The 135,700-nt window shown below is 31.8% G+C and overlaps 7 protein-coding genes across 13 annotated transcripts; 3 read left to right on the forward strand and 4 right to left on the reverse strand.

Moving 5' to 3' along the window:
- Positions 1–10,771: 10,771 nt before the first annotated feature.
- On the reverse strand, positions 10,772–16,829 carry LOC132719972 (DNA polymerase lambda-like; the record flags this gene model as incomplete). The annotated part of the gene is made up of 6 exons (XM_060703939.1): positions 16,092–16,829; positions 15,004–15,081; positions 13,989–14,096; positions 12,822–13,001; positions 12,046–12,174; positions 10,772–11,034 (listed from the first exon to the last, which is right to left on the reverse strand). Coding segments are annotated over exons 1-6 (1,400 nt in total), but the record flags the coding sequence as incomplete, so codon positions are not given.
- Positions 16,830–17,009: 180 nt separating this feature from the next.
- LOC132719973 (fatty acid desaturase 6-like) lies at positions 17,010–23,860 on the forward strand. The gene is made up of 2 exons (XM_060703940.1): positions 17,010–17,879; positions 22,024–23,860. Exons 1-2 carry the CDS (start codon positions 17,086–17,088, stop codon positions 22,271–22,273), a joined length of 1,044 nt encoding a protein of 347 aa, XP_060559923.1. The 5' UTR covers positions 17,010–17,085; the 3' UTR covers positions 22,274–23,860.
- Positions 23,861–25,781: 1,921 nt separating this feature from the next.
- Positions 25,782–31,463, reverse strand: LOC132719974 (serine/threonine-protein phosphatase 6 regulatory ankyrin repeat subunit B-like). Of its 3 annotated transcripts, none has more exons than XM_060703942.1 (5): positions 31,199–31,463; positions 30,815–30,883; positions 28,878–29,047; positions 27,994–28,629; positions 25,782–27,607 (listed from the first exon to the last, which is right to left on the reverse strand). In XM_060703942.1, exons 3-5 carry the CDS (start codon positions 28,996–28,998, stop codon positions 26,487–26,489), a joined length of 1,878 nt encoding a protein of 625 aa, XP_060559925.1. In that variant the 5' UTR covers positions 28,999–29,047; positions 30,815–30,883; positions 31,199–31,463; the 3' UTR covers positions 25,782–26,486. The 3 variants fall into 3 exon arrangements, with proteins under 3 accessions (XP_060559925.1, XP_060559926.1, XP_060559927.1); XM_060703943.1 differs by lacking the exon at positions 31,199–31,463 and adding an exon at positions 31,073–31,179; XM_060703944.1 differs by lacking the exon at positions 31,199–31,463 and adding an exon at positions 31,119–31,152.
- A 2,310-nt stretch (positions 31,464–33,773) lies between these two features.
- Positions 33,774–43,869, reverse strand: LOC132719975 (zinc finger protein 726-like). Of its 2 annotated transcripts, none has more exons than XM_060703945.1 (5): positions 43,753–43,869; positions 39,357–39,475; positions 38,867–38,944; positions 37,435–38,343; positions 33,774–36,756 (listed from the first exon to the last, which is right to left on the reverse strand). In XM_060703945.1, the coding sequence occupies exons 2-5, from the start codon at positions 39,451–39,453 to the stop codon at positions 36,209–36,211; spliced, it is 1,632 nt and encodes a 543-aa protein (XP_060559928.1). In that variant the 5' UTR covers positions 39,454–39,475; positions 43,753–43,869; the 3' UTR covers positions 33,774–36,208. The 2 variants fall into 2 exon arrangements, with proteins under 2 accessions (XP_060559928.1, XP_060559929.1); XM_060703946.1 differs by having other exon boundaries at positions 36,682–36,800.
- LOC132719976 (cyclin-J-like) lies at positions 43,805–60,834 on the forward strand. 3 transcript variants are annotated; one of them, XM_060703947.1, is made up of 6 exons: positions 43,805–43,943; positions 53,681–53,981; positions 54,749–54,942; positions 55,506–55,617; positions 56,127–56,286; positions 56,819–60,834. In XM_060703947.1, the coding sequence occupies exons 2-6, from the start codon at positions 53,690–53,692 to the stop codon at positions 57,096–57,098; spliced, it is 1,038 nt and encodes a 345-aa protein (XP_060559930.1). In that variant the 5' UTR covers positions 43,805–43,943; positions 53,681–53,689; the 3' UTR covers positions 57,099–60,834. The 3 variants fall into 3 exon arrangements, with proteins under 3 accessions (XP_060559930.1, XP_060559931.1, XP_060559932.1); XM_060703948.1 differs by lacking the exon at positions 43,805–43,943 and adding an exon at positions 49,082–49,286; XM_060703949.1 differs by lacking the exon at positions 43,805–43,943 and adding an exon at positions 52,919–53,079.
- Positions 60,835–75,297: 14,463 nt separating this feature from the next.
- On the forward strand, positions 75,298–90,124 carry LOC132719977 (homeobox protein Nkx-6.2-like). Its single transcript, XM_060703951.1, has 3 exons — positions 75,298–76,320; positions 80,974–81,146; positions 89,667–90,124. Exons 1-3 carry the CDS (start codon positions 75,861–75,863, stop codon positions 89,850–89,852), a joined length of 819 nt encoding a protein of 272 aa, XP_060559934.1. The 5' UTR covers positions 75,298–75,860; the 3' UTR covers positions 89,853–90,124.
- A 24,460-nt stretch (positions 90,125–114,584) lies between these two features.
- On the reverse strand, positions 114,585–128,337 carry LOC132719978 (homeobox protein Nkx-6.2-like). 2 transcript variants are annotated; one of them, XM_060703953.1, is made up of 3 exons: positions 127,356–128,337; positions 122,106–122,272; positions 114,585–115,406 (listed from the first exon to the last, which is right to left on the reverse strand). In XM_060703953.1, exons 1-3 carry the CDS (start codon positions 127,852–127,854, stop codon positions 115,272–115,274), a joined length of 801 nt encoding a protein of 266 aa, XP_060559936.1. In that variant the 5' UTR covers positions 127,855–128,337; the 3' UTR covers positions 114,585–115,271. The 2 variants fall into 2 exon arrangements, with proteins under 2 accessions (XP_060559936.1, XP_060559935.1); XM_060703952.1 differs by having other exon boundaries at positions 122,106–122,275; positions 127,356–128,334.
- Between the last annotated feature and the right edge of the window lie 7,363 nt (positions 128,338–135,700).

A 135,700-nucleotide genomic window follows, 5' to 3' on the forward strand; every position in this document is an offset into this window, starting at 1 on the left:
ATTTAAGAATTTCAAAGCTTTTCTGTAACATATTCAAGCCCATCGTTGTCGGGGTTTGTAAAATTAAATGTATTTAAAAAAATATTAAAAAAAGGGTAATATCGCTAATCAAAAATAAAAACTGTCCTAAGAAATTTGAGGGTTTGTATCGATATTGTAAAAAAAACGTTTAAAAAGACATTATAATCAAGATAAGATTTGGGAAATGAAGGGTTTAGCGGATTACCTTTTAATAGGGGAAAATAATTTCATTTTAAAAAAATTAATCTTTATTTCCCGGAATAAAAAGACACTTTAGAATGAAAAATTTTCCCAAAAACGTACACGTATACCCTTTCTTAAAAATAATTACAAGGGCTAGCAGGGCAGGCTGTACTGTGCAAAAATTGTGTGACATTTATTTTGGACATAATTTAACTATATATTATGTCCCAGCATATATATTCAATTAGGTATAAGCAAACAGGAGAAAGAATATTATTCCTAATGAAAAATCAAATTCCCATCAACAACTATAATTTCTTTTGTTCGCAATATAAACACCAACTCTGCTGAATTATGTGGTGGATAAAATATTGTTGTGTTAAACATTATCCAGTTACAATGTAGTTAGTTATTTATTTATTTTATTCGTTTAGTTAAGACGGACACAGAAACAAACTTATAAAAGTAAACACCAATCATATATCAACCATTATTATGTTATCAATAATGTAAAATAAGTAAAGGATTAATTTAATAGGATTTTGTCTTCTCTGTGAAAGCATAAACATCTTATTTTTCAAAATGCCAAGACAGTATAATAGTATAAAAATCCTGGCATAGGGCGTTTGTTTCACAGTAGTATACAAATGTGAATATCTGAACATTGTAGGGGTGGCTTAATCTTTTAAATGTCGTTATTCCAAGTTGACATTTTCTAAAATATTTCAAGTTATAGGGGGGCGTTGCCTGACATTTATTTCACTATTATCATTGTATCACTGACTTCTTTGCTTGCTGTTTTGGAGATTAATTATGAATAAAGTTTGGGGGTATTAAGAAAAAAAGGGGGGGTTGTTATAGTGGCATGGAGAAAATTTTTCATTATTAAAAATTTTTTTTTAAAACCATTAAAAATTAAAAATAAATCTGTCAATTTTTTATTTTTTTCCATTTTAAATTGTTTTTCCAATAATTTATAAATAATTACTGTTTTTTTTACTATTTTGTGAAAAAAATTTTGGTTCCCTTTTATAGTAAAAATTTATGTTATCTTATTTGAGTAGAAGAAAAACAAACCCTTTATACATTTTTCAATCTGCCTATATAAGTCTATATGTAATTATAGCATACGCCTTTCATAAACCAGCATAAACTTGTGGATAAAAAAACAACATTCTTAATACTAAATAAAATACAATGTATCTGAATACGAAGAAGCATACATGTATAACCCTACTAGTTTTTGGTTTATACAGAATTTATTTTAGTTCTATTGTGTAGGAAGCTATAAGCTTCTATACACTATTTCGAATCAGTTCATGGAACCAACCAGTACTGAGCAACGAGTGTAAAGTTTCTTGCTCAAGGAAACACTGACGGTTTAAACCTAAGTAGCTAGCAATCATTAGAATATTAGTCCTACAGTTAACTACTTGGCCATACAGGCTACAGCAACTTCTTACTTTTTATAACAATTTTTTTTTCAATTTTACTTGGTTCATTGTTAATTTGTTTCATTTTGTTATGAAAATGTTTGCATAAGACAGACAACAATATGAAACTTTTTAAACAACACAAATGTGCAAGCTGGCTTGTGTCTACGCTGGTGACTTAGGCAATTTAATATACTTACAGTTTAGTTTATATGACTTTGTTTTAGTTAAGTTGTGTTGAAATCTATAAGCTTATTGAAACACTCTTGAATCAGTTCCTAGGATTAAACAGTTCTGAGCAATGTGTTAAGTTTCTTGCTAAAGGAAACAACTGCTTGCCCCTGACAGGTTTGAACTCACACGGACAGCAATCCTTAGATTACTAGAACAACGCGTTATCCATTTAGCCATACCGCCACACTTATATATACATGTATTACATTACTTATAGCATGCAAAGAGTTTGAATGAAAGAGAAAATGGAGCGATTTATTCATATATCTCGAATATACTTATTGAATTGATACATTATACTTGTAAGCTTTAAAACAAAGCTAGGACGTCACAAACTTTTTGAATTTATATACTAGTACAATTGTGTTGGAAGCTACAAGATTAAAGACGCACTCTTGAATTTATTCATGGAACCAACCAGTACTCGATAATGAGTGTAAAGTCTCGTGCTCAAGGAAACAATGGCTTGTCCCTAACAGGATATGAATCCACATAGACAGCAATCCTTAACCATGAACCACGTTGCCAAAACTTGTCATATTCATCGTCTAGATTACACCCATTCAGACAGGATTTAAGATGCTTTAATAGCATAAAATATACTTGGTTAATGTACAACGCAGAAAGAGTATTTGAATATTAACAACGCAATAGTTGTAATGGAAAAAAGAAAAAAGAAAAACAAGGAAGCCAATGAGTGAGATACAAATCACCACAGTGATGATACCATCAGGACACATAAAATTATGATGCATGTCAAATGGATTTTACAGGGAATTTCTGTAATAAAATTCAGTCATCCTTCCCTAATACTCAAGGTCATACATTATTGTTTACATTGACTTCAATGTTTGCTGTTCTGGAGAATAATTATGGATAACGATGATGATGATGATAGAATGGATGTTGTTGATAAGTGGACGCTGAGGATAATTTTTACATTATTCAATGTTGCTCCTGGTCATTTTCAATCAAACCTGGGATTTAAATGTCCCAGATCAAACTAAATCTGCCAATTTTCACTTTTTCTCCCTGTTTTAAATTGAATTTATCAATTATGTTGATGAAAAAAAAGCTTGGTGATCCCTATAGTTTCCGCTGAAAATGTTACTGTTATATTCTATGACTGTGAGAAGTTTAAACAAATTCCAATCTGCCTATATATATCTATATGTAATTGTAACATACGCCTTTAATCTACCAGCATACGATTGTATATAAACACTAAATGAAATATCAGAGTATAGTAAGTAAGTAAGTAAGTAAGTAAAGTCTTTATTTACTGAGGCTACACATTTGGTTTCCCAATCTTCCATGTGGGCCTCAAAACATAAATATACATAAAATATACATAATTTACATAATGGTTATACATCAAAATTTTCAATAACATACATGAAGACAAAAATTGCAATAATATATACATGAAGAACACAACAAAAACAATGTACAATTCAAACCAAAATACATATTCAAAAACACAATGCATGTACATATATTACTTAATACTTAATCTATGCGAGAAGACCAAGGTACTTATGTGAAATTCCAACTGAATATAGGAAGCTTGGAATTTTCTAATAGTTTCAGATTTGACGAATAGAATGAGGGATATTGTTCCATAGTTTAGGGCGCTGAATATGTCAGAGATTTTCTAAAAATCTTCTTTTTTAGGTTCGTGGCACAAATAAATCTGAGTTTTTTTGCTGACCTAAGGTTCATGCTCATGTCTTTGATGAATAAATTGGAAATTTGTTTTTCATGTACTTGGAAATGAGGCATTTGTTTAAAGATTTATACATAATGACAGCTTTTTTGTATCTAATTCTTTCATCAAATTTTATCCAATTTAATTCATTAAATAACTCAGCAGATGGAGCATCGTAGCTTTTGTCAAGAATGATTCTTTGCAGCTCTTTTCTGAAATTTTATGATATCCAAAATCTGTTCATTGTTACAATTCCCCAGAGACTGTACAACAATAATCTAAATGTGGTAAGATATAAGCATTAAAGAACAGTTTTCTTGCATTTACATCAAGGTATTGTTTAATTCGGAGAAGAAGGTACAACTGTGTATTGCATTTCTTTAATGTCTTGTCTTACTTGCGGTTTTCCACTTAAGATTATTGTCAACATGAATACCTAGTAACTTTTCTGTCTCAGAAAAATTCAATTTCATGTTCTTGCAGATGTAATGGTTGTAATTGTTGTTTATTTCTATTGGATGACAGGTTCATTGCTTTTGTTTTCTGGGCATTTAGCATCATTGCATTTTGTTTGCACCATAGATTAATATTGTCAAGGTCAGTTTGAAGTTTATTATGTAAATCTTGTGTAGAGAGACCTGATGCTGTGAGAGTAGTGTCATCAGCAAAAAGATCTGCCTCTGAGGTTTTCAAATGGAATGGTAGATCATTTATGTATATGATGAAAAGCAGAGGTCCAAGGACAGATCCTTGAGGTACCCCTGATATGACTGTTGCTGATTTTGATAGGTTGCCAGTTACAGTGACCTTCTGTGTTCTATTTTCAAGATATGATGGTAAACCAGGTAATTGCACCAGAAGAAATATGATAGTAATAAAAGTTTTTGGATGAGTAACTTATGATTTACAAGGTCAAATGCCTTTGACAAGTCAAAGAAAAGATTGTGCCAATTAGCTTTCCATCATTTATTGCCTTAATCCAGTTGTCAACAATATTTGTCAATGCAGTTTCGCATGAATGTTTTGTTCTAAATCCTGATTGGGTGTTGAAAATGAAATTATACAATTCTAGGAATTGTTTTAAATGATCAGACACATACATGCATTACCATCCTTAATTTTTGTAATATATTTTTTCCAATTTGAAAATAAAATTGTCATTGCTTATGTGAGGGATTTTGTGATGGTTTTAGTTTGATTATGTAAGAAGCTATAAGCTTATTGAAACACTCTGTATCCGTTCCTACAACAACACCCACCACTGAACAATGAGTGCTCGAGGAAACAACGGCTTGCCTCTGAAGGGATTTAAACCTAAACAGCTAGCAATCATTTGAATACTAGTCAGATATGATAATCACTTTGCCATATCCAACTTCTTACTTTTTATAAAATATTTTTTTCACTTTTACATTGGAAATATACTAGTAATATATTGCTCATGTGTTGGATTTTGTTATCAAAATGTTTGCATTCAATATAAAACCTTTTCAGCAGCTCAAATATGCAAGCTGACTTGTCTTTACATTTAGGCAATTTAGGCAATTTACTATGGAAACTACAAGATTAAAGACACACTTTTAAAAATATTCATGGAACCAACCAGTACTCGATAATGAAAGTTTCATGCTCAAGGAAACAATGGCTTGCCCATAACAGGATATGAATCCACGTGAACAGCAATCCTTTACCATCAACCACGTTGCCACAAACTTTTTAACAAAACTTGTCATATTCATCATCTAGAATACACGCATTCAGCAAAGTTTAAGCTGCACAAAATGTTCAAATAACAAAAAATATACTTGCAAAATGTATCATGCTGAAAGAGCACATTTTGCATTTGAATATTATCACTACGCAATAGTTGAAAAACATATATTTTACAAGAAAAACGAGGAAGTTGCTGAGTGAGATACAAATCACCACAGTGATGATACAAGTAGGTAAAAATATATGATGTATGTCAAATGGATTTTACGGGGAATTTCTGTAATAAAATTCAGTCATCCTTTCCTCATACCCAAGGTACACAATTCAGGTTGGATAGGTAATGTCACATACATGTATTGTAATGTCACATATTGTAATGTCACATATCAAAATGCCACATATCCTTATGTCACAAATTTTAATGTCACATAATAGAAATGTGACATATCGTAATGCAGCACATTATAATGTCGCAAATTGTAATGTCACAGATTTTAATGTCACATATTATAATGTTATATATCATAATGTCACATAATAGTAATGTCACATTTTTAATGTCAAATATCGACATTTGATCGCCAGAAACAAAATCATTTACATGTAATTCCAATCTCTTTGATCATATTACTGTCAAATGGACAATATAAATGCTTACTTTACAAAATGAAACAATAACATCATGCCATATATTCAAAATACATAGGCAGGCCAGCCACCCCTGTAAAACTACATGTATGAAGCATGAAATTCAAGCCTGGCGTTATAATACTTATATTTGAATCAGAAGCGATAGTTGTCATTCAGTTACGATAGTTCTCATTCAGTTACGAAACATGAACTCTGAAACCATGTAATATTCCAGAACATTTTCTGTTTTCAAAGGTGACTTTGTCATCAAATAATATGGATTTTCAAAATCAAATGTACATAAACAGGCAATCATATCTGCTCATAAAATTTTAAGTGGAAAATCAACAAAAATGAAACAACTCTACTAAAACTAATGTGACAAAGTTTCTTGTAAAAACTCTGAAGTCAGCCAAGCAGATAACCTTCTCCCCAGGTATAAAGTAAATAATATTGCTATATTATATATAATAGTGTAATAAAATGAAACAGGATACGATGGATATCAAATGCATCATTTATATGAATTTAAAAAACAAAACCAAAAAAAAAAAACTACATGCCAACTTCCTGTTTGATATGCGATACTATCCTATCCTAATTTACCTGATACAGGAAGTGAACAAATTTATGAGTAAAACCTTAATATGACCTGCCACCATTAAAAAAAAAATAAATATGCAAACATACATTTTTTTTAGAAATTCTAAGACAAGTATCTGTTATATTGAATTAAATGTATTCTTAAAGTTGAGTTTTTGGCTATGTGTCTGACTTTCATTTGAGGGTGTTGTGCAAGTTTAAGCAAGCCCTACATGGGTTATCATCATGTACTGTTTTATCAAAGAGTGAGCAATAAATGTAGTAACAAGCAATTATCATAGTATTGCAAGCAATCCATAAGTCCCCTACCGGTTAGAACCCCAGCAACATTCTGATGGGCCATTGGCCATTCAATTTTACCAGTGAATGAATGACATGAATGAACTTAAATCTTTTGAGTTCAAAGTTTGTCTATATCACAGTAATGTGTTAAGTTTCCCTGCCTAGTAAGGAAATTATGTTTATACAACCTTGTCATATTATTACAATGTGGGATTTTAAAGTAAATCCAATAAGGAATGAGGAAGTTGGAGTGAAAAAGTTGGAGTGAAAAATACCAATTTCTCGAAAAAAATCTAAGTTCAAGGGAGAGATAATTCTGGAAATAGTCTTGCTAGAGTATTTAACCTTCTCAAAAATGTTGAGTGATAATAAGAAACATATATATGAAGTTTGAAGTAGATACATTAGGAAATAAAGAAGTTATTTAAAAAAGACAACATTTTTTTTTATTAAAATTCTAAGTTCAAGGGAGGTAAAACTGATAATTTTTGTGCTAGAGTTGTAAACCTTGTCACATATGATGAGGTTGATGACTAGAAACTTATATTTAAAGTAAACACCTTAAGAAATAAAGAACTTATAGTGAAAAAGCTGAAAAATTTAAATCAGAAATCTTGAAATTCAGGCTATTTGTTGCCATAGCAACCAGAATTTTCAACATAGGAAGAAAAGAAAAAAATGTGCATAATCTCCAGACTGCCATCTACCCATATTTCAAGTTTCATAAAAAAAAATTTCAGTACTTTTTGAGTTATCACTGGATCCAGTTTATGTGTTAAATTTGCCATATTTTCAGACTATTTGTTGCCATAGCAACCAGAATTTTCAACATAGGAAGAAAAAAAAAGACGTGCATAATCTCCATACTGCCATCTATCCATATATGAAGCTTCATAAAAATATTTTCAGTACTTTTTGCGTTATCGCAGGATCCAGTTTTGTGGACGGACGGACTGACAGACAGACGGACGGACAGACAGACGGACGGAGGGTAAACCTAAAGTCCCCTCCGGTTTAACTGGTAGGGGACTAAAAATATATTTAATAAATAAGATTTAACCAAACTAAACTACATAATCTGCATTATTAATAAATTTGTTTAAATCAGCGCAGACTAAGATCAGCCGGCACTTACTACAGTACCTATTTTAAATTACCCTTATAATAATGAATGAGTTTGTTCAGATTGAAAAATGGTCAAGTCCATTTACTATATTTAAAAGAGTTCTCAGTTTCAGTGTTTGAAAATAATTTATTTACAATTACAATTATGATATGTACAACAGTAACCATTACATTTCCTCTTCAACAACATTTATAATACTGCCTGTTTGTAACATTGCTTTTCATAAGATAATTGTGATGTTTATACAGTTTTATAAACAAGGCTGCTGTCAATTTATACAGAAACCTCACTTTTTTACTCAAAAAAGGAATTTTGCTGTATTATAAATTCCTTATAAATATTCCTGACAGGTTATAATACCGTATATAAATGATTGTTTGCAATATAAACCTAACCTAGCAGCTCTGGTTATATTTCTAAACAACCCTTTTATATAGGACCATACAACCTGTCAAAAATGTTTAAAACTAATAATATTCATTGTAACTGTTTGCACTACTTTAAACAAAACAATGCCTGAAATGAATACAAAAGTAACCCCTTTTAACACCCTCTGCAGTTCTAAAAAACACTAGAAATGTGTCCATAGGACACTGATGCCCCCACACGCCACTGTTCTGTCAATCTTATGACTCTAGGTCAAATATTTTTTGGACTACATGTGCCACAAGTTGAAAACTAAAAATCAACAAAGGGCCATAATTCTGTTAAATTTGGTCGCAGCAAAAAATCCTTCCTTTACTACGATCTACACATTAAAGTTGTTAATCCCTGGAAGTTTAAGCAAAATCTGCCATCCGGTTTAAGAGGAGTTGCGTTCACAAAATTTCTATATAGTATATAATGAAAAAATCAACAAAGTGCCATAATTCTGTTAAATTTGGTCGCAGCAAAAATTCCTTCCTTTACTACCATCTACACATTAAGGTTGTTCATCCCTGGAAGTTTAAGCAAAATCTGCCATCCGGTTTAAGAGGAGTTGCATTCACAAAATTTCTACATAGTATATAGTGAAAAAATCAACAAAGGGCAATAATTCTGTAAAATTTGGTCGCAGCGAAAATTCCTTCCTTTACTACCATCTACACCTTAAGGTTGTTCATCCCTGGAAGTTTAAGCAAAACCTGCCATCCGGTTTAAGAGGAGTTGCGTTCACAAAATTTCTACATAGTATAGAGTGAAAAAATCAACAAAGGGCCATAATTCTGTAAAATTTGGTCGCAGCAAAAATTCCTTCCTTTACTACCATCTACACCTTAAGGTTGTTCATCCCTGGAAGTTTAAGCAAAATCTGCCATCCGGTTTAAGAGGAGTTGCGTTCACAAAATTTCTACATAGTATCTAGTGAAAAAATCAACAAAGGGCCATAATTCTGTTAAATTTGGTCGCAGCAAAAATTCCTTCCTTTACTACCATCTACACATTAAGGTTGTTCATCCCTGTAAGTTTAAGCAAAATCTGCCATCCGGTTTAAGAGGAGTTGCGTTCACAAGATTTCGGGACGTACGGACGGACTGACGGACGGACTGACGGAATGACGGACGGACAAGTGCAACGCTATATGCTCCAACATTGTGGGGGCATAAAAATGAAAATAATAATCTGATTCTGCAACAATGCATTTTTTCTTGAATTTCAAATTTGTTCAGTGTAGCACAGTACAATAATTAATATTCAAAAAATTTCTTAAAGTGACATTATGCAAGTGTAAATGGTCAGTGGAAAGGTGAAACTAAAAATAACTTTACATTTTGCCATTAATTGTATTCAATTTTACATTTTAGTTTTTTCTTACTATGAATCCAAGTGATCAAAGTATGTTTCCTTAAATATCTTTCAAAATGTATCAGAAATGTTCAATTCTTAAAAAGTGTGGGGCAGCCTTTTTATAATTTAGGTAGTTTTTATATTGTATAACACACATTTTTCACTATCATATATTAGTCAATCATTATTATAATAGCAAACCTTTAAAAATATATAACTAATTCAACTTAATCCGGAAAAAGTGAGTATGTCACTTTAATAACTGACCTACCGGTGTAATAAAATCAGTGTCTTGAGACTATATATATTTACAAAAAAAGCTCTCCACTTGCAAAATAAATATTTCAAGATACTACAGATAGTTTATGCAGTATCAGGGAAGATCATAAATATGCATTTATAGCTTTCTACCTATATTTATTACATACTATTAAAATATTTACTATTCATGACTTGATACAACTAAAGGGAGGTAACTGCAATATGAATGGCAATTTTGTACAAAGAGTCAAATGTACTTAATGCAAGAACTTGTGCAACTGATTTAGCCCCTAGTCTACTGGTGGCAACTGCTTCTACCCATGCAACCAGTGCAGACCGCACGTTCATGATGTCTAATCATGGTCTGCACTGTTTGCTATTTGTCAGTACATGTACATATCTTATAAATTGTCCTTAAAAATGATGAATGTTTTTGTTCACATTGAAAGACATTTAACAAGTTCATTTCAGATATATAGTGTGGTAAAGGATAAATAAAAACAGAATACCCCCCCCCCCCTCCACCTTCTTTCTTATAGAGATCATATTCACATAACATGTAGTTCAAATAATTTGAAATAGTGATAAATAGGTCACTATTCTTAACATCAGGTCAAAAATTAAGAAATCACTTGTGAAGCTATATAAGTAAGGCTTGAGGCAATTTAAAACATTAGGACTTAAGATACATGTAATATAATTACAGCACAACCTCTGTAGAACAATCACCTCTTTAAAACAATAAACCATATTTACCATATTTTCCCAAAGAAAGACTTGACAATAAACTTTACTTGTCTAGAGCAATACCTTCCAACGGCAACCAAAATTTTTGCCTTCAACAGGGTGTTTCTCCACAGAGGCTGTACAGTATATATACATAAGTGATCAATAAAGAACCTACCCTGCTCTTTAAGTTTTGCTAAAAGTTTGGCAAACATTCCTTTATGAGATCTTCCATCAGGGTGGGTCACAAGTATATCAACATCACCACAGGTAGCTTTACCTCGTCTATAAGATCCACAAGCTTGCACAATGATACCTTCTTGTATACTTTCTGCAGTCTCTTTAACCTACAATATGAATTTGCATAAATGCATTTACTTATACAACTAAATTTGTTTAATGAACATTTCCTGTTTTTACTATGGAACTGCCAATAGCATAGAATTTGGTGGTGACATACTGGTCGGAGACCACCAACTGGACACTTTTTGAACATTTGTTCATACAGATTTTATAATTTTAAAATTAGAGATCTGAAAATTTTACACAGTACAGCTAGGTTCTTCTCTGAACTAACAGACTAGTTTAATTACCTGAATTGTCCACACTACAGTACCATGAGTCCGGACAGGTATGTCCATGATGCTGATTTAATTCAATAAAAGCTTTGGTGTTTTAATTTTTTATTTTAAACATAATATAAAATATTTCAGCAGCAAATGCTGAAGTTTTGTATATTCTTTTATTTACTCCACAAATGATATCAGCTAGTATATGTGGTCAGGTATTGCACTCTTGACATCCAAATTTTCTATGTCAACGTTCTTGAAAAAGACATGAAAATATTACCGTTTACGAAAATTGAAATCAATTTAATTACTTAATTATAAAACAAACATGCAGTTATTGTTGATATAAAAGCGACTGATAGATCAACAAACACTGAACAAATAAAAAAGGCATTTTCGGGGCTGTCCGGGTTTGGTGGTTGTCCGGTTTTGGTGGTCTCAACCAAGTAGACCTTAAAACATGTAACCACAAAGTTGGTCAGGAAAAAAAATCAAAAATTTCATTAGTGTTTAGTTGTAAACAAGAGAGACCCTGTTTTGTTAAGAGACCAGATTACTAGATTAGCCAATATTCTAATCTCTGACAAATTATCGGTAAATATTTAACATAATAATTCTAATGAATTTATTAAATTTATTCCAAATGCAAAATGAGGATGTATGAATTCTCAGATTCCTATCCTACATATTTTCTAATAACATCAGTGTCAAAATACAGGCATTGCTTTGACATTATGTGGATTAGATTACAAGTCTAATGCATAAATCACTCTGAATGTAAAGTCTTACCACTTGTTCTATTTCCCCAGCCTCAGACCTTGGCATTCGATCAAGTATATCATAGTAACATCTCAAACCAACCTTTTGTTGATGTGTCAGGTTTGCTTTTGTCCGTAAATCCTCAAGTGTCCTAAAACCCTGTACAATTATAAACAAAATTATTGCTGACCTATTAATTGACCTGCAGTTGAAAAATGAAAAAAAAATGCAATATTTCAATAAACTCTTGTTCAAGAGATGCTGAGAAAATTTTGATAGGTAATGTTTTTTTTTTTGTTTTTTTGGCAGTTGCAAAAAACTGTCAAACAGCTTGCATCAAATTACTTTGGCTACAATTATTCAGTAAAAAATCATAATTCAAGTAACATAAAATACATGTATACATTATATAAACTTAAAGCTTTCAATATATTTTATGGAAAGGGTCTTAAAGAATACAGAAAATATAGCTTGTAAATAATTTCAAGATTCAATATTTTGTACACTGCAATCACGTTATAACACTCATGTCAGGGTCCAAGGTCTTAACACTGCATATATACGATTTTTTTGGAAGCCAAGGCCTATGAGCGCTATTCTGAGGTTAGCGTTATAACAGGGCAAGTTATAATGGGGTGGCAGTATAGTTTGTATTCATACAAGTTTATAAAACATTATTCCTTTTTTTTTCGTCCAGCTTACTTAAAACATGGAAATTAACTGCCCTTTTTCTGTAATTTCAATGACTTTCAAGAACCATTTTGCTTGATCAATAAAACTTCTAATTTAAACCATTCTGTTTATACCTGCTGGTACCAGGTTCTAGCAGTGTGAGCCCCGGCTCCCCATACTTCTTTAAACATCTCGATGACTTTTAATTCATCACTCGATCTAAGCTCATCCAATTTCCGTAGATTGCCACTCTCCGCTATTTCCCATATCTTTTCTGCCAATCTCTTACCAATACTTGGTAAAGCCATTGCTTCCTAAGTAATATCGAATCAAAAGGTATCAAAAATAAGTATTTATTTTTAAATGAAATTCAACATTTTGTCAAACAATGAAAACATCCTTAGCTGATAAAGTTGTATGACACAAGACATTAAAATGAGCAATAAGAATAAAAGCATTTCTTTTGGTCTTACATGTGTCTTTAATATAAGTATCTTTTATATAAAAGTTTGAAATAGCTGGTGACAGTTGAAGTTACTTGGTAACAAAATACAAGTCATTCATCCACATTCACCATATTGACTTGAATATAAGAAAATATTTAAGCCATATTTTAGGCTATATAAAAGTAACTGTAACATCTGTGATATACCCTTATTTCATATTGCCAAAGAAACACATACATCAGATTAATTCGTAAAGAAAGTAAGTAATTCAAAGTTAGAGTAAGGTGCAACAGATGCAAAATAATTCCATTCCAAGAAGAACAACTGGGTTTGATTACCAGGCTGTCCAACTGAAATTACTAACCAGTCTTTCGGATGAGACTTAAAATCGAGGTCACATGTATGCACTGTGCTAAAACACTTGGCACACTCAAGAACTAGAAGAAGCTTTTAAAATTTGGGCATCTTTCTGTATCTGTATCACTCAAAAACCTAAAATGACTAATACTCTTCTGGAGGACTCTCCCATATGGACAATTGGTGGCGAATACAGATAAACCCAAATACATGTACACACACAAGAGAAACAACTGTTTTTTTCAGTTGAAAAGTGACCAGCAAGATGACACATGATCTCTTTTTAAATAGTCTCATTCTTGAAACTTTAAGCACAAATGTAGCTTTAATCACAAGCATTTTGCTCATTTGTGTATTACCAATAATGGTAAAAATCTATCATAAAATAACGCCCCATTGATTATTAAGACCAAAATAAATATCCAGTACCTATTTACTATAATACTAAATCTTACTACCGTATTTACGTCATCAAGAAAATCTAACTACCATATTTACCTCATATGAGGAGACTGGCTTTGATTGCTTTTTCAGAACTTGAATTGCTTTCTGATAACCAAATGCTCTCCATCTGTCATTTGTAGATTCATAAGTTCTAACCATTTCCTATGAAGATACAATGTACATGTATTTGTAACTGCTGTAAACATCAAAACTATATTTTACTTCTAAATATGACACTTTGAAGACAATACACCAAGAAAGAAAAAAGTTATGATGGCAATGTGTGAGGCAATGGCAACATGCAAGTCAATGTCAACAGGTATGGGAACACCCACATGACTAAAATGACTGTAATGTGTTAATATTCTTTCAAAAAAAAAAGCCGAACAAATGACACTTATAGATAAGATATTGTGTGCAACTATAAACATCAAAATAAAAGCAAATCTGAAGAAAAGAATAACAATTATACTTATAACTTTTATCATCTCAATAAGATGTGCTTTTATAAACACAACAAATAAATCATAAATAAAGAAGATATCATAACAAATATTGAAAGAGTTGTATTTGTTTTTGCTTCTGACCTGACTGGGTTTGCTACAGTATATCAAAAATTTTCCAGTGAGAAGATACCTCACAATTTTCTAAACTCAACTAATTTTACACAAATCATTAACATGGGCTCAAAAATGTGAATTACTTGAATCAGCAGTGAAAAATGAATGGTGGTGCTTGCAAGACAATCAAATCAATGTAACAGTCACGGAAAACATGTGCAATGCCAGTGACTGCTATCAACAAACCAGATAGTGAAAGACTCACTGACAACAAGTTAAAACACCAATTAACTTACTTATATAGCAGAGTGGTTGTAATCTAAAGATCAATAGATGTGTGAGTTCAAATCCCATCATGGGGAAAGCTGTTGTTTACTTCAGCAAGAAACTACACAAATTGTCCAGTGCTGGTTGATTCCAGATTGGATTTGAGAGTATGTCTATAAGCTTACAGCTTCTTACACAATCAAACTAAAATAAATTCTATATAAACTATGTAACTTACTTACCTCTAACTTATCTGTAATGTGTTTATTACAATTCTCCACACTTGTTTTGGATGACTGTGCACACACCCAGTTACCAACCTATGAAATGATAAAGAGTCATTTTCTGAAATTTCTTCTTCACATTTGAATATTTTATTTAATGAACAAATTAAATAACAAGAAGAGTATTAGAAATTTCCACAAAAGCTGTCCAATGATAGCATATGTTTAACTTACCTCTTACTATTATTATGGCAGTAAAATAAGAATTTTCTAATTCAGCAAAAATATTCAGTACAAATAAACATACATATCCGGATAGGGAGCTCCAGAAAATTATCCAAACCACAAGCTGTTGCACTGTTTGTTCAATAGCTCAATTATGAATATCACTTTCTAAAACCAATATTAGAAACAGTTTCAAATGATTATCTTTGATGGTTGTGGAGACATTTAACTTACATGTACACAAAAATGTCTAAGTTTTTCAAAAGCCTTAGTTCTAATTTTATTCTGGCTAGAGTTATGAGTCTTGATTCAGTATTAAAATAGATTTAATCAACTGCAGAGTGTATGTAAAACAAGCTAAGAATTTTCTTGTTTACAAAGGGCCATATCTTAGTCAAAATCTTTGCCACAGTCATTGGTTTTAGAAAGTGACTTTATGATCCCAAAGACATGTTAAGTTTCAAGTGGAAATCTTCAGTAATTTTGAAAATTGATATTGTATGCAAAACTTTAATCGGGGTTCTTATTTTTAATTAACAAAGGGCTATAGTTCAGTCAAAATTTATGCACGAGTTCTATGTCTTTGGAAAATTACCAACAATTTATGAATTAGGATCTTAAAGGCTAGTTTGTGCGAAGCTTAAATTGAATACTTTTGATTGTTAATCAGATATTAAGTTGAAAAATGAATCTGCCATATTTATAATAATCTAACCAGAAAGTGTTACATTAATGGATTATGGGGATACATGTGTTGGTAGAGTAGTCCAACTTTTCTTTGAAAAAACAAGCTAAAAAACATAAACACCTGTAAGATGGGTCAAACCATTGAGGTTAAATTAATTAGGCCAGTTTAACAATATATATATCATTTCACTCACTGGGAGGTTTTTCTTAGGTGAAGTTGATGGTGTTGTGGTTGATGATGTACTTGTAGAAAAGTCTGCTTCAGGCTCAGATTCTCCACCACTAGGGCAGTAGTCACTATCTTCATTGTCAGATTGTGCTGTCTTTGTTTTATGGCCAAACATTATTCCTACTTTCGGAAATTCTGATCTACTGGCAAGATTTGTTTCTTCCTTAGAATCAGAACTAGTTGAAGTCCCAGGCAGTTCTTTGGTTACTTCTGGCTTTGGACATTCCAGAATAAAGTCAGATGTATCACTTAATGTTTTAGCTTTAAAGCAAGCGCTCAACCAACCAGATTTTACAATGCAAGTATTGGTGGGTGGGGTACTGATTTTCAATAGTCTACACATTCTGTCGTAATCCATTTTGTCATCAACAACAAAATGTGTGACGTCTTTTGTTAAATCATTTTCTACGTTACCACCATACTTTTCTAGCTGTGATTTAAATATATTCATCCGCATTTTCTCGATCCCAGCTTGTAAAATAAAAACATTTAAAGATTTCATGAAATTTAAAGAATTAGCTGGCGTTTCAGAAGAATTTTCTAGTTTTCTCTTTTTTAATTCTTTATCATTTGATTGAGATTCAATTGACCTTTTGTTTGTTTTCATCTTCAAATCGTAAGTTGTGATCAAATGTTAAAAGCAAAATAAAGAAAATCTGTTTCGTCAATTGTCTGCCATTTTGTAAATAAAGGGACCAACCATTAAACAATTGGACTTAAATATTTTCCAAAGAATTAGCAATATTAAAAGGATTCTGTAAAAATGATTTTTGAAAGTATCAAAACTAATTCATGACTATGTATTAGCACTGTTACTTAAGGGTATACAGTATGGATTAAATTAAAAAATAATTGATTTAATAAATTGCCCCTGTACTAAGTCACATGATACGACACGTGATTCTATCGCTGTCAATGACATCCAAATAATCGAACTAGGCATACGCAATAAACCGAAAATGAAGGCAAATGGGAAGAAAGGAGAGAACGTATACGATTCAGTGAAACTAGATAACTTACCAAAGTTTTCGGACTTACGGTCTAAGGTTGATGTTGTCATTAAACAAAGTTCTTGGTGGGATTTATACGGTGTGGACTGGGCTATAACTGGAATATTCGTTGCTCTTTTCCCAGTCAGTTTGTTGCTTATCCGATCGGAATCATGGGTGAACATAGGCACAGGTATTTTCCTGTTAGGCTGGATGCATTCAGCATTAGCTACAAAGAACGGCCACCTCTCGGCTCATGGATCTTTAAGCAGTAATAAATCATGGACACGGCCACTGTCCGTGTTATTTGTCGAGATAATTGGGTCATTTTCTGAAGAGCTTGCGTATGACATACACATAAAAGAACATCACCCTTACACCAACATTGTCGGAATTGGTGACTCTAGCACGTGGAAAATGCCTTTTCTACCAAGGTATGTGTACATGTTCGTGGCGCCTCTGCTTCTACCGCCTTTTACCCCTCTCGTCTCTATCGCGGGGCTTGTGGAAAAGAAAGCTTTCTTTGGACTGGTGAAGTACTGCGTTCGTGCTGGCTTTGGACTTTTTGTATTGGTATACTCACTAATGAATGTATCCCACTGTAGCTTATGGGGTGCACTCGCTATTGTCTGGGCGTCGAGGGCCATGCTATCGATACCTTATATACATGTTAACATTTTCCAGCATATTGGATTACCAATGTATGCCAAGGAAAGCAAACCTGTTCGGTTGTACCAAATGACAACAGGCGTGTTGAACCTGCCAAGTAATTTTGTGCTAGACTTATGGAGGGCGTTCGTTGCCAAAATTCCAGACATGTAAAGTGTTCCTTTTTAAAATGACTTTTGAAATTGCAAACTTGTATGCCTACCATTTTTTATTGTACCCGTGCATAGCACATGATATGTCTCTTAATTCAATCTTTTAATTGAAGGTTCCCGCCTTTATATAACAAGTTTACATGTTAATCTTAACATCTAGAGCGACAACAAATTTATAAGTTCATATCTTCCATTGCATGCAATACATATGCATGTTTGCACACTTATAGATATGAAATATACAAATGAAATGTAAATCTTAAATACAGAAAATAGAGTTTAAGAAAACGTTTTACCAGTTGTAGAACTACAACAGTACGTTAACACAGTACCATGTTTAAAATGACAAAAGTAGATTCACAAAGTTAAACGATTTTAAGTCAAGCATAACGCCCCGCCCCTCTCGGAGTATTTACGAACTTCTATTGCGGACAGGTATAAAACGGCGCCTCTCTCATATTTCTAAATAAAACCGAAGGACAACATACCGCATTTTTCATAATATATATTTGTTTCATTTGTTACAAAAGTTTTGTCGCTAGCAACATCACTTGAAAATTGCTGGTTTTACCATTTATGATGAAGATAACTTATGCATAAACTTATTATTTAACATCGTGTTTTCCACAGGGACCCAGCACAGTGTTGGGATAGTTTTAAAAAAGTAATCTTTAAAAAAAAAATATATTGTATATATAATATATAGACAAGGGGTTGAACTCGCCAAATCGGCTGAATGCCCCTAGTCCAGTATAAGTCAAAATTGCAAAGTCATTCTTGCGTAAATCATATAAAGCTATACATGTATATCAAATTGCAGCTAAATGACATCACTAGACGTTGACAATAACATTACTGTCCCCACTTAAACCGTTTTTGAACAACAAACCGATATTTCGGATGAAACATCTTTTTTTTTGCTAGGTCGGACACAACCGTGCAACCTGTCCCCACTCGATTTTCTACGTGTAAAAACGCAATTCCAAACCATGACATTATATCAACCCGCAATAAATCAATAATACAAAAACAAAAGAAACAACTTACCGCCGGAAATTGATGTTAAAATGTTTTATAGCGTCTGTAAACAATTAATTCCTGAATGTGAAAATGAAAGTTGTAATCAGCATCCATTGGCTATCACGTGACCAATTTGAAACGGTTTATTTCATTGGTTGATTAAAATACAAAGCATTGCTGGGTCACAGAATCGTCCAATCAAACGATGTCTTACAACCGTTGCCGAGAATGTATCATGGCTTCAAAAAATATTTTGACGGAAGAGAAATAAAAAGAAATGAATGTTTGCTATAACTGATTTGTTTTGGAACAATTTCCAGCGGTAAGTTGTTTATTTTGTTTTGTTTTATCGATTTATTGTGGGTTGGTATAATGACATGGTCTGGAATTGCGTTTTTACACGTAGAAAATCGAGTGTTGACAGGTTGCACGGTTGTGTCCGACCTAGCAAAAATACGATGTTTCATCCGAAATATCGGTTTGTTGTTCAAAAACGGTTTAAGTGGGGACAGTAATGTTATTGTCAACGTCTAGTGATGTCATTTAGCTGCAATTTGATATATAGCTTTATATGATTTACGCAAGAATGACTTTGCAATTTTGACTTATACTGGACTAGGGGCGTTCGGCCGATTTGGCGAGTTCCACCCCTTGTCTATATATTATATATAAAGTATAATTTTTTTTCTAGAATTACTTTTTTACACTATCCCAACACTGTGCCGGGTCCCTTTGGTGTTTTCCTGAGAAACATCGGCGATTTGGAAATTTTTAGGGCAAACAATGACCAACTTCAAGGGAGTAATTCTATTGATAATCTAAAGACCATCCAATATTTTTATTGGTATCATTGAAAAATGTATTGGCACAAATTTCATTTTCAACAAAAACTATGCAAGTATTTGCAAAAATAGGACTTTAAAGCGGCCACCGAGATTTCCTTTCCGAAATCAAGAAAAAAACTTATCCGTAGCACATATGTACAATCTTTAATATGGTATTTTCAGTATGAATAAAAACATTTTGCACTTGTTCATTATCCCTCATGTACAGACTCAATCAAACCAAGTCTGCATTTCTTATGTAATTTTGTTGTGATTTATGCTTCCGAGGGATCACTTTGTTTCAAGATTTTTATACTTCACAACAGCAGGTGTCAAGTGCCGTGTAGCAGCTGTAAAAAGTTGCCCCGTACTCCACTTCAGTGTTGTTATATTTTTCAGGTCATTCGGGATCATTGATGCCAGCGCTATTAAGTGTTGATAATTGAGTACCGCTCAAGTCGGTGCTAGGGGGCGTAAGGGAAGTTGAACTTGTTCATTTTCCCTCATGTACAGACTCAATAAAACCGAGTCTGCAATTCCTTTGAATTCCTAATCAGTTACAAATTATTTATCATTTAGTGAATAACCTGTCCATGCTCTGTCTTTGTCCTGTCCTGTTTTTGTTTGGGGTCCGCCTGGGCTCCTTGCCACTGGTTCTTGTTGCTGGGTCATATGGGGGTTGCGTTCATTGAACGCCGCCTTTCCTTGTTAATCTTGTTTATCATATTTTATGTAATTTTGTTGTGATTAGTGCTTCCGAGGGATCACTTTGCTTCCAGATTTTTAATATACTTGTCCAGAGCTTATGTCAATATTCATTTTCTTTTTTGAATAAAGTATCTTAAGGAAGCGACGTGATTTTCCTGACAAATATATGAGTGTGGTTTTAAGTGAGAAAAATAAACAACAATAAGTTCGAAACAAAATTTTAAATACGTAAGTAATTTTCATTTCTAAGGCATCACTAGAAAGTTCATGAAGGATTCTTTTACTTGAGTCTAAATTTATCAAAATTGACCAAGAAATAAAAAAGCTAGTAGGGGGCGCCATGTATCTCTTACTGAATTTCAGAGTGTGTTATGTTTTCTTACTTGGGGACCATGTGCCGTTTTTTTATGGCACTTACGTGTCACATTGAAGGTTCCATGATAATCGCCATATTAACACATGTGCGGAAGTTTCATAATTGTACCCGTTCATATTAAATGTTGAATTTTGCTTGAGACGGTGCTAGGGGGCGTGGACGGTAACTTGCACTTTCCATTACCGTCCATGAACAGGCTCAATCAAACCGAGCCTGCAACATTCTCAATTTTGTCATTTTGAGCGTTCTTTAGGGATTCTTATTTTCTCTATTTTACAGAAAGTAACTTGATAAACTTTAAAACAAAAAAAATAATTCATTTTGTTTTAATTCAGTTATATTTTAGGCATTATATATTATAAATCGTATGAAGCACACTTTTATTTCAATCCAAAATTATCAAAATTGATTACGAAATAAAAAGGTTTGGAGGGAACGCCGTGTTTTTCTTACTAGTTCTCAAAGGAAAAAATGATAAATTTTGAAACAAAAATTTCAATACATCTATTTAATTTATTTTTATTTTTGAGGCACTCATACAAAGCTTATGGAGTAATCTTTCATTTGATACAAAAAATATTTGACTCTTTATAGAAATAAAAAAAGTTAGAATGGACGCCGTGTTTTCCTTCACATTATTGAGAAATAGGAGAGACGCGACGGGTATTATACCTGTCCGTACATTTCGTAATAGAAGATCGTAAGTACTCAGAGAGGGGCGGGGCGTCATGCATGACTTAAAATCGTTTAACTTTGTGAATCTACTTTTGTCTTTTTAAACGTGTTACTGTGTAAACGTACTGTTGTAGTTCTACGACTGGAAACACGTTTTATTAAATTCTATTTTCTGTATTCGAGTTTTACATTTCACTTGTATTTTTCAGGTACAGATAGATATCTACAAGTGTGCAAACATGCTTATTTATTATATGCAATGGAAGATACGAACTTGTAAATTAGTCGTTTTCTACATGTTATGTCAGTTGTTGAGATTAACATTAAACTTGTTATTTAAAAGCGGGTGCTTTCAATTAAAAGATGGATTAAGAGGCATATCATTTGTTGTGCAGAAATACAATAAAAAAATGCTAGACATAAACGTTCGCATTTTCAAAAGTAGTTTTCAAAAGGATCACATTACATGACTGGAATTTTGGCAACGATCGCCCTCCATAGACTATGCATTCGGACATTCTATAATCAGTTGTCACGTGGAACACCATTTGTTTCCAAATCTATCTGACAACATGTGCTTAAAGATCAAACCAGTTGTGTCGAAGTTTTTGAAAAACAGTACGCTACCTTACAACGAGAAATCCTACATGAACAGACTTGGACTCTTCCTTGAAAAATACGATACCTTAATGGTCAACGCACCACCAATAACACATTTTGTTGGCATACAGTAATTGGGGAAAAAAATAATTACACACACATGACAATTATTAGTTTGATTTTGCACGAGGATTACAAACGGTACATGACAATTTTATAAAGATTTTTTTTTTCATTTCGCCTTAATATACGTTAATAAAAACCGGAGAAAGGTTAATAGGAAAATAGGAAATTGCTTGTACATTGTATGAGTGTTGGGAGAAGTTAAATTTTGAGTAAGAAATGTTTTGAAAATAGATAAGGACAAATGTGTTCAGGTGTACATGTTAAATTTTAATGTCTCTGTAGACTTGAGTAGTACCCAATGTTTTAGACAGTTTTGTATTTCATTGTATTTATGTATATCTTCCACAGATTTATTATTTATTTACGCTCAACACTAGCTGTTATCCATTACATGTCAGTGTTATAGATAGATGAAATATATGACTGTCAATTCACTACTTGTAAATGATATATTAAGATTTTAAAATCAGTATCTTGAGAAAACATATAACGATCAAGTTCTTCGGTAGATTGTTACATCGGAAGATAAAATAGCTTTACAATTGTTTTTATGTTAAAAAACATCATTGTCATCATCAACAAATTCGTCGTCGTCGTCATCGTCATAATCATCTCCATCATTAGTAATCACTTCACTCATCTTTGCGTTTACTCTCAAAGGTAAAGACTTATTACGTGTAATTTGGAAAACAAAAATGGCTTTAAATTTTACTTTTGTTAACTTCAGCTTCTTTTGTAATGTTGGCGATTGCATATAGTGATTTCTCTAACATAGTATTAAACTTGGAAATTGTTCACTTTAATTTCAAGTATTTTGATAATGAAATATTGTTGTTTTATTTTTCGACCACATTGTTTTATGTAGCTGTATACAAAGTTTTTTTCCATCAATGTTAGTTGGCTGCATGGTTGGCATTTGTAGCCTTAAATAAAACATTTGCCTTATTAAGTATTTAATGACAACTACTTTTACTTAAAATCAGTCAATATTGGGCACATGGTAATTTTCTTCTGGGCATTGTACATTGTAGCATTAAATGTTTTGTGTAGAATTGCGAAATTCAGGAACAAGGCTTTTACAGTTTATATGTTGTATCATTTCAATATTGTTAAATAAATAGTGTATGTATATGCAGTTCGTTCATGTATTTCATGTTTTAAGGAGACCAATGCATGCAGATATGAAATATATTGATTAATGGCATTATGAGCCAAAATCTTTTTTTTTTTCATTATGGACGGGACGCCATAAAAATAAAACCAGAATTATTTTTAAAAAAATTATGCACATACATAATGATATACATGAAACTGATTACAATATGCACCCATCATACTGTGTAAAATATCTTATTAATTTTATTTCATTCTTTTTTGAAATTTCAATTTTTATAATGCTTGAAAAAAGAACATGTTTTTTTTATATAATTGTTAGTACATGTAGTCTGTTTTTGTGTTTGAAGATAATTGTATTACATTTTGTATTAAATTTTATATTATTATTTTGATTATATATGACAATGCTTTACATGTTGTTATTTCTGTGATAATTTAAGTTGTTAATTAGATAAATGTTATGATTTTAAATAAAGAATCCAAATATTTAGGTTTTGAAATTTATTTTTATGTTATTTTGTTCGTCATGCTATAATATACAAATACTGTGAGCAGACGACGTGAACTTTATTCATGTAAATTATGTTCGTCTTTTGTACGTAGTGTGCTCGTGCAGAGTTGAGTCCTTTAGAAGATAACCACCCCAAAGCTGAATGTAAACATCCCTGAGTGTTTATATTCAGGAAAATGATTGTTTGACAACAATCATGCAATACAAATAATGTCTGGTTCCAGTTTATAGAACTGTATGAAGACATTATCCTATTATACAATGTAAGCCAGAAAAAAAAACCGGATCTTACTGATCCGTAAATATTCCGTACAATAACTAAACTGTACACAAAATGCGTTTATGCAGTTTGAAAGCGATATAATCTTCCATGTTTTGAAATTGTACCTGTTCTATTTCAAAATTAAAAAATATATTTAAGCATAAATATACATTAAAACAAGAGCCATAAGTGAAATGCAGGTCAAGTGCAATGCAGGCCACAGTATTTGACCTACGCTAGTTCAAATTACGGATATTTTTTTATCTTCTGTCCTTGTATTGACCATTTCGTACCTGGAGCAGTAATTATCATCTAGTGCAATGTACACGTATTTCTTGATAATATAAACCAGACGTCATGGTTTGTGATAATAATAGATATAATTAATAATTTCGGTTGTTAAAAACGTTCATTAATAATAAAAGAAACCTTGAACGAATTTTGTCAAATATCTGAGTCGCCTACTCGTATATGTGATAAAGGACGGTTTACTGAACAATCATCAAAAGGTCAAAACTTGTATGATTTAAGTTGAAAGTGACATCAGTCGTAGTAAACTTAATATATGATCTATAACCATGGTTAAAATCATCGGGCAGTCCACGAGGGAGGAGGTGTTTTTTTCCTGACACATAATACAATATGTAAGGCAAGCTTATTAAATCACCAAAGTTTCATTTAGCATCTCAAACTCTCTTTTTAAAGACGAAAACTATCTTTTTACGAGTATTTCTTCGGTATATATAAAAGTTTTCCAACGAATCCGTAACGTTTTCCTGGAACTCCATGACAGTTATGACAAGTTATCAGAAGAACTCCATCCTTCGTGTAACAGTTCCTCCCCCGTAAGTCACTGGTGTAACTTTAAGATCATTTGGCTCCATTTTTTATAATTGCACTGTTTAAAGACATTTTCAACAGTTTTAGAAAAAACTAATCCTTTCATAGAATTTTCTAAAAAATTTTGTATAATGAGTAAAAATTAATGGTGAATTCAAAAATAGAAAGAAAAACATATGTTGACGTGTTGGATTTTTTTTGTAAAATGGCAGTTTCCATGGTAAACGATATATCAAAACTGTCAAAATAGCCACACTGCGGCCGGAATAGCAAGAGACCACCGTGCCTGACAGACCACATATTATCGTTTGCTTACATAGTGCGATCTGTGACTCCTATTTATTAATAAACAGTTTCTTTTTAAAGAAGACTCAGTGTTTAACTAAGGCTCAGCTTATTGTACCAAACATATATGGGAAAGTCTGTCATATACAGCAAGGGGGACATTTTTGCTGGTCCTAATATTGGTGCAGTTTTGTAACCTTGACGTAGAACGTGGCCAACTTCCGATAACCTTATAACAACTGATTACATCGGTATGTTGAAATGTTGATCTAGATATTAAAATACGTATATATGGTCTAAATGTCTGCCAGTATGATTATCTCACGTATCATAGTCATGTATGGTTGATATGCTATATTATATCTACTACGCGCCAATACCATCCATATACGATACTTATAATACCAAGTCTATGATAAATCTTTGTAGACCAGCATTTCTCATTCCCAATAAGGAGATTATTTCTTATTTTCAAAACCGAAAAATAATAACAAAATAAGTATTTAAATGTTATCTTTCTTATTCATTTAATATGTCAAACAAAACAATAAATAAAAAAAGTCTATGTGATTCATTTTGGCATTAGTACTATGTATTTCAACAGATCAAAGAAGTTAACTTTCTTTGTCTTGGACTTGGCAAATACCCGCCGATTGAATGAGCTAAGAGGCGTGGTAAATCAATAACATGCTTCTTTCGTCGCGTGTATTTACCTTTTGCAATAGATCTAAGTCTCTCTTTGGCTTCTCCGACTGACGTTTATAAATGTGATTAAATAAAACTATTTTCAAGAGCACGGAATACAAATGTACACCTTCCAATACTATTTCCTTTCCAAGAACATAGTTTGCTATTTTACCATTTATCATGACAGAGATAAAAACAATGCATTTATGTATGTCATTAAAATGACAACGTAAAAAATGATTATTAAGGCAGGTCTCATTGTTATTAGAATCATTAAATTATTTACAAATCTTAATTTTAAATTGCTTAACACAAGAATATAAGCTTTCCGGAAAAGATAGAGAAGAAAGGGGCTTGTTTAATTCGGAAAGTATATATTTCATTTGATTTTGATTTCATGATGTCTATACCCGGATGCTGTTATATTTAGCACATATCTGATTAGATAAAAATATTCTGTTTCATTCTAGATAAAAAAAATGGTATTCTGAAAATATGAAAATATTGTATAAGTTTCAGTTCAGCCTGAGTCAACAGTAGATAGATCTGGCTCAATTTTGAGATCGACAATGTCTCTTAGTAGAAGATAATCTTTAACACGGAGTGGTAGATCCATATCACTTAGAAGCGCGTGAATTTTTTTCTTGTACTTGCGCCGTAAATAGTTTCTTGTTGTATTGAACAAAGAACATGGTTGACTAGTATACTCAAGTAACATTTCTTTAACTTCCGGTTTAGCTATTAATAGTAATTCTTCAATGTTTTCTTCGTCTGTTTGATAGCCTGCTTCAAGAAACAGTCGAACAGTTTGTGAGAAGTTTTTCTTAACAGCAACATAAAGCGTTGATCTATACGCCAAGTTTGTATCATCTTGGTCTGGAATGTCAACCCATGGCAGTCCAATACGATAAGCATCTTCACGCGCATTACATTCAAGTGTCACGTTTGCGAACACAAGTTCTTTTATCATGCTTTCCTTATTCCAATATACCGCGTGCCATAATGGCGTAGCGTCACAGATGTCACGTAATTCCGTGTCAGCACCAAGTTGTAGTAAATTCCTCACCCCACTCACATTTTGTTCCTCAACAGCCACATGCAAACATGTACGGCCGTACCTATCCCGTGTATTGACGTCATTACCTTTTGCAATAAGTCTTTTTATGGCCTCACTAACATCTATCCATTGAATAAAGCTCCATATTTCAAAAAGAGGATATCTTTTTTCAGAAACTCCGCACTCATTTCCATCAACTTCAATATTATCTCCATCGCTATCTGCATCAAGTTCAACATTGTCACTAATATCTGTGTCATCGTCATGACGACCAAGGTCATGTGACGCGTCTGAACTGCTTAAATCGTTGTCACTATCTAAACCTTTTAATAGATTTCTAAATTTAGCACCTTGCAAAGCTTTTATACATTCAGTCCAGCCCAAATGTTCTGACCAATCTAATGCTGTAAAACCATTCACTGATACATCAGTATCAGCACCATGGTCTATAAGAAGATCCATGCATTTGTGAGAGTTGCAAATTGCCGCCAAAACTAAAGCTGTCGTCTGCGTATGATAGCCATTGAACACGAAGTCTACTTGGCATCCATTTTCAAGAAGAGTCTTCAAGACAGTTATATTATCTGAAACAGACAACGTAAAGGATAAAACTATAACGATAGAAAACGGTATGACAAACATAAACAGTTGAATACAACAGACACGCGATCTATGTACTAATGTACTAAGAGTCACAAATGTCCGAGATATTTTAGGAATTCTCATTGTATTGTATGAAGTTTACATACAGCGCAATATAGTCACAACAACAAAACAAACAAACAACGCTGCGTTCTCGTATGATAGGTAAATAACCTTGGACAAATGATGTCCCAATCAAATGATTTTCTTAGAATTTTGATAAATTAAGATATCTAAAGGAAAAAATATGTCTGGATACCATTTTGTACTAATTAACAGTATGTTCCCATTATTATTACTTACATCTGAATAATTTTATTTAGCTTACCCTTTTTGAGAGCCTCCAACATGGCACAAGGGTGGTGCATATTACGTATCTTTTTCTGCTGTGAAACATTACTACTGAGGCGATTGTCCTGTAGAAGCTCCTCCGCGCTCAGCAATATATTAACAAGATCTAAATTATTGTTCTGTACCGCAAACAAGACAGGAGACTGCAGCAAGGAATTCCTATACCTTAGATTAATTCCGCTGCACGTGAGCAGATCTCGCACCATGTCCTCGCGGCCATACATTACCGCTAGCATTAAAGGTGAGTATGAAGTTCCTTGTGAACGAATAGTTGCGTTTATATCAACTTGCTGGGCTATGAGATACCGAAATATTTTAAAATGTCCATTTGCAATGGCAAGATGCAAAGGTCGAAGTTCAAATATTCCCGACTTTGTTTCTAGGCAACAGCCATGCCTATGTAAAAAGCAAAAAAGCTCAAAGCTCCCCATTGCAGCCGATATAAGTATCAACTTTGTAGACGCTGTGATAACTTCATGTTTCTTGTCCATGCAGCGATATCTTTGACAATGAAAACATTTCTGTTTCCGCAGACATTGAAGCATGTGTTCTGGTTTCCGGAAGTATTCGAAATTTTCTGCGCAGACACAGTGATTGGTAAGCGTTGTACAATCTGTAATAAAAAAGAAAATGACGTTAGGAAAACCAAATATAAGCCGGTCAGTTAGTTCAGTATAGGTAGAGAGCTGGTTCCGGACGGCGCAGGTCAGTTTAGTTGTGATTGGTCATGAAATACTTTCTTCTGTCATTCGCACTACCATGTGCACCAAAAATACAATATATTTTATAATGAAAGTCTGCTAAAGAACATATGATTCTCAGACGTCTTAAGATACTGCTAATGAAAGAATACTTAAGTACCTATTGTTATATCGTCATCAACAATGTCAATGTTCCTGTTTAGTTCTCGCAAACTCTCGTGTGGAGCATCGTTGATAACGTGACCAATCAACGCTTCCATCCTCTGTCTTTCTTGTACCATTTTCAGAGTTTTATTTCGTTCGATAAACCATGTTGCCTGTGATATATTTCTGGAAAAGAAGAATATTGTTAAGAAAATTATACACTTGCCAAAGAAACATTTGAAAAAGCATATACTATTTTCCGAAAAAAAATCCTTTTGTTTTAAAAGGACTGTGATAGAAAAACTTTAAAAAAAAGTTTCACATCCTTGAGGAGTCTTCACAGATCTTTTTTGTTTATTTTTGTCTATTACCAAACTTTTTTAAAGTAATTCTGCATGTATTAAAGCTTTAAAATTTTACATCATGATTTTGTCTTTTCATTGGTTCATGTCCATTGTCAGAATGACCATTATATTCCAACTGAAGGCATCATGGAAAGCATTTTAGAAACTGATAAACTGTTTTATGTAATAAAGTATTAACTAATAACATCATATTTGGTATAAAATTCATTACTTCCTGCAAAATATCTATAAGTGGCTTTGAGGTCTATCAATGGAAATTTGACAAAATTTTCGTTCAAAATCAATGTGTACACTCTTTATAAATCTTTTATAATGTCGGTGTAATTATTTTCTACCAAATGTGACAATTGCTTTACAATTATGGGTTACCTAGAGAAACAAATAAAGCTATCTTATTTATATGGATTTGTAAACCTGTTTAAATATTGATGGTTCTGCTATCTAAGATTTTTATTAGACGTGACCATGATGTATAGCTCGTCTGCGTGATATAAAGCGGGTGTGTTTTACAGCTGAGAACGATATTTTTTCTGCCATATATGTATTAAGTTCATTTCGATTTAGTAAAGCATAATATAGGAAAATCTTAAGCCACTGCAGACACTAAAGCAGACTAGGGCAATTTATCCCTCTCTCCTAAGACTAAGGACTATCAAGTGTTATACATGCATGTAAATTTGAGACGTTACAGCATATAGATAGAATTCTTAATACAAACATTTCTTGTGTTGGTCGAACTTTTCTGACCCCTTCACATTCGGCGACCACGCGGGTTTAAAAGCTAACAACTTCCATTTCCGTAAGCCCAAACACTATACTCAATTTAAACATCAAAAACTTATTGTTTGAAAACAAATTCAAATGTCCAGCTATAAACTATTGATGCCTAACATGTACTTATTGATATTTATATAATGTTTGTTTCTTTCTTTTCAACAAAATATGTCCGATATAATAGTAATTATCCGAAAATGTTCTTCTTTATTTTTTTTAAGTAAACACATAAACAATAACAGCAGATATGTTCTGTTCTGCTTATACGAGCGTATTTAGTAACTAAATTTTTTAAACATAAACATTAACGCAAAATATATCTTTGATGTTACTGCAAATAGTGCATAAAAACACACTCACTTTTTTTTCTATTACAAATGAATCCGTTATATGTAATAACATATTTTCTTCTACAAGATCAATTTAGATTCTACCAAACGTATCGTGTAAACATAATCCCGGTGAGACATGCAGAAACAACAGATTAAATTCGTTATTTTAAATCGAAAAGTTAAGCGTTAATGAATAATCGAAAATTTAAACTTTGATAAATGTGATATAACATAAAAACCTTTTCTTGTGGAATGAAAATAGCTGTCAAACAAACAGTATCTAGAGGTCGCTGAAATCAATTATTATAGCAGTTTAACAAAGGCGATATTTTCTACTTGAACATTTTAAAAGCCATTTAAACCGCAGAACTTGATAGCTTAAAGTAAAGAAAAAAGAATTTCCCATGATAATTTGATCACATGAAAAGACTTACGGTTTGAATACATTTATATATAAATATTCACACAAATAAAGGGCTTACCAAATAATAACCGATTTAAATATCCTGTAATGTTATAAATTCCCACAGCTATATTTGATCTTTAAGTATCTGAAAAATAAATATAACATATCGTAAGGGAATGTTAATTCTGATATTTATAAAAGGTTTTCTAGCTTTTGATATTTGCCCTTTTGTACATGTACATTGTACATTGTGTTATAATAATTGCTTCATTTTTATATAAAAAAAATACTAAAAATGCTAAATTTAAGAGTCTAAAATTGAATGCCAAAGTACATCCGTGTCACTGGGTCAACATAAAAAGTCCAGCTTTAAATTACACCTTTAAACTACTAGCGAAATAAACAACAAATGTATTCCAAATGTTTAAACTTATCCATGCTAATGCTTAAACCAACTAACCTTTCTTATTCACGACGATTTTCCATTTCGGTGTTCAAAAGTGCCTGTCTGATTTTAAAGTGTCTTTCTGATAAAATGAAAAGATAATCATGCGTCTATTATTTTGTTAATCCATGATTTTAGAGGTAATGTACACACGGTGCAATAGTGTAACACCGGTATATGGGCGCCGGTATATTTACAGTCAATGGATAAATCAATCACTACCATCGATTATTTTTCATTCGTAACCACTTCTTTGTGTGCTCAAAAACATAATGTAATTCAGGCGGGAGACAAACTACTTCAACGAGAAATAACCTGTATCGCGACGCATGTGTTATCAAATGCGTTGATTTATTCCCACGGGCGTCATTGATTGAAAATTCAATTACTACTGATAAATAATTAATATGTAATATTCTTCTATATTGAAATAATTAATGATTTAATATAAACAAACATATCGGACAAGTGTTTGTTCTCTTTTATTCTTGCATCGCATTTTAATTATTAAATTCCAAATAAAATTATCCTGCCAGGGAATTAGATTTATTTCATCCAGCTAGCTTACGGAACGTCCGTGGTTCTATTCAGATGCCAACTCGTGTCTGATATAATGCGCAACAAGGGCACATGAGGTTTTTCTCAACCAGTAAAGTATGACCATTAAGGTATCGGTATGGCTTTTAACACAACAAAAACAAATAAAAAATACTAAACTATAGATCTGACATCTCTGAATAATAAACACGTAATCTCTACAATACCTTATGCATATAACTTAATTATGTTCCCTTGCATTTTCTTTTTGCAACATACATGTATATCTTTCCAGGACACAGAAAGAACGAAGATTCGATCACTGAGGTCTAAAAGCCTAATAACATAAACTTTCAATTTTTGTCATAGATTAACACGAGTACTTAAAATGGAATGATATACAATGATAATAAAAAAATATTCTCAAAATTAAATGTAAAAAATCTTTGTGCAATTCTTAGTACGAATCAAGTTAAAAGTATTTTTCATTCTTTGGTCATTTTTCACAATAAGAAGTATGCTGGTTAACTATCACAAGCTATTGGCCCAGACCTACATCAAATACAACAAAGTCCTGTCACGACAAGAAGACTTTAGCTGAGTCCCTTTCATTAAAAGCACTGACTCAAGTTTTGACTTTGTTTTAATCTTCTTTACCTTAAATGACCAAACACTTTAATCAATTATTTCTAAGTTCACTTAGGGATATTATTCAGTAAAAGTTTACGCTGTGTAGTTAAAAGAATACCAAACAAGAATATGCATGAAGCACTTGTCTGCAAATTCACATAGGGATACAATTCAGAAATGAGAGCTTAAAATCGCTCACCAGGGTATATGTTGGAAAATAACGAGTATTTTTTTATACCAAAGGCAAGTAAGATAAAGTAAGTTGATTATCAGTCAATTTTTTCGAAAGATATTTTTTTCTATTTTAGCTCTCGTGACCCACAAAAGAAACCATTCACTTTAAAGCAATCGTTATTGAAGATCGACATGAGGTCCATTGTTACAGGAAAAGATGATTATATGTTGTATTTCCCTGTTTGTTAGCATTGGGGATAAAAACAAGGTCATGATGGCAATGGATTGCTCACCTGAAATTCATTACTAGAAAAAGTCATGACTTTTAGATAGTCAGTAATGTAGGCTTGCCATTTTTTAACCTAACCGCATAATTTTTAAAATACCTGTAGATTTCTGCTATGAAATGCTTTATGACAAACATCTACTACATTTTTCACTATAAAAGTATTAAACTACCTGACCTCAGAGAGGGACAAATTTTAACCCCTGGGGCATGATTTATCCAAATATTGTAGAGGTTAACTTGGTAAGGCTACATGCTAAATATCTAAGCTCTAGGTATAACACTTTCATTGAAGAATACTTAAATGTACTATCAAGTCAATATAAAAATAAGTAACCCCAGACAGGGCAACTTTTGACACTAAGTTGCATGATTTATATAACTTTTGAAGAGGACCAAAAGTTGATGCTACATACCAAATATCTAACCTATAGGCATTGTAACTTCTGGGAAGAAGTCTTTAAGATATTTTTATTATACAAGTATCTATAAACAAGAGATGTTTGTAAAACATGAATGTTGCTTGGAAACCATTTTAACATACAAGGTCAAAGTGACCTTGACCTTTGACCCCTCAATCCAAAATGCAAAAGGGGTCATCTACTGCCCAAGACCAATGCATGTTTGAGTGCCAAGGACCAATTGGTACCCACGTTATTGGTAAAAAACTGTTATGATAGTCAAGGTCAAAATGACCTACTTATGCATCAGACTGGAACCTATTATGTAACTTGCAGAGGACCACCTAAAAATCATTCCTGTGAAATTTGGTCAGAGTCCATCAAGTGGTTCAGGAAGAAATGGTGCTTACAGAAAATGTGGATAATGACAAACAAAGAAAGGCAACGAACGCTCACTTCTGCACACAGGTGAGCTAAAAGATAATTACATGAACCTTTGTTCTTGCTGTTTCATTTTGGCTTCATGGTCAGGAAAAAAAAAAGAAATAACTAAAAATAACTCTTCTATACGAGATATTTTAGAAACGACTAAATAAGTGTAGTCACATTTTTAAATATGTAATAACAAGTGCAACAATAAATGCAAAAATACTTTTAAAAAATGATTTGATTTCAAGAATATGATGCAAATAAAACTGCTGTAAAATATATAAAAGATAATAATGAGTATAGTAAACAATTGTATGTATATAGTATTGAGATTTTTAACACAAAATCAAATTTGCCTAAAAGCTATTTTAGGAATTTTGTAACAAGGCTGTTTCCATGTTCCCTAAAAGCTGATATTCTACAAATAAATTTTGAGAAGAGTAAATCAAATACAGAAAAATTAATACAATAACTGCACTGCATAAAAGATAATTATCATTATTAATATATAAAAGAGCAAAACAGATCTCAAATGACATAACAATATAATTATTTTCAAAACAATAAATAAGAGTGGTGCAGAAATTCTACAAATAATCCGTAAGTAGGTGTAACCTACCTTGAATTTTGAAATGAAAAACACTAAATGCATTGAACTTCAGTTTAAAGTCTAAACAAGAACTGTCGGAGGACAGTAACGCTCGACTATTCGAAAATTTGTCACAAGGGTGTTTCATTGAGTATAATAATGCTTACCTATATGAATACATAAAATTGTCTGAAAAGGTACAAACCCTTCAAGTTTCAATACATTCCCTTCAGTAGTTATGGAGATACAAGCTTACACACAAAAACTTAACCAAGAATTTATGAATCGAAAAAGGGGCATAATTATGCGAAAAAGTAAATCAGAGTTATGGGACTTGTGCCAATCATCTTAGATAATCACAGACAACAAGAGTGTGAAGTTTCAATCCATTCCCTTCAGTAGTTATGGAGATACCAGCTTACACGCAAAAACTTAACCAAGAATTTCTAAGTCAAAAAAGGGGCATAATTATGCAAAAAAGCAAATCAGAGTTATGGGACTTGTACCAATCGTCTTAGATAATCACAGAGACCAAGTGTGTGAAGTTTCAATCCATTCCCTTCATTAGTTATGGAGATACCAGCTTACACGCAAAAACTTAACCAAGAATTTCTAAGTCGAAAAAGGGGCATAATTATGTAAAAAAGCAAATCAGAGTTATGGGACTTGTGCCAATCATCTTAGATAATCACAGAGAACAAGTGTGTGAAGTTTCAATCCATTCCCTTCAGTAGTTATGGAGATACCAGCTTACACGCAAAAACTTAACCAAGAATTTCTAAGTCGAAAAAGGGGCATAATTATGTAAAAAAGCAAATCAGAGTTATGGGACTTGTGCCAATCATCTTAGATAATCACAGAGAACAAGTGTGTGAAGTTTCAATCCATTCCCTTCAGTAGTTATGGAGATACCAGCTTACACGCAAAAACTTAACCAAGAATTTCTAAGTCGAAAAAGGGGCATAATTATGTAAAAAAGCAAATCAGAGTTATGGGACTTGTGCCAATCATCTAAGATAATCACAGAGAACAAGTGTGTGAAGTTTCAATCCATTCCCTTCAGTAGTTATGGAGATACCAGCTTACATGGAAAAACTTAACCACAGGGACGCCAACGCCGACAAATGGGTGACTGCATTAGCTCGATTATTCTGCGAATAGTCAAGCTAAAAACCATATTACACTAGTGTAATAACACTGACGTGACGTCATTTGCGTTATATATAAACATAGCGTTAAAGCGCGTTAATGTTAGCGTTACAATATAGGAGCGTCAATTAAAATGACCCTTTTTAACAGTTTACCGTTCTTATTTATATTATGTGATAAATAGAATATTATATTTGTGTAGATTCAATACTAAATTTATTGAACTCGTAGAATAAAACAATATTATGCTCACCAGAGGCTTGCATAATATGATTTTATTCAACTTGTTCAATAAATTTAGTATTAAACCTATACACTCATTCAATATCTTCTATTTCTGACATTAACACTTGTATAATGTGATAAATATTACAAGTATATAAATATTATATCATTAGTTAAATGAAGATTTTTGACAGGTTAAATGGTGTGTCATGAACAGTTGAGAGCAAATGAGCCTTTATAAATTGCCTTATAATACTGCAGTGCACATGTGTAACGTCGATTTAAAAAATTATTTTTTAGGAATTTTTATGTATATATGAACTATCATAACCTAGCTGCTTAAGCTATATACATGTAAGCAAACAACCTTTCCTATGGGGCCATATAAAAACATCATGACTGACCAATGAAAATCAATGTTACAAATGTGAAAAAAGTATTAAAAATTGCATGAAAGATTTAATCAGAGAAAAAAAAAATTTTTTTTTGAAGTAGCTGTGACAGTGTATATAGAAAATAAAAACATCATGACTGACCAATGAAAACCAATGCTACAAATGTGAAAAAAAAGGAGTCCTGAGATTGTGACAACTTGTGGAAGCACGTTATAACACAGCGTTTGTTAACTCTCTATAGTGAGTTTTCATATGTTTACTGAGATTTCCTGAGAGCGCACATTTGTATTCACACAGATGACAACTGTAAGGTTTTTCTCCGGTGTGTGTACGAATATGTTGATCAAGTTTGGCTTTCTCATAAAAGCCTTTGTTACACTCCGTACAGAAGAAAGTTCTCTCCCCTCCATGTCGGACTTTATGCTTTTTCAACGATCCTGCAGTTTTGAAACTTTTATCACAAGCATCGCATCTGAAATTCTTCACTTCAGAATGTATATATTTGAGATGACGTTTTAATGATGAATTACTTTTGAAGCTTTTCGAGCACGTCTGACAATGGAAGTCGCGTCTTGTACTGTGTGTAACATTTTTATGGTATGTGAGGTAACGCTGGTTACAGAAGGTTAAGTTACAGAGGTCACATGTCAGATTATCTTGTCTCTCCTTCGATATATGATGGTACTCCCGATGTGAAGACAGGTCTCCACGACTGTAAAATGCTTTCCCACATTCTTCACAAACACATGGCTTCTCACCTAGAAAATATATAGACATTCTTCACAAACACATGGCTTCTCACCTAGAAAATATATGAGCCGCGTCATGACAAAACCAACACAATGGGTTTGCGACCAGCATGGATCCAAACCAGCCTGCGCATTCTGATCAGGATCCATGCTGTTCGCTTACAAACCCTATATCAAGTAGAGAAACTGATAGCGAACAGCATGGATCCTGATTAGACTGCGCGGGTGCGCAGGCTGGTCTGGATCCATGCTGGTCGCAAACGCACTATGTTGGTTTTGTCATGACACGGCTCATATAGACAATCATAATAAAATTGTTATTCATGTATTGTATGAACAGATTGTTAATTTAAATGCTATACAACTGTAAAATATTAAAATACAGATCAGTCAGACTCCTTAATCAAGACCAAAACCTTACTAGTAATTATAAGTACAACATTTAGTCCTGAAGAGTTTTTTTATTTGATAATTTAAACAAAGTATTTTGACTTCCATACAGAATATTTTATCACTATTAGCTCTATTGTTTATATTTTCAAAAAGCTTCAAAAGCGAAAGAGGGTATAGGTAATTGGAAAAAAAACTACATGTATATCAGGTCACCAAAACCAAATATTTCAGAAATAAAAATAAAAGCCATTCTATGGTATAATGAGCCTTAAAAATATCATTTAATAATTTTACCAGTATGAACACGCTTGTGGATTTTCAGTTTATCAGAAGTTATGTACCCTTTCTGACATACATCACATTTGAAAGGACGTTCTTTAGAGTGTGCTGATCTCACATGGAGATCGTAGCGTGATTTCCTATACAAGAAAACTTTATCACAATACTGGCATGGAAAAACGCACTGTCCACCATTACGCTCTTTGTGTTTATCATATCGGTTCTGTGACGTGAATGTAACTTTACAATCAGAGCAGAAGGTTGGCTTCTTTTTCGATGAAATTTTACATTTGTATGTATCCAACTTTTTGCGCTTTTTTGCTGGTCGTAAAGCTTTTCTTTCTTGTTTTAGTCTCTTTCTGTTTTCGATGGATAACAGCTTTCCTCTGGATATCAAATGTTTCAGTTTATCGACAGAGCTTTCATCTGTCCCAATAGAATGCGAATCATGTCCAGTTTTTGTTTTAAGTTTACTAACATCATCATCATCTTGTCCGTTGTCAGATAAATAATCCCAATCAGAATCTTGTTTGTTCGTTGTTAAACCATCTTCTGCAGAACCCTGTTCAAAATTTTGTCCCTGTATGTCTTTAACATAATATTCTTTCATATCGTTTTCATTACATCTAGTTTGTTTACCATTGTCAACAAAATCAGCTTGAACATTATCATAATGGCAATCATTACCATTTACTGTTCTATTAACTTTAATTTCTGTGAAACTTTTCTTGTGCTGAGTACCATTTTCTATGTTGTTGCTTTGGCATTGAGTTTTAAAGTTATTACAGTTGTATACAATATCATTATCCCGGTTTTCAACGCTACAATTTCTATTCTGATCTCCACATGTTTCAATAGTGCTCTTTAAAATTCCACTTTCATTTTCCTCTGGGCAAGAAACATCAAAATGGAATGTACTAACATCTGAAAAACCCAATCAAAATAATAAATTTTGTGTCATTGGTACAGCCTTCAATATCAGTCAGTATTCATTTTCAGAAGGGCCAAATTCACAAAGCCAGAAAGTAACTTTTTTTTTGCAAATTGTAAATGGAAATTCATGCTTGTCAAATTGTTTTTGTATTGACAATGAGTTAAAAACATGAGATACAGACATTAAACTAGTATGAGACTATTCAATAAGGTTTTTCCAACAAAAAATTCAACTTTTCCCCCTTTACAGTTAAATTTTCATTGTATGAAATAAGACTATAGAAGACTATAGTCACAAATAATGGCATTATAGCACTAATATAAGACAGGTAAAAACACTGTAAGTATTGCTTGAAAAAAATAATTATAGTCTAACTTTTAGTAATAAATTTACATGTATATGTCCATTAATAATAATAACATGACACTAGAACATTATAATGTGGGTTTGAATTCTGCTATGGCCTATAAATTCATTCATGTAAGGAAGTGATAAACATTTACTAATTCTTACCTGCACTATTGTCATCATTAACACCAGCAGAAATAGTTCCATGAAGTTCATCACTTCGAACAATTGTTAAATCTCCATCTGAAATAGTAAATCATTTTACATTATTCACACAATACAATGTACATAATTTTTTTTTAACGACTTCAAATTTTGTTGTTTCAGGTATTCTTAACAATTAGGGGTTGAGATCTCTGAGGTCTTCTGGGTAAGGTTGCTTCCAGTAAATCACGTCTTGCTCATAAACCTTTTTGTGTTTGAATTCCACCAGGAACTGTGAATTACTTCATGTAAGGATGCTACCTATTTAGCTTATACAGAAGACTTGTGGTCCTACCCTACTGACCATGCATAAAATTACTCTATAAAAGGAGCAATGAGGTCCACCTCCATCAGTAAATCTCCGAAGTCAATATTTGAGCAACATCTATTCAGTGTCATTTGGACTTAAAACAACAGAAACAAATACTATGTTAAATCTAATGAATCATACCTTCTTTGATATACTTCCATCCTTCTTCATAGAACAGCTTTCTAATTGCTTCTTCCTGATTTAAGGTCACATACAGAATCAACATGTAGCTGTCCATTTTCCATATCACATTTAAAGCTCTGTAAAGATGATAAAATTCAGTAACAAATCCATGCTGTACATAACTATATGGTCATTACAGGTTTACAAGTAGACTTTGATTTGAAATGTTTCCGATGATGTATTCTTTGTCACAATAAAAGATAATCTTCAGGCTTAAGTAAAAAATCAAGCAAGCAGCATAAAACTTTGTAATGCACCAATTAGTGTATCATGTACATTGTGATCATTTTCAATAATGTGATCTTCAGCAATATATTTGATTTTTTTTTTACTTTTTGTTGGGTTTTATGTTGCACCAACACATTATAGGTACAGGGCTTTTTTTCATTGGTTGGGGAAGAAGCCCAGGAATTTTTTGGGCTTATTTTATAGCCAATATTCGGTCATATTCCCAATTGAAAATAGTATTTTATTTTCCCAATCCACAGAAAAAGTCCCAATTGAAAGTTACAAAATAAAATTATTGAATAACAAATTCGAAATCTTTGAAAATAAGGGCTTCTTCGCTGTTATGGTGTTTAAATGTTTGAAGATGCCATCCTTGATAGTAATCCTTTGCATTCATCTAATCAGTGCAAAATTTAAGTCATGCATTTTTTTCCCAATTTTTAACAAAACATCTCTTAAATTCCCAATTCCATGGGTACCAGGGTCATATTCCTAAAATCCTGGAGAAAAAAAACCTGCAGCCCTTCCCTTAACTTTTGGAGAAAATTATACGGCTTATTTGCAAAAGGGGAAGAAAAAACTTGATGTAATTTCAATTTTTGCAAAAAACTGCACGATTTTTAAAAATTTTCTTTGGGGAAGCTACCCTTAAATGGCCCCTGCTATAGAAGGAAAAAAAGCCCTGAGGTCACTATGATATATATAATAGATAACAAGACACGCTGGTGACAAACTTAAGTTGATGTTCACAAGCGTATTTCTACATATTTAAATAAATAAAAGCAAGATAGATTTTAGAGGTCATTGAAAATTTTTTAGGGTCATTTGTGACCTTGAGTAAAAACCAGTTCAATATATTTTAAGTATATTGAAAGCTGCAAAGGAAAAATTAATTTGCCGTAAAAGTTCAAACATTTCCTCTTCTTTTTTTTCAGAACATCAAAAAACAAAAACAATGATTATTGATGCATTCATTTTAAACTAAACAGTTTCATTCTGGACAAAATTAAAGATGATAATTAATTAGCCTCTACCTCTAGAACTCATTCAACCATTGATAGATTAAATGGGAAAATATGTTGCATAAAAAATCATCCGCAGGTTCTCCGTAAATGGTGATAATTGTAAAGAAATTACTCCTATTACGCCTGTCACTTTCTATCAGCGTGTTTATAATTGTTAACACGGTTGCATCATGCTTACCATATTTGGCAGTAGGGAGTAGACACTATATCACTGATACCTGTATACATTTTAAGTGTGTTATTTATACTGGGTTATGTAGTTATAAAAATGCAGTGTTTTTTCTCTTTATATAACTACTACCCTAAAACGGTACCATTCCCAATAGAAAATAGACATTAAAATTCCCAATTTCCAATGTTAAATTCCCAAAATGGCTGTTCAAAATGCCCACAAGGCCAAGTGATTTTTCTAAGATCATTTAAATCCAACATATTCATATAAATCACCACTCAATAGTTCTATTTTGACAGTAAAAGCTGTTAGCTATCCTTATTCATGATGTCTAATCTCATTTGTAGCTGAAAAAATGCATTAAAAATTTCCCAATTTTAGTCAAAATAACGCATTTTTTTCCCAATCAGTCTGGTACCGGCACCATTCCCAAAGTAGAGAAAACAAGAGCCATGTCAACATGGCCATCCCCCGCCGAATGTGTTTGCTCATTGGAAGAATGTATATGAAGTAGAACAGAATAATTTTATTTTAAGAGGTCTTTTGGTAATGAAAACTGATGGCTATAGTGATTACAGATTTGAAACCTATGTGAATACTGATGGCTGAAAATAACAAAGGGCAATAACTGAAAAATAATGCAGGGTAGGTTATCATTCTTGTGTGCTGCATCCCTCCTCAGTAAAATCTATCCACCTATGAAGTTTCAAGTTGATACCTCAAATACTTTTTGAGAAAAAAATTGAATTGAAAAATTAAGTATGAAAAATAACAAAGGGCAATAACTCAAAAATTATAAAAGGTAGAGTTATCATTCTTGTGCAGTGCACACCTCCTGAGTGAGATCTATGCACCTATGAAGTTTCATTTTGATATCTCAAAGGCTTTTTGAGTTATGCTCTGGACAAAAATTAATTTTGAAAAATAACAAAGGGCAATAACTCAAAAATAATGCAGGGTAGAGTTATCATTCTTAAGCACTGCACTCCTCCTCAATGAGATCCATCCACCTTTGAAGTTTCAAGTTGATACCTCAAATACTTTTTGAGATAAGCTCTGGACAAAATAGCATGAAAAAGAACAAAGGGCAATAACTCAAAAATTGTATAGGGAAGAGTTATCATTCTTGCGCACAACATTCCTCCTCAATAAGATCTATCCACCTATGACATTTCATGTTGATATCTCAAACACTTTTTGAGTTATGCTCCACTCAGGTGAAAAGTTAGGTATGAAAAATAACAAAGGGCAATAACTCAAAAATTATGAAAGGTAGAGTTATCATTCATGTGCACTGCACACCTCCTGAGTGAGATCTATGCACCTATGAAGTTTCATGTTAATATCTCATAGGCTTTTGGAGTTATGCTCTGGACAAAAATCAATTTTGAAAAATAACAAAGGGCAATAACTCAAAAATCATGCAAGGTAGAGTTATCATTCTTGTGCACTGCACTCCTCCTCAATGAGGTCTATCCACCTATGAAGTTTCAAGTTGATAACTCAAATACTTTTAGAGATATGCTCCGGACAAAAATGTCGGACGGAAGGACGGACGGACGGACGGACGGACGGAAGGTCGGACGGACGGAAGGTCGGACGGACGGATGGACGGAGACTATTTCTATATCCTCCGCCGAAAATTTTCGGCGGGGGATAAAAAACGCTGAAATGGGATGATTAAAAGAGGACTTGACAATAATTGGAATTACTTACTTTGTTTTAAAGGGTATATTTTCTGATTAACAGACAATTAACATGTGTGAAAGTCGTTAAAAACAGAGTAGTGCATGACTGCCACTAGACCTATAATTCCGACGTCGCTTTGAGATATGTTTGCTTCTAAGGCTTGCCCAACTTAGACTATCAATATTTTGGACTAGATTACCACAAACTTTAAATTATAAACAATAAACTTTACGAATAAACCTCTGCATCACAGAAAATGCACTGACTGAATTTCGTTGCGTTGTGCCTGAAAATAGTGTGTCTTAAATGCAAAAACGCACTCTGGAAGAAACACTGGTAATCGTCTGTAATTTTATGACAAAATTTATGTATTTTAGAAATTGTTTTGTTGAACTTTCAATGCTATTTAGTATTTAAATATATTTTGTAAAAAAATAAAGAAACAAACATAACTCAGGTACAAAGTCACATACATTCCTCATCTCCATCAGTTTGTATATGAGTAAACTAATGAACACTGTTTAATAAATATTTGATCAAAGACTTTACAATACAGCATACTAAAAAGTAATGATTTCAAAAATTGTTCAAACTTGCAGCAGGGTCACATAATATAAATAAGCGAGAAATTTCAGTAACTCAATCAGTGTGCTCCTGCTACTAACTTACTAATTGATGATAATCAGTGTTTTTTGTCATTTTGTTTTGTAATTTACTAGAATTACCATTACTCTATTGGAAGAATGAACTTCATTTTTAATTTTAGCTTTCATTAAATTTAATTACTTCCAAATAAATAAATAACAAAAGTAATGATTGTACTAGGATGTTATTGAAGCATTATTGGGTAGTCCTATAAAAATGATGTCACATTGAGATATTTTTGTTTCTGGGCTTGACCGACATTAAACTATAACAAGCCTGTAACGTCTGATATATTGGAAATTACATTATTGGGTACTAAGCATAGAGGGCCCTGAAGGTAGGTCCCTGGGGGTAGATCTTGGTTCCACGCATATAACCTATATCCAACTCAAATTTCCTTAGTGAATAGTTATATATCTTGTCATAAAGTATGACTAAGTAATAGGTGTATAATCACAATATACTACACTTACATAATACAAACAACAATATTCAATAAGCATTTGTTTAACCATGATCAAATTTAACAAACAAATCTTTAATAATGAACTATTACAAAGACAATATGACACTGGCAATTATTGCATATAATTACCATTTAACTTTTCATTAATATGCTTTATGTTTCAGCAATAAATATATATTCAAACACTTCAAAATTTTAATTAAGTACTCGGCTATTTTACTTTCTCGTTTACGTGGACGCTTGAACGGTAGACTGTAAGAATAGTGCAGCTGTGAAAATAATTCAAGTTGCAGCTGATGTCATCTGCATGGAAACATTTGGTAAAGTTTTCTGTAATCGGCCTATTTACAGATATATTTGTAGTTTGCGAACAAATTTTAATGAAACTCAGATGTTGCATCTATTCAAAATCTTATTTTTAGGACATTTTTGTTTGATGCCAACTTTCATTGATAGCACTCAGAATCTCCTGGATTAGACACCTATATATTTCAGAAGTAAAACTTGTACATAATACACTAAAGAAAACGGAATGAACCTTATATATACTCCTGGTTTAGACTCCAGGGTCTATTCCAGGATAAAGCCATTGCATTAACATTAATCTTAAATATGCTGCAGTCCTGCAATTCCATGCCCTTTGGTTATTACAGTTAACTAATACAATGCATGCACCATTTGTGCAATCCTAAAATTAATATTTCGTAATTATGATTATTTTCTTATATAATAATATTGTTGCTAGATTATAATCTTGACTAGATATATGATGATATGTAACCAACGGATCCTAAATTTAACAGTTATAGATCTGTATATAGCACCATGTTTTCCTAATGCAATGTATGCACTTTATGATTGACAAAAATCACATACAATGCAAACATTTTTAACATTCCAACTTCCTTTTACTAATGAATAATATTTATAACCATTTTGCAACTTGAAATGGTCAAGCTATTGTGCATATATAGACTGATAAATTTGAATAAAATGGCTGACTTTTTTTTTTAACATTATGTATTTTTATTTTACCATAGTGGCAAACACCTTGCCACCAAATTCATGTTTATTTTCATTACAATTTTGAAAATATATTACTACTTGTCAAATATTCTGAATTATTAAAGGTACTGTGCATGCCTCCAGATGAGCCAGAACATTTCGAGAAAATCAAACTTGAGAAAATGTACAAAGATTTTAAAAAAAGTAAACAGATTCAAAATTCCAGTTATAATTTACATGTCATGTGCAATTAATGACTGATATTGCAGTATTTATGACAATACTTCTACTTTGCACTAAGGGTTTTTTTTTGCTTACTTATTTTACGTGGATTCACGGATTTATATTACAAGGATCGGACACTTTTGTTTAGCTTAAAGTCCCATTGCGCGCATGCGCGGATTCGGATAAAGGTGGACAGAGTGAGATGGCGGAACGCTCTTAGTGTGAAATATGACATATTTTCACAAGAGTATGTGGTGTTATTGCAGCTTTGTGAAAAATTATACACATATGAATGTATTGATACAGTATTATTTTGTGCAGCTAAAGTATTAATATATGAAAATATGCCGATAGAACGCTGCGACGCTTAGTTAAAAAGTACCTAATTTAAAAAATATTCGCTTATTGTTTAGGCATACTCTCTACACTTTGACGCCCTTTTACGTCAAGCATAAATTATTGCCGAGATTCAGATTAAGGTAATTATTTTTTACATGGTTTGATGGTGGCATTGCAAAAAAATGTTTCTTGATTGCTAAAATACTTTTAAAGAAATTCATGTTTGAAATGTGTCTTTATTTCTGTGAATTATTTCCAAATGATTTGTACATTTTTATTTGATCTACCTGTATATTAGTATAAATATAGTACAGGGTTCTCGGGGACGCTTATTTCGGCGTCCCGGTACGCATGTTTATTACAGCTGGACGCAAATATTTCAGAGCAAGGATTCCACGTACGCTTAATTTTGCCTGGGGACGCATCAACATTACCGATTGTTTACAACCACAAATACACAAATAAGTCAGCGCGTGTCAGTCTATAGATAGGCGGTCCTATGCACATCGACCCGTGAAGCGATTAGCCAATCAGCGATAACACTTTCGATCATTATCACGCAATAGAGATCAGACTAATGTATACACGCGCTACATACATGTAATTACCAGATATAACACGAGGTGATAATTTAATATCTTTGATCAACAGTTGATTGGAAATTAGCAAATTTTACCGACAAAAGGATACAAATATCGACTATTTACGCCGCAAGTTTAAAGACTGTTTTCTGTTTTCTCAAATTACAAATGAGTGTAATTTTGAATTATTGTCGAAATTTTTGGCATTTTCTAGGCAAAATTTTGCTTAAGTTTCATTCTTGCAAAAAAGTTCTATAAGAGTATTAATAATTTAACATATTGTGCCGAAATGCCAGGACAACTAACCAAAATACACATTCTACTAATTAGTGTATTAAATATATTTTCAGATCATTCTAGACAATCGTTCATATATAGATGAATTTATTAGATTGGCAAGGAAGAAACTTTTATTGGCATACAGAACAGTTGTTTTATAAATTTTTTTGAAACAGATTTTTCATAGTTATCCTTCACAATTCACGTCAAATGATTTATTTGTCATATGTTTATTTTCATTATTTTTCAAAGAAAGGACTATACAAATTAAGCTGTTTATTTTCAATTTCATTTATAAATGTTAATAAAGAAAATAGATTTACATTGTATTTATATATATCCTCTTCAGAATCATTTTCTTACCAAACATGCCATGGACTGTAGTTAAAGACCGCGCACATACAACATATACATTCAAATTCTATTTGTTTTTAAAGATTGAGTGTTGAAATTATCACATGTGACCTGATAATGAAAGTTTGAAAATAAAGTTTTTCAATTATCACTCGTTACCTGGTAATTAACCCCCTTCAAAATTAATTAAACTTCAAAGAAATTTAAGCGATGTGTAAAAAATAATCAACAGTTACTTTTATTTCGCATAATACTGACTCAAACTGTAAAGATTTTTATTGTTTTTTAGCGTTACATTAAAAAATATCAGAAATACTTTCTACAGGCATTCAAAAAAAAAAGAATAATTAAAATATACGAGTGAAATAATTAAAATATCTGAGTGACATTAAATAAATAAATAAGGCCGGAATCGAGACAGCCACACGAGAGTACCGGTACTTTACTGTTACGATGATTGTCTACTTCACTGCACCGACATTTGAAAACAGATTTACAAAAAAAATAATAATGATATAAATGATGAAGAAAATTTAAATATCCTATGAAAATGGCAATACATGTATTGACAATATCAGCAATATCTTGTATTTAAAAAAATGAATAAATTTACTTACGTGTTGAGCGAATTGTAAAGCCCGCAATACATTACCCGTAAAACAATTGTGCGTCAATTAATTTGACTATATAACCAAATAAATCTTAAATATTGCATTTTTGATCAACTGTGAATAACTTTCATCGGCCTCTTTTTAATTTTGTAATTGAATTTATTATGTTACCGTAATAATAAATTTCAAATATCTGCTTTTTATATAAAAAAACGTAAATTTACCGCGGATTTCGTCAAGTAAATTTCTTAATCGTCGTTGCGGACTGATAGTCTGTATCTTTAAAAAATAAATTAGATATTTGAATTAAACAAGCATTTTTCTTGAAAATAAACTTTAAATTTCAAAAATCGGATAATAAATGGAAAAGCTATATGGTATTTTGTAAAGTAGGTAACCGTTGCGAACGGGCATTTTCGCTTAGCGCCGATAAATTATCGATCGATGTACCTTTATCGGGTGCACGACAAGATATTTAAGCATTTATATAGGGTTAACTGGGAATTTCCGATCCCTGTAATATAAATCCGTGGTGGATTGTACCTTTGTTCAGTTAGCAGTATTTTACTTTTCAAAATTTTCAGGAAAATTAGCATGTATCTGGAGGCATGCTGCTTCAAGCCAGGGCAGCCTGCACATCTGTGTACTGTGTAGACTGACCATGCTCTGTACTGTTTACTGACAGTTGCAAATTTTTACCCAAATTGATTATGGACAGTTCTAAAAGTGGGAGATGGACAAGTCCATTAAAGAAATTTGGCAGGTTTGAGGTGAAAGGGGAATAATTTAAAGTTTTAGTAGTGATAAAATCATTAAATGTAGTTGTAAATTTGAGTTGATAGATATCTTTAATGATTTTAGTGCAGATAAATAAATAGATAAATATCTGTGTATAATTATGGACGTATAATTATATCTGTAATAAAAATATCTGGTATAATAAATCAGGGAGTTTTTCTTACTTATTTTACAGCCAATACTATCAGTTGAAACTAGTATCTTATTTTCTCAATCTACAGGAAAAAATTCCCTATTAAAAGATACAAAAAAAAAATGACACAGTTCAGAACTGTTCACTATTTAGGGGAGAAGATGTGTAAGCGGCCGGATAGCTCAGTTGGTAGAGCCGCGGAACGGTATTCCAAGGGTCCCGGGTTGGAGTCCCGGTCAGGCTGCACATTTTTCTCATCCTGTGACAAAAATATTGAATAACAAGTTCTAAAATCTTTGAAAATAAGGGCTTTGTAATGACACTTAATGTGAAATTTAAGTCATGCATTTTTTCCCAGTTTTTACAAAACATTGCTGAAATTCCCAATTCCATAGGAGTGTAGGACAAAAGCCCTCCCAGACAAAAGCCCTCCCGTGAAAATGACAGGGCGGACAAAAGCCCTCCCATGAAAATAACAAGGCGGACAAAAGCCCTCCCGCAGCAAATACATATCTGTTCATTGAATAGTTTGTATTTTCAATTCAATGCACTCCACATATTAAAATTGTAATTATGAATATTTTTGTTTTCCATTGGCATAAGCGTGTTTGTATGAGCTTGAGTACATTCCTGACTGACATCTGAATCCCACACACACACACCATTTTTTTGCAGTAGAAATATTTTTGAAGAAATTGCTTTATTAAATTTTTCTGTGTCATATTTATATCATATTTTCTTAATGTAGAATTGACTTTACACAATACAAAATATTCAGCATGAAGTTTATTAATGACACATTATCAAAAAATTGCTCTCAAATGAAATTATCCCAAAAAAATCATATGTGTAAAAACTGATATAACTTGTGTGAACAAAATTTTGTGTTTGACATTATACTGTGAATAACAATTTTGAGTAGTTTTAGGTGAATGTCTATCCTAACCAACTAATTAACCCCTGAAGGTGACATTAGTTGCCTACAAACCTCCACATTTCCTCCAAAATTCATAAGCTTTTTGCAATACCCATTAAGTGATTTGACAGTTTTTGACATGTGTTGTGAAAACATGGTGATTAACAATGGGGTGTCCAGCCTTATCAGATCTAATATATAATCTGGTTATAATATTTTTACTGTAGAAGAAAAAGCTATGGGTGGGTTTAACTCTGTAAAGTCAATGGTGCATGCAATAAGTGGGTAAAATTGCAGATATTGGTCATAATTTTGTATACATGTTAAGAAAAAAAAGACTATTACAAAATTGTATATCATACTATACAGAGTAACTGGTCAACAGTTTTTTTCGTCAGAACTTCTTATACATTACAGGACAGGTAATATGAACTTATTTTCTGGTCAAATATTTGTATCATATAAAGCTTGTATAGTTATTAATTAGATAGTTAAAATGATAAATGGATCTTAAATGTTTAACGGAGGAACATGTTTGTTAAGGGTAAAGACAAAAATGTTAATAACATAAATATATTTTTTTTAATTTTTTATATTAAGACAAAATCATACTTAAAACGTATAAAAGTAAAATAATGTGTTTTCTTAATCTGTTTATAAATATATCTTAAATGATGTTACATACTTATGAATATATATCATTTTATATAATGCATATTACATACTTACAGTATTTAAAAGACCAAGACATAGTGTAATTATGCTTATAACGTTTTTGTTTAAGATTTGTTTATATTTAAAAAAAATGTTCTTAAGACAAAAAGTGCCTTTTTGACTGTTTCAGTGTATAAATCTAAGAAAATGATGATCTGTTTTTCTTATAGCAAAACCCTTATTATTGGCCATAGACTTGTCAGAAATGATAAAACTTCTCAAAGAATTTGTGAGATTTGGAGGCAATTTTTGCTTGATTTTTAGGAGAAAACTTTATGATTATAAGAGGATTTTCTTTAGCCAAAGCAGGCCTTATAGAGGGAAAAGGTCTTGTAAAGTGTATTGTTATCTTCTTTTTATGAAATATTTTGACATTGATCAAGGACTTATTTAAAAGTCTTCACATATTATAAAGTTGGTACCTGAAGTACCATTTCTCCCTGTTAGGATATGATTTTAATCTACATGCTTAAATGGTTCATAGACTTTTTATATTGTCCATGCACCTTGAAGATAAAAATTTCCTTTAAAACAGGTATATAATGTACTTTTATTAAAGTTCACTGCATCTAGACTGGAAATCTAGATTAAGGTATTAAAAGATAATTATATTAATGTTATATTTCATATATTTTGAACACATGATATGTTTATATTAAATTATGATATATGATAAGATGGAATTGGGAGTTATTTCTCAAATTTCTGATTACTTGTGTTTTGGTCAGTTGGTAGTGAAATACACGTTAAATTGCTCTGTAGAATTTTGTGGTTTTTAGTGGAAATAACTCATATTTCAAATAACTTTTTGTTAAAAAACAGTGTCAGAGTTAATATACGGATCTTATAGGGTAAAACTATGGCTTTTAATTTGGAATTTGGACAAAATTTAAGCGGCAAATCTGCACAGGTAAAATCAGGTGTACCAGGTGGGTCAACTAAAGATGGAAACATTTTATATCCATCTTTCGAATATTTAAACTAATCATTCGTTGATAATCGTCTATTAATTAATTTATCTTACTTAACTCATTTTACGCGAAGTTACCTGGTAAGGCTTTACACAGCGGACGATTACACTACCTTTTGGGTATAGCGCGGTTTCGTAGCATGCGGTTTCGATGCAGCGATTTAATTCAGGCTGCACAAATACAATAAGAATAATCTCTGTTCCTTTTTAAAAACAATAAAAAAATGGTGTTAATAGTGTTCAAAATTTACATAACTTTTAAAAGCGTAGATTATTAAATTAGTTTCAGCCACCCAATATCCGAAAATGGAACATTCCCAGACAAGAATTTAGAGTCCTTTTCAAAAAAATAAATGGAACAACACACTATTACTAATGTCAATCCCGTTAAGCAAACAATCTGTCACGTGACCTCACAAGGTATTTTTGTTCAAATGTATTATTCGCTGTATGCTCACATGCTTGTTATCATTGCTTGAGCTAAATCAAGTTTATGTTGTTGTTGTTGTTGTTAGGGGACTGGGTCCTGGGCCCTTAGATAGGGGAATTTTGGGTTGTTTTAAAAGAAAAACAGTATATTTTGTCTGTCAACAAAAATACTCATTTTGTAATTGTTAAGTATTACATACTCTTTTTTTTTTTTGCAAAAAAGCAAATTTCAATATGATGTTGTTAAGGGTCTTGTTTGCTATAGACTGGAAATAAAAGAAATAATTCTGTTTTTGGGGGGAGTTTTTTTAAATATAAAGATAAAATATATATTAATTAGGAAGGGGAACTGGGCAGAATTTTCGCCCTGAAAATGTTGAAATAGATTCCCTGCGTTTTGTTTGACTTATAGGTGCTCATTTAACGCTTTTATAAGGAACCTACTTTTGAATTAAGAATGTCAGACATAATCCCCTTCGGACAAAATCCCCTTCGCCTAGCCGGACAAAATCCCCTTCATGGGTGGACATAATCCCCTTCATGTTTTTGCAAGCCTGGACAAAATCCCCTTCACTACCCGGACAAAATCCCCTTGTTTCATAGGTTTCTAATGTATTATTACGCTCCATAAAATTGATGAATAATGAACTTTTGTTTTTTTTTTATTTATAATTATGTACTAGTATCAATAGTTAACCTTTATTTAGTTTATAAGTTTTCATTAAAGTTATTGTATATTATCAACTGCATAACACATATTTGATTAGGCAATTTCTTTAATTGTTTTAAATTAATTAGTATGAAAAACATTTTTATAAGCCAATAATTGTTTTATTGATTGTATAAGTTGATAATTCTAATTGATATATACTATCCATTCTACAATTTCTATTGATGAAAGAGTGATAATTTAATCAAACATAGATTACTGCACTACTTGATTGATTGTTATGAATTCTTTAACAAAGCAATTTTAATGTGATTAAAATGTGCTAATTGAATGTGCTTTTCTGCTGAAATAATGTAATTTCTACTTATTTATACATTAAGATATTTACCACACAGCATAATGCAGTATGTCGCTCTCATACCCACTTTATAAACCGAAAATTCCTCCGAGGGGGATTTTGTCCTAGGTAGCAATTTCATGAAGGGGATTATGTCCACCGATGGAGGGGATTATGTCCAGATATACCAAAATACATGAAGGGGATTTTGTCCGAAGGGGATTATGTCCGTACACCTTGAATTAATGCCTTTGGCTTGTACTCTGTGGAAATTATATGTAGGTAAATTATCACCATTTTTGTGCTTCAAATTAAACCTAAGGGCATGACTGATGTCAGACATGTCCATGTTGACAGCTACTTTTTTGTGCCTAAACGTAAACATGGACCCCCTCATTAAAACATAAATTAAATACATGCATGAAATTAATCATTTTAGATATGGGATTTTAAATCTGAAATATCTTATTAACTTATATAATAAAAAGCTACTGGAATATAAATTTACTGTATAATAAAAGTGTACTGACTGCTCTATAATATATTATTTAAGTAATCATATAGTGAATTCTTGTTTGATAAATATACTATTTGCGCAATATGTCACTAACATGCTGTCTTTAAACAAAAGAAAGAGGCTTGAGTTTTATGACATGTCAGTGACATACTGATATAGTAACGTTTAATATAATATTGTAACATACTGATATAGTAACAATAATATTGTAACATATGGCGAAATGTAGTTTATTATTGCCCATGATAGTCATAAGACAGGCTGTATATATATTATACACATGTGTGTTTTACACCATTCTGATTAATGGGAATTGTCAAGTTTTCTAATCACTTATAATAGTTGTATGCTTTTAGGGCATAATTTTTTCTGGTAGAATATGTCATAGATAACAATCTGTGTAAACAAGCTAGCTGCTTGTGTAATATTACACAATATTGTAAAAGTAGTGCCCAGTGCACATTTGATTACCAATGTGAAATGACCCTCGTAGTTAAATTGGCTTCTTATTGAACAAAATATTTTCGGTACTTCAAAGGAATATAATATTATTGTATTTTCTAACACTGGATTATATGGTTAATACTTTTTTGTGCGAATTATTTTTTGATTTCAATGCTTTTCCTATATACTTGTCAAAATGGAAATATTAAGTGCAGATAAAAATTTATGTATTATAGAGGGTGTGAATTTGATTTTAGTTAACTTGATTATAAGGGTCTGTTTCACGGAATGGAGGATTTAAGAGTGATTAGACTTGTAAAAATTGATTTTTGATTTCTAGGCATTTAAGCCTTCATATATAATCTAAGTATTTATAGAGCCTTGAGTGAGATAAAATGTTTTCAGCATTTAATTCTGAAGAAGATTTGTAATTAATTTTAAATAAAAAGAAAAGATAGTACTTTAAATGAATTTTTGATAAAAATAGCCTTAATTCCCTAATACAGTGCAAGAGGTGGTAGATTTAATCATCTATCATTCATTTTCTTATTAAGTGTCACAGGATCAGTAACATGTTAAAGTCTGGACTGGACTCAAACCCTTACTGACTGCCTCTGAGGCACCTGACTGCTTAGCCCTGAATAGTAAGATTAATTTAGGTAAAGTGATTTTGTCACCAGTTTATAGAGTGGCTTTCATGATTTATCATTCAAACATTTTGTATTACATTTTCAGATTAAGTGAATGGGTCACATGATGGCCATAGAGCAAGAGTGGTGGAAGAACAAACTAGCCGAGGATATTTATGCAACATTAAAACTCAAGGAACAAACAATACCTCAATTTCACGCACAGTCATCACAACTATGGATACGTCGCCACCTGGTGGACTGGTTGGCTGTTATAGTCAGTGAAATTGGAATATGTGCAACTGCTCAGCATTTAGCAGTTTATTTACTGGATTATTTCATGGATGGTTTGGAAGTTGAACTTTGTTACATGCACTTGATGGCTCTAACTTGTCTACTTATAGCAGGTACTGGTTTCTTCTTTGACAATTTGAATGGTCATATACAAATGTATCCTTTGTAAATGTTTATTTCACTTTGTCTTTGGATATTATTTATTATTCGTGGGAATACTGCATTGTTCATGCTGAGTATTCTATTCATGGTGATTTATTTTACTAAACTAGTAAAAAAATAATCATATACATGTATATCATGGAAGTACAATTCATTCGCAAGAAGTTGTGATGTCACATGGTAAAATTTGTAACCGCAGTTGTAACATGAATTCATGATTGTTTCAATTATTTAAAACCTTACTGTAAGTAACTGCCATTTTTAATTTGCAATTAAAGGATATATAAATACAAAAAAGAATAAAATGACGAAGTTATTTTCATATTAAATCAAATATAACTGGATATAAATTGGATATATATTAAACTTGGTTAAACTTGCTAAATTGAAACAAGGTGGTTGAAATCAACCCGCACAAAGTGCAAACAGTGATTACATGGTCATTAATCTAAAAAAAATATTTTTAGAGCTCTCTATTCCATGATCTGTCACATTCTGTGATAGAAATCGCTGTAAATATGAAAAATAATTTTGTATATATATATAATATTATATGAGCTTAGATATGGAACTTTACATTCATTGCTTAGTACTGGTTGGCCCCAGGAACAGATTTGAGAGTGTTTCACTAAGTTTATAGTTTCCAACACAAACAAATCAAACTAAAACAAATTTGTATAAACTAATATGAATTGTATATATACTTGTATGTTTTCAGTAAAATTTGAGGACCATTGTGATAGGATACCTCACTATAACAAATTGAACAGTTATATACCAGTGACCCAGTACAACACCGGTCAACCTTATACTGCTAGACAATACCTCAACATGGAACTTAATATACTCAAATTCTCTTCATTTGAATTATGTATACCAACTGTACCTAACTTTCTTCCATACTTTCTCAAGGTAAGTAATGTATTTTAATTCATTAAAAGGCATAAAGCATATATCTGATGTAATATTTTTATCAAATATAAATTATATATTAACAGTATAATTATATAGTTTCCATAATCTTATGGTCGATTCTCAAGAGAGTTTTTACATAGAATGTCTGTGTTATTAAACAAACATGAAAAAGAAACGTAAACAGAATAAAATATTCTGGAATAAATTATTATGCTGCTAGTTCTTAGTAGGGTTTTAATCATTAAGCAATGATTTTGTGCATGCGCCAAATACTTTTAAGGCATATTTCTTTCATACACTTTACAGGCATTTTGGAAGTATTCTTTTTCAAAATTCAAATTGTAATTTTTTGCAGAAGACATTATCACATTATATGCATAATATTGTAATTTTCTTTCACCAATCTCAATTTTTTGAGATGCCTGTTATCATACCTTAAAAGTTTTATGCTGGTTATGATTTTCATATATTAATGTATCTGTAATTAACATTATATATACATGTACCTTCTGCTTTATTGTCAAACATTGCATAACATTTTGATATGATTGTTATTGTAGGTAGCAGTTGATGAGGATGATTTAAGAGATGGTATACCTATAACATCAAAATCTACTGTAGAAACTTATCTTGAGAAACATGCCTTCTACTTCCAGGAAATAGTGCTACAAGGTACCTTTCTTGTGTAATGACTGATTTGACCATACCTATTTTCTTGTATTACCATAATTTATTCACTTAGATCTGATCTCAATTGTTTGGTGTATTGTATAATATTATGAGCCTTCGGCAGTGTTTAAGGTTAAAAATGCTAAGGTCAAGGTCATTGAGATTGGTAAAACATGAAAAATAGTCGTTAATACAGCATGAGGAGTATCAGTCAGTGTAGGTTCATAATTCAGATCACCACTGGCATCTATAATACTGTCCGAAACTGGCATCAAAGCCATAACAAAAATGCTGTTTGACAACTTGTGGATATTACTCTGTGATATTTAAGTTCAGAGCTGGCATTTAGCTTTCTGTAGATAACTGTACTGTATAAGTTTAAAGTTGGCCTTTCTTAACAATTTCTAAAATACAATAATGTAACTTATTTGTCTATCAATTATTTGGCAAAAATTGCAAAAAATCCTTTTGGACTTGTAATTTTTTTTATTGGAAATGTTATATAATTACAGATCATATGTTCAGGATTTATGCTCCATCCTTAGTAGCTGCATCTTGTGTTGCTGCCGCAAGAATCTGTCTACATCTAACACCAACCTGGCCGAAACAGATGGAATTAATGACCGACTACTACCTCGAACAATTATTACCATGCTTACAAAGCATGTTAGGGTAAGATTTAATGATATGTTTATCCATAATGTGCTGGAATAAAAAGTATTTAGCTTTGGCCACCAGTAAAGAGCTAGGTCAGCCTGCACATCTGCACAGTATGATCTCTGAAAAGGCTTTATACTGTTGGTAGCTTGAATTTAGGGCACCTTCCATTCCGCTCTAGAATGATCACTAGTGTGGAAATGCAGGAATCATGTCACTTTAGTGCTCAAATGCCTGAAGTTGGGTATGGATTGATTAGATATGTTGTCAAAGCCATATGAATGTAGATAATATGGAAATTTATAAAAGTTCTCTAAATTTTTATAAATTCTTACGATTATTTTCAAGTTCAAAAAGTTAAGTTTGAGTTCATAAGATTAACAGCTAGCTTAAGGTCTTCAATGTACCCATTTATAAACTATGACATGACATGAATGCCGCTTCAGATGAAAACAAAAATGTTAAAAAGCGGCTTAAAAAAGAAAGCCATAACTAGATAACAATCTGTCAATTTGATTTTCTAATTATTCACTTATTTATATTTCAGAACACATCAGCAGGATTCATTGATCAAGTCTGCCAGCTTTTATCAACCTAGTGCTATGCCAAGTATAAGTTACCTCCCCTCATCTCAGATGTACAGGAGTTATCCCTCGACCATAAACACAACAATTAGTAATGTGCCCCTACCAAAATGTGCTGAAAGTTATAGTTACTCGAGACATCCCATGCCGTACAATCAGCCATGTAACACTGTGTTCTCTTATTCAAATGTTGGAAATTACACAGATGTGCCGCAACTTATTCCACGCTTGCGGGGATCATGATAAATGTGATAAAAAAATTACGCAGTGTTACTGTAGTTTTATGGTCCCAAATTGTTAATACACATTGTGATAATAGATATTATATGTGTTCATTAATTGAAGATACAATTAGAAATTAGTGCTTTCCTTTAAAAAAAAAAGTTATTCTTCTCAAAAGCGGGTATATCATATGGATTTCAGACTACCAGTAAGTGAAATTTTGAAAGGATTTCAGAAGCAAGTCAAAGATTCTGATCACAACTAGTCAGAGGTTTCATTGGAGGGTTATAAAATGAGCCGCGCACAACAAAACCAACATAGTGAGTTTGCGACCAGCATGGATCCAGACCAGCCAGCCCCTCCACGCAGTCTGATCAGGATCCATGCTGTTCGCTATCAGTTTCTCTACTTGTAATAGGGTTTGTTAGCGAACAGCATGGATCCTTATCAGACTGCGCAGATGCGCAGGCTGGTCTGGATCTATGCTTGTCGCAAACCCATTATGTTGGTTTGATTGTGACGTGGCTCAAATGTGTTCAGTCTGTTGCAGGGAAATTACGTTGTAATTTTACTAGATTTGTTCACTATTTTAACATGTTTTTTTTTCTCATTCAGTATGTTATATCCATTTACTTTGTGATAAAGGTGTTCAAAATGGTCTTGTACAAGTCTTACAGGCCTTTTTACTTGTAAATTGTAGACATGTATTTAGCATTTATTTAAATGTTTATTTGATGGTTTGTACACAGTATATTAACTATAAGAATGTTTGCATTTAAGTGACCCCATAGGTTAGTTGGTACCTCCTTTTTGTATATCGATAAAAAATACTATGTTCTAGTCATAAAGTATTTGGGTTGAGGAATATAATTGTCTGAATTCAACCTAACCAATTTTCCTTTTGACATGTTTTCCAATCTCAGACTATGTATATTAGAACTATTTCTAACTTGTTAAAAAAAAAAAGTCTAGCCATTTAATTATGGTGGATGAGTTGTTGTTGTCAAGCAAAACTTTAAAATGTAACATTATTCAAACACTTAAATAGTTATCAACACATAATCATTCTTGCTTATCATGACAAGCTGCAGGTGTAAGAGACAAGGGGCATTATCCTGAAAACAATATTTTTATGAGTTATGTTCCTTTTTAACATAGAATATTAATTATTTTGAAAAATTGGTTACCAGTTATAACAGATGAGTTTTAACACTGCATACAATGCTTAAGAATAAATCTAATATGATATAATGTAGACATGAGCACAGAAAACTTTGTATATATGGTTGAGTAGTGAAATTTATAGTTACATGTATAATATCTCTTATTTATTAACCATGCTACAGTGCAAGTAGCCATTTGATTTTCATTATTTTATTGTTAATAGTTGAAATAATTTTTTTGTTATATTTTAATATGTTTTAACAGGCTATTCATATTTCATGGTGTTCATTTCTATTCCAACTACTGTTATCATAATACATGTAATAATTTTTTTTCTTCTAAGTTTGGCAAAGAAAAAGAAAAATTGTTAAAATCATAATTGATATAATTATATGTACAGACACATTGTTTTAACCTGGACTATTTGATAACTGGAAAAGGGAAAACTTGTAAACTCGCAAAGGCATTGTGTCCTTGTCTTACTGGTTAAGGTTTAAAAGTGCAAGTTTGTATCTCCAAAACTACCCATACCGGGTTGAAAAACTTTACACACTTATTTGAGAGCATCATAGGAGGCCACGGTCCAAAGCCCACACTTGTAACATTGATTTTGACAGGATTATGGCACTATTGAAAATTCTACGTTATCTTGGGCTCTTGTTTTATTATCAAACATTGAGAATAGTCAAGCATGCTGTCCCACTGACAGCTCTTGTTTTTATAAAATCAGCATGATTCATGAGATGTGTTGCTTTAAAACAAGTATTTACTTAATGAAATACAATATAGTTGTCAGTTAATCTTAAACAAAATATTTCTTATGTACAAGCCGTTAAGGTATTTACAGAAAAAATATTGAAATACGTTACATTAGTCATCAATGTAAATGTCTTAAAAGGAATCTGTTTATATTACATTGTTTGTATATAGTTTTACCCAAAAGTTTATTTGTTATCTTTAATTTTCACAGGTTGTAATACTATGATTCAAAGAGAGATAATACTGGCATTACTGTTTTTAAGAAGTTCTTGGGTTACTCCCCTTGACCCAGTTACAGAGCTAAATAGTTGATAGTCTATGTCAAATGAATGTGTTATAAGCTTTACTTGTATTACCTCATTGTGAAATGTACAACATTTATATTTATATATATATGAATTTATATTTTTTTGAAACCAAAACAAGATTTTTTGCCAAATTGGAAAAAAAAAATCAGTATGTTCATCCTGCTGGGCCTTTGCTGCTATTATTGACTGAGGCCAGCCTGCTTATTCAAGCGGTCTAACTCTGAAGAGGTTCTATACTATAAGTAGCTCAGGTTTTGTATTTTCGTATTGAATGGGCTTTTCCAATATTTAAGCAGGGCAAATTCATTATAACATCTGATTGATTGACAAAGAACATAGAGCTTGATTCGTAAAATATTTGAAAGATATTTTTATCATTTTCTCATCTGAGTTAAATTCATAAAATGTATTTTTAACAATTTTAGAAGAAAGATAGAATAAAATGAGTTATTTGAAATACATGTATTTAAATATCCAAAAGGTCCATAGTTGATAAAAAAAACACTAAAAATCAAAAAGAAGGAAAGAAATGTAAAAATTGGTAAATAAACTTGAATCTTGAATTGTGATAAATGGTGATTTTTGAAATACTTAAGTTTTTATAAGATACACAATAAGTTTTGAACTCTCATTTAGTATGCACCACGAGGACAAGATCAGAGCAAATGGCAATATTTCAGCATCTGAACTTGCTTACAATTTTTATTTGTGTTGTGTTATTGCTTTAAAAATTAGGGATTTTATGTGGTACTGTGAACTTTACTGTGAAAACATGATTTCTTTAGACATTTTTTTTCATGATTTTTACACAAAAGTTTAAATCAGTGAATTCGTCACCAGGTTAGATACTTTTGGCTTCCCCGGTTTTAGTAATACCTGTATTGTTACCAAATTGCTTAAAATATAATGAACAATCTAATTTCAAAGCAGAGCATTTCATCAGGGAAAAAGGGAGTATTACATATATAAGAGATAGAAAAGAGAATTATAAAGATATACCAGTACCCAGTATAAACTTGAAAATTCAAAAAAAGTTGTTGGTTTTTTTCTCTCTTTTTTCAGAGATATTGTTCTTTTTGTACCTCAAACATTTTTTGATGTTTAGCAATAAAAACATTTTTTATTATTATTTGACATTGAAAATTATCTTGACTTAGTTGTTCTTAAGGTTGCTATGAAATATTAAAAAGTTCTCATTATCAAAAGTTTAGAATAAAGTTAAATATACATTTGTAATAGCAAAACTGAAATTTTATTAACTTTGTTTGAAATAAAAAGAGATGATAAACTTATTTCGTGAATTAAACAGTTTTCTTATGTGGATCTATGTTACACATTGGATATCATCACAGATGTTTATAATGTTGCCCATAATTTTGATTCTTGCAAAGTTTTACAGTTGATATTGTTTATATTTTATGCCAGTGAGTTAGTTTCACATTATTTTCTACTATATTTTTGTCTTTCAGCAATTTAAATGTGTTCATTATTACATGTTGCTCAAATTAAAACTGTTAATTGTTAAATCCTCTTTGTTTTTTGTTGTACCCTGGAACAAAATTGTAAAGAGGGTATACCGGAAATCAGCTGTTGTTGTTGTTGTTTTAGGTTTATTTATGCTTGCCACCAGAATTAACCACATTAGCGTCTATCCCGATTCGCTCTAGAAAAATCTGGAAACAAAGCGATCCCTCGGAAGCATTAATCACAACAAAATAACAAGAGAATTGCAGACTCGGTTTGATTGAGTCTGTACATAAGTGATAATGAATAAGTGCAACATCCCTCACGCCCCCTAGCACCGGCTTTAGCGGTACTCAATTCTCAACACTTAATAGTGCTGGCATATACATGTATGATTGCTAGAAGTCTCGTTGATGACGTCTGTATCATGTTGTCAATCTGAAGCCTGTTTCTGCGTTCTTTGGTGGGGTGGGAGGAGGGCTTTGGATAGGCTGAAATCAGCTGGTCATTTGACACAATTCATAATTTATAGATTGGATTTCACGTTGTGAAATTTGGACAGGACAAAAATTAACCCAATAAGCACAGCATGTTCAAATTTTAACAACAAAAAAATTAACAAAAACAAACAATTATGTAAAAGTTTGGTGGTTTTTGTTTATTGGTATAAACTGAACTATTGCATAATATAATGTCGTTAGGTACAAGGGATATCTCTATTTATGACCATCTGATAGTTCCGGTGGAGGGAGGGACTGTAATTAGCACATGTTTGGGAAACAGTAACATTGTTGATGATAATGATCCATGTCAAATGTTTCTATCAACATAAGAAAGCTGTGGCAATAAATCCACATTTCCTACCTACTCCCCTGAGTCAAATGGCTGTTTGTTAGTAGACCTTGCTCCTTCAGTCATTTCTAGCTGTTTCTTTCTTGCAGTTTTTTAAAACTGAAGTTTTTACTTCATCGGAAATATCATTTATTTGTTAAAATAGATTAAATCATGACGTCATGGTAATATTAATTTGTAAAAAATAAATGTACACATTTTTGTTAGTTTACTTAAATTCATGCATATATACATGCAAATATACACATTAAACAAAAGAAAATGGGTTAGGGAACAAATTCCTACAATATGACATTAAGCTCTTCCTAGTTGAGAAATTTACAAAACAAAATACATGTATGTGTTTAATGAATGTCGAAATAAAATTACTTAATGTATATACAAAACTAATAAATTCAGTGATTTATGGCAAATACTTTAAATGGAAACGTGACGTCATTGTAGTGTATATTTGAGTTTAATGTATATAAAAATATGTAAAATCTACAGAATTAAATGCTTTGGTATTCCTAAAATAGTGTTGCTAATGGTAAATGGGTCAGGGTGTCGGGTCATATTTACTTTATATTTATGACTTCATAAAGGTGTTGCACATAGTAAGAAATACAAGATTCCCAACATGTTGACTTTTTGCTTTTAGAGTATTTGAAACTGATAAAGTTTAAAAGGTCAAGGTCAAATCAATGTTAAACTTTATCGATAATTTCAATAAGTTCAATTTCAATTTGGTTCCAAGAAAATCGAGTGTTTTCCAAGGTTGATCAATTTTTCAAAAATTAATTCAACATCATTTAATTTCCTACAATGTTTGTTTTAGAAATTGAATAGAAATGATGCGTTTCTGGGAAACAAATAAGTAAAAAATATTAAATTCATTTCATTTATTTAAATGAACGCAATTTCCTGGCGGACAAGCACTTAACTACCGAATGACTATCATTAACAAACAAATGGATGAGGAAAAAAACGGCAATGCCACCGTCCTAGACATATTAGATTTTAAACACCTAAGATGCCGATAAAACACATTTGCATAAACGATAGCGTACAATCCGGCACGAAAGGCATTGAAAAGGATCAAAATGGAATAAAACCCCTCTTCTGGCCATTTTCGATAAAAGAGGACCAAGTTTGAAACTATAGATAACACTCAAGTATCATCAGAACAATAACAAGTTAATATCAAGTGAATCAAACGTTATGAGTTTTGGAACATTTGGCATTAAGGGGGATCAGTAGAACGCGAGATGGATCAGTCAACGTGATGAAAATGCGTGTTTTCGAAGTCGAAACTCAATTAGATACAATCCATTACAAATTGCTCATACATAAATTTTCTCTTATCACAAATATATGCCCATCTTCGTAAGCCAGGGATAACGTGCACGTCACATATCAATAATAGACCAATATTGTTCCTCCCAATCGCTTTTCTGTATTTGAATAATGGAACGATTATCATTCTTGATCGCGACATACAATGCCATGTTTTTCGGAAATATTCAAAAAAGGGTAATTAATTTTGAAATAAATAATAAAACAATTGATATGACCGATTCCATGCACGATTAAGTAAATGTAATATTTGTATGTTTAAAATGAAATTTTTCTTGGCAGTATCAAGTTAAGCCATAATAGGGACTTAAAACTAACAAAGGTAATAAGTAATTTTACTTTGTACTGTTAAATACAAAATGTATAAAGCACAAGCGTTCTTTCTCGAAAAAAGTGTTCAAACTCTTGCTAATAAATGCAGTCAATGGTAACTAAGACAAATAATAAGGCTATATATTTATTTCTTTTAAAACATTCAAGAAATTGCAAAAGAATTATCTACTTTCATTTTTTTTTTAAATATCAAAAACATCAATTATATTAGTTTAAGGCACATTATGCCTTTAGAAAGGAAAAATATGAAATTTATTAAGTTTAAATAACTGTTTCAGAGCATGTTAGATGTTTTCACCTTGCATTATTTGTCATAAAAGTTGCGGAACGTAAACAAAGTAATATCTTGCAAAGACAACATAAGCAACAGGTGGTTTAGGTAATTGGTCAATAAGTAACTTTTTGGAAACTATAGCATTAAAACCAAAACTAAAAAGCTTTTGGGAAATAAAAATAAAATCGTTTCTGTGGCATAATGGGCCTTTAACGTAATGAAAAAAAAACCCATAAAATGTACTTATATAACATAATTATAATATTTTGTAAAACAGCACTTTTGTGAACGCTTATATTATATATATAGATAGATGTTCTGTTCACATCTGATGCGACTTTTTAAAGAAAATACTATTCAAGTCAGTTGTACAGTACTATCAATGCTGACATTATATGTTCGTGTATGCTTGTGGTTTTTTCTTGATTGAATGAACATGTGTGAAAAGCCCTATAAAGATACATGTTGTTTAGATTTTCCTGAGTACATTTACCCAAAAAATTGCATATTTACCTTAAATATCATACATATACCGCTAACTTCTCGAGAAACTTTTCACGCGACTAATTCATGCTTCCCATACTCGGATGGGCGGATCGGGAAAGAACAAGTTTGAGAGAATTAATTCACTAAGTATGATATTATTGCAGTCAGACAAAACTATCAAACAATTCCACCAAATGTCAAAGTGGAAGAAATGAAGGATCACCGTAATCGAAGAATTAGTCACTTTTCCTCTGAAAGATTGAAATATTATTGCTCTTATTTACACTCAAATAAACTGGAAGCCACAAAACGATATTGTTAATTTTGATACATCCGGACGTCAATCAAGCTATCAATATTCGATTAAGAAAGAACAGTTCTCAACTAATTCCGTCCAGTGAATCGAGTTACGCGTTGCATATAAAATATTCCATATTTGTACAGATTTGACATCATGTAAATAATAGCAAGAAAGGTCTAGAGGGATTAGGTTCCTCATCAAAGTAAAGAGGCAATTTTCTCAGTGATAAATGATATTTTGATGGATTCAGAGAAAAAAAGGAGAATAAAAAAGTTCCGCGTCCCTGCTTCTAGGCAATGTTCAAAAACGCGGTTGCTAAGCGAACAATTTAAACGCTTTAAAAAGATTGTTGCAAAGTAAAGCAATTTAAAATTAATAATATATCGATACGTGAAATATTGAAAATAGACAATTACAATTTCTGTTTTTTACTTTTTTATGATGACGTCAATAAAAATATTATAATTATGTATGTTTTGCCTGCCGAACTTTCAGAATCTTAATAAAGGGACACAAACGATTATTGTCACACGCTTGATGTTAAACAATAAAAATATAGATAAATTATGTACGTTTTATGTTTATGGTCTATTCAGATAACCACGGATTTATATTATTGTAATATAAATCCGTGACATAATTTTACAATTTTCTTAAACGGATTCTTGATTTGATTTTTTTTTCATATAATTCAGTTCATTATTTTTTTTGGTGCAGCTGCGTTTAATACTGATAAATAGATATCCTTACAGTATCGCCTTTTTTCTCTATTCGACCAAATGCTATTTCCGTTTCTAATATCATAAGGTAAAAAGGTATATAAAACACATCTGAAGTTATTTTAATTTAGTAAAAATGACAAGAGTGACTGTTTCTCTATATCTTAGACTTTGTTTCAGTTTATATTGGTCGGCAAGTAAGTTTTTTTGTCGAGAAGATACGATTGGGGCTTATTTTATTGTTGATACACATCTCTATATTTGTCTCTGTTATGTTTTAAGGTTCAAATACAAACATGTTATCACCATCCTTATCTTCGTTTTTATTACTTTCGGCATCAACATCTTTGAATCCATAGTATATTGCTTATCATAGCTGACGTACAACCACTTGCTCGGTTCAAAGTTTGCAAACGACTTTTAATTCTTTCTTGCGAAAAAGATATCAAACAACCTTACGGAAAGTTTTCCGTTCTACTAAGGAACCTAAGGTCTTCCTCTCACAGTTAAAATAGAAAGACGCCAATGGACATTCACGGTGCCGCCAATAGCACCAACAACATAATTAACTTTTGTTTGTACATGCATTATAATTGTTTTGAATGTCTGTATAAAATTTAGTATCAGGTAGCCGTCGTGTCGACGAGGCTTTCAAAGTATTTGAGCGATCATTAAAGCCTCGCCGAGAACTGACCCCAACCAGTGACCAATTATTAAGGCATGTTCACAAGTAATATCAACCGAATACAGTAATCATGGTAATGTAATAAAGCGAATATGAATTCTCGACAATAATAATTACTTTTTATTCTAGGATTCCCCATAAACAGTCAGCCGTTAAAGATGTATTGTGTATTTGAATTAATAAAACCCAAATCGTGGCCAATTTTTCTGAGTGCGTTTCGTCGTAAAGAACCAATCTTAGCCATTTCTAAGACGTTCGTCCATTCCAGCATAATTGAACGCATTTGAAACATGATATAAATTCCCCGTTATGACCTATGAAACGCTTAATGAATTTATCCCTTAAAGACCAGTCTTTGGGAAAATATGAAGCAAAATGAACAAAATGAACGAAAAGATCTAAATGGACGTGTTCGATTAGCAATTCTATGAAACGTTAGAGTCGTAAAGAACGCTGTATTATTCACTTCATTGCATGTTAGAATTGAGGGAAAATGATTTCCGACGTTTATTTAACCCCAGAGGTACTTAATCAATTGAGAATCTTGTTGATTAAATCATTCGCAACAAAATGCTTCCTGATGATTTGTTTAACACGGGCAGACACGTGCAATATAAATTTATAATGCTTGACTGGTTCCCATCGTGCAGAGACCCAGACCATGGCCTGGCGCGCCAGATGAGCCGCAGTATTTAAGCAACATTTAAATAATGTTTCGGGACACCATTCTATATGATAACTTCATCATAAGCCTTTGATAATTATTGCCACAAGAAAGGTTATTTGAAAAAGGTGGTTGCGATATAAAATACGACCATATGTTGTGTTGTTGGCCTAGTTTCACACGTAACACATACTAAAATAATGTTTTATCATAAAACAAAATATGAATATCAATTATTTCAGTTATATTACATGTATGTTTCTTTATATTCACTTCAGGAAAATTGCAACGTCAATTCATTATCAACCGCACACTAATAAAAGCAGCATCTACATTGAACATTGTACATGCATGTAGAGCTCGGCTCTCACTCTCGTGAAGTTGAAAGTGCGGGATATTCTGAACTTGAGAATACGTAAACTTTGTTCTCATAGCGTTGAATCTGAATACCACTTCTTACTATGTTGCCCCAACATATAGCGAACTCAGACAAAAATATAAGATTAGTAATTCCTTTTTATGTTCGAACAAATTCTGTAACCATACTATAATACAAGAAACGCCGCTAAAACGCTTATCATGCTATGAAATTAAGAGGTGATATTATTACAAAATTACAAATGTTGCTGCTTTTAAGTCTTAATTTTCTCTTAAATACTTGATTTCTTTAAAAAAAAAGAGTTTTTTTTCAATTATTATTTTTTATTAACTTAATTATTTTGCAATTGTTAATTTATTAAGATGTATTTGTGCTTTTCGTTTTCTTTTCTTTTTTCTTTCTTTTTTGTGGTATGTATGTATTCGTATTATCTTGACTATCCTTTTTATATTTGTATATGGTCCAAGATATTTTTTGTATGCCTATTTGTCAATAAACATGAAACTGAGACTACTACCATGTGTTTTTATTTTCCCATTAGTGCTATACTACTCATACTAAACGTATTTGTATAAATGTAATCATATAAGTGTATCAACACTCCATTTGATTATCAAGCTGTATACACCGTACTGACATGTATACTGTAAATATTTCACATTATTATCTTTCTTCACTATTGTTTGTCCGTTTGTTTGTGCATTTCGCTGGTAATTGACGATTAAATATGGTAACATAACGGTCACACAGGATACCAGGGCTCCGGTCAGGCCTGAGAAATCCTGGACTTTGTCCGGAGTTCACATCCCACAATATGAGATGGCGTCATTACAACACTAGACAATTGTCTCCGACAAATATCCCTACAATGTTGTAACTGTCTTTAACAAGCGTGTTCTTTGTGATGCCCGCTATTTCTATTGTAGATCTGGTGTTTTTTGTTGTTGTTTATACATATATTCAATATATGCATATATGAATCACAAAGAGATGGAGTAATTACTTAAAGTAACATGATTTTCAAAATGCCAACTCCTCTGCCTAGTCGAGACATAAAAAACAAGCCCAAGATTGTACTGCAGAACAGCTGTTTTCTTTTCAGTACTTTTGTGAATTGTCATAAAAACATCGACTGCCATTGGAACCATCTCAAAGCCAAATCGTTTGCGGGTAGGTCTTAATGCCGTGGGTGATGCGCTCTACATCATTTAATGTACATACTGAAATATATTGACATATTTACATTATGACCTTGTACATGAGGTAAGCAATCGTTCTTCTGCAGCAATCACAAGATTTTTGCAATATTTCACATAAGATTATTAAATGGGTGAGAGAGTGGCGTTAATCAAACAAGACAATAATCTTGCGTTACATCTTGATGGCTTATAATGACCCCCCAAATAATCCCATGTCATCAGAACATCCACTCTGATATATGTATACCTACGCCTGTTTACGCAGACAGCGGGTCAGTATTTATCAAACATTGAATTAATGCCATGATATAGTTTAGGGTTACCCAACCATTTCAGTCAAACTCAGAAACTATCAACATTCATACAAACCAATTGATAAATTTATACATTTCATCTATTAATGTAATAACGGAAGTAATTGTACGCGCATGCGCAATGAAAAAGGGTAGGCAAGATAAGGTATAATTAAATAGAATTTCATTACAATCAACGCTTACTTAAATTTCTTTTCTGAGAAAGTATCAACTTCTATTGAAGGCTTTTATATGTTATATATTAAATATAATTGATACACGAAAACGATCGTTCATTTTGAAATTATGATATACTTAACTAATGTTTGTACACTTACTAAATAATTATCAAATAAACATAACAAGAAGATGCCGAAAGAAGAATCGCAATCAAAATAAACTTTTTGTGTCGCCTTTATCTTAAGCTTCAGAAACAGCGAATTTTGGCAGACACCCTGATTAAGTCCAGATCGTTTCTTTGCCCATTTATATCAAGTATGATGCGATTTTCTTTTACAAAGCCATCCATCTATTGCCCATTTAATGGCCATAGCTAAAAGAGCCCTTCTATGAATACAAATAGATAGCTTTAAGCATAATTGACAGGGTACTCACAAAACAAGTCAACTGAAAAAGCAATTAGGCCCGGACTTTGCGGACGTTTTATGTTGCATAAAGAATATCATTTCACCACGTTTAGGTTTGCAATTTATCATAGAATCCTTGTACAAAATGGAGTCTAACAAAATTAAATCCATTGGAAAAAAAACCGACGGAAAACCTTTTCATTTTTCGCAGCTTTGGATGTCTTTACAAAAGAAGACCCACGTGTTTTAACAACGGATCAGCGTATGATGTTCGAATCTCAATGAGATTACATACCAGAATACCAGGGATGAATTAATTTAGTATAATATCCTTGTAAAAAATGATTTGATATCTCATAATATTCATCAAAGGAAAATATTAGATGAAATGTGAACATTAATGTGCGACACCCTCCCTCGCTATTGTGAATTCCATAACAGAATTTACATGTCTTTCTCAGCTTATTCCACACGATTTATTACAAAATATATTTTTACCCTAATTATCCTTTCAAATTTAGATCAAGAATCTATAATAACATTCAATATATTATTTCCAGTTAACTCAAGTTTCAACATGCCAATTTCTTTTTTATTGCGCGAAACGCTAACATAATTAAGTTACTAAGCGTAACCCATTTAAACATTATTTTGTTGTTTGTTTTTGATAGTCTTTTATTTATATCATAACGACTTATCACAAGCATGTTTTAAGCTTAGGAATTGTTGAAGATTTACTGAAAGAAACAACTGTTTTGATAAGCTGTTCTGACAAATATTGGGACAAGTGAATTGTCGTGGAAGCAGTGGCCTACTGATTATCCAATGACAGTGCTTTACAAATCAGGTCCATCCAATATGATACAAAACAGCACATGGCACAGCACGTTTTTTACGTGGTTTTTCATTGGATAATCGTGACGTTTACATGTATATGATCATTAATTAAACCAGCATAGCTCAATTGGTAAGAGCTCGAGACTTGTAATCTCAACATTGTGGGTTCGATTTCCGGGCTGGCCAACTAAAATTACTAAAATTAAGGATGAAACTTTAAGTCGAGGACTCGTGTATGAGTACTTAAACACTTGGCCCACTAAAGAACCTGGAGAAGCTTCTGGAATTGGGTCAACTTTCTGTACCTGTATCTTGCACTATCCTCCATAATCTAAAATGACTTATACTCTTCTGGAGGATTCGCCCATATGGGCAACCTGTGGCGAGTATAAATAAACTCAAATACACACAATTCAGTATTTTTTTTTTTCGTTCACCAAAATAAATAGCGCGTTTGAGTTTGACCCGTGGGACCAGGTTTCTTTCGTTGTGATATAGCATGGTCTTTTACACTGTACCTCTGCTCTGGCATGTAAAGAAGTTATCAGTTCTTTGCGAAAGTGAAGGCATTAGTGCCGGTAAAAAGCTTGACAGTCTGCCCAGGAACGATGCGATGGCTGAACTGTGGCCAAGTGAATTCAAAGTGGCTTACTGTCGTGATCCGGATCGTAAACTACCTATTAATTAACTTTACTTTTGATTAGATAATCGTCAGGCTTGTGAATTTTTATATACACGGCTGCAGTCGATTTCTGAAGTTCTTTCATTTTTCTTCTTTTATAAAGGAAGTTTGCAGTATTATAAATTCGTTATATAGATTCTTGACAGCTTATATGGCATATGTAAATGCTTTATTTGCAATATAATCCTCGCCAAACGACTTAGGTTATATAAAATTGGTTATTTAGGTCCATATAACCTGTCAAAAATCTTTATTACCAATAACGCTTGTAACGTTGATTGACAATTGGTCAATCTTGGCATTTATATTATTCATATATACGGCTGCTGTATATTTATGATTTTTTTAATGAAAGAAAACAATTGTGCAGCAGTATAAAATTATTTCATGCATATAGAATTTTGAAAGGTTATATAACAGTGTCTGAACGGCTATATTGTATGGTTATATAGCCAGTTTTACATCTTTTCTTTAAGGTTACCATGATGCAATTCATCCTACTCGCTTGATGTGCTATTTCTTTTAAGACATTTTTCAAAGGAATTAACATTTCTTGTGGTATACACTGTAATAGATCATTTGCTTAAGTTTAACCACATGTATTTCTTTTACATTAATCAAGATAACTGTGTCATTTTTTCTTAACGTTTTTTTCATCCCTCATTTTGTCATCTTTTAAAACATGCCTTCATGGAAAAGAAAGTCGTATTTTGAACTATTATTTATTGTCAACTTTATCCCTACCAAGTGTAAGACATTGCTGTTGGTAATTTCATCTATTTAACATGATGTACCAATTGCCCTTACCCGAATAATTATAAAATATTAATCAATTTTGAACGTATCATTATTACGAGATATTTTAAGTTTCTGAAATACTGAAATTCAAAAAGAATTATCTTTGCAATGTGAACAGTTTGTTAAAATGTTTCTGAAAATGGCGATGTATGTCATACACTGTAACAGTATTACATAATTTTTGAACAAGGTAAAAAAAAAAGCTATTGCTTCTATCCAAAATACGTACTTTCTCCAAATAAAAAAGGAAAGAAACAAAGAAACAAAGAAAGAAAATAGAAAAAAAATGTTAACAGTCTTAATGTACTGTCACATAATATCAATCTATGCGTTTTGTGTTGTTAACAATTGTCATTTATTGCACCATATCGCATTGTAATCAAACATTATAAGTAGAATATCGGGAAGTAATGCTTACTTTTGCAAAATATATCTTATGGTCATCTCTGCATGCTCAGTATTTTGAAATGTTCATTAGTAGTTTAAGATATTTCAATATCAAAATACCTGTACTATAAAAACCGTTAACCACGATACGTATCTTAAATGGACATGTCCATCTTTCAATCTGGACCATACCATTCAACATTGAAGGAAAAATCGATTAAATAGCGAACAGTGCAGACCATGATCGGACGGCACGGAGTACCGGCTGATCCCCGCCAGCACTAGTTGCATAGATAGAGTCTGTTGCTGTCAGAACGCTAAGGGTAAAACAGTACTCTTTACGGATAACTTAAAGCTTTCATTATAGCCGCTATAATATACATAATAGTAAAATAAATGTCTAAAAGTAATAGCATTTTCTAAAACAACAACGGTATAAAAGTTTATATTAATAGAAGCTTATATGTTATTATAATTTATCATAATGGTGATACATACTTCGACATTTTCCTTTTTATTGATATGGGAAAAATAATTTACTACACGAAGCTTTAGTTAACAATGCTATTGGTGAAATTAAATTTCACCATCTCGTCTGCACAATCGTATTTACAAATAATAATATGTTAGTATATGGTATATGTTATAATATCATTTTCATGGAATGATCTTGTAAGTAATTTATCCAATCACGGAATTTATCTAAAAATAGGTTGACATTAGATTCCCTGTACGCGATATGTCAATGTTCAAACTGTTGATAAAAGCCAAAATAAAATCTCACAAATTATGATAAAGTGCAATGATAAGATTGTGTAAGTCAATTACACCAGTTTATCATTCGTGCTCTAGCATCCATTAAAATCAAGTAAATCTTAGAAATGATGGAACTTGAACTATAACCGGCCGTCTGTCAAATATATTCTTTTGAATAAAGTTCCCCTCCCAAGCCATGAAAACCAATAATTCACTTCGAACCATTATTAAAGGGTCAGAAACGGAATATTATATCATTTTGGTTACTATAGTGATGAGAATATGCTTTTAAATTTTCCTATTTTGTCAAATTGTCTATTCAAGCGGGTATGTACAGATGAAATTAATGTCGCATTTGTTACCAGGATTCTGACAGTTCTAATAGAGCGAGCCCATCTTGTGAAAAATAACCAAATTCGCGCTGTTAATCGAGTAGTTTAGACTAATTTAAAGTTGCGGCTTTTCGCGACACTTCTTGACAGACTGCCTTTTCTCCGGTCGGGGTTAAACATTGGATAGTCGTTTGTTTTGTTGATATTGACGGGTACTTATTTTTGTCAGTATCAGAAATGAAAACGTGTAAAAGATCGTAGAACCAGTATGAAATTATTAACTTGCTGAATCTGTAATTTTAATTAGTTATACACGAGATTCACACGCATGCATGCTAAACCGGAAGTTGAAGTACATCCGTTATTACCGGAAGGTAATGCACATGTGTATTATCGGGGCCGGTGCACACAACTTTTTTGCAATTTTCTGCTTCTCTGCATGTTAAGCGCGGAGAATGGGTATTTTTCTGTGGAAATGATAAGCTATTTGGACAATTAACACATATGTTTTCAAATTTTAAGTGTAACGACGACGACAACAGAAAAAAATATACAAAACAAACAATTACAAAAATAAAGTCATCAACAAAAAACAGAAGGCTATTCATTCTTAAATATCAACAAGAAACTACCGAATGTCAATTGATAATTCCATTGAATAATTTCATTTACACATTTATCTAAATAATTTCAAATTTAGAATAATCTATTTTCGAAGCTCGACGAAGATGTATTGGATTGAATAATACAGAAAATCTCGGTAATACACTCATTGAGTTATTATCTACATCAAAGAGACCGCAATGTTTTCATTATCATTGGGTTTACATTGTTGTTTAAATCCCCTCTTGTAATATTATAACACTTAAAATCCCTAGGATTCACCACATCTGTGATTGAACACTCCCGTTCTGATATCTGTCAGTGCCTTCACGTGTGCAGGACAGTGTACATGTAATAGTATCCGGATAAACCTACATCCGTCAATCCGTTTGTGTTACAAGAAAGTTCGAATCTTGATAAGCTTATATTATAATATGGCAATAAACACGGATTGGTCTTTAAACAAAGAGCTTTATGTTGCATAGTATGTATTTGAAACATACTAATATATCTTATATAAACTGACGTGTTTCGTTACATAATTAATAGAGTTTTAACTAGGCAACTGAGCATAAGCACGGTCAAGTTTATATACAAAGGCACAGATTGCACTGGCACTTTGCTGATGGCATTTTCTCGACATGACGCTGCTGGATTTTTAAAAGGTCCATTATGCCTCAGAAATGCTGTCAATATTATTTCTCAAAAACTTTTTATTTTGGTATCTTCTTACAGTTTCTTAAGATAAACTGGTTTTCCATATACATGAACTATATTTTGCTACTTTTGCTCTGTCAGCAATTGGCATCAGTATAGTGAATTTGGTAATTTGTATGAAGGTCAAAATACGATTTTTTTGTTAACATTTTGCTACCTTAACGATACATTATTGCACATTCAACGCTATGTTCTTCAGTATTTAAACGTGTGATATGCTCTAAATTAATTAATGAAACATGATAAAACACATTTGACAATTTTAAAAATTAAAAAATAATGGATTTTTGGGGCACAATTTGCCTTTAAATCATAAGCACCATTATCATATAACAGCATTATTTTTATGTTGCTTTAACACAAAAATTTATTTTAACCCTTAACCTAACTGGAAGGTTATAAAACTTTTCTCTGAGTTCTGTCTCAAATGTCATGACTTTCATTGGTCAGTGTACATTCTGTGGCAATTTTGGACCAATCAAATGCCTGAGATCTGAGTTTGAGCTATAAAAATTTCTTTATAATCAGTTTCTATACTGTTCTAATCTCAAAGTTTGTATTTTGATGTTAAAATCCATTAAACCTTGACTGCACTGTTCCAAATTCAAATCTGACCATATCAATAAAATTCAGATTTAGGTTTAGGGTTAATATCATGTCATCTCATTATAAAAAAAATTGCAGTTGTTTATTGACATAGAACAACATGCACGATAATCAAATGGGCTTCAAATTTAAATTTTATATCATTTCTTATTCTAAAATATTTAATTTTGTTAATCATTATATAGAATGTACATGGATCTAAAATATCATTTAAGTACTACTTTATCCGAATTGAGTGTTGCACTTACCCTGATTTAATGATTTACTCATATACAAGTATTATAATATTTCTACTTGTGGAACGCTAATGAATTTAATGTTAATTTAAGAATTTTAAATAATAACAAAATCATGTTTACCTCCAATGAATAAGAAACACTATAGTACTTAAATTATTATACAGATTTTACTTATATATATATAATATGTAAAAATAATATACATTATACAATAAAGAAAAAACTACATCGTTATTTTAAGTATTTTAGATATACTTCATAAACAAAAGCATCTCCTCAGTTTCCAACAATTTTGCTGATCTATTACTACCATTTCATTGGTTTATAGATTTTCCGTAACTCCGCCCCCTTCAGAAGACTAAACCTCTCTCCAATGGGAAAATTGTTGACTTAATATTGTGATATTTACGTCTTTATCTGCGATTCAATCCCACCCACAGATCTTACTATTTATTTAATGTATCAAAAATGTTTAAAGCTTTTTCACTTTCCATTGCCATTAACGTGTTGATAGCATAGCGAGGTTTTGAGACATAGCGTGTATATTTGTAAACAAATTTTAATTGTTTTTCTCTGGAGTTTCTATAATTGTGTTTTTGCTGAAATACATTTTAGGAGAAAGCAAGTGAAAGAAAATAGAAAGCAAGGGAATGCGTTGGTTGAACGGGGAGCTTTAAATGGGAACGCGTTGTTCCATTGACAAGTAATTTTCACGCAGGTGTGCATGACATTAAAGGCAGCACGTGATTCGATTAGACGTTAAATTGATGATGCGAATAATATGGATGTAATTGAAGGAATAATTACAGAACTTACAGTGGTTAGAATTTAAACATTCTACTGCCCGTTAAAAGTAAATATACATGTTTATATGATAAGATGAACAAAATATGTACTTTTTGGAAAAAAGTAAATTGCTGAATTTAGGAGTAAATCTACACTAAATTACCCGGACTGGGCCAGGAAGTTATTCGACTGGTTTCTGGTTTTTCTTTATTTTAAACCAACACAAATCGATAAAGACATGTTGGACTATTGTGGAAATTCCGACGGCAATTCGCCCGGGTATCAGACACCGTCACCATCAATGACGTCATTTTTTAACATGGGTATGACGTCTGGTTTGGGTACGGACTCGCAACAGCGCCAATCGGCATTCGTTCTCAGCAGCCCGCAATTGGCGGCACTTCAGAACCTCACAGAAATGAAAGCCCCAATAACAAGTTCAAGCGCGGACAGTCTTTCTAACCCGTACAATTATACGCAATCAACACTTAAACAATTAGGACTTTCTTGGACGCAGGCCACACCCCATAGAATAACAGATATTCTAGGTAGGCCGGTGAATTCTTTAGGACTCTCTTCTATAAACGCAGGGATGTATTTACATCCCCAAGCCAGGTTATCGAAACTTGCAGAACTGCCAGGAAGACCACCAATTTACTGGCCTGGTATTCTCAATAACCATTCTTGGAGACCAACAGGTGAGAATACACGTGTTTTAAAGTAAGGTAAAATAACAGAAAAAAAACAACAAGAAAAGCGTTTGTTTTTATTGAACTGATTATATATATTGGTAAAATAACAGAAAACATTATTACTCTATAATTGATAACATTGCCCAATTTTATCAGTGAAAGTATGGTTGATTTTTTATATTTTAGTTCCCTGTTTCAAGGTTTGACAAACAAATTGACATGTTAAGCTGACCAAGAAAATTTATGAAACCGCAATAACGCCATTTTTTTTTATTAACGCTGTCTTTGTTTATTTGTTGTTGTGGATGTTTGTACTTATTTTAACATAGTATGCATGTATAAGGGTACGATTATAATGACATCGAAAGATGCTTTGTCGTTTGGTCACTAGATTTTCATCTTAACTAGCATGTACAGGTATTTACTAATAAATAAAAAGTCAGAAGTATATGTCATATGCAAACAGTATTAATATACAATAAACGAATAAACAAAATACACGAGGCCATGTTTACCTTTATTAAAGAGAAGCAATGGGAAAACATGAATTTGAAATCATGATAACCTTCATGTATTTGATTTGATAATTAACATTGAAACATTATATTGAGAACATGTATTTGTATAAGTTTTATATGTATATCAATCTATTTCATACAAACAATGACAGAAATTTATTTTCAATTTTTGTTACACTTGTTTAATGTAACCTGGGTCTGTAAACAGTGTTTATAATAACCAATGGCATCACTTGCTACTTTCGAAAACGTTTGTATCGACTTCTGTTTATATATTGATGAATTGACAATATCAAAAATTTAGATTATTGGTTTGTACATATTGTGCTTAGTTTAGTTTATAAGACTTTTAGTTCGATTGTGTTGGATGCTATAAGCTCAATGAAACACTCTCGAATCCGTTCCTAGAACCAACCAGTACAAAGCAATGAATGTAAAGTTTATTTCTCAATGAAACGGCTTGCACCTGACGGACTTTGAACCTACGCGGCCTGTTCTGTAGACTTCCATCTAATGAGAGAACATGCATAGATGTTCTCATAGATATTTTATATTTATATAACATAATAAAAAATTATATGACAAAATAAACAAAAACTAATAGTTTGCATAATTAATATAAGATTATCTAGCCTTTATCAATCAATATTAATTGACATACATGTAGATATTATCTTAGTAGTTTTCTGTATATCACACACATGTTATTAGTATACATATACATTTGGTTTAAACCGTATTTTCCCATATAGTTCAAACATACACAATTATGTATTACAACATGATATAAAACGGGATTGAAAAGAAAGTCAAAGACTTATGTAAATTTCTTTTCTGTAAAAGTAAAGCATAATGTACAGTAACAACACGTTTTAGTATACTAAGTTACCAACATGAAATAATTAGATCTACACTTATAAAGATTGAAATGAGTACCTATATTACAACAAACGAAAATAGTAAATATAACAACTAATGAGGCACGTGCATTTGTTAATATGTATAATAATTATTATTATCTACTGTTTTAATTTCGTATTTATTTGAATGTGTTAAACGAAAAAAGAACCGTTGTTTTTGTCAAATAATGTAAATGACTCAAAGATTTTGTAAAATTAACGATTTCTTAAAAAAAAAAAATGTTAGACTGAACTGTTGGTAATTATTCAATTGTGATTTTATTTAAAGTATAATTGGTGTTAAATTTTCAAACCCAAACAAAGTTGAAAATTATTTTAGAGTTCATCAGATATGTTTTTATCAAACTTAAAACATACAAGATTAGAATTTATGTAGTTTAGAATTCTGTACTTCCTTATTTTTTGGATTTTTTTTTTTATATTTAGAGCCTTAATTATTTTTTTTTTGTCTTCGGGGATCTATTTAAAACACTCCATCGTTATTACTGTTTACTTTCGATATTCTCTAACATCAACAAAATTGTCGTTTAATATACATTTTTTTATACATACATTTTGTAAAATAAATAATTTTTTATCTAGTGAGACTGGGGTACTAATTTCGTATTTCACGGAAAGAGTTTCTTTTTCTTCTTGTCGTTTGCTTCTCTACAAAGTCTTTCCAGTCGCAGCAATAACTGTTTCTGTCCTCCAAAGTTCCTCTGCATCTTGCAGTAGCGCTTCTGTTCCTGAGAGAAGAGTTTCAATACTCAATATATTATCAAAATGTAATGTCTCCAACCTAACAACCATATTAAGATTTTTCTAACAAGTGATATATTCAAAAGCTACCCGTTTAAATAGGAATTGTACAAAAATCAAGTAAATTTTCATTTTTAACGAAATTTGTTCAGGGGTGAACTGATTGTTTCACTAAATACTAAAAAAAACCTTTACAATCATTAGCTAATATATGTATAATGATTTTTATACAAGTACTGATTTCAATTCTTCCACACAAAAACATTTTATTTTGTGAAGTTCGCAGGAGGCAGATTGTCAAGTCTTGAGTATTTTCAATGTATTTTCTGTATAACTTCAATGTCTCAGCAAGCAAAACTATCCTATTGGAACCGGAAGCGCTTAGCCTTTGCTACCGGTATAACACCATGCCATTCTGCAGTTTGACCAGACTCTATACTGTTGGTAGCTCAAATTTTGTGTTTTGATATATTAAAATCCCTTAAAGGCACATTATGCCTCAGAAATCAATATTTTCATTTTTTTTTATCTTTTTAAGAAAAGTCAAATAAGTGTTCAATTATGTTTCAATAATGAATATAGATCATTTTATTTGTAAAACAACTGTGGAGAATAGCACTGAACATGCAGTAATGTGTCGTAAAGGTAGCAAAATGTAAACAAAGTAGTATGTTGACTTCCATGCAAACATACTAATTTACTATTATTATACCACTTGCCATATAGAGAAAAGAAGCCAACGATAGTTTATCTATATGGCCAATGATTAACTTACTAAAGGAAATTGCAATTTTGAATGGACTGTTCCAAATTCAGAGAAGGACTAATCCATTTTTACAAATTCATGGGGTTAAAGGTTAAAAAATGTAATCATGCAGATCAGCTCTGCCAGGAATTTTCGCCACTGGGAGGTTGTTGTTTAGTCTTGACTTGTTGTAATTTATTTGATCTATGCTGAAACCAATTTTCCTTATTAAAGCGTAAATCAAATATTAATTAATGCCGCGTCGATTATTATATTTATTTTTGTACAATAATGGCCGAGTCCCAGTCACTTAGGTTAATGTATAGTAAATAAAAATCTAATTTGATACAGACTGAATCAATAGCCCAGAGTATTTATCATTCCAGGGTTTATACATAGATTAGTTTATGAACATTAACGGTAATTCATAATTTGATAAATGCCTGAAGGTTAGAAAGGTATGCCAAAGGTACGGCGACTATTTCTGTTTTAATACATTATGTATACAGAAACAAGACATTGACTATGTTATGCTTGTAACACGTGCTTCGAAACATATCAATGTCAATATTAAAACATCTTCCAGCATTTGCATGTTAATACCCCCATCTTTATTATGGAATGCAACACCACAGCTGCAAATATCCCCCAAAAATATCCCCTTTTTTGATTTCTTTGTCAAAATTATTGTTCGACTTTATTTTATAATACAGTTCAATAGATTTCCTTGTCACAATTATTCTTGGACTTTATTTTATAATACATTTCAATAGATTTCTTTCAAAGTAAAGCTCATATTTTTGATTGAACTGGATTTTAATCGATTGACAACTAAAGTTCTAAAATGATTAATGGAATGTTTTATTAATCTATGAATGAATGATATTTGTTTTGTTTTTCCGCTGTTGGTATTTTAGCCAGTCAAATAAGATAAAAAATATCTCAGTCCAACTAGGTGTTTTTGCCAAATCGACTAATCAATTAAAACTAATAACGTATTATTATAAGATGAAAGTTTTGTGTGAAAATGACCACATTGGGCAACAATAATGCTATTTGTGGAAGTTTTGCATGGGACTTCTTTGATTGTTTTCCTTGTGGAATATGTTCTCCATTTTTTCACCTGTTGATATACATCGGTATAAGATGGAAACATTTCTCACGCATATATATTCCAATTGGTTATACGATTTCATCTTTTAAAAATAAATTCATCCACATGTATAAATATATTAACTTGATATGAAAACATAAACAATTAATTCTACTGTAAGTTGAATATACATATTATATGTACCTGACTCTTAGTTTATACTTATTTATTTTAGTTCGATTGTGTTGGAAGCTTTAAGCTCTTTGAAATACCCTTGAATCCGTTCCTGGAACCATTTAGTAATAAGAAATAGGTTTAACATTTCTTGCTCAAGGAAACAAAGGCTTGCCTCTGAAAGTGTTTGAACCCACGTAGATAACTAGTCCGGCGCTTTAAAATAACCACTCGGCAATGCGGCCATATACTGGCTCTTGTTAATGGAGAATTCAGCAAAGAAACTTTCAAAAAATATTTTCATAATGATAGTATACAAACATGATATTTTGTTTTAAAAGTCTCTAAATCGTGAACTGTGTATTGCTGTTGTTAATTTTATTTCCACCACATTGTTAATTTTGAGACATATTTGGGTAAATCCTATATTGAAATACATGTGTGCATAGTTAAACATTTTTCTTGCAGCACAGACAAATGTCATAATTGATAGAGATGGGAAAAAGAAACATACACGACCAACATTTTCCGGTCAACAGATCTTTGCTCTCGAGAAAACATTCGAGCAGACGAAATATTTGGCGGGACCGGAAAGAGCCAGACTTGCGTACGCACTGGGCATGTCTGAAAGTCAAGTTAAGGTAAAAAAAATAATGTTTTAAGTTCTTAAAAATAATTTCCAAAAGAATAAACGATGTAACAGAATTGTAACATTTCTTGTATGTATGGGTTTTTATCATCTTACAAACAGGAATCTTCAAAACCGTCTTTGGACTTTTAAAATATTCAATATCACATGCGAACTGTTGTTGTATATTTCCAATATAATAGATTATGTGATTGTAAATGTTAAAACACAATTATGAAGCAGACACTTATAGGTATTATGCAAATATTCTGTAAACCCGTTATAATATATTAAAAATACTTAAAATTCCTTCAAAATAACGAACTTGGCAGGTCTTTTCTCTAGTATAAAGTAGTTCAAATGAAAGGGGACGTTCAAAAGGCAACAAAAAATATGTTGTTACAAATTGTAAAAATTAAAGTCCTTTCTAGTTATGTTTCCGCCATTAACATTATTACTATTTTTGAAAATCAAGAAGCAGACCATATATACGCTTAATCTTTTGACTTTCCTGATCAGAAATATATGTAAAATATAACACAATATCAGTTTTGATAAGTATCTTACATCATTTTGAAAGAGATCTAATTGAGAAAAAGTGTAACACATTTTCACTAATTCCAGCGGCCTTGGTTAAAAAGGCCTGATTTTGGTGAAACATTAGGATTGCTCTCGAACATTTTATAATTGAGTAAAGAATAACAATTGACGTTTCTCTTCTCTAATTCAAAGAATATCCTTTAAGTGTAGATTAGTGTTTATAAGTAAGCCTTTACAAAATTAAATTGGCCAAGAACCGCGCAGCATTTTAGTGGTTATAAGTCTGTCGATTTCCTCCTGGATCATTGAGTCCAGCACTATTAAGTGCTAGGGGGCATGAGGGAGGTTGCATTTTTCCATTATCCCTCATCTACAGACTCAATCAAACCGAGTCTGCAATTTTCATGTGATTTTGTTTTTTTACAATGCTTCCGAGGGGTAATTTTTTCCTATTACTAGACTGATTAAATTTAGCCGATTTACTAAAGTAAATGTGTTATGATTATTTTGCTATTGGATAAAATCATATCAAACACTAAAAGACTTTTGCGTGAAGCATTGGCCAGCAAATAATAAATCATTGTTAGAATATCGTTATAGTTACTCAATGAAAAGCTTTTCAGTTAGAAATTCCTTAAAATCTTTCTAATCATGTCTTGTGCAACAATACCACCTCATTAAAATGAAAATAGATGACGAAATCGCCGTTTCGACTCTTAGTTTAGTATTAAAGATTGAATACTGCTTAAGCCGGTGCTTTGGGGTGAGATATGTTGCACCTTGTATTATCCATCATAAACAGACTTAATAAACAAGAAAAACAAAACAAAACCTTGAAGTAAACGACAGAAAAAAACAACAACAAGATTAAAAGAAAATGTTGCAAACCTTGTATGCAATTTAAATGATAGTTCATCTATAACTCTGCCTAGCACCGGATAAAGATGTACATAATCTTCTACACTAAAGAATTGGAATTAATGGAGAAAATAAAAATACATCACTACTGACACTTGCATGACTAGAAAAAAATCAGAACAAAACAAAAAAACGAATTACACTCTCGTTAACATTCTGTAATTAAAATCCCTCAATTTTGACTTGTTTAATTGTTTTGTTGTTTTCTTTCCTTGCAATTTCCTTCGTTGGCAAATAAAGTGTTGACTTTAAATATCTTAAAGATGCCTGTGTTGAAAGGAAAAAAACGTATACATACATTAGATGGTGCACTTGCATTGTTAAGCACGAAGTCCTCCTACTCATAAAATGATGTGCATTTGAGATGCTTAGAAAGAATGGCATGGATTAAAATATAAGTTTGTATGTATAGACGAAGTTTTACTTTAAATATAAACATATCAGACATTTCCTGACTGAGATATTTTGAAAAAAAGGTCTTTGTGTTGAAGATTGAATGTTGATAAAGCCGGGTTCAAGAGGCGTGAGTGATGTTGTGTTTTCCAATCTCTTTCACATACAGACTCAAGCAAAACCGAGTCTGCAGTTTTCACCAACTAACAATTATATTTCTGATCACTGTCTTTGAGAGATCATCCCAGAATTTCGTTGTTTCAGGCATTTCGGTGTTATGATTTCAAAATAAATAACTTGTTTGATACATGCATGTTTGAGAGATTTTTCAAAACCATGTAGACGAGCATTGCACGGTGAATTGTTTGGTTCTAGACTAGATGGCACGATATTGCCATGTTTTCATGTTAATCAATAATAGTACATCGATAGTGAATAACCATATGTTAAGCTACCCACACTGTATATTTGATTGGTCATCAAGTTTCTATGTCTTATTAAATGTTACTTCAAATGAAAAAATCTTGTAAGGTTGCATGTATCATTCACATACAAACTATCATCACAATGATTCGGTCAATAGTGTGAAACCATTTGATTACGTCTTTAAAAAAGGCAAACTACATGCATACAATCTCGGAAGACCACAAGTACAATCACCTAGTGTTCTTTCCATTGATACTCCAAACTTTGATCACGTTATCTCATTATGTCTATGTAGCTTTTTATTCTTGATGATATTTATTTTATTGAAATACATTGCATTCACATTCAAGATTAACATAAAAAGGTCTTGGTTATAAGATATGTATATTAAGAAAAGAGCGTTTGTTTTCGTAATTGTTATATATTTTGCATTGTATTTGTATAATTATGTCTAACACTACTGTTAATTTTAAACATTTTGTGCATAATTTTAAGTAAATCCAAGTTTAAATTTTGAAGTCTGTTAGGGGAGGGTAGTGGACGGAAGCTTACACTTACCCCTTGTCGTCAAGGAACAGACTTAATTCAAGCGTGCAACATTTGTAATTTTGCCGTTTCGGCCGTTCTTTCAGTTTTTATACTATTTGAGATAAAAACAGGAACATGGTTGAAAATAATGATAATGATAATGTTTGTAACCAGATGCTGCTTTAATTTTCATTACCTATCTTTGAATCGGTTATCGACTTCAGTTGAATTTCTCCGATGGGCTAGAAATTCAAAACATTGAACTTTGTTGTTTGAACATTACTTTCGGATTATCTTGTAAAAGTCAATTGTTTATGTAAGTATGTTGCACTTAAAATCTCTCATAAATGATCGGATTGGTGGTCAATTCGTATAAATAACTAATCATGATCGAGCAGACGATTGACAAACATATCAAGAACTGATCTTGATCACCAAAGTGTACGTAAAAGTAATCGGTTTTGCACGGAGATTGTTTGTGCAATCAATGTGTGTGATAAATGACAAGGTATTAGATTGCGTCTAGGATATCATAGTTATTGACAGTATCTTGTCTACTACAAGAAACGCATGCGTCAATTTGACCAGCTTCTCTGGTGTGATATGTCTAAAGCCATCCGCCTGAATCTGATAAACAAAATGCGGTGTGCCTTCATGGACGGAACCATTGAAGAAAAATTCAACTCAATGTTTTTCCGTGTATAGTTTGCTTTTGTATGTATTGTAGAAAAGCGTTTACATTAAAACATTTAAAAAGGGCTTTAAGTGTTCAGTAGCTTTTAAATACGCTTACATTTGGTTACTAGTATAACAAATATGTATATTGTAAGGACCTTACTACAAACCTCTTATTCAGAACTTTTTTCGCTGCGTTTCATGTAAAATTAATACAAAAGGTACAAATCATCTGTATACGGTATATGCTCAATTGAAAATTGTCAATTGTGTCAAAAGTTACCACTGACGTGTTGGTTAAATGTTATATTAATTATTTCACTTGATATTCCTACCCTAATATATGTGCTACCCTAAAAATAGGTGTAACGATATTGGCGGACGAAGAAAAAGTTGGCGATATAGAATATAGAAATTACATGTAGTCCCAGTAGCAAGATATATAAATTCATTTAAAACTCGATGATGAAATGATTGTGGAATGCGTTTTTATCACTTTCCAAATTTACCTTAGGTAGGCTCACTTTCTTTGCACATAAATGACCGCAAATACAATTATGTTATCGTTGCTTTTAATACCAAAGTCATTTATAAATACGCATTCCATTTGAAATAGACTGCTCTCTTGTTTATTCAATGGAATTTCTTTTCACCTTATGTGGGCCTAAAAATTACTAATGTTTTCTAATCACCAAGTGAAAGAGATTAATTGTCGAATCTTGCACATTCGCCGGATAAGCCAGTACAAGGTTAAGGCTTCACTTGTTGCATACAAAAACACAGCAATAATTAAGACGATACAAATATAACATTTTATGTATAGTACACACTGATAGGTAGCGGATAAGTTTTCATTGTCTTTGTAAACGTTTCTGTATTTGTAAGTCTGTATACACACGGTACTCTCCTTTACTTCATAGACAAGTTAATAAGGTCCATAACTCTTACAATTATTTGCCCTTCTCCTCTTGGTCGAAACTTCCCCTTCTCCTCTTGGTCAAACTTACCCTTCCTCTCATGTCCCTTTTAGTTGAATCAACCTTTCTCCCTTGACCAAGCGTGCCTGAATTTTCCATTCTCCTCTTGGTCGAAAATTTGAATTCATCAATGTCGTGAAACCATCTGGTTGGTCTTCTTATCTATTTCTTGCATATCAGACAGGGTTATCTACCGTTTACACCGGTGCTAGAATATAAGAATCTTACACCGGCTGCCGGTACAGACCGGAATATCTAGCTCGAGGGTAACTGTTTACAGCGGTAACGAGGCTCTGCCGGCAGCCAGTGTAAGATTCTTATATTATCAACTTCCGCCTGTATTAATTCATTTATTGATACATGCAGTTTGAAAGGGATGATCAAAGACACCAAGAGATGTTGTTGAAAATCACAGATTTGGATTTATAGAGTCTGTCAAAGAGAGATAATGTAACATGCAACATCTTTCATGTCCCATGGCACCGGCTTATGTGGTATTCAATCCTCAAGACTAGAAGAATTATATGATCCCGAAAGACCAGGCAAATAAAACAAGAAGTACATGTACAAAATGTAGTTCTATTTCAGTATCCGTCACTACCTGTAATAGTCAAAGAAAACAATATACTAGTATGAAACATTTTTCTTCCTAACTGAATGCCTTTATTTCCCTTGTGCAATTTACCCTTATATCAAAACAATTTTGTTATTTTACAAATAAAAAATAACTGTAATACATTGTATTTGATTTTTTTTAAACTTTTTTCACAATTGCAATCAGCAGTGTTTCTTTTAGTATATAGAATATCATTGTTTCGGTACAGTTACTGGCTTTCAAATTCAATCTAATTTGTAGTAAATTTTGTATTACAATAAGTGTATAAATGTTGCTTGTACGTTTACTAAAGATATCATTCTTTTTGACCTTGTCATAAATGGCGAATCTAGCTAGACCGAGATTTTTTAAAATTTTTATCAAGTTCAAATACTAGTAACCTCTACATTTCTCTTGTCAAACTTAAATAACTTTAAAAAAGGGACCTGTAAATCAATGTACTCTCTTTTACGACATTGGCTCGGGATCAGTTTTATCATAAATAGTGCTTCCGGTATTTCCTTTTTTGTGCGTTTCATGCGTCTTTATAATTCTTTGCATATTTGCCTTTCCAAGCTATGTCCAGGTACGCACAAATATAGGCGGCATTTTATTCACATCTTTTTTTTAACATGTCAGGGGAATCAGCAAAGTTTACCCCAACATGTTATTAAGTTCCTAATGTTATGTTTATCTGTTTTAATCAACTGCTGTCGCCAGTTAGATCTAACTTTGATTTTAATTTAATTCACCTGTCTCAAGAGGTTTATATGTTAAAACAGACAAAATGAGAGGAAAATGAACGTGTGGACCTTGTTTAGTAACATGTTTTACCTAAACATCACTTAAATAATTGTCTCCGTGATACTTCAATTTGCTATAACAGAGGGCTGGTACAAAAAAGTCGAATATGAGTTTCAGTAGATTTGGATATTTCAAATTGTTAGTTGAATGAAATGTTTGAATTTTCCAGCTCTTTTTGTGAATATTCAAAACTCAAAACTAAAAAGCTACATACAAAATTAATGATGTGTATATGTATTTGTATATTCGTAAAGTTTCAACGTTTTATTTCATTGTAACGATCTAGAAATTATAAAAATGGCATACAAACATTTTGCGTATTAGAACTAAGTACCGCTTCAGGCGGTGCTAGGAAGCGCGAGAGGTTTTGCGTATTCTACAATCTCTCATAAATAGACTAAGTAAAACCGAGTCTTCAAATCAAATATTTTTTCTACCTTCATAACTCTCGAAAAATCTCCTCTTTCAAGAATAGTAAATTAGAAAAACAAAAATTTGCAAAGTGAAGAACATTTTTAAAAAGGCAATATTTTATGTCCATAATGCTTTTTACATTTACATGAGATGTATGAAAATCTAAAACTTTCAATTAACTTTACTTTTATAACAATAATTGTGTTGAAACAACGCTGAAATAGGTTTAATTAAACACATTTCAATGTTTCGGAGTATGTATCAAGGATCTGTTAAGGGGTTCTTTAAATGGCCATTGACTCTACCACTCAGACGCCCTTGTGTTTCTATTGATACAAAAAAGGTAACAACTTATAAATGTGAAATCCTGTCGCCATAATTTTGTCTCCATAGTTATCAACCCTCATTACAAACATTTGATTAAGCAACTTCCCAAAACTTTTACACAGCATTACAAACATAGATGTCGGCTGCACCGGTAACTTTTGATTAATGCCACTTGATACTTTATCATTTTAGAGTCTTGCAGACAGTATATGACGCAAAGTAAAGCTAGTAGCTGAAAACATAGCTATATATACGCATTATCGAACTTGACCGTGAAAACAGAGCTAACAATTCAAACATAGCCATATATACGCATTTAATCGAGTATGTTGCAATTGTAACAATTTTGCAAATATTGTTAATCTAGCGAGAAAAGAATGTGCACTGCTTATCACAAGATACTTGAGTCACTTGATCTGACGGCGAGTAGGTACAGCCTTTCACTAACTTTATTTGTAGTGAAGAGGGCTAGGGGCATTCGGTATTGACAAAAATGAATTGTTTTAAATGAAAGTTATCTATAATAAGCTTTCAAAATCTGTTTCAACTACAGGTAATGTCGGTGTTTTCCCTTGTTCAAGGGCCTAACTCGTTTAACATTTGATTAGACGATGAATTTTAATCCATTTGCCACTTAAGATGTAACAAGTTTTATATTGAAAAGTTTGATTTTAGTCCGATATTTATGGATATTTGTTGTCTATACATTGCATGCAAACATGTGATATATTAGGGAATTATTCCATAATCTATACCATTTAGAAACCGCTAATCTGGCGATCAACATGGCAATTTGCGGTTCTCTCAAAGTGCAGTATTCACATTATAGAATTCTAATTCGCCAAATACTATATAACATAGCATTTAAATTGTCGCTTTACAAACCAGTTTAAAAGTCCAAGTATAATAATAACTGTAGATATGGCAATAATAATAAAGAACTACTTTTGGAAAAAATTGATTTCTTTAGTAAATAGGGAAATACAAGTTTTTTTCTTTACTGTAATAATTAATGATAGTTAAACGTTATAAACAATATTTCATAATTTCTGTTGTCCTATTATTTTTCATAAATCTGCTTTATTTTTTACTTGAAAAATATAGATAAAGTCTCTGAAATGGTTTTACATCGCCCAATGGAATAAATAATTATCACAAATATATTTGTTTGGTTATGAATGTAGCAATACAATATTTAGGCAAAACCTTAAAGGGCCTTAAAATTTTTGTTTGTTTGTTGGTTTGGTATCTTGTTACAGTTTCAAAAAAGATATTTATCAATAAAATATCTATTTTGTGACCATATACAATGTAGATCTATTGCTTTTTTGCTCTTTGGCATTTGGCACAAATTATAGTGATTTTGTATGAAGTCAACATACTACTGAAATGTGTTTGCATATTTGCTACCTTTACCCCACATTACTGCACTTTCATTGCTACTGTCTTTAGCTGTTTAAATCTAACATACTCTAAAATTGTAAAACATATGTTTGACCCATCTAGATAAAAAAATAAAAATGATTTTGATTTCTGAGGCTAATAGGTTGAAACATATATTTTTTACCTTCTTTATAAAGGACAAGCATGAGTTCTGTAGCGTTTAAAAATGGTTTTAGAGAATGTTAGATGCTTATCATTTGAAGAAAGTAGCACTAAAAGTGAAACATTTTTTACAAAGGTAGAACAATATAAACAAATTAGTATTTCGACTTCCATTCAAAATACTAAATCACTATAACTGTTCTTACTGTCAAAAACCAACAGAGGCAAAAGATTTTTTTAGATAATTTTCCAATGGTTTTCTAATTGGAAAGATTATCAGGGCACCAACAAAAACTTTTGAGACATATTTTTTTTTAAATAAATGCATTACTGAGACATGATGGACCTTTAAACAACATTTATTTCAAAATTTAAATAATATATATTTCAGGTATGGTTTCAAAACAGACGGACAAAATGGCGTAAGAAACATGCGGCTGAAATGGCGACAGCAAAGAAGAAACACGAGGAAAACGCCGACATGTCCGCATGTAGTGACCTTGACGACGATATTGGTGACGACTGTAGCCCACTTACCGACGAAAGTATCGATTTTAGCTCACTAAAATCTGTCTGAATCCAACAATTCCGGACCATAATATTGTGCGGAGTTTTAGAGAAACAAATATGTGCCATGCTTTTTTAAGGTTAAGCTTTTAGAAAACTGAGCATCGCTTATTGAAAACTCTTTAAGAAATGCGATATAAAAAATAAAACAGTGAGATGTTACTCTACTGAAAAAAGTCATGAATCTAAAAATTTATATATACAAGTACCGATATCTGTTTTGCTGTTTTCAGGACGCCATTCGTTATGATGCATCTGGAAATGGCAAAAAATAAGTTTAATCTAATTTCAGTCGGATATTTTTTTCTTTTCTTTTTTACAGAGTAACTGTTACATATTGTTAAAACATGCATGATGTTTTATCATTTTGATAAATTGTTTTTAAGTAATACCTCACGCGAGAGTAAGCTTTGTAAAACACGCATTCGTTGCGTCGTATTTAGATAAGGGGGACAAAGAAGCATTTGGACCGCAAACAGTTAATACGCGGACTGAATGAAATCTGCTAAACTGGACCTTAGTGTTTTTATTTTCGTATCCTGTCATTAATCATTCGCGTATCAGTCGGTTTTTGAAGCTATTTTGGTCAAAAGTCACTTCGACAAAGCTCTTCAAATCCGCAATGAGCTAAAGTCTGTAACAGTCCTGTCACAAATGAGTCGCGAGATTTCACGAGAGTTGACCTTTCACCCTATCCATTGACTCGCATCACATGACAACAAATTAGTTTAATTTCGCGACATGTGTACACTTTGTTAGCTTTCTGTCCACAGAATTAAAATAGTATTCACGGACTGTGTGATTTTTTTTCTTCACCGTTTCTGTGTAGCTCATTTGTTATTTAAGAGACGGAAATATATTTCCAACGGGCTGTTTAAGGGCCGAAGTTTAACTTTTATATACTTTGTAATACCAGGACATTTTATTCAATGTTTAAAAGATACAATTTTTATCATTACCGTCTTACTGCAAAGTTACATATTTTTAAATTTCATATGTCGCAATATCGTGCAATTTACATTATATGTATACACACTATTTCATGACGTTTTTGTTTTATCGCAAATGTACTTGTATTATAAAAAAATGTAATTATGAAAAAAAGGTTTATATGTTTGATTTTTTTGTTAAACGAATTTTCATTTTTTCTTGAAAATTATTATTGAATAAATTTAAGTACCAAATAAACACCTTTGTCTTATGTTCAATGATGATGTTTTGTGACGTGCCATAACGAGTTTGCATCTCATTTTTACATGATCTAACCCAGCAAAAATACAGCAGCGAGAACAAAACAGAACAGAACTAACAAACACAAACACACACGAACAAACAAACAAACAATACCAGATCAAAATACAAGAGCAAGAATAAAACAGAACGAACATAAAACACAAACAAATAATACCAGAACAAACAAACAAACACACAATACCAGACTAGGCCAAAATACAAGAGCAAGAACAGAGCAGAATAGAACAGAACAAAATAGAACAAACGAACGAAACAAACAAACAAACAGACAAACAATACAAGAACGAACAAACAAACAAACAGTACGAGAACAAAACAAAAAAGTACCAGACTAGAGAGGACCAGGCCAGGGCAGACTAGGCCTGGCCAAACATAACAAATTAACAAATTTGGAAATGCACATGCATAGACTGATCGGATTCTGAGAACAATATTAAACCACACTTAGCAGCAGCAGTCTCTGTAATTCCACCCTTTGCTGTGTGTCCATCATTTCAGATCAAACTTTCACATGCTTAATCGAAAACGACTAAAATCTCGCGAGAACACTCAACCCGTATCCAGGAAGCTTATCACGGCGATGCAGGGGACGGTCTAATATATTATCAAAGAAATCAATAGAAAATCGCTGTCGTGCCATTCAGATTGACTTAAGTCGGTGTTAGTTTTGTTACAATAAATTAGTATTTATGTCAAATAAATCAGCTACTTGCTATTTAGAAGTGGTCGAACTGCAAATATGATGGCAATGGAACAAACGGTTGCTAAAATAATACAAACGTTGTTTGAAGCATATTTGGCTCTCAAAATATCAACTTTATTGACTTATTTCAGCAAGCAATTGAGAAGAAGTTTAGAGTTTGATGCAAATTGATGGCAAAGTACTTTTGATCTATCTATGCTTTATACGATAAACAGCAGTGTACATACAACTCGCAAACTAACATTTTATATAAAAAAATGTTCAAATTTCTTTGGACCAGATTACCTCCTATAAGTATATCACATTTTTTTTATATGAAAATGTAAAATGTTAACAATGTTGCATTTATAAAAACACCAACATTAATTAAATAGAATAATCGCAACACCTACATATATCCATACAGCTTTTTTGGTAAGGGGGATCCCCGTGGCCGAGAGTGAGGACAGTCGCTAAATTCAATCCATTTGTCTTCCTTGCTGTTTCTCTACTTTCAATGTTAGGAGGCTAGGGTATGTCCCTCCACCAGTAACGCTTGCAACTCATCACGTGACCCTAACAGTGTTGATGTGATCATTAAGTTGTATTCTCGGCGGTTACAATCTCTAGTTCAAATTGCTTGTCATGCAATGTATATCATTCACATGCAGCTTAAATTTTTACATGCATACATTATAATGTAAGTAAAACTATTTTATACCTCAAAAATGTATCATTTTTGATTGATATTTAATTGATATTCAAACTCGAAAATCACTGTCCCAAAACACAATCTGTTACTTGTCGTGCTGAAGCCTGACAGTTTTTTTTCAACTCTTCCTTTAGATCTTATAGACATAAAGACTCCTTCAACAAGATAATTATATTCCTGAAATTGCAATAAATGTTGTTAACGCGAAGAACATTTGGTTTAAACATATTTATTTAAGCCCGATTGCGAAACAAGTTCTTGCAACTTATGTTAATCACTTCCGAGTCCGTTTCCTGGAACCAACCAGTACTTGGTGTCATATGAAGAAACGTGGTCATGACCCGAGTAGGGCTCGAACGCATAATCTCTGGGTTGAGCGACAGACACCTACACCACTAGGCCACCGCATGTTTAGAATAAAAACGTCTATATTTTATCATGTGAATTTGTATTGTATTGGTGAAGGTCCGTGTCATTTGGCTAGTTATTGGTAAGTCTTTATTGAATTAAAACATGACTGAATATGTACTGAACAAATATTATTTTTTAAAAAAAATACGTGGGTGCATACACTCTAAAACGCAAGAAATCCAATTTCAATAACTGCATCTGGCCACTGTGTCTGTGTTTCTTATAGAAAAAAAAACGCCGACATGGTAGTTCAAATACATGAAAGTAATCTTTTGGTGCTTAAATATAACTAAGTACCCCCTTTACCAATACAGTACCATATCTGATTATAATCCAAAGATCATGAACGAAACACTTGTATTCATGAGCGAAAAATATTAAATTAATTTCATTTATCTGTTGGCAAATATTTCTAATAGAATTATCGTCTATTTTGCGGTATTTATTTGATGGAAAGTAGTTTTCTATTTGCTCGACTCTACAGGATAAATCCGAGCACGTGTTGTTTCCGAATATATATCAATATCCGAATCTGGTGAGATTAGTTTATAATACCCCGCACGGAGGTTTCACATAAGCTAATCTGACCGAGATGATATAAATTAACCAAGAGAGCTGTTGAAATATATTTATCGTTAAAATGGCAATGCAAACCAACTTTGTAAAAAGTTATAAGACATAAATAATCAACGAGGGAGATGAGTAGTGCAATGTTCAGATGTCCATAAACAAAAAGGACTCACTGGAGTCGTAGGCTAAGTGGAGTGTGGGATATATACCCAAATATAAACGAAATATTTCTTGTTGAATTCAGGTCACACTTTAATTATTGCAAAACGGTTCAATAAAAAGCTTATTTAACTTCAATGCCCTTATTATGAGCAAAAAAGATGTTTCTTTCAAATTTGTGACTGTATATAGGCTTAATTATTTTTGTTGGCAGCTAGTGAGCCATTAAATCTTGATGTGATATTCACCGGGACAGACTGTCATATTGACCGAAGCGGGGTGAATATCACATCATATTCAATGGTTCACTGGTAAATAATTATATATTATTTTGAATCATTTCAATACAAAACTAGTATGCCTCGTGCATATACAGATACAGTATAGTCACTAAAATGGTGTCAGTAACTTATTAATTACTAATTCATTAATAATTTTGGTAAAACAATTTTTAAATTATAGGTCTAATTTGAGTATCTTTATAAACCAAGGTTACTCTAAGGTATTGTACAATATACAATATAAGGTAGCTACCTATCAGTGCCCGATGTGAGACCATTACGCTCTATACGACTTTTAATAACCCAAAGTATCTAAAATCAATGGTCATTTAACAGGTGGCAGTTTTAATCATAATTTACACTTTCACTGGAAGGGAGAGTAAACATTCTATCAACTGTAGTATTAAGTTAAGATAGCATAGGTATTTCAATACGAAATAAATCAAAATCTATTGCCTCACTTCTGGCAGTTAACAGATAAATAGATTATTATTCGCAAAAGTTCAAAATCATTGTGACAAGTGTTTGAAATGATTATATTTTTGTAAGTGTTTGATCAAGGGGCACAACTCTTGATACTCTATATTAACTGTGCCGTTGGTGTGCTGGTGAAATTAATGCCGCCGCCGCCGCTTCTGCTGCTGCTGTTCTTGTTTTTAAAGCTTGAATTAGTTTTACCTGCTTCATCTCATTTTAAACATATATATTTCAAATAAAAGCAGATTGAATTGTTCATTAATAATGATAATAATAGAAAAGTCAAGACAAATGACAAATTAGAGTTGTATTTTATACTGTATGTTATTTCATTATGTTTTCAGAGAAACCCGGTTTTCCGGCATCCGGACGTACGTAGTTGACTTAATTTTCATTTTAAGAGAGCTTTGAAAAAAAATTGACTGTCTATGAACAAACTTTGGCCTTTCTTTGTAATTAAACATGACAAACTATCATTATGTAAATTAATTGTTTTCAATAACCTTTCATTGGCTGTAACGAACTGCGTTCCACATTTGCAAAGTAACACAGTCATTTCTGCAATATCTATACCAAAACAAACCAGTTTTAAGTTAATTAATCCACGCGTTAAGTAAGATATTTGCATTGAACGCAACTTGACAAGCCGTTTCGTCGAGAATCAATGATATGACATCACGAAGAAAGAAATTTAATGATCTTCAGGCCGTGGTCATTTGTTACGGTATTATCAATTTTATCAGCCATTTTTGTCAAAAACTCCCTTATTTATACAAAGTCTCGTGTCTCGCGAGATTTGAGTACATGTATTATCAAAACCATATAGGTGGACATTAAATGTATGCATAGCTTACATCTTAGAAGAAAATATTACGCTGCACATTTTGAAAATGTGTGTAAAGTTGTAGTATATGTAATTCTACAAGTCTGAATCGTTACCATTTTTGATTGTCGTAATGAAGTCATGTTTGACGACAGATGGAGGTTTTTAACACTAATGACCATATTTGAAAATGAACAGTTTCTTTTAAAAAAGTAATTTTATTCCCGTTGAATTTTGCCGAGTATTACTGCGCTCGCATGATTGCCATGGACATTTCTCCGTGAAAGGTCGTTAATCACCCAGAGCCAAATAAAGAAGAAAGTGACGATGCCGATTAGACACAAAATTAGCAGTAAATGGTTTAGTATATGTTCACAATACAAATTAAACGACACCCCCATTAAGGCATCCCCTCGGGTACGGGTTAATAAAGACGGAATATACTCGACAGCTTCATTGATTTCCCATGGCAATGTTTGGGGGTGCGCTCGATTGGCATTTTTAGAGAGATTGATACACAAATATTAAGGCGCATTCCCATCAAAATACACCGAAATCAAGTTCGCACAATGTCCCAGTCGATGGAACTTAATACATGGACATAGGAACATATTTCATCGTGATGTTCTCTGACAAGGCTATTAATTTGACATAAGTGATTGTCAGTACGAAGAACGAAAGAGAAACGTTTTCTCTATGAAACATTTCTGCAAACATATGCTGACAACGACAACTCGACCGTCCATAAATTCCGCCTATCCTCATAAATACATAAAACATATGAAATTATTAGACATTACCATCTAGTATTTTTATTTTTTCAAAGAATAATAATAGTGGGTATTCATTTTGGCAACTGACGGAGGATATCATCTTTAAAGTGTTACGCAAGATAAATGGCGTATGATATATAAGGGCGGTTACTGAGAAACGTTTGTTCAAATCACTAGAAATGTGTTTCTTTTCATACGGCACAACAGTGGCAAACAAGCAGTTTATTTTGGCACTATAAATAAATGTTTGCATTAAAGCTATGTTTAAACTTGCAACAGACACCTGGGTTTTTATAAGGGAAACAATTTTTACAAATTATCTGATAGTTGTTTCCATTATTTGAAAAGAATCTCACTGGGAACGATTTTAAAGACATAATGTTAATCTTGCTTTGTGACCTCGACTACAAAACTGAAATACGTATTGACTGTGTAAGGAGTTATCTTATTTAGCACCAATAATAAAAAGTAAGGTATATTTTATCAGAATATATCATTTTAAAAAGTGATATAATTTCGTGTCATTAGGAATACATTATTTAACGAGATTTGACAGTTCACGCGACAAATATGTCAGACGACACTTTAGACCTTAGTTGAATATACCGGAAAAGTTAGGGCGGGATTATGAGGTCCATTATCAGCGAATTAAGCCGCATTTATCCAACACAATCGACAAACGTCAACAAAATTATCTAAATTCCATCTAAACCTTGATCCAACGGTATGTTTTACGATGAGAAAATATTGACACTAAATTCGTTTTTTATTCTCACAAAACGCACAAACTTTAACGGTCGTCAGATAAAAGTGGACCAGTATATATATGAAAGTTTTGCGAATATATTTACATTGATTTTGGGGACAAATAAGTGCAAATACATAATTTTAACACATTGAACCTATTTCTATATAGTTTCAAATATAATGTTGTTGAAGTTGTTTTATTATTAAAAGCAAAAACTGGAATGTTAATATTTCTCCATATTTGTATTTGTTTATACAGATAAACACACAGTTTTTTGTTTGAACAGATAACTTTCTTTGTAATTTCCAGTTATATGCTATTTTTTTCTAGTAGATAATGCTTCTTTCATAATATATGCATTGAGGGTATAAAGTTCATATACGTGGGACTTTTATAATAGCGGTGCGCATGTGCAGGTGGTAAAATATTCTGAAAGAGAAGATGATAAACAATTTTAATTATACGACGATAAACAAATTAGATTGTCTTGTTTATTTAATATTTATTACCTCATGCTTACTGAATGTATTCCGGACTACTTTCTTCGGTGATTTATTTACTGTATTCTGGACTACTTTCTTCTTAGACTTTATTTACCTAACGCCAGGCGATTTTAAGAAAAAAAAGAAAAGAAAACAACAACAACCCCCCCCCCCCAAAAAAAAAAAAAACCAACCCAACAACAAAACAACAACAACAACAACAAAACAATAAAGCAAAGTGGTTAAATCTTCAACAAACCATGTATCTTTTATTTTTCTACTGTAAAGAACTTCCAAACACAACATAATGCAACGTTTGCTTCCAACAAAACTTCACACACAAGCATATTATTACTAACCATTTTCCTGAAATAAGACATTTTATATTTTTATCAAGGCAAACATTTAATAATAAACGTCTCATTTCTAGTGTTCTTGTAGATAAACCATGGGTATGTTTTCCATTGTTTCTGTCGCAAACAGAACGACAAAATAGTGAATTTTCCATATTCACAAATTCAGAACAATATTGCAAAAGTATTTCCATGTCCAAAGATACAATCCACCCATGTGGTGTATTTTTTCAATTTAAAATCTGAAAATAACATCAAAAGGGTGGTTCTTATACATATTTATGGCCTCACATTATTTTCATTGCAATAAGAGACCAAACATGATTCTATGCATATCCTTTAAATCCGAGCTATCCTCATGAATCACATACTCGACAGGTCCTCTCTCAAAATTACTAAAACCATTCTTATTGATAAATTGAAACAAAATACTGGCCACTGAAACTTGAAATATTGCAACGATAAATATTTACAAGCTGAAATTCAAAAATGTCTTTTATTTTGTAAATTCGACTCAAGCCAGTTCAAAAACTGTGTACTGTCCTGTATGGTGGAAACATGGCGGTATCATGTGAACACTATGTCACTTTTGTCAATAGTGTCCTACAACCGCTTTATAGTTCTAAGAGATACACATCCTGTCCCAGCACACCCAAAATGCATTTCCAGTATTTTATGGCATACTGTACTGTTCTAAAGTCTAAAACATCAGGTTACAAAATAAAAACAATTCGCAAAAACATTGGACGATAAGAACTATTAGACCAATTATTTATGTATATTACGTTATTTTAGGTGTGCTCACCATTGATATGTAAATGCGAATTTACGACTGCATTGGCTTTTTAAAGCATGGGCAGTTGTGAACTATCATGAGATGTGCTCATTGTAATGATATAACGGACGGTGAATAGCAAGGTTTTGTGATACATATTGCTCAGAAAATGATATATTTGTATTTACGAGTTCATTAAATTGGATATATAAGCGTATGTTATCATTTTGCACCAAGACACTTGAAGAAATACGAATTGAGAGCGATCTTGACGACAAGTTAATAACACGGAACACCGGTATGCCACCTTGTCCATTAGTTCTTCAAATGATTCAGGTAAATTAATTCGGTCTTTCACCGTCTACGACTATTAAATAAAAATCACATCCTACACATCATAGAGTAAAACTCCATCATTCTTCAAAATTGAGTGTCAAAAGTCAATTTATACATATTTATGGCCGCACATTATTTTTATTGTTATAAGAGGCCATGATTGTATTCAGTTTGAGACTCGCACCGGAAACAATAAGGCCGCTTATTGTCATGAGATTCATCAGACATCGTATAAAAGCGATAATCCTTAAACATTTGGGTTTAAAATCTTAAAAAGCACGAAGAAATGGTCGATAAAAGCCATTAAACTGTTTTATATTGCAGGGAAACTTAATTCTAATCACGGACCTACTTCAGAAAAGGCATACTTCAACAGGGATTACTCGTTACCAGGTGCCGAAAATTAAAGCGTCCCATGACAAAGATATAATAGCGAAAAGATCAGGGACAATGTATTCTACTGGTAATTAATTTGTAGGTTTTAGCGAACAAACAGAAATGATTCATTATGTTATTCATTAACCATAAACGCAGGGTCTTGAATAAAAATAAATAGAAAGACCCATAATTGTGTAATGGATTTACCCAGATTTGAATTTGGGACAGTTCATTTAAAGTTTAAGGGATTTCAATATAAATTATTTTTAAAAAGAATGAGCTACCAATAATATAGAACCTGGATGAGTGTGCTTACCTCCTGTACTGTTTGCAAAGACTTTCGGTCCCATGGGGTTACGGGTTAAAGAATAGCATGAAATAAATGTATTTGTGAATTTTTCTTACACAGGCGTGAATCTGGTTTCTTAGAAGTAAAGCACGTTACGTAAGTTGCTGGCAGCCGAGGCGCGCGCACATTCTACCAGACGTGTGTATTATCACAATCTCGTTTAAGTCTCGTTTAAACGTGATTTGCTCTTAAGTGTTTATTTTGTTTCTCTTTTATATATTTGAATTGTATGGCCATGTTCTGTTGAAATGTGTAGATCTATAAACAATCTATCCCCACACACGCTGGCTGATTATCTAAGCAGAGATAAACGGTATTACTGGTCATTAAGTTAATGGGCTCGGGGTAAAACCTACTTTCCAGACATCGACTAACAGTTGCTTTATGTTTATTTTTAAGACAGTGAGTAGGGCTATAATAATTTCAATAAAATGTTTCTGCCATTTCAGTGTATTTTTAACCAAAAATAGTCATCTCTGTTTAAAATCATAACAAATCACATCAGTAACTACATGCTTTTCAATTTGAAGCGACAAGCCAAAAATCATTGATGACGTCATTGAATGTTGTATTTTGTCATTCTGATATGTTTTCTTTTATTTTGGATATATAGGTATTTTATTGATATCAAAACAAATCCGATTTCTTAGGCCGCCTTTCTTTTCAGCAACATTTCCATTTTGTCTGCTGGAAAATATAACGGAGCCATGAAACTGTTTGAATTCCGACGACTCTCCTATTCCCAAAGAACATTAATTTTCCTCTAACAGAATTTTATCGCCAGCAATTCTCCATTTTTGAAATCAAGCGAAGCATTTTATACACAATGTTACGAAATGAAGCCAAATTAATATTGGAAATCTCTAAAGCATTCAATGAATATTTTGTCATTTTGGCAAATATTCGCCGTTTATGGATATTGTATCTGTATTAACGGCCATAGAAAATGTCTTCTGGTAATAGCATCTATTTTGGCATGTCGTAAAAAATCAATGTCGCAAAATGCATCAGGAATTAATTTTTCAACTAGAAGGGCGAAAGTAATCAAATGTTCTTGGTAACACACATGTTAGGTCTCACGTTGCTTTATATAACGACATTTTTGTTTGGAATAGATTGTGCGATTGATCAAAATCAGGCTTTTGTTATTAAAATGTAAAAAGTGGACGTTTAAAACAGCAACGAAACAATTCGTACCGTGCGCATAAAAAGAGCGAAAGTACGAAATAATATGGCTTTTTCTTCTTTTTTGCTAATGCAATTCTAGGACAAGTTTCAAATATTTTATCCTGTTACAAAGTTTTAAAAGTTATAGCTCTATGAAATGGCACTTTTGTGATATCATTGATATAACACAAAGTTGATAAATGATTAAGGGTATGACATACTCTATCCTAAAGGCGCTCTTTTGACCTAAAACGACTCGCGTGCTTAGTATGTGACTCATAGCCTATTATGAGTATTAATAGTTGACTGTACGATTAAGTTAAATATTTACAATTCCATTAATAAAAATGAATAAATGGTAAATAGTTACGCTACCCACCATCCGAAAATTTTCGAAAATCGCGAATTCAAAAATGAATGGAATTCTTTCCGTTTTAAACCGTAACCTAGGTCAGAGTGCAAGTCCGTTTAAAACGGTAACGTGTGCCCAGTCCATTCCTTAGAAGCCACGCGCTGCTCTGCTAGCAAAATCTTAAAATTTTAATAAAACTACCGGTTCCCTTTGATAGTTATATATCAGATGTGAATGTCAGTACTCGTTACGTCAGGACAAATCTAGGATATGTGAACACATTGTTAAGGCTGATAAAGCGGAGAATTTTGTTTGTTTAAGCCATAGATATATAGGAAATATTAGTTAAAATCGCACGTATCCTATAAAATATTACAATAACACAGTCTAAAAGCAACAGTGAACTCTATGATAACATCGCTTTGATCTTTTGTGACTTTTTGATTAGCAGGTCTTCAAATTCAATTTCATTGTTTGATTTATTATGTTAAAATGAAAAAGGATGGGTTCTATGATAATAATTAATTCTCCAATTTGATCAAGGCAATATTATACAAGATAATTTTCCTTTTCTGTATCAAAGTACTTGAAGTATTCATAAGGATAATCTTGCCATAATGATGGGCTAACTTGCAAAGAGTGTACGGTTATGGGAATTTATTCACTTATTCAGTTTGTATTAAAGATAAAGATTTCACTATTAATTATCATATTATATCATATTACTAGTATTATGCATCATCATTATCATCATCATCATCATCATCATCATCATAATCATAAAAATCATCATCATCATTATCATCATCATCACCACCACATCATCAATTATAATATGTATGATATTATTATTATTATTATTATTATTATTATTATTATTATTTTTAATATTATTATTATTATCATTATTATCATCTTCATCATCATTTTTTTAAGCACACTGATAATAATTTTGAAATATTATGTTATCTCCCTTTGACTACCTCGAATACGAAAATAAACAAAAACTAAGCTTGTCTTAAAATTTCACAAAATATTAAAATGAAAAGCTTTGGTAGAATTTATCATATTAACAAAACTGCAAAGAAAAAAATAGTGCAAATTTTTTTAAATATTAATTAATTTTATTCATGGTTATTCATGATGCCGAGGACAAGCGATTGAATTTAAAGTACCCATGATTTCCAAAAATACTAGTACAAATGTATTTATCAGTAACCTGTGCGAATTATTAAAAAGAAATATAGTAAACATGTTACTACATTTGATTTTAAGCAGTCATTTTTAACATACTCATAATTATTCATAAAGACAAGTCAGTCACTATACCACACGATAAAATGAATAAAGTAATCTCTATCAAAAATAAAATAAAATAAAAATCCAATAAAGAATACATGTACATCAAATTTTGATTTCAGTACATACACGTATTTCCTTTTTTAGGCTTTAAATGGCCAAAAGCTTCATATGATATAGTGTAAATTGTTATTAGGTATATATTTTGTACAATTTAAACGAAGAAAGAGCATATAAAAATGGAGCGGTGGTCTAGTTATTAAGGTGTCTGCCTCTCAACTCAGCGATCGTGGGTGCGAGTCCTACCAAGGCCAATGCCATGTGCCTGATGTTACGCCAGTATTGGTTAGTTCTAGCCGGGCTGAAATAAAAGACGTGGATCAAGGAAACTGACTTGAAAGTGACTGTTATAAGTTGCAAATGAGCTTAAATAAATGTGTTTCAGCTTAAATAACTTATACTATACACAATTTTGGAGGACATAATCTTTATGCATATACATTTGAAACATTGCCATGCAATTGTAGTTTAATAACATTTTGCTTTATAATGGAAATAGGAGACCCTTTTGAAGTTTCTTTATAATGTTTGCGGCAAATTAAACTTGTTATTTATAACATTACAAATCCAGGAATTATGAAAATAAGAGATTCAAAGTATATTTGTCTAAATATTCAAATCGTTTACTGCATTTTGCACAATTATTCGCTCTAACACATTTACTTCTCTTTAAACGCATTAAAATAAATTTTTCGTTTAATAAATGAGTTTCTCTAATTGTATAATCCCCTCTGATTTGTTCAAGTGACTAATGAGGTGTTAAAGCGCCCTCTGTGTGATGTGGGGGTGACACCTGGCGGTGAACAATACATCTGACATGATACCATTTAAATTAAATTTCTTGAATGACTATTAATTTAAAAGACTTTCATTCACTGCGCTTTTTTTTAGCATTGACGCAAATGCCTCCCTTGGGTTTACATCCCTTGTCTGTGCGTGACGAGTTTGAACATGTCTAAAGCCGTCAGTAAAACCGCCATTTTCTCTTGGCGAGATATTGAAACATTGTTCTATAATTTTTATGCTAAAACAAGAAACTAACCTACAGAGTCTATAGAGATTCCTTACTAATAAAAAGTCGTATACGTGAGTCCACTCCTGTCGCACATATCACTGATATAAAGTGATAAATATCGTATTTCGACAGTGACAAGTTATGTTCTTAAAGACTCCTCTTCGAATTACCAATATCTTTATAGTGAAGTGAAGTGAGAACTATAACTCTCCAATTTTTACGCATTTGGTCACTTCATATCTGTGACGTTGTGTTACCGCTGTGCAATCTGTGCGGATATTGAACATTAATGTATATTTGTCTATGTGAACTCAATACATTTACTACCTTTACGGACAGTTTGACTCTGACTGCATGTTCACGCGCTCCTCTCATTCGTTTTACAATCCTGCGTCTCGTGTATCCCATACAATATACAGGGTGAGAGAAGAGGCTCGATGCGATCTCAGTGGACATATATATAGTGGAGATAATATGGATATAGAAGAAGGTCCACACCGTCGCATCGTCTTTATAATAACAACACCGTTCCATAATATTGTAGATGTGTTGGTGAATTTACCTACGCAATTATACACTGCTTAAGAAGAGAGCTCATTTATATTCTCCTTGAAAATGGTGTCATACAGTATAGCATCTGTCACACCATGTAATAGAAACGTTTTAAGGGTAATTCCATCAAATTTGACAACATACTAAGTAGCCATCATCAGTTAAACTCATCTTTAGGGTAATTATTTTGCAATAGTTGCCTAATCCTTCAATCTATCACGTGAAAGCATCTTCCGCAAATTACAAGCGTTTGAATGACTTGAAAGACGTTAATCTGTCTCTGTGAGGCAGACGCTTGGATGTTTCAGAAGTCACAGGTGTCAGCTTATTTTCATGTAACATATGGTAACGGCTATCTCATTACAAGGTGTTATTTCTTTTATCGTTTCATTGACTTTTGACACCGTATAAACGCTCTTTTTAACAACAATTTGCATTCCCGTTTTAATTTGGCTTTGTGGTTCTATGTGGTAATATCACGGCTCAGTGATGCTAGTCTCCCCTTATTGTATCAGCAGTAACATGTTTTGTGGCCCAATGGTATGCCAGTCAACTTTAAGGCAATTAAACTTTCAAAGAAAAACATTGCACGCTTACAATGCATTTTCACAATTGACCATAACATATTTATTAACCTTACATTTCAAGATTCGCTCTATTGCTTGTTCTTTACTCAACAAAATGGAGAACTTTAGTAAAAGAACAGTAAACTGCTGTCCATTTTACTAGTTTCTTGAGGCCGTTTCTTGACTCACTGTGAATAAGATATCCGTACTTAAATACGTACACCTGTAGGTTTGCAAAGGAATAGGGCATGCATTATGGACTATATCAAATATATAAAGTCAGCTGAACTATGCTGTTTTAAAAATAGGCAAGGTAAGTATCATACATTATTGTTTATTCTGCATATCCTTTTTTTTACTAACTACCCTTGATAACTGGATGAAAAAAGGAAATGATGAATATTTAGGGAGTTGCTTCGCCTAAAAGCTAAATTTCAATTTAAAATATGATTTCGGGCGTGAATTATTTTCACCAATCGAAAAGATCCGATGAAGTAAATGGTCTAAAGCCACTTATATTGTTCTGCCATTCATATTGTTAATAAATAGACGACAGCGTTTATTGCAACATTTTCGCCTGGTTTTACACTAAACCGCTCCCGTCTTTTGACTTTAAATACGGAACAATCGGGTTTAGGGGGGAAAGGTTCGATTAAACGTTAATTTATGTGGGTAAAATGGCTTCCTGGCAGAAATTCTGAATGACTCGTTCATAGCCAATGACAGCTATAACAATTAATTGAATTTTAATCCCCGCAGACGAGAAAAAATTGTTTGAAATTCGCACGAGTTCATATTTAGATATTCGTGGTCATGAGCTTCCATGAAAAAGAAATGTCAGGATAATGCCTTTAATAATGTGAAGAAATACTAAGCTGACTTCTTTTGCTGGAGTTTAATTTTCTAGCAAATGGGGAAATTAAAACTATTTTCTGCGCTTGATTTATTTTTAACTGGTTCTTTTATCACGTCTAATGGTTATAACTATTAAACAAAATGGTGATATTTGACCTCTGCTCATAAAAGACTTCTACTCATGCAAAACAAAATCCTACCAAAGGCGCGCAGATGTACCTGGGAGCGAACGCTGGAGCAAGGATTGGACAGTCCCTAGCCTAATTAATTTGGCGTGAACGGTTTGACCCATTTTTCAGACTTTTTTTTATTACTGTCAAACCGTTACGCCTAATTTTAACTGTCATTTTTACGCACGGAAAATATACCGGCAACACTAGCGATAGTTTGGACTGATTTTTACTGCTTAAACCTGAAAGTAACTTCAATTACCTCTAAAGATCAATAGAATATAAATTTTAGTACTAACTTCTCATAGAAAAAATATTAGATTGTACCTGTCTTAACGCATACATGCGATTTATTTCAAATTTGTACTGTCTACTCTATCTTCGGCGGACATGTTATGACGTCATCGTAAAAAATCGATTCCATGAAAGCTGGTAGTAGCTACCAGTGTGTCTAGCAGGTAAGTGTGGGTTACGCATGAAGATTAAATTAAACAAAATATCGGGGGAAATAAATCTATTTATTATTTTTTAATAAATGTGTGCATTATTAAATACTATTGAAAAGTATCATTGTATTTAACCTAAAATGCAATGGTCGCAAATAGGCTCCGTACAAGTACTGTTGTTTAATATTTTTTAAATATTTTAATACATGTACTCAACATTTATCAATTGGTGGTTTGCCTTCTTGTTTACTGTTAATGACTGCCAAATGTCACTATCGGATAAAATACTGACTTCATTTATACATGCATATTTATATGACAATTAAGAACGTAAAAGAAATATTGAAGGAAACTATTTGAAATACACTTCAAATTATTCAGTATTTGTACAAATAATATTTCAAGAGCTCTTTTTCACCGATTGCCGATATATAATACCATATTAAACCTATTGATAAAGTTAAATGTCTTCTTGACATACTTTATTAATTTACTAAAAAGGAACTTTATTGTGATCCAGCCATATGCTGTGTAACTATACTAACTATAAAGGAAGGGTCACATATTTTAATTGAAATAAATTTAAAGTAGAGGATCTTTAAAAAAGTCATAAAGAAGATCAGAATTTTCAAATGAACAGATTAAGAGACTTATAAATGTATCAGGTGTATGTCTTGTTGTTTCATACTGTTTTGGTGACACTTTTGTTTGTGTCCCTTGTTGTTTTTCTCGTCTATGGTAAGTAATCTTTCCCTTTGCCCCTAGTTTTTATTTCTTTATTTCGCCCCCTCCCCCGAATTTCCTATCCCCTTCCCTGTGCCCGTTAACTTTAGTGGTCCTGTTTCATACTGTTTTGGTGACACTTTGTTTGTGTCCCTTGTTGTTTTCTCGTCTTTGGTAAGTATCTTCCCTTTGCCCCTAGTTTTATTTCTTTATTTCGCCCCCTCCCCGAATTTCCTATCCCCTTCCCCTGTGCTCGTTAACTTAGTGGTCCTATTAATCATTCATTTTCTTTGATTTCCTTCTCAGTTACATTTTAGTGATAAGCCTGACCGTGCTCTCCCTTGCGCCCTGTCCCGTTTTAATTTAGGATCCTCCTGGGCTCCTTGCCAATGGTTCATGTTCCTGGGTCGTGTGGGGGTTGCGTTCATTGAACGCCGCCTTTCCTTGTTCATCTTGTTTATCATAGTGTATATATGTATACCGAACCGTAACAAACAGATAATGATTATCAATACAAGGTTCGGCAAGCAAGCAAAGAAATGTAAAGAAACAGAAAAAACTTATCCACATTCATGTATCCACCCTCCAAAAAAAAATACCAAAAACGCCTGAAACTGCAAAATCGAAACATAAATACACAGGAGTGCCAAAGACGGCTCTGGTAGGTGCAAGTGCTCCCTTTCGCCGGTTTAAACAGAATTGATCACTTAAACATAATAATGTTGAAATTTTTAATCAACATCCACAGATGTGTACATAATACGGCGGTAATCATGGAACGTTCAATGTGACACATTCGAGGTGGCGTTCAACGGGAACTAGATAACATGGAATTTTTAATGGGTATCAGAGGTTTTGGTGTCCTTTTGCGACAGTCGTTCTAACATTTCTCCCATCTGTCTTACATTGTTATGCTATTCAAGGTCTAAATAACGGTCACTAAATTTCCGCTTGCTGCGTTTTTATCATAAACCACGTCAAATCTGTGCGACAATTGTATTTTACTGAGGACTGTCTGAAATTCCATTTTATAGTTTGAAATTTTAAGATTTTTTTTTTCAGAATTTTAAAGTTATTTTTGGTTGTTTTGAACTTCTTCCCCTACACAACCGTCCTCAATTTCTTTTAAAGATAATAAACTAGAAATTGATATGGAGTGTAATATAAATTGAAATTCTTCTTTGCTTCATCATGTATAGTATAATTATAATTCATTAAGATGTACCTACAATTACATTGTATTTTCGTATGTGGGAAATCATGGCAGGGTTATAAAATAAAAAGGTAGTTCAGAAATTTTACCTAATGATCACAGATGTTAAAAAATCCAACTTAATAATATCTAATTTGACAATTTAAACGGACTTAAATGCAGTATGATCTGACATCGGACATCATAAACTATTTAATTTCTAAGTAAGGTTATCAGAATTTCCTTTTCACATTCTCTTTTTAATGCTGAAATATTTGTGTGTGAATAAAAGAGTTATTCCTGCAATAATTCATATAAATAACATAAACAAATTGTATAATAAAGCTTGGCAAATACAATCGATTGCCGCCGATACCTGTGTTACACCATGGATTTTACCATGACACCGCTTTCAATATGGCCGCTTTCAATAATTTTCAACGATTAAAAATTAAAGTGGAATATTTAGACTTCTGTTCGACTTTGAAGTATGATAATTTGGAACCTTGCATAAAAAACGATTCTCTTTCAGGTAATGTAGACCGTTTCTTTGAAACTTTTCTAGTTTTCGCTCCCAACAACTTCTAATTGGGAAGCGTCCGTGCATAAAAATGCAGTTCGTGGTTGGACTTGGAAAAAGACAGCGCCCGTCCAAAATTATCTCGGTGTCTCTTTGACAAGTCTAATTAGTTGGACTAGACAGTCCCTAGTGGTCAAGTAGGAAAAACCATATAATTTTCTGAATAACCGAATTTTTATTTACAGCCAGAACAACATTCTTCCCTTCTATATTGATGAGAAACTAATAAAAAGGTAGACTACAAATATATCAACTGTAGGAAACCTTATGTTTTTCCTTCCTGAAACTAATATGACAATTATTGAGACATTTTGTAGTTAAAAACACAGCTGTTGATTTGAGACTGTCATTTCACCCATCTTTGACACTGTGAGTGAAAAACTAAATTCGTCTGCTTTTGATAAATACATTTACATGTATATTACAAACACTTGACGCAATAAAAGTTTTTAAATATTTGTAAGAAGTTGAATCTTTCAATGATCTAAATTGTCGTTTCCAGTGTCCATAAATATATATAATTTGTCTTGCAATTTGATGGATATAGAGACATAATTATCAACTCATTTTGACAAACAGTTCGTTACAAAAATACCGTATCGTCTCGGCCACTTTCGCTTATTGGTAGTCGGAATTCCTTCGCCAATGTTTTACAATAAATCAAAATATTTGTCTCTTACTTTCTAACAATGGAAAGGCCAAAAATAACAAGTAAATTATAAATGCATCCGATTTCGCAGTTCAAAGATGTACCAATGATTCATCGTTCACCACCTGGTCTCACAAAAAAGTAGTTTAGACAAAAGCAAAACCGATTTATTCAGTATGTGTGATACATTAAAATCATTTCCGAATTATTAAACACGAAGGGGGCGGTTACTAACCCCGTTTGAAAACTGTATTTTGCATTTATTCTTACTTAATATACTAAAAATATTAAGTCGGACATAAAAGTGTCTTTGTAAATCAATGAACTTAAGAGATGAATTTCCTTTTTAAGATATGAGAATGTACGCGTTATTTCTTTGATCTTGCGACTTCAACTCGTTACAGGGACATTAGTGTACACTGAGTTCCCCGCTAGGGGCGGGCTGTGCGTATTTGATCAGTTTGATTAAGTGTGACGCAGCCCAATAGAATATGTTCCGTTAACGTAGACCACAGTTTGTGCCGATGAGTAGTCCATGTTATTTTTAATATCCGTAAAATATTTAAGACTTAACAAATGTATCATTTTTTAAGGATATTTGCGCAGCAAAGTATTTATTTATAAGCAATCAACGTGTGCAATTTTCTTGTACAATGTTTTCACTTGATAAATATTTGTAATTGATCATACATTTTATTTGACCTGTTGTCAATAGGGTTCTTTTTTTATAAATGATTTCAAAGTTTTAAAATTGAATTTTGAAATAAAATATACATTTTAAAAACAAAATGACTTTTATGAAATTGAATAAATCAACTTAGCAGCTATTTAAAAAGATTTTTGTTCGGTAAATGTGGGGTCGAACATTTATGGAATAGCATCCACTTTCACTGACCAAAGGTCAATCAAGTTTTGACCTCATGTGTATTCCTGCGCCTGACAAGATGATTAACATGTCCCCATTCTGCGAAGAAAACTTTAAATTGGTCATAATCTATCTCTTTTTCTTTGCTGTTTGAACAGTTGAAATAGACCCTTCAGATTTCATTAGGGATCGCTTTTCATAGACGCACTATTTTCTGGAACATGTCGTCTATGACAGGGTGATAAATGACGCCATTTTGTTTAACCATTCTTTCCGAAGAAATGCAATGTCCCGTGAATAGTAGAGTTCTCTGACTGAATTAAAAAGAATCGCTGCAGTCACTGCTGTTCTAACTATATGAATAATTTACACTTGGTATTTTATTACGATAGAACGAGACGAACGTCGTATAAAGAAAGCAAGAAAATGTGAGCCTGAGACCTAAACTGTAAGTATAATATACGGTATACATTGTTAAAGGCACATTTTGCCTCGGAAATCTATATAAATTTATTGTCAAACATGTGTTAAATAATGTTTAAATAATTTATCTGGAGCATTTTAGATTAACAGCTGAATGTGCGGTAAAGGTAGCAAAATGTAAACAAAGTAGTATTTTGACTTCCATACAAAATACTTACTCACTATAATTATACCATTTCCCAAAGAGCAAAAGAAGCAAGAGATAGTTCATCTTTATGGCCGATGAGGTTTTTTAACTGTAATAAGATACCAAAAATAAAAAGGTTCTGAAAAAGTAAAAATGATAGCTTTTCGGTGGCCTAATGGGCCTTAAACTATCCATCTTTATTAACAAATGTGCTCTACTTTGTATCGTTTATTTTACAATAATATTATGACTGTTATAATATAATTTAAACAAGAAAAATTGCTCAATGAGAAACACAGAGAACTCAGTCGCGAACAAGATTAATCAACAGTAACGAAACGAACTCATTGCCTTATCAAAAGGGCTTTGATGAAACCAGCATCTCTAAACAGGCATCAAATGGCCATCTTGCAAGAAAATTTACCCCTTTGCCACCTAAGTAAGAAGGCTAATGCAGTTGTAATTGTCATTTTGTAAAAAGCCTACCCTAGTGCCATGAAAACATGGACAATAAGATAGCTTAAGAAGTTGTGATTTGCTGGAAAGCTTTCATCTTTAGTATTTAAATAAGAAAGCTTAGGCAGTTGCAATAGTCATTTTGCAAGATTACCCCTAAGAAAACTTATGCATTGGTGAATTGCAGGCAATGGTCACTTTGCAAAAGATATTGCACAATTACCATTAAAATAAGAAAGCTTCAGAAATTGTGTTTTACATGCAATGATCTTTTTGGAAAAAAAATACCAAAATGCTATACAGAATTATTCATAGAATAATAGTAACAAAGTCATTTCTTTTTATAACGAATCTAAAAGATAATACATAGATTGGACTCTGTAGTTTTTTGTAAAAATGAAATGGATTTATACCATCTGATTTGGTATTGTCATGTAACAAACAATGCAATACTTTTTTGTTTTTTAAAAGTATGATAATTTTATAACTTAAATCAATTTTTGTAACGTAACTGTATCTTTGGTTTAAAAGATAGTACTACAACTACAAGAAATACTTTATTTCTTTTTTTAAAGATAAATTTACAACTGAAGGGTATAGAAACACTCATCAGATATTATGAAAGCAAAAATATAGAAAATATCAATTTATAATTTTGAAAGAGAAAGCTATTTTTCAGTATGATTGAGATATTTTATTTTTCGTAAGACCTGGTGTATTTTTAGATCCACAGTAATCATTCCATATGTTTGTGAAACCAAAAAAGATTGCCAGAAGTACAAACAACCAAAATTATATTTTTTTTTACAAAATATATGTTTTCCTTTTTGGTTAAAAAAATATATAACAAGGTCCTTTGTAAACTGAATTATATGGAAATAATGTGGACATATTTAATTAAAAAATTGTGGGATGTCCATAAAATCACATGTGATACATGTATGTTTTTGGTTTACAGGCAATGATCATTTTGCAATAAAGTTTATCCCTTTGTCATTGAAATACAAAAAAGGTCAACAGGCAATGTGATCATTTCGCAATAAGCTTACCCCTTTTATTTTTTTTAATTAGAAGGCTTAAACGGTTGTGTTTTGTACGCAATTGTCATCTAACAAGAAAGCTAGTACATATTACAACGCAATCAGGAGAGTTATTGCAGCTAGTTTGCAAGAAATCTATCTATTTTTACAATCAGGAGAGTTATTGCAGCTAGTTTGCAAGAAATCTATCTATTTTTACAATCAGGAGAGTTATTGCAGCTAGTTTGCAAGAAATCTATCTATTTTTCCATAAAAACGCACGCAAACAGTTCCAGTTGTCATTTCAAACCAATAAGCCATAAGGCTATATAACCAAACAGTTAATAAAAGGATTTTAAGAGTCTTCTGAATATAGTGGTGATTTCTTGACCAAAGTCACCCTAAGAGCTCAACATTGTTATTGAAACACGAAGCTTAACCAAAAATATAATTGTATAGATTACTTGTATATATTAGTTTAATCATATTTTATACCTATATTTATACACATACATAAATATACTTGTATATATGACACTTGAATCATTGGTTTCTACAGGGAACACTTGATTGTTGTAAAAATATTTCAAGTATTTGATATTATAATCTGACCATAACTTAACAATATCCGCTGAGAGGTTTTGAAGGCGCGCGCCGGGGATTTCCGTGCAGCTTTGATTTAGTGATTATTACATTGTTTTGCCATGAATATGATGAGATATCACTATAAAGACAAATATTACCTTGTTTTGTGAGATAGTACTATTTAGTTGTACCATTTAACAGGTGTACTTGTTCCGGAGCTAACCTTTAATTTCGGATAAGGAAATTAAGTTAAGAAAACGACATTCCATGTCTGCGTTCTATAGTTTAGGCCATTTTGTTAGATTATTTGAAATGGGGATGTCTTTAGCGGTGGACATTTATAAATAAATTATATGGATCAATAAGACATTTACAAAAGGTACTGCAATAAGAGATCCTTTTATTTTTAGAGTTTTTTTCACGATGCGCTTTATTGTATGCTATATATAAATTAGTAGAATAAAAAGACTTTAACAAATACACTGCGAAGTAGAGAATACCATGCTAGTGTATGATAATACAAAATGTATCAAGCCAGGCTTAGAAAAAAAAGAATATTTTCAATTTTTTTCGTGCCGAGCCTGATAAATTTGTAATATTAGACACTTGTTTGATAATCTATTTATCATGTTTTCAATTTAATATGCGTTTCTTTCTTTAAACTTCAAATGAAACAAATACCTGTCAAGAACCTCTTGCGCAGTAATATGCTAAGGGTCAAATCGATAATAAATAGTCCCGAATGTTTTTAGTCAAATGTAAGAGAGACTGTAATGTTTAAATGTCTATGCGATTCAAAGTTTATCATTTGATATTTTCAAACTAGTAAAAGGTAAAAATATAACAACACAACGAATTTGTAATACAGCTCATATTTGAAGAAAACTTAAAAATACTTCCTATTATTTACAGCAGCAGTGTATATGGATTTTGTAAACGTTATGATATTATCCAATGATTATCGACATTACAAACGTGCAGTTCTATGAATTTTTACTTGTTGTACGGCCTTTTTTCACGTGAATGATCATTACAACTCCAAAAAGTTTATGTATACAGTATTTTTGTTTTTGTTTTTTCTTGTCGTTGTTTCTTGAGCTCACTTTTTATAATAATTATACATTTGTATTAAAATATCGAATGAACATGATTTGTAAAATTGTTAAGGAGCTACATTTGTGTATATGAAGAATAACGGTTTTTTTGTCAAAGATTTCATTGTATATAAAAACTAGCAATGCCTTATTAATGTTGCCATTTTAAGACAGTTTGAGAGTAACCTTAAACGATATATGCATGCATTATATAAAAAGTTACATGTTTAATGCCGAAAAGGTGACTTTCATGTGTTTTAAGCATCCGGGCGATTCACTATTGAGCATCCGGGCGGTTCACACTTATCTGTACATACAGGAAGATTTGTCAAAAAGTATATTTTAGTTTGAATTTTTCCATTTTGATTTATGCTTTAAAATAAACAAATTGTCTTCTTGTAAAAGTAATTTCGTCTAATTGATAGAAAATTGAAATTCGTAAGTGTTCAAGTCAGAATGCGAAGGAGAAACGGATAAAGGTCCGTAAGGGCAGGGTACGTTTACTGAGAGGGTTTCTTTACTTTTGGTTTAAAGTCACGTGCTATTTATGTATAATTCCCAGCATTAAATTCTGTACATGGAAACGTTGATACAAAAAGGGAGATAATTGTAGGGGTAATTTGAGAGTGAGTCATATTAGTAAAATATACATATATTTACCGTCTTACTAGTTTCTACAGACTCTATTTAAAAAAAAAATTGAAATTTGAACGCATACTAAGTCTTGTATCAATCTTGCGAAACGTTTGTTAATGTAGTGAAAAGTTTCTTTAAAACTGTATGCACGTATACGTACCTGTGTACAGATTGTTTTGTATAAAAACTAGAGGAACAAAACGAAAAAGTTCTTTACAAGTTTACTTATCATAATTCTGAATCATTTGAATTTTTGGACATTTAGAAAATGAAGACAGCAACATACAGATCAGTTCATATTTAATACTTTTTTATAATTTATATAACAAAATCTATACAGGACGAACATGCAATGTAATACATATAAATTGAATATACAGCAAAAATTCCATGTTTATTTAAATGTTTTTACATATATTGCTCCGTCTTCAAGATTTACAACGCCATCTAGCGTCAAGAAGCCTTCACTCATTATTTTAGTCATTGTTTTTCTAGTAGCTGCAAAATCAATGTCAATATAACACTTTTTAAAATGACTATTTGTCCTCAAAATGTCTCGTAACAAATAGTTTTCAACTGCTCTTTCTTTCAACACAGTAACAAATAATTTGTTTTCACGTCAACTTTCGCCACGTGATCCGAGAAGCACACTAAATAAAGAACAACCAAAAGTTGAATAAATTATCATCTATGTCCGTTTAATGATACATGTATATTGATACACATAAATATTGATATCTGTGAAAAGATGAGATGCCCCTCAAATAAATGTATGTTAATATCAGAGGATCATAGGTCGTTTGAGAACACAGATATACATGTATAATATCATATTAGAAGTCGTCTGTTTTTAGACAACACGTGGCCTGTCAATTTATTGCGAAATTTTCAAGCCAGGATGCGTCGAATTCGAAGTTTTACTATAATCCATCCGCCATGTTGGTAACACTGGTACCCTGTTCGTTAAAACTTTCTTCAGCAATCCGCTAAATCGTCTTCTTGCTCGGAACCATCATCCATAGACTCTGCAAATTCTTGTTTCTTTTTGGCTGTAGCCATTTCTGCGGCGTGCTTCTTGCGCCATTTTGTTCGTCTGTTTTGGAACCATACCTGGAAGTTGAAAACAAAAGGATAGTTATTGATTATGTAAATTGCCCACAGTCGTAACAAAATTAAATTGCTACTTGTAGAAAGAGAACAGAGTAAATAAAGTCAATGGTCCAGTATAAACGCTTGTATTTTAACATAAGCCAAGCTGTTGGGCACGGGGTATAAATCAAAGAACCGTCACATACGATTTTAAGACATGTCATATGTACTCGTATTTATAACAAACTTTGTGATACTTCTGTTCAACTACTTTCTTTAAATTAATTTAAACATTTACAGAAGTCGTGTACATTGTAGATGGATAATATAATCGTCAAGATCGGCCAATGAAAATCGACGTTACAAACGAGCTGCACTGTAAAGGACATTTAAAGCTGTCAATATCAAATACTATATAACAGAGCTCGGGATGCACTGTCCCGCATATAGGTGAAAGGAAAGATATATATTTTTTTCAAATAACAAGTTTACATTTTTTCGCACCTGACAGGATCATTACAATACGAACAATGGCGTTCCTATGGCTGTTAATGAGTAATGCCCATGTTCGTTTCCATTTCCGGTTGACGAACACAAAATTAAGCGGGCTTAAGACCTGAAATTTCAGTTTAAGTGCCGGGGATTATAAGAAATATCGGCGATTTAAAAGAAATGGAAATGACTTCGGCTACCTCTTCACATTATCCCTTTGTATAGCCTTACTCTTAAAGACAAATTATTCAAATCTATAAAACATAAAGCGTCGATAGACTACATAATAAGGTTTTATGTAGATTTTATGTTTCAAATCCGGAGTAACCCCCTCGTTGTGGAAAATATTAACAACAGACGGTCCAACAAGTACAGAATAAGCACCAGTTTATGGCCTAAGAATATATCGCTCATAAACTTGAAGACATAAAAATAACAGATTCTCTCTTGATACAATGGCGTTGTTTGAACAATAAAGGCATATGTCGCAGTACTAGGAAACTTAGCCTAAAGTCAATATTATTGATAAAATATCACAAATAATATAATATAATGAAATATCAACTGATGTACGCTCATATTTTATTTCACGTAAATCACGAATTTATTCATTTGTTAAAATGGCGCCAATAAATAAATTCACGAGATAGTTGGCAACTTTCTTCTAGGTCATGACATAATTAAACTGATGTTTTGTACTGACAATTCCGGTTTTGTCTTTCGTTTTGTAGTGAATCCATCGTGATCATTTGATTATGAAATTAAAAAAAAAATGTTGGTCTGATTGAAAATTATTTTGTATTTTGTATATTATTGATTGTAGGTTACATGATCCTGTATTTGTAATACTGGGGTTTTAACTTTTTGTTTTTCTATTTCTTTGTTTTCATTTAAAGTTAACAGTGAAGAGTCTTATAGCTGGTAGTACCCAGATGAACATTAAATAAATAAATAAATAAATAAATAAATAAATGAATGAATGAATGAATGAATGAATGAATGAATGAATGAATGAATGAATGAATGAATAAATAAATAAATAAATAAATAAATAAATAAATAAATAAATAAATAAATAAATAAATTTTCTTTCAGATTCATATGCTGTTTTAAATGGTTTATATTATTCATATAATTATATAATAACTAAATATTCTTTTTCTATCACCATATTTTTTTCTCTGTATTTTTTTTCGGAGTAATAGTTAAGTTTTTACATGTTTGGATACATTGTATGTATGTCTGCCCAGGTGGTCTGCCTTGGACTCGCTCAAATCAATCAATTTTAATGTTCACTTGACAAAAGTCTTACTATTTCGAACATTTTCTAAATTTTTATTTAAAAAAAACACCCCTAATTTCTCACTACAAGCAATTTAAAGTAGATCAAACTTAACTGCAATAGAAAACAACAAACAATAACCACTTTTATTAGCAAAGTCGATATATAAATATAATAAATTATAAGACATCATTTTTATAACAATATAAATATACAAATGTATGTTAATGGTTAGATAAATATAAATTATGTACATGTATACAATAACTAAAACATACTTGGGCTGACAAATGTAATAAATATATTACAATGATTTTGTTTTTGTCACGTGACTTCACATAAGCGTCAACTTATTCCAAAATTCAGTTTCCGATCTTAATAAAAAAAAGGCCATCTTGGAATTAAAGGGTATTGTACAATTTCAAAACAGAAATGAATTTATTCCGTTTTAAATCAAAGCAGAAGGCCGTGTGAGAAATGGATTTAGATACTTGTTACATTATTTTCGACACTTCAAATAAATTATACAAAAATTTTAATCAAAATTAACATAGCTCATAATTTTCATTTACATAAAACGTTTCGTGATTTATTCATAGTCCCTTTCCGCGTAATAAAACGTTTTCGGTATTTCACTTATTGAATTATGTAATATTTCAATCTTCTATCGTAACACCGTATTATGATAAATTGTCTAAGATGCCAGCTTTTTCATCTATATTCCAGTTATATCAGATTCCACTGTAAAATTCTCTTAACGGTATGCAATCAATTTAATAACAATGAATTTTAAAGCCACATATCGACTTCAAAAGTCATTTTCTTAACATCTGGGAACACCGACGATGATTTAAATCAATCTTAAATAATGCCTACATATAATAACATTAATCTAAGGCAAGTAGATAAGTGAATATATCAACACATTCTGTATCTTTAACTTGTTAATTCTGTCCAATATTTCACGTATAGATCTAATAAGAAAGTAAAGGGGGATTTCTGCGGATTTGGCTTGTAATAGATCAAAGGTCGGCTTTGAGACTTCAACAGTGAAGCGATAAGTCGAAAAGGCAGCTCAGAATTAGTTTTAAAATAGGCTTAAATTATCTTGTCAAAGCTTATTATAAGTATTCCAAAAGATGCCTGCAAGATTTGTCAATCTTATTGCAGTTCGAAACAATTCAATTGCTTCGGCATATTTAAGAAAAAACTAAATTCTACACTTTCAAAAGTACCTATATACTATTATCACGGTAACCGTAAGTCCCAAATCTTACACACACGACTTAGAACCCATTGCAGCATTCTAAAGGAAGATCTCTTCTCTAAAAACATAATTGATGACCCCTTCTGTCAGTGCGGTGAGATTGAAGATTCATGTCACTTTTTTTTTAATTGTAATCAATTTTCCCGCCAGAGAGCCATATTCAAGGAACAGCTTCAACAAATAACAACAGCTACATTGTCAACTATACTGTATGGCGATAGAGGTCTCAGCGATGAAACAAATGCCAAAATATTTGATCTTGTACATGAATATATCTCTAGCACACAGCGGTTTTGTCTTGCCTAACTCCTTACATAATTCATAAACAATATAAATGGTGTACTTACGAGCGTTTATCACGTGCTTTCATAATTCAACATTCTTTTAATTCATCCTATACTATATTATTATGATTTATAATTTGTCTCTTATTTAACAATAATAATAAGATACTAGGTCTTATATCCAGGATTTAAATACTCCCGATAACCACAAAAATAATTCAAATAATTTATATTGACACATAAGTAAAATTTCCTTTTCTTATATAAAAATTATCACAGATATTTGCTGTGCAAAACTGACCTATCATCCTAATCAAAGACAATGGCCACTTCTCGTTCTCTGAGTTCTATAACTATCCTTCTGTATATGTTTCTTCTTTACTATAATTCTTGAGTGTTCTCATCAAAAAGTTCAAACTATTTGTTCAGACTAAAGATCGAGCTTTTTTTCCCCCTTCCATACCCTCTTTATATATAATCGCACATTTGTTGTAATTCTCATTTTTTCGTCGTTTGTTGTATTTTCATTACTTATCTCACTCTTTCTAGGCGTAATAATATAATTATTTCATGTTAGTAACTAGTATACTTACAAGTACGTGTTGTTACATTGCAATTTGCTTTATTTTTACAATTTACAGGAAAGAAATCTACATAAGTCTTTGACTTCCTTTTCAATCCTGTTTATATAATGTTGTTGTATCATAACTGTATATGTTTGTATTATATGAAATAAATACTGTTTAAACCAATTCAATTGCTTACATATATGATGTAAGGCATAACTTTTGGTCTTCGTTTACTTTCCTTATGTTGCGTAACATTAAAGCTTAATACAACAGTATTTGTCCTACTGCTTGTGTTTTTGAGCTTAAAATATATGTTGGAAATTGACCTTTAAGACGTTGGCATTAAAGGAACTCCACTGAGGTCATACATTTCGAATTTCTTACATATTTCAGTCGGGGCATTTAATACAGAAAAGATAATTAAGAAATACATGTATAGCCAGAAATAAATTGAAAATTGCAATTTTACGTTATTCTTAGTCCGATTTGAGTGAAAAAAACGTTGCAATGTTTTTCAATTTTGGGTCGTTTTTCACAATTAGAAAAATTATTTTGGAAAAAGGGAGTGAGCATATGATTTGAAATTTTGCACACAAGCTTTTGGTCTAGACCTACATCAAATGGAACACAAATCTCAAAAAAATATTCCAGTCCAGTCATGTCAAAAAAATGTCAGTGGAGTCCCTTAAATGTGGCTGACAGTGTTGTTTTTTTTAAATAATGTACCAGTACACATAGCAGTGATAGGCAGACACTTGTCAAATAAATATATTTGAACTCTTACAAGCATTTCATTTAACCCATCGCCTGGTGGCGGCAAAACTTTCGTCTCATGCGACCAGTTCACACCAAGATCAGCCGGCACACCAGTGCCCTCTGATTTTAGTCTGCACTGTCCGTTATTCAGTCAGTACTTATTTTCGAAACTTTCCCTAAAAATGCTGAATGGCTTGGTCCAGATTCATTTTCTGAAACAGTTTGAGAAACATTACATAGGCGCAGTAATAAAAAAAATAATCCGACGATGGGATGGAAACCGTGTCGCCCAGACAAAATTCCCTAAGTCGATACTCTAAGGTGTTTATAAAATGTTGAATTACGTCTTCTATCGTAAAGAACATTTGGTCTTTGTTTTCAATAAAGATTAGATATTATGATTCTTCCAATAAAAACGATGTTAAGTTTCCATCTTAAGACAAAATAATTTGTGCTGAAGATAGACGATGACGACAACGACATCTTATCATTCGTTATTATCTTATATCATGATAAGAGATCGAAAGTGATTATGACAAAATATCCTCGTGCTGATTTTTTAAGTCAGTCATTCATCATTATAAGGGTCTATTTTAAAATCGTCTTACATGAAGATCTCAATATAATATCGATGACTGGTGCTGTATAATATATGAATGCATACAAAATGTACAGTATTTATAAGATAAAATAAAATGTGTGTGTTTTTTACTGCAGAAAGTATATAGTTTTTCGTTCGAAAGAAAAAGAATTAAAACAAAAACCATGGCCCATGTGGATTATTAAAGTATTTTTTTATAATTGTTTCTATATTGAAATGTACACGAAAAAGAGTAAAATTATAGAAAAGATCGAAATATTGATACATTTTTTTATTAAGCATCAAATAATATTAATATTCATATAATAATGGAAATAGACCAATCGACTAGCAAACAAACACGTCAAAAGTCGAAACAATAATAAATTTAAATTCCAACAGGGACGTTTTTTAAGAAAATACTTGTAATAAAATGCACCAAAAATTTTCATTCCTTAATAATGATTATGTGCTTGTTGTGTTTTGGTAATGCTTGACTTTTCCATTTTATTTCATTGAAAATGTCTGTATTCTGAATACTATTTAACAATATTCTACATTTTGTTTCATCTACTTCATTTAGTATGTATGGCAGTATGGCAGTATGTAGACAACATTTTATTTCACAGGAAAGAACTTTAAGCAGATTCTACCAATGCGACCAGTATAGACCAAGTTCAGCCGACACATTCATGATCTTCACTGTTCGCTCTTAAGTTAGTACATGAATTTATTTTGAAACTTTCCCTAAAATGGCGAATGACTTCGTACAGAATAAAAGATGGACAGGTTCTTTTAAGATATTTAGCGTTGTCTGGGTTGAAAGACGTTAGCAGTCTGCATAAAAGTAAAAGATGTTTAAATTTTCTATCCTCTTACTTCTTTTATTGTTATTGTTTTTTTTTTAATTCTGATGTTTTTGCTTGTTTTTGTTTTGTTTTGTTTTCGGTTCTGTTCTGTTATGCATTGCACATTACCTTATCTCATCGATTTTCACAATATCGTGTAAATAAGTACAATTTGAAAATGAAGAATAGTTGTCTATTTGAAGAACAAAATCTGCTGCTTTCGAAATATACTTTAAATGTCCGGATTAATTAAGTATGTATCAATAAGATAATAAAATTAACTTCTTATTTTGTCATGAACTCAAATTTAGAAAATTTCTACATTACCACAATCCTTGTGACTTTTAATTTTATAGTTTCTAGTGTATTGTAAAACAAAAGATAAGTCAAGAAAAAAAAAGATAAATTGTGAAATCAAATCAATATCTCGCCATGTTGTCATAAAAGAATTATTGCCCTCGATTTGGAAATCAAAGAATCTATATAAATATGCATATAGCCTCATTTATTGTACTGTGTGACACCCGAAATAAAGCGATTCGGATTAAAATACGAAATTTATTTATGTTACCGATTTTTCAGGTACAAATAATTATATCCTTTTCCTGAAATAAAACATGTTAAAAATACTTTGGTACTGACCTTGACCTGGCTTTCAGACATGCCCAGTGCGTACGCAAGTCTGGCTCTTTCCGGTCCCGCCAAATATTTCGTCTGCTCGAATGTTTTCTCGAGAGCAAAGATCTGTTGACCGGAAAATGTTGGTCTTGTGTGTTTCTTTTTCCCATCTTTGTCAATGATCACATTCCCTGCTAGAAAGATATCATTAATATAGATATAATAAACTGAAATTTCTTATTTTTTTTACTTAAATATTCTTACAACATATAAGAAATGTGTGTTTTACGAAAATAAAAATGTGATAATTACAAATCTGTCTTTTAATTAATAATTTTTCTATCCACATTTTATTAAAAAGTATCAGAAAAATAAAAAAAATACACGATAAAATAATTATGTTTTCATTTTGTACATGTACGATCTATATATATTTTTATTTCAATTCATTTTCACAACGGAATACATGACCTTTGTGTATATGAAAGACTGTAAAACCAAAACTGAGATGTTAGAAATAGCTAGTTTTTTATATAAATCATTCATTTTAGAATTAATTTAGTTTCTTGTGTGTTCATTGATTTTGCAAGATCTGTCTGAATCGTGTGACTTTATTTGTTGCTATCATTATTTCTATATCGTTGCGGTATTAATAAGTTAAGAATAAACAAAATCATTTTAATCATGAGTTCTCAAAGGATTCTTATACCCTTCTTTTTCATAAATTGCAAAAGAACACTTTTTTTCATTGTATTTCTTTTCTTTAAAAATAAATATCAAAATATTCGATTTTTAGCGGTTCGGTTGCTTACTCAATAAAAGACAATGTAATGTATAAATCAAGCTGATAATTCACCAAAAAAATATTTACAAATTTTATTTCGTCTTTTATTTTTCATAGCAAAAAAATATTTTCCTCAAAAGATGCATACAACAGTTCATAAATTGTTTGCCACAAAAAGAAAAATCAAAATTATTTTGAAATGAGTATATAATTGCTTCCAATTTGCCACAGTTGAAATGCAGATTTTATCGAATACAGAGTTCAGACAGCGCATATTTTGAAAACTTTTTTCTTAAAAATGACCAATAACTTTTGTACAGATTGTGGGACGAACAAGTCCATTTGAAGTGGGATGGTCTAAAATGGGCAGATTCAAATACTGAAAAAAGCTATAGAAATGTATCAATTGGGTCAACTTATAAGATCATTCTTGAAAAGTTTTAAGTGATTTATTATGAACATTGATATGATGAATAATAATATTGTGTCGTAGAACAATTTATCATCTGCTATGCAATAAATGTCTGATCAGATCATGTATCTCACTCTTATCAACAATATCCCCTGATTTGTTGTAATGTCTGTTACTAAATACTTATATTCTAATTAATAATTTATGGTATAATAGACCTCCCTTTATAGACCAATTCAGTTTATGATAATAGCGTTGAACCGGTTAAAATACGGAAATATTTCACAATCAAAAGGTATTTGATTTGATTTATAAAAAAGAAGAATTTCAACCCTTCCCCATCACGTGCTTAATATGCCATCATTCTGCTTTCATAAAACAGTTTCCGGGAAGAGGAATAATTTCAGACGCTTTATCGAACGGCTGCAGATAATAGATGTGACTTGATTGAAATAAAATGAAAATGAAAATTTAGGTGAATGTCAATAAGTTCTAGGACACGGAAACATCGATTTATTGGCAATAAACACGAAAATATATTTGTATAAATTTAACTGATTATTTTTCTCTTTGCCGATATTTGTTTCGGTTTTGCTAATGAGCAAACTTTCTCTGTTAGTCAATACAGTTACATTACGCTAATCTCCGACACCTTGGTGATTGAAAACTCCTCAAGCTCAGGGGAAAACAATAAAACAGTGTCCAGAAATCAGCATGCAACGTAATTTAGTAATAAATAGACCTGTAGAAACATGGTTCTTATCTAGTGACAGATCTTGTGGAACATGACTGCCATAACTACGAAATAATTAGCAATTGATAGCCCTTAATAGCCCTTGAATTGTCCCAGAAATTAGCCCCATGCTGCCCTGACATCGTCCCTAAGGAAGCACGGTTTATTATCGTTACTCAAAATAAAAACTTCGGTGCAAATGGGCGATTTTTGTATATATCTTATCTCATTAAAATTGCATACTCCATCTGTTCGTTCATTTTACTACATATAAAATTTTGAAATATAATCATTGTACACAAAATCACCGAGATTTATCTCCATTTACACAATGCTATAAATACTTACTTTAAAATTCAATTTGAAAACAAATCTTTACAGAGTTTTATAATACGTGTATATTAAATTATTGTACTTTTTGCTCTTTTATTCAACTAATTAAATTGAATTTATTTCAATATATGGAGAAAGAGTGATCCCTCGGAAGCATAAATCTAAACAAAATTACATGAAAATAATTTTAGACTCGGTTTGATTGAGTCTGTACATGAGGGATAATGAAAAAGTGCATCATTCCTCAGGCCCAACGATTTAAGATTCCACCTTAATAATAATTCTGTGAAAATTTATTGTGAATTTTAAGTCTTATTGTGATATGATTCACCCACGAAGTACAACGATTAATATCTTAAATAATAACCATGAACAAGTTGCTTAAAGCTACATATAGCAGGTTGGCTCCAGATTCAAACTAATTTTTATGAGAAAAAAATGAGATAAATCAAACCATTTCTCCATTTTTTATTGAATAATGTTGTCAGTTAATGAAAGGTGTTTTCAGGCTCTGTTCTGTTATCTTCACATATTACGTGTCAAAATATTCCTAACTGGCCTGCCTATACACCGTTAGTAACAGAGTAAATAATACATTTGATGGAAACATCGTAAATTTAGAAAACTTTCATAAATCATGCAAAACGTCAGAAATACGTGTGAATATTTATATTTCTCTTAACCTCTTCATATATTTAGATTAATTTGATTTTTTTTTTAAATTCATTTACACGTCCGGAGACACACAGCTTTTAAAATTATTGTGTCGTAAAATTCTCGTTTCATAGAAAAAGCAATGAGAGTGCGCCATAATATATCATTACTAACAGAAAATAAGATAAATGATATCGGTATAAAATATATATTGATTATTATTTGTGAAAAATCAAATGGAAAACAAGAATGCTACGATATTTTTTGTACAATATCCAGAAAATACTCGTATCACCGGATTTTTATGTACTTTTCATCAAATAAAACACACAAAAGATTTAAACAGTTTAATTTGTAATATAGAAATAAATAATTGAAATAATTAGATTAAAATACGTAGAAAAAATTGTTTATAATTACGTAAAGGGGACAAGGAATTTTCGAGCTTTGTAATATAGTTCTAAATTTCAGAAAATAACAATTTCAACACTTCAAAAATATTCATGTCTACGTATCAGTTATATAGCAAACATACTTTTTAAAATCGATTTTAACTGATGAAGAAGAAAAATCACTTAATGCGAACAGAGGCATCGAAAAGTCATTATTTAATCAAATGTATCGTTTAAATTTATCTTCGTGCCTTTTACATTCATCTTATTTTTATTTCAAACTATAACATCTCGCCCAGATCGTATTTGGCAGTGGTTTATTTTAGTAAACTGACATAAATCAACCAGTTTTACATTGATAAAAGATTTCATATCTTCACAAATCAATTAATCCATCAATTAATCCATCAATGAATTAATTGTTAATCAATCATCTACGGTATTAATGCATCACGATAATGATAATACATGTACATTTGTATATATCAATCGACAGTACTGTTATCTTATCCTATCTTATAAATGTAACATGTGTGTCACAGGTGAATGACATGGTTATATTCAGTTAATTACAAATTATTAGCATGCTGTTGGTGTTGTTCTTATTGTTGGTGGTGATGTTGTTGTTGTTGTTTTATTATTATTATTATTATTATTATTATTATTATTATTATTATTATTATTATTATTATTATTATTATTATTATTATCATTATCATTATTATTACAAATAATAATGTTTTGATAAAAAATAGATCAGGTAAAAAGTATGAAAATATTGATCTTGGAATTGCATGCGTAAACAATATTTTAAGGACATTATTTTTGTAATATGCAATACTAATCTAATGTAAGCAATAAAGCTTTTGAAGACAGGTTCTAGATTGAAGAAATTGTGTAATTTTTTAATCACTCGCCATTTGTCTGTACGAATGCTTAATAAAATAAAAGAATAAAGCTGCTTTTACTCCCTTTTACATGAATTGATGTGCTTTAATCACATTGGTTCATGATGATATTTTATCTGTTTTGATCAGTAGTGATTTTATTATTATTTTCCATGAAAACTTTATTTTTCAGTTCGTTGCTTTTGTAAATAACGCATTTATTTTTTAAATATCCAGGACATATATACTATTATGTTATTTTTAATTCAATTTTATCCTAAAAGGCAATTATGCCTCAGAACCAAATAAAAATTTCCCTTCTATAAAAGTGCAAAAAAATGAGTTTTATAGCTATTAAATGGTGGGTTTAGAGCATGTATGATGCTTTTTTATCACCGAAGAAAGTAGCGCAAAATATTAAAATATTTGTTATAGAAGTAGCAAAATGTAAAATATAAAGCTTTCGGAAAATAAAAATAAAAGCACTTCTGAGGCATATTGGGCCTTTAAATTCAATCTCGAGTTGTTTTTTTTCTAAACATTGACGAATGCAGGCGTTTTATGGTAAAAAATATACATTTTCTAAAACAAAAAAACCGGGCATACAAATTATCATGCGAAGTTCGTCAATGGACATTTTATTTTAAATTGTTTGTAAGTTGCATTTATAATTTATTATTACAGTTATTTTCAAATTAATTTGATATATATATATTTGTTAAGCATAGTTTTACACAGAAAAACATCGTGTTTGTAAAAAGCCACTCATAATGTTCAGCACAATAAATTATCTGCTTTGTCCATGCATTAAAAAAATATTGAAATCATTTTTGAAAAGTATAGTATTCATTCCCTTAAATAATAAATAATATATACAATGAATGATAAAAAAAATCCTGCCGCAAATTCTGCCGAGGATTTTTTTTAATGAAGATTTTTTAAAATAAAGCTAAGAATTGAAAGAAAAACAAATTTAAGATGCTTGTCTAAAATAAAGGAAAATAGCAGTTTAGTTGCTTTCTTCTTATCAAACAATACATTATATTTGTTTATTATTATTCATTTCAAATTATACTTACAAGACGGTCTCCAGTTCGGTCCTCCGATCATACCTGGCCAGTAGATAGGTGCCCGTCCAGGGAGTTCTGCGAGTTTGAGTCCTGCTTGAGAATTTAGATACATGCTAGCATTCAACTGCGGAAGTCCGAGTGGATTTTGCACGAGCGGTCTATTCAAAATGTCTGAAATACGATGTGAAGTGCCGCTTTGTGACATAGCTAAACTTAACTGTTTTAACGATGATTGTGAATAGTTCGAATAAGGGCTCTGTAAATTTGGAGGACTCGAACACGATCTGGGTGTCTTCATTTCAGTCATGTTATGTAAAGCCGCTAGCTGCGGACTGCTAAGCACAAATGCTGATTGTCTTTGACTTTCGGCGGCGGCCATATTTGCAGCCATATTTGCTGATGACATCATTTCTGCCATGTTGTAAGGTAATGACGTCATTGTTGGACTCGGAGACTGGTACCGCGGTGAAGAGTTTGAGCTTGAGCAGTAGTCTAACATAATGTTCATTGAAAGCACTGAGTATACAACAAAAACAAGGAATATGAAGACGGCAGAAACGTGTACTACATAGATCCGTTCAAGTCTCACAATTTGACCTAACTTAATTCACTGAATAGAATATCACAAGATAATTACGAATATTTATCGGGTCTATAGCACTATGTCTTCTACATTATCTTGAGAATTCCAGCCATTATCAAAATATGTCATCACAATATTATTAATGTCTTGAATTAACTGTTTCACGCGAAAAGAATGAAACTTATCGCATATTTTCGACGCCCATTACACAAAAGCGTTATATCAAGCTTCGCTTTATTTTGTTATAATTTCCAATCCTTCCGCCGCGGAAGAAGACACTTTGTCAAGAATTTGAAAGTTCGTCTGCTGCAATGTCGCAAAATATCCGAATTGTTTGGCAATCGAAGTATGAAGCTGGTTTTGCGGGAATCAATGATAAATTAGCTGTATAAATCGTCATTTAATGTGTGCCTGCTAAATGATCTGATAAAATGATGGGATGTGTCAAATTATTTCATTGGACGCTGGGGGATTACGGCGAGGCGGAGCGAGTTATCGACCAATCGCTGCACATCGCTGATAATGAAGACATCTCTTCACGCAGTAACATTTGATATTTTTATTCTGAAATAATTTATACTTTCTCTGATTTATGTAAGTGGTCTTAAACTTAAACATGGTAGGACTTTTATTTCTTATATATTAAGTTTCAAGTTGTGAAAAGAAAATAACTATAAACAAGTAGAAAATGGTAAATACATGCATATAATTCATTTTATATAAAATGATCTAATACATATTACTTACTTGTAATTCGCGATAAATGCTGACATAAATCCATATCATCGGAAAAAACAACAACAAGGATATGATTTATATCAACAACAACAAAAAAGAAGATAAACGTCTAAAATACAATTCTTCACGATTGCAGGATAAACTTTAATCCCTTAACATGCAGAATTCCTTTAATGGACTTGTTAAGCTTCAAATTTAAGAACTGCATGTACAGTATCAGTTTTGGGGATATCAGGTGATGAAAATTTGTTACATCTAAGAAAATTAATAACTATGATTCTTAAACTGCTAACGGCAACTGCTTCTACCAAGTGCTGACTGGTCGCTATTCAGTCCGTTTACATATTTTGATATTTTCCTGAAAACTAATAAATGGCTTTATCTAGTTTGAAGATGGTCAAATTCATTTAAGATGCTTAGCATGGAAAGTGTTTAGCAATATAAAGTGCCACCCTGAATACTCATACACTTATTCTAAATTATGAAATTCTCCATTTTTTGTTGTTGTGAACAATTACATTTGATGTGTAAATCAGCAGTATTGCCCTTAGATAATCAAGATATGTACTCTAAATTTAGACATAATAAGTCGTGTATGGAACTATTTTCATGCAATATTGTTAGTTATAGGTGGACACAATCATTTATTCTGATATCATAAGAATAGCTGATACATGGTAATAAAACTTTACATGCTGTTATTTTATTCTGATGTATTAGAACATTAACTGTAGGAAACGTTAATACAATGTCACTTGATCTATTGTTAATTATTGTCTTACATTAATTTAAATGGCACCATATTCATCCGCGCATGCTCATCATTTGAGAATGATATATGCTTTTGTTTTAATCATTTTAGAATATGATGATAATTAACATATAAATAGATCACTAAATGATACCTCAGCAGGCAACAAATTGGGCTGTTATATTTGCTATCAACTGTTTCAAACGCACGGGTATATAAGAAATGATTTCATTAACAAGTACTTGACAAAATAGACCCCATGCAGTATATTAACCATGCCGACAAATAGTAAATGACTTCTTTAAAGTATGTGTCCAATTAAAGACTGTATGCAACAGTAAATTGTTGTTTTGTGCCTCTCAATTTCACAAGTAAGTGCGAATTAGATACACTTCCAATTCTTTTCACAAATTCACAATAGATCGGCCGCATTAACACGTGGTGAAAAATCTATTTCATAATACTAAATTACAGAATTATTTAGTAAAGATTGACTGAACGTTTTGTCAGTAATGAACCCAAAAATTTCGATTTTGGCTAGTGGTAAACATTTAAATCATTGTGTTTTTCTTTTTCGCTATTTTGTGTTTTTAATTATTCGAAAATTCTTTGTAAATGATTCATCTTTGCTTAATCTCCTCAAAAGAAAATATAATAGAAAGGGAGATACGTTAAACAAAGCCATTGTCGGTGTAACACTTGAGGAATTGGTTAACAGAACATTTTACATTCACTGCTTTTAATTTGTGAACATCATTTAATCAACATCAAAGAAGGCAGATTGAGATTTTTAAAAATTTATTATCTTGCCGGCTTTCTAGGAAACTAGACAAATTATAACCATTATAAATCAACGCCGTTCTTCACATCCGCTCTAATGTTACCGTCCGACCACTACTTAATTAGCTGTAACCAACCGCTTAGAAACGCACTGCCAAATCTGTGAGCAAATGTTATTCTTTCGCTGATATCTGTGACTTTTCGTGAAGTAATAAATATTGACAGTATTAAAGAGATGCAATACCGAAGGAAGTGGTGAATGACTTATAAATCATTCCGTGTAAATTCCATTTAGGTAGCACATCACAGTAACTAAAGCCCCACAAAGTGTGATAAATATGGTGAATATGTTGGATTTAAGTGAATGGTTGCCTTTAATTGTATTTTCAACATCAGATTGTTTATATATTTTTTGTGACTTTTAATATGAACCCTGTCATATTCAAACACAAGACCAAAAGTAACTTGTTGGTGATTATAAATGTCAAGGACGCCATTTTCTGTAATCATTGCGCCCTTACATGCCATGGAAGTTTAAACTGTCGGCAAAATCTCCCAGTGTTTAGTACCAATTTGTAATGATTTGTAGTTGGTAAGGCAGAAAACAGTGTGAATGCAGCCGATCTACTCATATGTTGCTGTTTTGTTTTATTCATTTGTTTTTGTTTTGTTTTGTTTTTTGCCAGAGAGACAAAAACAGGTGTGAAATAAATTGCAGATATTTATTAAGATATAATCGTTTTCTAAATAAAAGCTGTCTTCTTTTTCCAGGTTGTAATGTATGAGGTCTGAAATATCAGCTTATTAACAAGAATTGTGTTAATTTATATCACTGATTAAAGGCACATTAAGCCTGAGAAATGAATGGGTATGCTTGTCTTTCATTAGAAAGGGCCATCATTTATAATAATGCAATAATTGATTTTTAACATGTCAGATGCTATTCATATGAAGGAAATAGCGATGAATGTGAAATAGTTTGTAATAATAGGTCCAAAAAGTAAAGACAGTGGTATTTTACTTCCATACAAAATATTAAATCACTATAACTTAACTGATAACCAAAATGTAAAAGAATTAAAAAAAAACGGTTCAGCTAATCAACCAAATAAGTAACTTTTTGGGATTGTAAGAGAACACAAAAAATAAAAGTGTTTTTTTTTAAAAATAAAACAAAACAAAATATATGGAACTAGTATATTAAAGACTTGATGGGCCTTTAATGTTATCTTCATGCGTAAATGGACCAAATTTTGAAAGGCATTAAGAAAAAGAAGACACTTTGTTTGTGATAGCTCTTTCTAAGATAAGCAACCGCATCGTCTACCTTTCTATCGGATTGTGTCACTTAACAACATTTCAGAAATATAATTTTGAATATAAATTTAACTTGAAAAGCTCTAGAATACTTGGATGTTCTTTTTTCCAGGTGAATTTGTTATATCATATATTATGGAAATACCAAGATTCACTTAACAAATTGCTGCTAAATAGATAATTCTCATGCACAATTGCTGACAAAAAGGCTTGAACTCATCTTAGATGTTGAAAACCCCTACATATTATTCTATTTCTATTTAAAAAGATTTTTTTAAAAAGCTTATGTTTTGGGTATATTTATTCTGTCATACTCCAAAAATAACACCAAAGTAAATGGAGTGTAAGCTTTTTTGATTGTTAACATTCAACGAAGGAAATATGTTAAATATTGACCAGATCAGCATCTTTATTAGAGGTGTCAAAGAAAAGCTTAACAGATTCTAATTTTAATTTCGGAATGCATCTATATATGTATAATCTGCTGTTTATCTTCTTATCTAAAGCGGTTTCCATCATCTTAAGTATGCATCTTCCCCTTTTTGAATAGTTCCTGTTCTGTGTTACACTTGGTGTCTTTCCAGTTATCCCATGTGGCTGGATATTTCCGGTAGCTACGTTTCGTGAACGTCGGTCTTTACAGTACGTTGGAAATAAAGAAGTAAGGTGAACGAGAAGACGTTAAGACTCGAGAAGTGCCTCAACTCATCAAAAGATCTGGCTGCTTGGTTCTTTCACAAATTAACCAATTAAAACGAAGTTCGAATAACGTGGCACTTCGTAATAAACTTATATGGTTGTCCCACCCTATACCATTGTATACAAGGAGACGATGAAGTATAATATAATATTTTCTCATATAGGATTGCATGGTGTTATTATAATATTACAATATTACGATCGGCAAAACTACATGTACTTGTTAGGGATTCCTGTGATATGAAAACATAACAAAGTCAAGTCAAGTACTGATTTCAATATAAGCAAATATTGCAAGCTGTCAAGAATTTGTCGATGAGCCGCACGGAAACATTTTCCTCCCATTGAAAGCTTTTAATGCAAATAAATCTGACAGAAATTCTTGGCACAAGTTGACGTCCATTTATTGTTACCATCATCGTGTTATGGACTTGGAGTCGCAAAGGTTGACGGGACGATGTCAGTGTGAGAATAGGAAGCTGTAAAATACAAAACAATATCTGGTAGGGAGCAACTAATAGACTAACCTCGCCACTCACTTAGGCTGATTGCAGACGTACAAGACTGACATGCAGTTTGATGTGGAACAATAGGGGTCTCCTTAACAATGGCTAGGTTTTGTAAATTTAATTTGCGTTATTGGTTTTGTTAAAATATTTTATCTTATCAAAATTTGGTTAAAAGCTAGAAAGTATAAAAAATGGATCGTTTTTTGTAAAAGGTTTTGCATGCAAGATTGTAAAAGAGACTTTTGTCTAAGAATTTATTTGAGTTGCTGTTGGTATTAAATCTCACTATTTTTACTATCAACTAGGGCATTGTTATTACATTGTATAAGTTTAGGAGCTTATATTATATCAGTCAGCCATGAATTCAACTTACTCTAATAATAGCTTACCCCTCTACGCTTTGGGTTCTGTACCAGTCAGGAATCTTTCATACGAGGAAGCCAATCGGAGCATCCTCGGCTATTATCTATCTATATATATATATATATATATATATATATATATATATATATATATATATATATATATATATATATATATATATATATATATATATATATATATATATATATATTATCCGAAGACTTACGGAAAAGTCCAAAAAGTTGCGATTGACGAGGAAGCTAGTGTGTGAAGGGTCGAAGGTTCTACTCATGGTATTAATGCGCGAACGGTAACCACCTGAGGATTTTATTCACCAGTTTAGCCGGAAATTTACCATATGAGTTTCGCAGTGTTGTTGTGACTTAAACCAAACAACAACAGCAACAACAACAACATCAGCAGCGGCGGCATTAACAACAACAACAAAAGCAGCAGCAGCAGCACAACAGAAGCAGCATCAATAAGAACAAATAACAAAATCATTATTGTACTTTAATAAAAGAAACTTTTCTTCAACGAAAATGTAATTGAAAGAACCGATGAAAAACATTAACAAGAATGTTTTGATTTTCAACTTTGCCGTTAGTTTTGGGTGCCGTTTTTTGTTTTCTCCATGTTTTGATCTCCTGAATTTCAAACGGTAGTTTGAAGTAGCTCCAAAACTAAACTATTGTGAAGCGTATTTTGTTCAAGAGGCCGCTACTTTGATCAACTATGTGAAAGAGATTGTTTCTGTACAAGAAATATCTTTACACTATTCAGTTTGAGTCATTCTTTAAAGCGGTTTGTACTTACACATATCGCTTTAATTTTATTAATTTCGGCAACTTTAATGGTCTCGGACTTCATCAATACGCGACATTAATGTTCGAAATGCCAATTCTTTATTCTACTCTAAGTCTTTCTGTTGTATGCCAATTTACTGAAAATGCTATTTTCGATATGTTCATTTATTTGAAATGATTTATTTAAAATAATTGCCAAATATGCCTCTAAAATGGTTTTATTAGTATATCTCAAATTTTTTTTGTGTGTTCTATGTTAGTTTCCTACATTGGCTCATTACCCGAACCGTCTTTCCTTCTGTTGCTTTTTGGCAATAATATTGTACAATAATAGTGATTTAGTAATTTGTATCGGAGTCAAAATACAACTATATTTACATTTTGCTACTATACTGAGTGCTACTTTCTTCAGGTAAATAATTGTTTTATTGCACGTGTTGCCAATGTCATTCATTTAAAAGGTCCATTATGCCCCAGAAATGCTTTTATTATATTTTTTTCGTACTTTTATAGCTTCCAAAAAGTCTTGGCATTAACCACCTATTTTCTTCTGTAGCTTTTTAGCAAATATAGTGATTTAGTATTTTGTATGGAAGTCAAAATACTACTTTGTTTACATTTTTGACAAATAATTTCACATTTACCGCTAATTATAACAGGTAACTAACAACTATCTTAAACGATAATTTAAAACGTTTGCCCTTTCCTTAAAGTAAAAAAAAAACTGTTTGTTTCTCAGGTATAATGTGCCTTTAAAACTTTAAAATTGTTTTTATTTCAAAACCGCCTGATTGTTTTTTTTAATATAACAATATTAAAACTAACATAAATGTTCATCTTGAATTATGTGATATATAGAATGAAAACAAGCGTAACAAGAACATTTTAAATGATTTTGTGAAACTTTAAAGTGTATACAAATGTCATGTAGTTTCTGGTACCAAAGACAGAATTCTATGATATATATTGCCAGCCAGAAAATAGTTCAATGTTTATCAGTTTCTCACATATAACGAGAATTGACGAGAAGCGCGATACTTCATGAAAGGAAATAAAAAGAATTTGTTCTCGCATCAATTCGTCCTTTGTTTTCATTTATTGAATTAGGAAGCCCAAATTGATTTGATTATATCGATAATTTAGATCAAATTTACGACCCTTATTGCAAGTAAATCTCATTGAATCGACATAAATTCTCAGCCTCGTATAATTTAAGAATCATTAATTAGAATAACTGTCAACGAGAAAATTGGCGTTTTCTTCTTCCTTCCAAACGGAGAAAATAGATTTACTCAGTTTTATTTAATAAAACGTGTTTTTTTCCTCACCAAAAGAAAATCAGCGGTATTCTTATCATTTTAGTGCGTTGAAAATAAAATGACGGTTGAAGAAAACGCGTATACGGGTATAAAGATAGTTTGAGAGACACGTATGTTTTGTAGTAAGGGACGTAACTATATTAAATACGATTGATTAATTTAGGAATGAGTAGCTTCCCTTTGATATATGTAAAACACCAAAAATTTGCTCGCCCATAATGGTCTCTTTCCGGTGGCGAGGGTAAACAAACGCAAACACACACATGAAACACCAAAACCAACTACCCAGCTCATCCCCCACTATCCGCTATCCCTGCTCTCCGTGGATGGGGACCATCACTACATTTGACTTGTGCAACCATTGGTTTATTTAAGTATCTTGTATATTCATTTAATTTACATGCTTTTGGATGGATAGACAAACCATATTAGACTGAAAGTACGGTGTCATATTTCAGCCAACAGTTCAACACTCATTTACAATGTTAA

This window comes from Ruditapes philippinarum, unplaced genomic scaffold (genome assembly GCF_026571515.1).
Source record: "Ruditapes philippinarum isolate M1 unplaced genomic scaffold, ASM2657151v2 ctg2520_1_1_1_1, whole genome shotgun sequence".
NCBI lineage: Eukaryota > Metazoa > Mollusca > Bivalvia > Venerida > Veneridae > Ruditapes > Ruditapes philippinarum.

Coding starts and splice junctions, on each gene's coding strand:
- LOC132719973 (XM_060703940.1), top strand. CDS start 17,086: ATGAAGGCAAATGGGAAGAAAGGAGAGAACGTATACGATTCAGTGAAA. Junction 17,880..22,023: donor ACAGGCGTGTTGAACCTGCC/AAGTAATTTTGT, acceptor GGAATTTTGGCA/ACGATCGCCCTCCATAGACT.
- LOC132719974 (XM_060703942.1), bottom strand. CDS start 28,998: ATGGTACAAGAAAGACAGAGGATGGAAGCGTTGATTGGTCACGTTATC. Junction 28,630..28,877: donor TGATGACGATATAACAATAG/GTACTTAAGTAT, acceptor TTTTTATTACAG/ATTGTACAACGCTTACCAAT. Junction 27,608..27,993: donor GTTGGAGGCTCTCAAAAAGG/GTAAGCTAAATA, acceptor TGTCTGTTTCAG/ATAATATAACTGTCTTGAAG.
- LOC132719975 (XM_060703945.1), bottom strand. CDS start 39,453: ATGGACAGCTACATGTTGATTCTGTATGTGACCTTAAATCAGGAAGAA. Junction 38,945..39,356: donor ATGGAAGTATATCAAAGAAG/GTATGATTCATT, acceptor TTACTATTTCAG/ATGGAGATTTAACAATTGTT. Junction 36,757..37,434: donor CCACAAGCGTGTTCATACTG/GTAAAATTATTA, acceptor TATATTTTCTAG/GTGAGAAGCCATGTGTTTGT.
- LOC132719976 (XM_060703947.1), top strand. CDS start 53,690: ATGGGTCACATGATGGCCATAGAGCAAGAGTGGTGGAAGAACAAACTA. Junction 54,943..55,505: donor TTCTTCCATACTTTCTCAAG/GTAAGTAATGTA, acceptor TTGTTATTGTAG/GTAGCAGTTGATGAGGATGA. Junction 56,287..56,818: donor TGCTTACAAAGCATGTTAGG/GTAAGATTTAAT, acceptor TTTATATTTCAG/AACACATCAGCAGGATTCAT.
- LOC132719977 (XM_060703951.1), top strand. CDS start 75,861: ATGTTGGACTATTGTGGAAATTCCGACGGCAATTCGCCCGGGTATCAG. Junction 76,321..80,973: donor CCATTCTTGGAGACCAACAG/GTGAGAATACAC, acceptor TTTTTCTTGCAG/CACAGACAAATGTCATAATT. Junction 81,147..89,666: donor TGTCTGAAAGTCAAGTTAAG/GTAAAAAAAATA, acceptor TATATATTTCAG/GTATGGTTTCAAAACAGACG.
- LOC132719978 (XM_060703952.1), bottom strand. CDS start 127,854: ATGAACATTATGTTAGACTACTGCTCAAGCTCAAACTCTTCACCGCGG. Junction 122,276..127,355: donor ACCGAACTGGAGACCGTCTT/GTAAGTATAATT, acceptor ATATCTTTCTAG/CAGGGAATGTGATCATTGAC. Junction 115,407..122,105: donor TGTCTGAAAGCCAGGTCAAG/GTCAGTACCAAA, acceptor TTCAACTTCCAG/GTATGGTTCCAAAACAGACG.